The sequence below is a fragment of the Pristiophorus japonicus genome, chromosome 11, assembly GCF_044704955.1.
Source record: "Pristiophorus japonicus isolate sPriJap1 chromosome 11, sPriJap1.hap1, whole genome shotgun sequence".
Lineage (NCBI taxonomy): Eukaryota > Metazoa > Chordata > Chondrichthyes > Pristiophoridae > Pristiophorus > Pristiophorus japonicus.
The window spans coordinates 213,994,660-214,138,838 of record NC_091987.1 but is presented as its reverse complement, the minus strand read 5'-3'; the positions used below and the strand labels follow the sequence as shown (position 1 = coordinate 214,138,838).

Genomic DNA, 144,179 nt, shown 5'->3' with positions numbered 1-144,179 from the left:
ATTGTGACCCAGCGACGATGAAGGAACGGCCGATATATTTCCAAGTCAGGAAGGTGTGTGACTGGGAGGGGGACGTGGAGGTGGTGGTGTTCCCATGCGCCTGCTGCCCTTGTCCTATACTAGGGGGTAGAGGTCGCGGGTTTGGGAGGTGCTGCCGAAGAAGCCTTGGCGAGTTGCTGCGGTGCATCTTGTAGATGGTGCACACTGCAGCCACGGTGCGCCGGTGGTGGAGGGAGTGAGTGTTGAAGGTGGTGGAGGAGGTGCCGATCTTTGTGCCCACAACCTTCTGACTTGGGTGTAAGTAGCAGCAACATGGGCTTGAAGTTACGACCTTGCATTTAAAGAGACCACAAAAAAAAAATATGTACAGAGGTGCGGCATATACACTAGATATTATGGTACTTGCAATGGCATCCGTAGTGAGATACGATAGCTCCAAGGTTGCATTGCAACCAGTTGCTGTGCCTGTGCACTAGATTCTGTTATTGGTCACAACCAAGATAGAACAGCAGTTGCAAATATTTTGACGCAAGTGCTCTAGCATTTCACGTCATGGATTGTAGCGGAGACTCTGTTTCTCTTGGCAGTGATTGTTCGACACAGCGTTTGATCAGCCCCGAGCGGGAAGAGCTGGCCCATACTGGCGGAAGCCCACTCGAGTGGAGGAGTTTGACAGCAGCAGCAGCAGCTGCCTCAAAGGTTGGTCTCTAAATGCGGGACAAAGGTCATGGGTGCACTGGATGCCTTTTCTTTCTGCGGAAATGGGGCTGAGACCTTGTGGGAAGGTAACAAGTGGGCAGGGGGTGGGATGGTCAGCTGGATTTTGACCACCGCCTCTGTGCTTCTGCCCTGCTTTAATAAACCTCCAAAGGTTCGCCGTGTCGCCCCAAACGACAACTTGCACTTATATAGCGCCTTTCACGCAGTAAACCGTCCCAAGACGCTTCACAGGAGCGACTATCCAACAAAATTTGACACCGAGCCTCAGATATTAGAACAGGAGAGGTAGGTTTTAAGGAGTGTCTTAAGAATGTAAACTTGAGGTAATCCAAAACTCGGCTGCCCCGTGTCCTAACTCGCACCGAGTCCCGCTCGCCCATCACCCCCTGTGCTCGCTGACCTACATTGGCTCCCGATTAAGCAACGCCTCGATTTCAAAATTCTCATCGTTGCTTTCAAATCCCTCCATGACCCTCGCCCCTCCCTATCTCTGTAATCTCCTCCAACCCCACAGCCCGCCAAGATGTCTGCACTCCTGTAATTCTGTCCTCTTGAGCATCCCTGATTATAATCGCTCCACCATCGGTGACCGTGTCTTCTGTTGCCTGGGCCCCAAGCTCTGGAACTCCCTCCCTAAACCTCTCCGCCTCTCTACCTCTCTTTCCTCCTTCAAGACGCTCCTTAAAACCTCCCTCTGTGACCAACCTGCCCTAACTTTTGTTGTTGTCTTATAACACTCCTGTGAAGCGCTTGGGACGTTTTGCGGGAGCGCAAAGCCTCCACCACCTTCGCAGCGCTACGCGGTGGGATGAGTAGCGCTGCCGCAAGGGGAGGGACAAGCAGCCGACTCTGCGGGCGGGAAAGGGGGGCCAACACTGGACCACCGGGGAGCGAGGTGCCGAGCTGCAAGATGGCAGCACAGAGCCCGCGCTCGACGAGCGAGAAGGCCGCGACCAGTGAGTCGGCCATTTTTGTTCCTTCTGCACCTCCCCTTTAATTATGGCCCCGCGAGCGCGCCCCGCCCCCCCCCCCCCCCCCCGGCCCCCAAAGCTGTCGCTAGCATTGCCCGCGGCAGTTTCACGGGGCACTATCCAATATTCACTCCAGGTTGAAGTTTGGGTCGCTACGCACAGCGATGATGTTGCCAATGCCGGTGTAGCGGAGCGCGACGTTACCTGTTACCGCTGCTGCTAAACTCCCATGGAATTTCGCGGGAGTCGGTGGCAGCACCAGGTCCGGGCGAAAGGCCCACGGGAGGGGCAAACGCCCCAAATTTCTCCCCCAACGTTTCATGTCGGTGACCTTTTGTCAGAACTGGACGATGTTCGAGATGAACCATTTTTGTGCAAGCGCAGCGTTTGAGAAAAGTGGGGGGAACGGGGTCGGGGGTGGGGGGGGGCAAGGAAAGAATGAAGGGACAAGTGTGTGACCGGGTGGAGGACAAACGGAATGATGGTGCCAAGACAAAAGGAGCTGAGGGTGGGACAATAAAGAAACACAAGATGGGCCCAGAGGAGGTGTAAATGGTTACGAGATATCCAAGAGGATATTGAAGCGTTGACTGAAATCTAAATTTGTTGAGCCCAGAAGGCTGTAAAGTGCCTGGTGGAACGATGAGGTACGATGAGCTTTATAGGAACAGTGTAGGAGGCTGTCGACCGAGATCAGAGTGAGATAGAGAATTAAATTGACAAGCGACTGACCAGAAGCTCGGGATCAAGCTTGCAATCACCCAATCTGTCCAATACTTCGCAGTTGTCAAAGTAGAAATTCGGACAAACAAAATCCTGAACAAACAATTGTTTATTAACCTTCGAATCATGGTTAATGAAATGTATTTGCTTCTTTGCTTAAAATTCATGGCACAGCATTGCTATTGATAACTAGTTGGTTTGTTTGTTTTGTCTGTAGTGTACTTATGAATGACTCCATGAGGCAATGTGTTGTACTCAAACTGTAGTGACCTTGGTCCTTTACCTCGTAACTCCAGCCGCATGGTGGTCCCCCTTTTATACAGTCTCTGCCACCAGGGCAGGAAACCCCAGTCTCCACCAGTTGCACCCTCTAGTGGTGCCAGCATAGTATATACACAGTGTAAACCTTTTTGATTGTATATCAGGTAAACAAGTCTCCATTTTATGTAACTATACAGTAACTACACAGAGAGTATATCTATAGTCTGCATATATAACATTATTAGCAAAGGTTTAACAATCACGCTACACATTACCGGTTCATCTACTAGGCTCACAACTGCACACCTCATCGTGGATGACCTTGACCCAACGGACTGGGGTTTTATTGAGTCCCGACAGGCGTTTCAGTTGTCTATAGTCTACTGTAATTCTCCACTTGGCTCCAAACGAGTTGTAAGTGGAGTTCCGCTCTTAAACGATGGGTTTAGTTATTTGAATTCCTCTCCTCGTAGGTGCGACCCATCTTCTAGCTCAGCCCAGTATATTTATTGTCACAAAGGTGATGTTCTTGATCTTGTGACTGGGAGCCTGAGTGCCCACTATAGCCCTCTCTTTGTTAGCCCTGCTATCTGTCCAGTTGTGCATGACTCCCCATAACATGCGAGGTGGAAACAGAATATATCTCTTCTGGTGAGGTTGCTTTCTCGCAACTAGAGCAATTGTTATGGCGAGTACTGGTCGCCCAAAAGTCTTGGGCCATTGCATGATATAATTGGAGGCTAGTTCCTCAATATTGAGCCTGATCCTGCCCAGTATCTCAGTTAGTAGGTTATTGCAGGACACTTGGGCAAAGTCTACATCATCCATTGGTTGGAATGTTATGCAGACTTGTGCACGCGTGTATCGACTCTAAATCAATATTCCTGTGATCCTATCTGTAAAACAGCAGGAGGTTCTCCTGATGTCCTGTGTAACGTATCATCATCATCATAGGCAGTCCCTCGAAATCGAGGAAGACTTGCTTCCACTCTAAAAGTGAGTTCTCAGGTGACTGAACAGTCCAATACGGGAATTACAGTCTCTGTCACAGGTGGGACAGACAGTGGTTGAAGGAAAGGGTGAGTGGGGAGTCTGGTTTGCCGCACGCTCCTTCCGCTGCCTGCGCTTGTTTTCTGCATGCTCTCGGCGATGAGACACGAGGTGCTCAGCGCCCTCCGGGATGCTCTTCCTCCACTTAGGGCGGTCTTTGGCCAGGGACTCCCAGATGTCGGTGGGGATGTTGCACTTTATCAGGGAGGCTTTGAGGGTGTCTTTGAAACGTTTCCTCTGCCCACCTGGGGCTCGCTTGACGTGTAGGAGTTCCGAGTAGAGCACTTGCTTTGGGAGTCTCATGTCAGGCATGCGAACGATGTGGCCCGCCCAACGGAGTTGGTCGAGTGTGGTCAGTGCTTCGATGCTGGGGATGTTGGCCTGATCGAGGACGCTAACGTTGGTGCGTCTGTCCTCCCAGGGTATTTGCAGGATCTTGTGGAGGCAGCGCTGTTGGTATTTCTCCAGAGCTTTGAGCTGTCTGCTTTATATGGTCCATGTCTCTGAGCCATACAGGAGGGCGGGTATCACTACTGCCCTGCAGACAATGAGCTTGGTGCCAGATTTGAGGTCCTGGATTTCTTCCTCAGGCGACCGAAGGCTGCACTGGCGCACTGGAGGCGATGTTGGACCTCGTCGTTGATGTCTGCCCCTGCTGATAGTAGGATCCAGAGGCATGGAAAATGGTCCACGTTGTCCAAGGCCGCACCGTGGATTTTGAAGACCGGGGGCCATCGTATATCCCTCAATTAACATCACGACCAAACACAGATTAACTGGTCATTTATCTCATTGCTGTTCCTGAGACATTACTGTGCATAAATTGGATGACATGGTCAGTGAACAAAACAATGCAACATTTCTTGGCTGTGAAGCAGTTTGGGATGTCCTGAGGATGTGAAAGGTGTGAGGTAACTGCCAGATCTTTCTTTATTAAGTTGCATAAAACCCAAGTCGTTGATTCCAACAGATCTTGGTGTTCTTTCGGATGAGACGTTAAACCGAGGCCCCGTCTGCCCTCTCAGGTGGATGTAAAAGGTCCCGTGGCACTATTTCGAAGAAGAGTAGGGGAGTTATCCCCGGTTCCCTGGCCAATATTTATCCCTCAACCAACATAACAAAAACAGATTATCTGGTCATGATCACATTGCTGTTTGTGGGAGCTTGCTGTGCGCAAACTGGCTGCCGCATTTCCCACATTACAACAGTGGCTACACTCCAAAAGTACTTCATTGGCTGTAAAGCGCTTTGAGACGTCCGGTGCTCATGAAAGGCGCTATATAAATGCAAGTTCTTTCTTTCTGATTTAGTGCCCATTCACTCATGAAACAACACTGCCCTTCGAAACCGAGCAAACAATTCAAAGAGGAGAACCCTCCTGGCCGACAATAGGCTGTACGATGGAACCCAGGCAGTGCTAAATCTCCCAGAACTATGCTCTTGTTTTGCAGCCTATGAGCAGAAACATCAGTTCTGACCCTGAGATGGGCAGCAGTCTCAGTGTCGGGTGTAACAAAACACAAAGGTCACTCATTCTCTCAACTTTGAAACTTGTATTTAAAGTTCTTGCGGGGGAAACGTGGATTTTATCTGACGAACAAGTTGGAAAGTGAATGGAGTTTGCACTGCCGAGCGATATATTGGTGCCTGCTATGTGCAAAACTAGCTGTTATCTTCGAGGAGCAGAGTAGGATGCCCCATACTTCCTGATTGCACATCCTGCTTGCCTGTGCATCTCGATTTTGTGTCGATCCTGACGACTGGGCAGAGAGCGCCGCGTGAGACACAGGAATATCGTTTCTCCATTAAAGGTTGATGGACTCGAGGTGTCCTTAGTGTGTCATCGTGGTGAGTGCTGGCGTGCGACGGTAATCGATGTCACAAGGCCACTTGCAATGCCTTCTCTGTGTCCCTCGTGAGGCCCAGTGTTGTATCGTTGTTGCTCCAAGTTCCTCCCTCGTTTCTTGAGAAGCTCTGACAAAGCAAGCTGTTGAATATTTAACCGGAACCGTGTGAGGTACCATCACAGCAGAGCATTGTTGCTGGAAGGTGTTGGGTTTATTCAGGTTCTCTCCTCTAGTCTCCTGCGGGCGAGCTGCCTCGTGCTCGATCGTGGTCCCAGTCACCGTTCCGGAACCTTGCCAAGTAACTGTTGCTCTTGTGTGAGCCTTGATCAGTGAGCACTCGAAGCCAGTCAACTATGGCGACCATCGTAGCCAATCCCGTCTTGCCTGCACTTGTGCACTTTCCAGCAGGGTCACTGGATCGTGCATTTCTATAGCGCCTTGCACAACCTCAGGATGTCCCAAAGTGTTTTACAGCCAGGAGTTGGAATCGCAGCTAAGTCTATTTGGAATATTTGATGACCTGTCACCGAATCTGTCTTGTATTTATTTATTTATGTCCTTGCAGGGCTGTTTGGCTTGTACGCAGAGTGTTGTATGTTCTTGTGTCTCTTTTCAGGTGTTTGGGAGTCCAGTGCGCGGTTCGCTAGCTGTGCCAGAATGCAGTGTCTGAAGTATCTACCCACCGGAGTAAAATCGACCTTAATAAAACGGCAGACATCAAGCACCGCAGTGCGTCCTTTCACCGGTAGGTGCTGAATTACTGATAGAATTGTGCACCATCCAACCCAGATAATGTTCCTTCACTGCCTTGCAGCAAATTGGCGTCTTTAGGTGTGATAGAACAGGATGTTGACAGCCGATACTGCTGATGCGCTGCACATGTTGTGCAACACTAAATGTTAAACCAAAGAAATGTGTTTTCAGGGAACTATGTAATGTCTGCCCCCCACCCTCACCTCCCCATCACAGCCCCAGGACATCGCTGCAGGAGTTCCTCAGGCCAGTGTCCTAGGCCCAACCATCATCAGCTGCTTCATCAATGACCTTCCCTCCATCAGAAGGTCAGAAGTGGGGATGTTCGCTGATGATTGCTCAGTGTTCAGTGCCATTCGCAACTCCTCAGATAATGGAGCAGTCCGTGCCCACATGCAGCAAGACCTGGACAACATTCAGGCTTGGGCTGATAAGTGGCAAGTAACATTCGCACCACACAAGTGCCAGGCAATGACCATCTCCAACAAGCGAGAGTCTAACCACCGTCCCTTGACATTCAACGGTATTACCATCGCTGAATCCCTCACCATCAACATCCTGGGGGTCACCATTGACCAGAAACGTAACTGGACCAGTCACATAAATACTGTGGCAACAAGAGCGGGTCAGAGGCTGGGTATTCCATGGTGAGTGTCTCACCTCCTGACTCCCCAAAGTCTTTCCACCATCTACAAGACACAGGTCAGGAGTGTGATGGAACACTCTCCACTTGCCTGGATGAGTGCAGCTCCAACAACACTCAAGAAGCTCAACACCATCCAGGACAAAGCAGCCGCTTGATCAGCTCCCCATCCACCACCTTCAACACTCACTCCCTCCACCACCGGCGCACCGTGGCTGCAGTGTGCACCATCTACAAGGAGGGAGGGAGCTGGTGGTGGGGGGGGGAGCATGGAGGGACTGGTAGCGAGCTAGAGGATTATTGTGGGGCCAGAAAGAGCATTCATGGAACCTCCTGGTCCCGCAGAAATCATTTTGAAAACGTACCTGCAATGTTTTCATCGCAGCCTTTAAATTCACCTTTTGATTTTTTTTTTAAGCTCCTCTGTTTCTGGTTCCCAGGTGAGCTAAGGTAACCGCTTCCCTTTGGTTTTTCTCCAGGTGCAGGTCCCACCTTGCTCGGGTTTCAGTGTTGGCAGCGCCCGAGCTCAATGCGGCTCATTGTCGCGATGATCAGGAGCACGTGAGTACAGACTTGGGTTACGCTGTGTCACGGCGACGGGTTTAATGTCGGGAGCTCGGGGTCACACTCGGCCATCACATTGCATAATGCTGAAGCCCCAGATGGTGAACCTGGTCCTCCCTCACCGCAGAGTGTAATCAGTAACTCGCTGCAGGGGATCGGGATTGATGCCTGGGACAAGAGCGTTGTCCTATGAGGAAAGATTGAGTAGATTGGGCCTATACTCTCTGGAGTTTAGAAGAATGAGAAGTGATCTCATTGAAACATCTGGAGTGGCAGAAGCAGATTCAATTGTAACTTTCAAAAGGCAATTGGATAAATATATAAAGGGGGAAAAAAATGACAGGGCTACGGGGAAAGGGGAGTGGGACTAATTGGACCGCTCTACCAAGGAGCCAGTACAGGTATGATGGGCCGAATTACCTCATTTTGTGCTGTAGGTTGAGTATAATGGGCCTGTACTCTCTGGAGTTTAGAAGAATGAGAGGTGATCTCACTAAAACATACAAGATACTGAGGGTAGATGCAGGGAGGATGTTTCCCCCGGGCTGGAGATCTAGAACCAGGGGTCACAGTCTCAGGATAAGAGGTCGGCCATTTAAGACTGAGCTGAGGAGAAATTTCTTCACTCAGAGGGTGGTGAATCTTTGCAATTCTCTGCCCCAGAGGGCTATCTTTGAGTATATTCAAGGATGAGATCGATAGATTCGAGGGGAATTGAGAGAGATGGGGATCGGGCGGGAAAGTGGAGTTGAGGTCGAAGATCAGCCGTGATCTCACTGAATGGCGGAGCAGGTTCAAGAGGCCGTATGGCCGACTCTTGCTCCTAGTTCTTATGTTTTTTTATTGACATAGAATTTACAGCCGGCAACAGGCCATTTGACCCAACTAGTCCCTGCCAGTGTTTATGGGCCACACGAGCTTCCTCCCATTTTAAGATTCCCTCTGCGTGCTCAGTATGATGAAGTCGAAAGCCTATTTATAAAGAACTCTCTTACAATTTCCCGACGGCCTTGGAGAATGACCGGAGAAAGCTCCCATCCCGGTACTGACGTCTCACTGGGGGAACCGAAAACATCTCCACAAGGCTCCATACAGAGCCTGGGCGCTGTTTCGTGATGGAGCAGTTATTTATCAATAATGTCCTCTGCTGAAGAAAAAATTCATCTTTTATTTCCTTTCTTTTCTAGAAGTCTGGCTCGCCTAGGCAGGCCTGGGTTCCTACAGCATCCTCAGTGCCTGGTCCAGCAGTGCAAGGCTCTGAGCACCAGCTCTACTCAAGGTACGACTGCTTGCAGGAGATGGTGAGAATGACGTGAGTAGCACGTGTAGCGAGTTGGTCTTACCGCAGCTAAAGGGTACACAGCCAGATAGGGAATGGGTGACCAACAGTAAGAGCAGTGCAAGGAAGGTAGTGCAGGGGTCCCCTGCGGTCATCCCACTGCCAAACAGATGCACCACTTTGGGAATTGTTGGGGGGGGTTGACTCATCAGGGGAGAGCAGCAGCAGCCAAGTTCATGGCACCGTGGCTGGCTCTGCTGCACAGGAGGGCAGGAAAAAGAATGGGAGAGCAATAGTGATAGGGGATTCTATTGTAAGGGGAATAGATAGACGTTTCTGCGGCCACAACCGAGACTCCAGGATGGTATGTTGCCTCCCTGGTGCAAGGGTCAAGGATGTCTCGGAGCGGGTGCAGGACATTCTGAAAAGGGAGGGTGAACAGCCAGTTGTCATGGTGCATATAGGTACCAACGATATAGGTTAAAAAAACGGGATGAGGTCCTACGAGACGAATTTAAGGAGCTAGGAGCTAAATTTAAAAAGTAGGACCTCAAAAGTAGTAATCTCGGGATTGCTACCAGTGCCACATGCTAGTCAGAGTAGGAATCGCAGGATAGCGCAGATGAATACGTGGCTTGAGGAGTGGTACAGAAGGGAGGGATTCAAATTCCTGGGACATTGGAACCGGTTCTGGGGGAGGTGGGACCAGTACAAACCGGACAGTCTGCACCTGGGCAGGACCAGAACCAATGTCCCTGGGGGAGTGTTTGCTAGTGCTGTTGGGGAGGAGTTAAACTAATATGGCAGGGGGATGGGAACCTATGCAGGGAGACAGAGGGAAGTAGAATGAGGGCAGAAGCAAAAGGTAGAAAGAAGAAAAGTAAAAGTGGAGGGCAGAGAAACCTAAAACAAAAAGGGCCACATTACAGCAAAATTCTAAAGGGGCAAAGTGTGTTAGAAAGACCAGCTGAAGGCTCTGTCCCTCAATGCGAGGAGTATTCAGAATAAGGTGGACGAATTAACTGCGCAGATAGCAATTGACGGTTATGATGTAATTGGCATCACGGAGACATGGCTCCAGGGTGTTCAAAGCTGGGAACTCAACATCCAGGGGTATTCAACATTTGGGAAGGAAAGAAAGAAAGGAAAAGGAGGCGGGATAACATTGCTGGTTAAAGAGGAAATTAATGCAATAGTAAGGAGGGACATTAGCCTGGATGATGTGGAATCGGTATGGGTGGAGCTACAGAATACCAAAGGGCAGAAAACATTAGTGGGAGTTGTGTACAGTCCACCAAACAGTAGTAGTGAGGTTAGGAACAGCATCAAACAAGAAATAAGGGATGCGTGCAATAAAGGTACAGCAGTTATCATGGGTGACTTTAATCTACATATTGATTGGGCTAACCAAACTGGTAGCAATGCGGTGGAGGAGGATTTCCTGAAGTGTATTGGGATGGTTTTCGAGACCAATATGTCGAGGAACCAACTAGAGAGCTGGCCATCCTAGACTGGATGATGTGCAATGAGAAAGGACTAATTAGCAATCTTGTTGTGCGAGGCCCCTTGGGGAAGAGTGACCATAATATGGTAGAATTCTTTATTAAGGTGGAGAGTGACACAGTTAATTCAGAAACTAGGGTCCTGAAGTTAAGGAAAGGTAACTTTGACCGTATCAGGTGTGAATTGGCTAGAATAGACTGGCAAAGGATACTTAAAGGGTTGACAGTGGATAAGCAATGGCAAACATTTAAAGATCACATGGATGAACGTCAGCAATTGTACATCCCTGTCTGGAGTAAAAATAAAATGGGGAAGGTGGCTCAACCGTGGCTAACACGGGAAATTAAGGATAGTGTTAAATCCAAGGAAAAGGCATGTAAATTGGCCAGAAAAAGCAGCAAACCTGAGGACTGGGAAAATTTTGAAATACAGCAGAAGAGGACAAAGGGTTTAATTAGGAGGGGGAAAATAGAGTATGAGAGGAAGTTTGCTGGGAACATAAAAACTGACTGCAAGAATGTCCTTCCTCAAGTTAGGAGACCAAAACTGTACACAATACTCCAGGTGTGGCCTCACCAAGGCCCTGTACAACTGTAGCAACACCTCCCTGCCCCTGTACTCAAATCCCCTCGCTATGAAGGCCAACATGCCATTTGCTTTCTTAACCGCCTGCTGTACCTGCATGCCAACCTTCAATGACTGATGTACCATGACACCCAGGTCTCGTTGCACCTCCCCTTTTGCTAATCTGTCACCATTCAGATAATAGTCTGTCTCTCTGTTTTTACCACCAAAGTGGATAACCTCACATTTATCCACATTATACTTCATCTGCCATGCATTTGCCCACTCACCTAATCTATCCAAGTCACTCTGCAGCCTCATAGCATCCTCCTCGCAGCTCACACTGCCACCCAACTTAGTGTCATCCGCAAATTTGGAGATACTACATTTAATCCCCTCGTCTAAATCATTAATGTACAATGTAAACAGCTGGGGCCCCAGCACAGAACCTTGCGGTACCCCACTAGTCACGGCCTGCCATTCTGAAAAGTACCCATTTACTCCTACTCTTTGCTTCCTGTCTGCCAACCAGTTTTCAATCCACGTCAGCACACTACCCCCAATCCCATGTGCTTTAACTTTGCACATTAATCTCTTGTGTGGGACCTTGTCGAAAGCCTTCTGAAAGTCCAAATACACCACATCAACTGGTTCTCCCTTGTCCACTCTACTGGAAACATCCTCAAAACATGCTTGACAAATCTTCTCGAATTTTTTGAGGATGTAACTAGTAGAGTGGACAAGGGAGAACCAGTGAATGTGGTGTTTTTGGACTTTCAAAGGGCTTTTGACAAGGTCCCACACAAGAGATTAGTGTGCATGGTATTGGGGGTAATGGATTGACAGATTAATAGAGAACAGGTTGGCAGACAGGAAGCAAAGTGTAGGAATAAATGGGTCCTTTTCAGAATGGCAGGCAGTGACTAGTGGAGTACCGCAAGGTTCAGTGCTGGGGCCCCAGCTATTTACAATATACATTAATGATTTAGACGAAGGAATTGAATGTAATATCTCCAAGTTTGCAGATGACACTAAGCTGGGTGGCAGTGTAAGCTGTGAGGAGGATGCTAAGAGGCTGCAGGGTGATTTGGACAGGTTAGGTGAGTGGGCAAGTGCATGGCAGATGCAGTATAATGTGGATAAATGTGAGGTTATCCACTTTGGTGGCAAAAACAGGAAGGCAGAATATTATCTGAATGGTGACAGATTAGGAAAAGGGGAGGTGCAACGAGACCTGAGTGTCATGGTACATCAGTCTTTGAAAGTTGGCATGCAGGTACAGCAGGCGGTGAAGAAGGCAAATGGCATGTTGGCCTTCATAGCTAGAGGATTTGAGTAGAGGAGCAGGGAGGTCTTACTGCAGTTGGTGAGGCCACACCTTGTATATTGTGTGCAGTTTTGGTCTCCTAACCTGAGGAAGGACATTCTTGCTATTGAGGGAGTGCAGCGAAGGTTCACCAGACTGACTCCCGGGATGGCAGGACTGACATATGAAGAAAGACTGGATTGACTCGGCTTATATTCACTGGAATTTAGAAGGATGAGAGGGGATCTCATAGAAACATATAAAATTCTAATGGGATTGGACAGGTTAGATGCAGGAAGAATGTTCCCGATGTTGGGGAAGTCCAGAATCAGGGGTCACAGTCTAAGGATAAGGGGTAAGCCATTTAGGACCGAGATGAGGAGAAATTTCTTCACTCAGAGAATTGTGAACCTGTGGAATTCTCTACCACAGAAAGTTGTTGATGCCAATTTATTGGATATATTCAAAAGGGAGTTAGATGTGGCCCTTATGGCTAAAGGGATCAAGGGGTATGGAGAGAAAGCAGGAATGGGGTACTGAAGTTGCATGATCAGCCATGATCATATTGAATGGTGGTGCAGGCTCGAAGGGCCGAATGGCCTACTCCTGCACCTATTTTCTATGTTTCTATGACTTCTCCTCCAGCCCCACAACCACCACCTCTCCCCCCCTCCCCCCCCCCCCCCCCAAGAGATGTCTGCGCTCCTCTAATTCTGCCCTCCTGAGCATCCCTGATTCTAATCGCTCAACCATTGGCGGCCGTGCCTTCTGTTGTCTGGGCCCCAAGCTCTGGAACTCCCTCCCTAAACCTCTCCGCCTCTCTACCTCTCTTTCCTCTTTCAAGACGCTCCTTAAAACCTACCTCTTTGACCAAGCCTGCGCTAATTTCTACTTATGCGTCTCGGTGTCAAATCTTTTATCTCCTCATACTCCAGTGAAGCGCCATGGGATGTTTCACTACGTTAAAGGTGCTATATAAATACAAGTTGTTGTTGTATTATATTATTTCTATACATATAGGTGTGTGTTTTTTTTTGTATATAATATATATATCGGTGTACATAGCATCACTGAGCATATGCTACGAGCATTTGAGAACAGTGGCGGTAAGTTAGAGGCTGGAGGGTTGCTGGAGATACACACGAGACTGAGAATGAGCTGAGGCAAACTCTCGCAAAAGGCACTTGAACTAGGACGACAACTTTCATTGTTTGGTCTGCTTTTGTCACCAGGAGCTTGATTTAACGACAAGTTCGGTGTCCTCTGAGACCAAATTAGTTGTGATCTAAGCTCACGTAACAGGGTGGGCTGAGCAAAGGCTGTCATCATCACGTGCATTTATCTAGTGCCTTTAACATAGTAAAACGCCCTAGGATAGATTGGCGAATGATACTTAGGGGGTTGACTGTGGATGGGCAATGGCAGACATTTAGAGACCGCATGGATGAAGTACAACAATTGTACATTCCTGTCTGGCGTAAAAATAAAAAGGGGAAGGTGGCTCAACCGTGGCTATCTAGGGAAATCAGGGATAGTATTAAAGCCAAGGAAGTGGCATACAAATTGGCCAGAAATAGCAGCGAACCTGGGGACTGGGAGAAATTTAGAACTCAGCAGAGGAGGACAAAGGGTTTGATTAGGACAGGGAAAATGGAGTACGAGAAGAAGCTTGCAGGGAACATTAAGGCGGATTGCAAAAGTTTCTATAGGTATGTAAAGAGAAAAAGGTTGGTGAAGACAAACATAGGTCCCCTGCAGTCAGAATCAGGGGAAGTCATAACGGGGAACAAAGAAATGGCGGATCAATTGAACAAGTACTTTGGTTCGGTATTCACTAAGGAGGATACAAACAACCTTCCGGATATAAAAGGGGTCAGAGGGTCTAGTAAGGAAGAGGAACTGAGGGAAATCTTTATTAGTCGGGAAATTGTGTTGGGGAAATTGATGGGATTGAAGGCAGATAAATCCCCAGGGCCTGATGGCCTGCATCCTAGAGTACTTAAGGAGGTGGCCTTGGAAATAGCGGATGCATTGACAGTCATTTTCCAACATTCCATTGACTCTGGATCAGTTCCTATGGAGTGGAGGGTAGCCAATGTAACCCCACTTTTTAAAAAAGGAGGGAGAGAGAAAACAGGGAATTATAGACCGGTCAGCCTGACCTCAGTAGTGGGTAAAATGATGGAATCAATTATTAAGGATGTCATAGCAGTGCATCTGGAAAATGGTGACATGATAGGTCGAAGTCAGCATGGATTTGTGAAAGGGAAATCATGCTTGACAAATCTTCTGGAATTTTTTGAGGATGTTTCCAGTAAAGTGGACAAAGGAGAACCAGTTGATGTGGTATATTTGGACTTTCAGAAGGCTTTCGACAAGGTCCCACACAAGAGATTAATGTGCAAAGTTAAAGCACATGGGATTGGGGGTAGTGTGCTGACGTGGATTGAGAACTGGTTGTCAGACAGGAAGCAAAGAGTAGGAGTAAACGGGTACTTTTCAGAATGGCAGGCAGTGACTAGTGGAGTGCCGCAAGGTTCTGTGCTGGGGCCCCAGCTGTTTACATTGTACATTAATGATTTAGACGAGGGGATTAAATGCAGTATCTCCAAATTTGCGGATGATACTAAGTTGGGTGGCAGTGTGAGCTGCGAGGAGGATGCTATTAGGCTGCAGAGTGACTTGGATAGGTTAGGTGAGTGGGCAAATGCATGGCAGATGAAGTATAATGTGGATAAATGTGAGGTTATCCACTTTGGTGGTAAAAACAGAGAGACAGACTATTATCTGAATGGTGACAGATTAGGAAAAGGGAAGGTGCAACGAGACCTGGGTGTCATGGTACATCAGTCATTGAAGGTTGGCATGCAGGTACAGCAGGCGGTTAAGAAAGCAAATGGCATGTTGGCCTTCATAGCGAGGGGATTTGAATACAGGGGCAGGGAGGTGTTGCTACAGTTGTACAGGGCCTTGGTGAGGCCACACCTGGAGTATTGTGTACAGTTTTGGTCTCCTAACTTGAGGAAGGACATTCTTGCTATTGAGGGAGTGCAGCGAAGGTTCACCAGACTGATTCCCGGGATGGCGGGACTGACCTATCAAGAAAGATTGGATCAATTGGGCTTGTATTCACTGGAGTTCAGAAGAATGAGAGGGGACCTCATAGAAACGTTTAAAATTCTGACGGGTTTAGACAGGTTAGATGCAGAAAGAATGTTCCCAATGTTGGGGAAGTCCAGAACCAGGGGTCACAGTCTGAGGATAAGGGGTAAGCCATTTAGGACCGAGATGAGGAGAAACTTCTTCACCCAGAGAGTGGTGAACCTGTGGAATTCTCTACCACAGAAAGTAGTTGAGGCCAATTCACTAAATATATTCAAAAGGGAGTTAGATGAAGTCCTTACTACTCGGGGGATCAAGGGTTATGGCGAGAAAGCAGGAAGGGGGTACTGAAGTTTCATGTTCAGCCATGAACTCATTGAATGGCGGTGCAGGCTAGAAGGGCTGAATGGCCTGCTCCTGCACCTATTTTCTATGTTTCTATGTTTCTATAAGGCGCTTCACAGGAGGGTTGGCAGACAGAATTCGACACTGAGCCACACAAGGAGACATTAAGACCGGTGACCAAAAGCTTGGTCCAAGAGGTAGGTTTTAAGGAGCGTCTTAAAGGAGGAGAGAGAGACGGGGAGGTATAGGGAGGGAGTTCCAGAGCTTAGGGCCCAGGCAACAGAAGGCACGGCCGCCGATGGTTGGGTGAAGGAAGGTGGGTGAGTTGGACAAGAGGCCAGAATTGGAGGAACGCAGAGATATCAGAGGGCTGTAGGGCTGGAGGAGGTTACAGAGATAGGGAGGGGCGAGGCTATTGTTAAACTGCAGTTGACTGTATTATGTGCAGTTTTGGAAATCCATTATAGGAAGGTAGCGTAGGTATAGGAGGGTGTTATCGGGGCAGGAGTTACAGTTATAACAGACTTGAGAAGTTGGTGGTATCCTGATCAATATTTATCACTCAATCAACATCACTAAAACAGATTATCTCTAATTTTCACATTGCTGTTTGTGGGAGCTTGCTGTGCGCAAATTGGCTGCCGCGTTTCCCACATTAGAACAGTGACCAAGTACTTCATTGGCTGTAAAGTGCTTTGAGAAGTTCTGCGGTTGTGAGAGCTGCGATATAACGGCAAGTTCTTTCTCTTTACTCCATCCTTCTGCTAATGTGTTGTGTCCTAGGCTTGTGTTTGCCAACCGAGAAGTTAGTGTAACCGAACCAGAACCAGAAGCAGAAATGCGAGAGTACACCTATCAGAAAAGGATGAACAGGCTGGGTCTCTCTTCTCTTGAAAAAAGAAGGCTGAGGGATGACCTGATCGAGGTCTTTAAAATTCTGAAAGGTTTTGATCGAGTGGATACAGAGAGAATGTTTCCACTTGTGGGGAAGAGCATAACTAAAGACCATCAATATAAGATAGTCACCAAGAAATCCAATAGGGAATTCAAGAGAAACTTCTTTACCCAGAGAGCGGTGAGAATGTGGAACTCGCTGCCACAGGGAGTGGTTGAGGCAAATAGTATCGATGCATTTAAGAGGAAGCTGGATAAACAAATGAGGGAGAAAGGAATAGAGGGTTATGCTGATAGATTTAGATGAGGAAAGACGGGAGGGGGCTCGAGTGGAGCATAAACGCCGGCATGGACTGGTTGGGCCGAATGGCCTGTTTCTGTGCCATACGTCCTGTGTAATCCTATATGTAATCCTATGAACCAGTTTCCTTCTGTGTTCTAGCAGATCCCATTGAACAGCACAGGAAGAGACTGAGAGCTTGGTTCAGTCATATGCCCAATGAGGAGAAGCAGTTTGGGTCATTCTCGATGGAAAACTGGCATGTGGATCCGGTGATTGCCGAGAGCTCTCCCGAGGAGAACCGGGAACTCACTGCCGGATTGGGAGTCTACAGTCACATCGAACCTAAAAAATCCCAGATCATAACGATCGATAACGTCTTCACAAGTGTGAGTGATGGGTCCCCCATGAGGAACGTGGTTCTGTACGGGATGGTGGGAATGGGGAAAGGCACAGTGGTTCAGGAGCTGGTCTTAGACTGGTGTGATGGGCGGCTCAATCAGTTCGATATAATCCTGCCCTTCTCCTGTGAAGATTTGTCCTCGCAGAATCAACCTACATCTCTGAATAAATTAATCAGTCGGAAGTATAGCCACCTCAAGCCCATTGTGCCTCAGATTGGGTTGGGCAAACAAGGGAACGCGCTCTTTGTTTTCGCCGGCCTCGAGCAGGTTAAGCTCGACTTCCGCCTCTCGAAGACCGAGCTGTGCAGTGACCCAAGCGAGCCCCTGCCCCCCAACAGTCTGTTGGTCAACCTGCTCCGGAAATACTTGCTCCCAGACGCCAACATCCTGGTCACCACCCGACCTTCGGCCTTGGATTCGATCCCGACCAAGTATGTCGACAGATACGTCCGCATCTGTGGCTTCACCGATGTGGAGCAGCAGTACCTGTACTTCAGGAACCGGCTGGACGGGTCCGGAGATGATCAAACCAACGAGGATTTGATGAAGATGCTCTACAGGAACCTGCAGAGACAAAGCCAGCTCACTGCCGACTGCTTCTTGCCGTCTTACTGCTGGCTGATCTGTGCAACGTTGCACTTCCTCCATTTCACCACTGCCAACATGCCCATTCACACACTGACCGGCCTCTACACCAGCTTCCTCAGGTTAAATTTTGGAGGCCAAATCCTGGACGGCAGCAGTCAGCAAAACATCTCAATTGTGCGGTTCATTGCCAAAACTGTCGGCAAGCTGGCCTACGAGGGGATAGTGAAGAAGACGGCATTCTTCAGTGAGGAGGACCTGCAGAGCTGCTTCGGTTTGGACACGAAAACGGAGGAGGAGCTGAACCAGCTAACTGCGTTCCAGATCGATACCTTGGGGTTTTTTATGTCTCCCACTGCTCAACATAGCTCCGACCCACTTCTCCGGTTCACCATCCCCGCAATGCAAGAGTACCTGGCTGCCCTGTACGTTGTCTTGGGGGAGAAGAAAAGTGTCTTGGAACAAGTTGGGACTGCGGTGTCCGATACCATCGGAAAGGCGAGCGAAGACGTGACTGCCATTCTGACCATTGTGTCACGGTTGCTGCCCTTCAGAATTCTGGCCTTTGTGAAGCTCATCAATATCTTCCCCCGGATCTTCAGAAAGATCAGCGGCAAGAGCAAGAAGGGCATCGCCAACACCATGGTCTTCGAGATGTTCAAACAAGACGATGAGTTTAACAATGACGTGTTGGAGCAAATAAATGCGAGCATTCTTGGTGACGAGATGGAGGGAGGCAGTGCAGCGATGGGCCTACGATTGGACACACAGTGCTTTGAGCTCTTCCCAACGTTCATGGCCGGATTACTGGCCCAGAAGAACCGCCTCCTTCTCAAGCAGCTCGGCTGCACGATAAAGAACATAACCGTGCGTGACATAGCAAACAATCTGAAGAAGCACCTCAGCAGCATCGTAAAGAAGCAACTCCCTCCGTCCGAGCTCATGGACCTCCTCTTCTTCCTGTACGAGCTGCAGAATGATGCCTTTGCTGGGGAGATCAGCAAGTCCTTCAAAAGCTTGAATTTGTCCCAAGTTAAGATGACCTCTTTGAAGTGCATCGTGATTGCTTCAGTGATGAACACGTCCAGCCACCCAATTGAGGAGATGAACTTCAGTTTGTGCAACTTGACTGCAGATTGGCTGAAAATCCTCCAACCAGTCCTTCTCAGATGCAAAGATTTAAAGTAAGTTTTCCATTTTTTGTTTTTACCTTCCTGGGACTCTCTTACTGCCCCCGCCCCACACCCCCATCCTCTTTTGTTCCTGGGACTCTCTTCTTGGGCCTGTGTCAATGGGGACAGAGAAACATCCTCAGCAGCCTTATCCAATGCAGTTCTTCCGTAACTCATGAGGAGATACACGCCCGCTATCTGGAGACCGTCCCCTCTGTCTCTCTCACTGTCCTGTCTTCACTGGAGTGCAGTTGAGACGTTGGCCTGGCGGAGGGGAGGGTCAAGCCAGTTATCCACCACTTTGTAGAGCTGAGAGTTTCCAAATTTACCAAAGTGAGAGGTGGTGGCTGCTGGGGAATTTCTTGCTAAACCTTTAAATAGATTCGTACAACTGGAGACAGTAATGTGTTTGATAATTCACTTTGTTATCGATAAAATATCAATCTGAAACACCCAAACTAAGCATGCAGAATAAAAAGAAAGTAAGACTTGCATTTATATAGCGCCTTTCACAACCACCGAACGTCTCAAAGCGCTTTAGAGCCAATGAAGTACTTTTGGAGTGTAGTGCCTGTTGTAATGTGGGAAACGTGGCAGCCAATTTGCGCACAGCAAGCTCCCACAAACAGCAATGTGATAATGACCAGATAATCTGTTTTTTGTTATGTTGATTGAGGGATAAATATTGGTCAGGACACTGGGGATAACTCCCCTGCTCTTCGAAATAGAGCCATGGGATCTTTTATGGCCACCTGCGCGAGCAGACAGGGCCTCGGTTTAACGTCTCATCCAAAAGACAGCACTTCCGATAGTGCAGCACTGCCTCAGCCTGGATCCAGACTTGAACCCACAACCTTCTGACTCAGAGGCAAATGTGCTGCCCACTGAGCCACAGCTGACCCTACTAGGAATAGCGAATATTAGCCCTGCATTGTTAACTTACTGTGTAGATTTTATAAGAAACCGTGACGATGACTTCTCCAAGGCTGTTCACACCCCAGGGTGTCGAATGTCGCTTTCTTTCCTCCATTCTAACTAAAGAAAACTTGTACACTTTCGGTTTAATGTTCACTGCCTGCCGACTGTGACCCTATCCCATGATTCACAATCACCCATTCCTTTTAAATAGGTCACCTATTGGAGCTAGGAGGTTTCCACAAGACTATTACTCCCTGGAAGCTGGATCATTGAATAAATTTAAGACAGAGATAGACAGTTTCTTAACTGATAGGGGAATAAGGGGTTATGGGGAGCGGGCAGGGAAGTGGACCCGAGTCCATGATCAGATCAGCCATGATCGTATTAAATGGTGGAGCAGGCTCGAGGGGCCGTATGGCCTTTTCCTGCTCCTATTTCTTATGTTCTTATTGCCCACCCCTATCCTCTCCTAAACCATGGCCCTGTTGTAAACCATCGTCTGATGTCTGCACTCATGGAATTCCCTGCTGGGATAAAAGCCTGTGTTTCAAAAGCTTTTCTCATCAGCGGTATTGAGCCGGGCTTTCGAGAATATGACCAAGAAAAGACCAGCTTTTTCGAGAACATGATTTAAACAAATCTTTTCCCTCTTCTAGTTTTGTCTCTATTCTAAACAAAAGCAATGCAAAAACATGTCGCTGTTCTTACAGTGATTATGATTTGCACTAAATATTAATCGGGTAGGTGCCTGTGATTTCCCCGGCTCCTGATCTCAGCCAGCTTGCTGTAGATGGGAACAGGTATCAAACAGAAAGAAAGGACTTGCACTTACATGACCACCGGCAATCCCAAAGCGCTTTACAGCGAATGAAGTACTTTTTGAAGTGTGGCCACTATTGTAATGTAGGAAACGCAGCAGCCAATTTGCGCACAGCAAGCTCCCACAAACAGTTTTCTTGGTTGAATGATCAATATTGGCCCAGGACACCGGTGAGAACTCACCTGCTCTATTTCAAAATAGTGCCGTGGGATCTTTTAAGTCCGCCTGAGAGAGCAGTCGGAGCCTCAGTTATACATTTCATCTGAAAGGCGGCACCTCCGACAGTGCAGCGCTCCCTCAGTACCGCCCCTCCGACAGTGTAGCACTCCCTCAGTACTGCCCCTCCGACAGTGCAGCGCTCCCTCAGTACTGCCCCTCCGACAGTGCAGCGCTCCCTCAGTACCGCCCCTCCGACAGTGCAGCGCTCCCTCAGTACTGCCCCACCGACAGTGCAGCGCTCCCTCAGTACTGCCCCTCCAACAGTGTAGCACTGCCTCAGTACCGCCCCTCCGACAGTGCAGCGCTCCCTCAGTACTGCCCCTCCGACAGTGCAGCGCTCCCTCAGTACTGCCCCTCCAACAGTGCGGCGCTCCCTCAGCACTGCCCCTCCAACAGTGCGGCACTCCCTCCGTACTGCCCCTCCGATAGTCCGGCGCTCCCTCAGTACTGCCTCTCCGATAGTCCGGCGCTCCCTCAGCACTGCCCCTCCAACAGTGCGGCACTCCCTCCGTACTGCCCCTCCGATAGTGCAGCGCTCCCTCAGTACTGCACTGGGAGGGTCAGTGGGACTGGAACCCACAACCGTCTGATTCGGGAATGAGGGGGCTACCAGCTGAGCCACTCGAAGATGCTTCAGTGACGGACCAAGTCTTATAATGTAAAAGGAGAAGGAACTAAAATGAAGTAATTAAACAATCACTCGTCAGTGCTCCTCTTGTGGTAGGGTATCTAACGGACAAGCATCCAGTGGGAGAGCAGCCACGTGCAATGTCAATATCCGCCAGGATGTTTCCAGGCTGGGCATGCGACGCCTTTTTCCCCTCTCAGTCCACGATAGCAAAGATGCATTCTAAGGAGAAGCCAGATGAGCCAATGAGGGAGAAAGGAACTGAAGGATACACTGATGGGGTGAGGTGAAGAGGGGTGGGAGAAACGGTTGGGCCAAATTGGCAGTTTCTGTGCCAAAGATTGGATAGGCTGGGGTTGTTTTCTTTGGAACAGAGGAGGCTGAGGGGAGACCTGACTGAGGTGTATAAAATTATGAGTGGCCTGGATATAGTGGCTAGGAAGGACCTGTTTCCCTTAGCAGAGGGGTCAACAACCAGGGGACATATATTTAAAGTAATTGGTAGAAGGTTTAGAAGGGATTTGATAGGAAACATTTTTACCCAGGGGCTGGAACTCACTGCCTGAAAGGGAGGTAGAGGCAGAAACCCTCACCACATTTAAAAAGTACTTGGATGTGCACTTGAAGTGCCGTAATCTACAGGGCTACAGACCAAGAGCTGGAAAGTGGGATTAGGCTGGGTAGCTCTTGGTCGGCCGGCACGGACACGATGGGCCGAATGGCCTCCTTCCGTGCTGTAATTTTCTGTGATTCTGTGACTGGATGTAGCGAGCATTTCTTCTGCATTCATTCCCCAAGGTACAGCTGCATATTGGCCCAAAGCTGCTGGCAGGCCCCCAGGGCTGGGTACTCTATCAGTTGGCCTGTGACTGCCTCCTCGACCAAGTAATTCACCAAGTCTGACTCTCCACGTTCCCAAAGGCCACGGGTGAAATGTAGAGGGTGGGGTACCCTGTACCTCAGCATGAGTCAATACCTTCCGGGAAACATAAGAACATCTGTGGAATTCGCTGCCTCAGAGAGCTGTGGAAACTGGGACATTGAATAAATGTAAGACAGAGATGGACAGTTTCTTAACCGATAAGGGGATAAGGGGTTATGGGGAGCGGGCGGGGAAGTGGACCTGAGTCCCTGAACGGATCAGCCATGATCGTATTAAATGGCGGAGCAGGCTCGAGGGACCGTATGGCCTACTCCTGCTCCTATTTCTTATGTTCTTATGTAACATAAGAAATATAGACTCAGCCTCCACAGCTCTCTGGGGCAGAGAATTCCAAAGATTCACAACCTTCCGTCCTCATCTCGGTCTTAAATGGCCGAGCCCTTATCCTGAGACTGTGACCCCTGGTTCCCCTCGAGCGAGGAGGAGGATATTGGAAAGGAAAAAGTCAAACAGATGGACTGTGCCGCATCGCACTGTCTGGGTCATTTTCACCCATTGGGTCACTAATGTCACAGCTAGTGGCTTTTTTCTGCGGTTTGAGATTCCACCATTGAAGTGGAACAAAAATTTTCTGTTCTTTGTTTTTGCAGTTTACAGTTTAACAGTTTTGGACTTGGAGCCTGGCAGGAGATTAGTAACCTGTTACTGGATCCCAATTGTGCAGTCAAGAACTTGTGGTAAGTTGTGATATGAGTTAATTTAAAAAACGGCTCTTGCCAAAACTGAAGCGTTTCCAATGTTTTGAGCACACAAAGCAGCCCGCTCAATCGGCCTCCCACCACCCCCACCCCTCCCCGACACACACCCCCATCCCCCACCCCCGACACACACCCCCATCCCCCACCCCCGACACACACCCCCATCCCCCACCCCCGACACACACCCCCATCCCCCACCCCCGACACACACCCCCATCCCCCACCCCCGACACACACCCCCATCCCCCACCCCCGACACACACCCCCATCCCCCACCCCCGACACACACCCCCATCCCCCACCCCCGACACACACCCCCATCCCCCACCCCCGACACACACCCCCATCCCCCACCCCCGACACACACCTCATCCCCCACCCCCGACACACACCCCCATCCCCCACCCCCGACACACACCCCCATCCCCCACCCCCGACACACACCTCATCCCCCACCCCCGACACACACCTCATCCCCCACCCCCGACACACACCTCATCCCCCACCCCCGACACACACCTCATCCCCCACCCCCGACACACACCCCCATCCCCCACCCCCGACACACACCCCCATCCCCCACCCCCGACACACACCCCCATCCCCCACCCCCGACACACACCCCCATCCCCCACCCCCGACACACACCCCCATCCCCCACCCCCGACACACACCCCCATCCCCCACCCCCGACACACACCCCCATCCCCCACCCCGACACACACCTCATCCCCCACCCCCGACACACACCCCCATCCCCCACCCCCGACACACACCCCCATCCCCCACCCCCGACACACACCCCCATCCCCCACCCCCGACACACACCCCCATCCCCCACCCCCGACACACACCTCATCCCCCACCCCCGACACACACCCCGTCCCCCACCCCCGACACACACCTCGTCCCCCACCCCCGACACACACCCCCATCCCCCACCCCCGACACACACCCCCATCCTCCACCCCCGACACACACCCCCATCCCCCACCCCCGACACACACCCCCATCCCCCACCCCCGACACACACCCCCATCCCCCACCCCCGACACACACCCCCATCCCCCACCCCCGACACACACCTCATCCCCCACCCCCGACACACACCCCCATCCCCCACCCCCGACACACACCTCATCCCCCACCCCCGACACACACCTCATCCCCCACCCCCGACACACGCCCCCATCCCCCACCCCCGACACACACCTCATCCCCCACCCCCGACACACACCCCCATCCCCCACCCCCGACACACACCTCATCCCCCACCCCCGACACACACCCCTCCCCAATCCCCAACACCCACCTCTCCCCCACTGTCAACATCCAACCCTCCCTCATCCCCAACACCCACCCCTCCCCCTCCCCCCACCGTCAACACCCACACCTCACCCACCCCTCCCCCCACCGTCAACACCCACACCTCACCCACCCCTCCCCCCACCGTCAACACTCACCCCTCCCCCATCCCCAATACACACCGCTCCCCCATCCCCAACACCCACCCCTCCCCCACCGTCAACATCCAATCCTCCCCCACCCCCGACACACACGCCTCCATCCCCCACCCCCGACACACACCCCATCCCCCACTCCCGACACACACCCCATCCCCCACCCCCGACACACGCCCCATCCCCCACCGTCAACACACACCCCATCCCCCACCGTTAACACACACCCCATCCCCCACCCCCGACACACGCCCCATCCCCCACCCCCGACACACGCCCCATCCCCCACCGTCAACATCTACCCCTCCCCATCCCCAACACTCACCCCTCCCCCACCGTCAACATTCATCCCTCCCCCACCCCTCACCCCTCCCCCCACCGTCAACATTCAACCCAGCCCCCATCCCCACCTTCACCCCATCCCCCAACACTCACCCCATCCCCCACCTTCAACATTCACTCCCTCCACCACCGGCGCACCGTGGCTGCAGTGTGTACCATCTACAAGATGCACTGCAGCAACTCGCCAAGGCTTCTTCGGCAGCACCTCCCAAACCCGCGACCTCTACCACCTAGAAGGACAAGGGCAGCAGACGCATGGGAACACCACCACCTCCACGTTCCCCTCCCAGTCACACACCATCCTGACTTGGAAATATATCGGCCGTTCCTTCATCGTCGCTGGGTCAGAATCCTGGAACTCCCTCCCTAACAGCACTGTGGGAGCACCTTCACCACACGGACCGCAGTGGTTCAAGAAGGCGGCTCACCACCACCTTCTCAAGGGGCAATTAGGGATGGGCAATAAATGCTGGCCTTGCCAGCGACACCCACGTCCCAGAGAATGTGCTTCCAGAGAATGTACCCGCGAGCGCAAGGTCGGCATCAGGCTTGATGCGATATCCTCTATAGTCAAATAGTGGGCCGACCTTCATTGTGTGGGGTCGCACATGCAGGTGGGTCAAGTGCAGGAAGAGAGTGGTGTGATGTATTTGCTTCATGGTTTCTTTGCTTAAGAATTCATAGCAACACATTGCTATTAAGAACTAGTTGGTTTATTACCAAAAGGTTTAACAATCACACTGCACATTACCAGTTCATCCACCAGGCTCACAACCACCTGCCCCATCATGGATCCCCTGAACCCAACTGGCCGGGGTTTTATTGAGTCTTATGAACATCACGTGATTGGCTAAGCCACTCCCAACTCAACAGTTCTACAACTATTTTAATCAAAACATAAAGCTGAGTGCCCCCTGATTAAAGGAATACTAGAACCCACAAATTAACAAATAAAATGTTGTGAACCCTTAAACGGTCAAATTAAATAAAAACAAAATGCAAGAAATCTCAGCGGGCCAGGCAGCACCTGTGGAGAGAAAAACACAGTCAAATAAAACTTTGTTCCCGGGGGTGATGATACACTCCAGTCCCTCCGGCGCTCAACTCTCGCGGAAGGCCGTGAGTGTACCGGTGGACACCGCGTGCTCCATCTCCAGGGACACCCTGGCTCGGATGTAACCGCGGAAGAGAGGCAGGCAGTCGGGCTGAACGACCCCCTCGACCGCCCGCTGCCTGGACCGGTTAATGGCCACCTTGACCGTGCCCAGGAGCAGTCCTACGAGGAGGCCTTCCGACTTGCCCGCTCCCCACCAACAGCTCTACAAACCTGAGAGCAGACATTACAAGCGGGAAGTCCAGCTTGTCCCCGTTGAGAACGTCCTTCTCACCGTCCAGTCACAATCCTCGCATCCCGCACTCCTCCCGGAGTTTAGTGCAGTGTGATAAAGTCGCGGTTTATTTTTGATGCTTTGTTTTCAGGCTCTGTGACAACGCTTTGTCGGAGGCTGCGCTTCACCATATCGGACCCGCCATCGCCCACAACAGATCCATTTCCCAGTTGTCGCTGCTCAACACGTCCCTCGGAGACGATGGTGTAAGGATGCTCACTCCATACATCAGGGACAACACTCACTTGAAAGACCTCAACCTGGCCAGTAATCTCATCACTGAGGACGCTGCGATGGTCCTTGTAGAGATGGTCAAGAAGCATCCAACGTTGGAGAAAGTCCAGTGAGTAGCCCCAATGTTCTCAGATAGGCTGCACCATCCACCTTCATAGAATGATGCATAAGAACATAAGAAATAGGAGCAGGAGTTGGCCATACGGCCCCCCTAGCCTGCTCCGCCATTCAATAAGATCATACAATCATAGAAGTTTACAGCACGGAAGGAAGCCATTTCGGCCCATCGTGTCCCGCCGGCTGACCAAGAGCTATTAAGACAAATCCCACTTTACAGCTCTCAGTCAGTAGCCCTGTAGGTTACGGGACTTCAAGTGCACATCCAAGTGTCTTTTAAATGTGGTGAGGGTTTCTGCCTCTACCACCCTTTCAGGTAGCAAGTTCCAGACCCCTCCACCCTCTGGGTGAAGAAATTTCCCCTCATATCTCCTCTAAACCTCCCCTCAATTACTTTAAATCTATGCTCCCTGGTTGTTGACCCCTCTGCCAAGGGAAACAGGTCCTTCCTACCCACTCTATCCAGACCCCTCATAATTTTATACACCTCAATCAGGTCTCCTATCAGCCTCCTGTGTTCAGCCTTGAACTCATTGAATGGCGGTGCAGGCTCGAAGGGCCGAATGGCCTACTCCTGCACCTATTTTCTATGTTTCTATGTTTCCAAAGAAAACAGACCCAGCATCTCTAATCTTTCCTCATAGCCAAAATTCTCCAGTCCAGGCAACATTCTTGTAAATCTCCTCTGCACCTTTTCCAGTGCAATCACATCTTTCCTGTAATGTGGTGACCAGAACTGCACGCAGTACTCCAGCTGCGGCCTGACCAGTGTTTTATACAGTTCAAGTATAAACCCCCTGCTCTTGTATTCCAAGCCTCGACATAAAGGCAAGCATTCCGTATGCCTTCTTAACCACCTTATCTACTGACCTGCTACCTTCAGGGATCTGTGGACCTGCACTCCAAGGTCCTTTTGTTCCTCTACACTTTTCATTTAATGTGTATTCCCTTGGCTTGTTAGTCCTCCCCAAGTGCATTACCTCACACTTATCCAGATTAAATTCCATTTGCCACTGTTCTGCCCACCTGACCAGTTGAGTGATATCTTCCTGCAGTCTGCAGCTTTCTTCTTCATTATCAACCACACAGCCGATTTTAGTGTCATCTGCAAACTTCTTAATCATACCCCAACATTTAAGTCCAAGTCATTGATATATACCACAAAAAGCAAGGGATCCAGTACTGAGCCCTGCAGATCCCCATTGGATACAGCCTTCCAGTCACAGAAACACCCATCAACCATTACCCTTTGCTTCCTGCCTCTGAGCCAATTTTGGATCCAACTTGCCACTTTGCCCTGGATCCCATGGGCATTTACTTTCATGACCAGTCTGTCATGTGGGACCTTATCAAAAGCTTTGCTAAAATCCATATACACTACATCATACGCACTGCCCTCATCGACCCTCCTGGTTACCTCCTTGAAAAAAGCAATCAAGTTAGTCAGACACGACCTTCCATTGACAAATCCATGCTGACTGTCCTTGATTAATCTATGTCTTTCCAAATGAAGATTTATCCTGTCCCTCAGGATTTCTTCCAGTAATTTTCCCACCATCGAGGTTAGGTTGACTGGCCTGTAATTACTCGGTCTATCCCTTTCTCCCTTTTTAAACAAAGGTACCACATTAGTAGTCCTCCAGTCCTCTGGCACTGCACCTGTAGCCAGGGAGGACTGGAAAATGATGATGACAGCCTCTGCTATTTCCTCTTTTGCTTCTCTTAACAGCCCGGGATACATTTCATCTGGGCCTGGGGTCTTATCCACTTTCAAAGCTGCTAAGCCCCTTAATACTTCCTCTCTCACCATATTTATCTTGTCTAATATTCCACACTCATCCTCCCTCATTGCAGAGTCTGCATCGCCCCTCTCTTTTGTGAAAACGGATGCAAAGTATTCATTAAGAATCCTACCCATGTCTTCCACCTCCACACACAGATTTCCTTTATGGTCTCTAATAGGCCCCACTCTTTCTCTAGTTATCCTCTTGCTCTTAATGTATTTATAAAACATCTTTGGGTTTCCCCTGATTTTACTTGCCAACATTCTTTCATAAGAACATAAGAACATAAGAATTAGGAACAGGAGTAGGCCATCTAGCCCCTCGAGCCTGCTCCGCCATTCAATAAGATCATGGCTGATCTGGCCGTGGACTCAGCTCCACTTACCCGCCCGCTCCCCGTAACCCTTAATTCCCTTATTGGTTAAAAATCTATCTATCTGTGATTTGAATACATTCAATGAGCTAGCCTCAACTGCTTCCTTGGGCAGAGAATTCCACAGATTCACAACCCTCTGGGAGAAGAAATTCCTTCTCAACTCGGTTTTAAATTGGCTCCCCCGTATTTTGAGCCTGTGCACCCTAGTTCTAGTCTCCCCAACCAGTGGAAACAACCTCTCTGCCTCTATCTTGTCTATTCCTTTCATTATTTTAAATGTTTCTATAAGATTCCCCCCTCTTCCTTCTGAACTCCAACGAGTAAAGACCCAGTCTACTCAATCTATCATCATAAGGTAACCCCCTTATCTCCGGAATCAACCGAGTGAATCGTCTCTGTACCCCCTCCAAAGCTAGTATATCCTTCCTTAAGTAAGGTGACCAAAACTGCACGCAGTACTCCAGGTGTGGCCTCACCAATACCCTGTACAGTTGCAGCAGGACCTCCCTGCTTTTGTACTCCATCCCTCTCGCAATGAAGGCCAACATTCCATTCGTCTTCCTGATTACCTGCCGCACCTGCAAACTAACTTTTTGGGATTCATGCACAAGGACCCCCAGGTCCCTCTGCACCTCAGCATGTTGTAATTTCTCCCCATTCAAATAATATTCCCTTTTACTGTTTTTTTTTCCAAGGTGGATGACCTCACATTTTCCGGCATTGTATTCCATCTGCCAAACCTTAGCCCATTCGCTTAACCTATCTAAATCTCTTTGCAGCCTCTCTCTTTGCTTTCCTGATATCTTTTTAATTGCACCCCTGCACTTCTTGTACTCCTCTAGAGTTTTTGCAGTGTTGAGTTCTCGTATCTGTCATAAGCTTCCCATTTTTCCTTATCTTACCCTGTATGTCCCTTGACATCCAGAGGGCTCTGGATTTGTTAGCCCCACCCTTTGTCTTTAAGAGAACATACTTGCTCTGTACCCTCAGGATCTCCTCCTTGAATGCCTCGCACTGCTTGGACACTGACTTACCATCAAGGAGCCGTTTCCAGTTCACTGTGTCCAAATCTCATCTCAGCTCAGCAAAATTGGCTTTACCCCAATTTCGGAATTTTATTCCTGTTCTCCCTTTGTCCTTTTCCGTAACTACCCTAAATATTACTGAATTATGATCACTAGCATCATCTATAGGCAGTCCCTCGAAATCGAGGAAGATTTGCTTCCACTCTAAAAGTGAGTTTTCAGGTGACTGAACAGTCCAATACGGGAATTACAGTCTCTGTCACAGGTGGGACAGACAGTGGTTGGAGAAAAGGGTGGGTGGGGAGTCTGGTTTGTCGCACGCTCCTTCCACTGCCTGCGCTTGGTCTAGCACCAAAATGCTCTCCCACTGACACCCCTTCCATCTGCCCCTCTTCATTCCCCAAAACCAAGTCCAGAACCGCCCCCTCCCTTGTTGGGCTTGTTACATACTGGCTAAAGAAGTTCTCCCGAATGCATTTTAGGAATTGCACACCCTCTGTACCATTCACACCACCTTTTTCCCAGTTAATATTAAAGTAGTTGAGATCCCCCACTATTCTAGCTCTATAGTTTTTGCACTTTGCAGCAATTTGCCCACATATTTGTATTACATATAGGCTCATTCTGCTGAATCGACAGGACAAATGGAGGCCATTCGGCCCATCGTGTGTGTGATGGCTCCTTGGTAGTCCCATCCAATTTGTCTCTTTCCCCATGGTCCTGTAATTGGTTCCCCTTCAAGGATTTGTCCAATTCCCTTTTGAAAGTTACAATTGAATCTGCTTCAGTACACCCTGTCGGGCAGTGAATTCCAGATCACATCAACTCACTGCGTAAAACCATTTTTCCTCATCTCCCCCTTCTGGTTCTTTTGCCAATCACCTTAAATCTGTGTCCCTCTGGTCACCGACCCTCCTGCCCCTGGGAACAGTTTATCCTTATTTACTCTTATCAAAACCGTTCATGATTTTGAACACCTCTGTCGAATCTCCCCTTAAACCTCCACTCTAAGGAGAACAACCCCAGCTTCTCCAGTCTCCCCACGTCCCTCATCCCTGGAACCATTGTGGTAAATCCCCTCTGCACCCTCTCCCAGGCCGTGACATCCGTCCTAGAGTGCGGGGCCCAGAATTGGACACAATTCTCCAACTGAGGCCGAACCCGTGTTTTACAAAAGTTCAGCATAACTTCATCGCGTTTGTACTCTATGCCTCCATTAATAAAGCCAAGCATCCCATTTGGTTTTCAACAGCCTTCTCAACTTATCCTGCCATCTTCAAAGATTAGTGTGCATAGACCTCCGGGTCTCTCTGTTCCTGCACCTCCGACCGTGCCCTTAACTTTATCACCAGCAATAGTATCATTGTAAACTCACCATTATGGCTTACTGATGGCGTGTCTTGCCTGTCTTTCTCGGTGCCAGCCATGGCTCAGTGGGCAGCACTCTCACCTCGGAGTCACAAGGTTGTGTGTTCAAACCCCACTGCAGGCCCTGAGCGCATATTCCAGGCTGACACTCCCAGTGCAGTACTGAGGGAGCACCGCACTGTCTGAGGGACAGTACTGAGGGAGCGCCACACAGTCGGAGGGGCAGTACTGAGGGAGCGTCACACGGTCGGGGGGGGGGCAGTACTGAGGGAGCATCACACGGTCGGAGGGGCAGTACTGAGGGAGTGCTGCACTGTCGGAGGGGCAGTACTGAGGGAGCGCCGCACTGTCGGAGGGGCAGTACTGAGGGAGCCCTGCGCTGTCGGAGGGGCAGTACTGAGGGAGCGCCGCACTGTCGGAGGGGCAGTACTGAGGGAGCCCTGCGCTGTCGGAGGGGCAGTACTGAGGGTGCGCCGCACGGTCGGAGGGGCAGTGCTGAGGGAACGTCGCACGGTCGGAGGGGCAGTACTGAGGGAGCGTCGGAGGGGCAGTACTGAGGGAGCATCGCAAGGTTTGAGGGGCAGTACTGAGGGAGCGCTGCACTGTCGGAGAGGAAGTACTGAGGGAGTGCCGCACTGTCGGAGGTTCCGTCTTTTGGATGAGACGTTAAACCGAGGCCCCGTCTCCTCTCTCAGGTCGTCGTAAAAGATCCCAGGGCTTTATTTTGAAGAAGAGTAGGGGAGTTATCCCCGGTGTCCTGGGGCCAATATTCATCCCTCAACCAATATCACTAAAACAGATGATTTGATGATTATCACATTGTTGTGTGTGGCAGCTTGCTGTGTGTAAATTGGCTTTCATGTTTCCTACATTACAACAGTGACCACACTCCAAAAATATTTATTTGGCTGTAAAGTGCGTTGGGTTGTCCGCTGGCCATGAAAGGCGCTATATAAATGCAAGACTTTCTTTAATGTGTTTTGGAATAAGCGAGTTCACCCTGGAGAACTGGCTTTCTCATTTAATAGCCGACAGTATATCTGGAATCGGTCCAGAATTACAAATCTTGTTTTGTTATTTTTAAAGCAGGTTTCGCAAAAAATTGACACGACATGTCTTTACAATCCTAAAAGTTACAAGATAATCCTTTAAATTGCCAGGTGTGCTGACAAAACGTACTCTTGTTCCAAATCAGGCCATTAATGTTCCTCACTCCTGAATTAAAAGTTCTTTGTCTTTTGGTTTACTGCTTTGGCATCAGTGTGTCTTGTTTGGTCGTGTGTACCATACCTAGATACAGAACAATGTCCTAACTCGCACCAATTCCCGCTCATCCATCACCCCTGTGTTCGCTGATCTATATTGGCTCCCGGTTAAGCAACGTCACAATTTCAAAATCCTTATGTTCAAATCTCTCCATGGCCCCTCCCTATCTCTGTAACCTCCTCCAGTCCGACAATGCCCGAGATCTCTGCGCTCCTCCAATTCTGGCCTCTTACGCGTCTCCGATTTCCATCGCTCCACCATCGGTGGCCGTGCCTTCAGCTGCCTGGGCCCCAAGCTCTGGAACTCCCTCCCTAAACCTCTCCGCCTCTCTTTCCTTCTTTAAGAGGCTCCTTAAAACCTACCTCTTCAACCCAGCTTTTGGTCACCTGCCCAAATATCTCCTTATGTGGCTCGGTGTCACATTTTGTACTGATTAAACTCCTGTGAGGTGCCTTGGAAAAATTTACTATGTTAAAGGCGCTATTGTTATTCTCGCAGATCTTCATAGAATCACAGGGGTCAAGTTTCAGCTGCCGCTAGAACGGCGCACATCGGTGAGGCCCGCCTAATTTATAGAACAAAAATTGCGCCGAATACTTACCTCGCGATTCTCCGATAGCTGTAGGCCCAATTCCACCTCGGCGCTACGCAGCAGGAGCTGCTGGGGGCGGAGCTACAGGCCTGCGCCGAAAACAGTGCCGGAGGCTGCACGCATGCGCAGTGGAAACTGCGCGCATGCGCAGTAACTGCCAGCGTCCTATCCCCGGCCGAGTGTCCTGCACATCTCACCTCGGCCCCGGGGCCCGCCCGCCCGGCCTCTCGCTGGGGCAGGCCCCGCCCGAAGAACTCCTGGCATCGGCTGCGTGCGTTCTTCTTCATTGTCTCCCCCCCATCTTCTCTTACCCCCCCTGCTCCCCCACCTCTTCTCCCTGGTGCTGTAGTAGGTGAGTAGAAATAATTTTTTATTTATTGAGTGATTTTTAATTTTTTTTAAATTTTTTAAATTTTTTAATTTATTTGGATTGATTTATTGGTTTATTTATTGATTTATTTACCATTTATTATTGATGATGGCTCTTTATTTGTAAAAGTGACGTGTTTAATGTTTGTAAACCCTCTCCCCACCCCCATCTTTTGTTCCCTACGCCTGATTTCCAAGTGTAGGCAAGGTTTTTCTGAGCATACAAAAATCTACACTTACTCCATTCTAAGTTAGTTTGGAGTAAGTTTTCGCTGCCTAAACTTTCAAAACAGGTGTAAGTGGCCGGACACGCCCCCTTTTCAAAAAAAAAATCTGTTCTAAAATAAAACTGTTCTAACTCACTAGAACTGGAGCAAACTGAAGGCCGAGAATTGCAATTTCTAAGATACTCCATTCTAAACTAGTTGCTCCAAAAAAAATAGGAGCAACTCAGGCCGAAACTTGACCCCACAGAATGGTTACAGCACCATTCGGCCCGTCGAGCCCGTGCCGGCTCTCTGCAAGAGCACCTCAGCCAGTCCCACTCCCCCACCCTTTCCCCGTAGCCCTGCAATTTTTTTCCTTCAGGTACTTATCCAATTCCCTTTTGAAAGCCGCGATTGAGTCTGCCTCCATCACCCTCTCAGGCAGCGCATTCCAGATCCTAACCACTCGCTGCGGAAAAACGTTTTTCCTCATGTCGCCTCTGGTTCTTCTGCCAATCGCCTTAAATCTGTGTCCCTCTGGTCCTCGACCCAATGGGAACAGTTTCTCAGAAAATGTTGGAAATAACAACGGGTCAGGCAGCATCTGTGGAGAGAGAAACAGAGTTAATGTTTCAGGTCGATAACCCTTTGTCAGAACCAGATCCCAACCAATCGGTGCGTAAAAACATTCTTTTAGTATGTCACCTTTGGTTCTTTTGCCAATCACCTGTCATCGACCTGAAACATTAACTCTGTTTTTCCCATTGCCTGACCCGCTGAGATTTCCAGCATTCCCTGTTTTTATTTCAGATTCCAGCATCCGCGGTATTTTGCTTTTGTATCATGGGAACAGTTTCTCTCCATCTACTCTGTCCAGGCCCCTCATGATTTTGAACACCAGTATCAAATCCTTAAGTGTAAAAGAACATAAGAAATAGGAGCAGGAGTCGGCCATTCGCCCCTCGAGCCCTGCGCCGCCATTCAATACGATCATGGCTGATCTGATGTTGGCCCCAGCTCCAATTTCCCGCTCCCCATGACCCTTGACACCCCATGACCCTTGACTCCCCTGTAGTTCAAAAATCTGTATCTCCACCGTAAATATATTCAATGTGGAAGCAGGGTCATTGAATAAATTTAAGACAGAGATAGACAGTTTCTTAACCGATAAGGGTTTACGGGGAGCGGGCAGGGAAGTGGACCTAAGTCCATGATCGGATCAGCCATGATCGTATTAAATGGCGGAGCAGGGCTCGAGGGGCCGAATGGCCGACTCTTGCTCCTCTTTCTTATATTCTTATATTCAATGACACAGGGGGAGAGAATTCCACAGATTTTCAACCCTCAGAAAAGAAATTCCTCCTCATCTCAGTTCTAAATGGGCGGCCCCTCACTCTGAAACTGTGCCCCCCCCCTAGTATAGCGATTGTTGCCCTGACTAATGTCTGTGCGTTGTGGCTGTTTTTTTTCCAGCCTGTATTTGAACGAGATCAGCGAGGACGGAAGGGAGAAGCTGCAGGGGCTCAGTCGGGAGCAGGACGGGGTGATGGTGCTGGTCTCCATCACCGACGGGTCCAACCTGTCAGCCTACTGGACGCTGATCCTGAAGAACACGGCACGGAACGCGGCGAACAGGGAAAGTGTGGCCGACTACCTGGCCCTCTTCCAGAGCGAGCTGATCTTCAGCCGCCGGCAGACCTGGAACCTCTGGAAAAAGCTCAAACTGCTGCAGGTGCAAAACCAGGTTGGGAGGTTGCTGAAACAGATCCAACTGGAAAAGCAATAGGCTGGGGGTTGGACCAGCACCTTGGCCCGCGGGATTTCTAAGGAGGTTGGGTTGCGCTGGTTGCTTTTTTTCGGGTGGTGTGCAGGCCGCTGCACTCTGTAGTGCGCGCGTTACCTGGCTATATAGCGGGGTGGTGGGTGGGGGGAGCACAATTCTTGTCTTCTGAGGTTTAGGATCTGAATTCTGTTGGGTCTTTGGGCACTCTCGTCACAGGCTGCGCACAATATTGCTCCCAACCCTCCCCGAGTGCAAGGAGGGGGCTTGGGAGGGGGAGATGGGAGACACAGGACCGTCACTGGTCATCGTGGTATATTCTCTGCGACATCACAACTCATAAAGTGGCTCCATTCCTTGTTCATTGTATTTCCAGCAATGGCTGCACTACCTCAGTTGTCCACGAGGGAGAGCAGCAGTCCACCAGATGGAGCTCGATATTACAGTCCTGGACCCCCGCCAATCGATAGCCTAACCCGCAGTGTAACAAAGCACCCCCCTCTCCTCCCCCCAATGACGGATTGAACCACCGCCAGATATTGTGCGCAGATCTCGCTGCGTTTGAAATCTGCGGAATAAATTTAGTCCCAGGTTTCGGCCTAGCTTTACTCACCACGCGCTCCTTGCGCTGACCTCTGCCCTCTGGGAGTTCGGTCTCAGGGGCCAGTGACCCCCCCAGGTTTTTCCTTCTATTTGTTTTATGAAAGCCCTGTGGGATTCACTGACCTCCGCATTGGGGGAGAGCGGGTGGGGTGGGGGAGGGGGGAGAGCGGGTGGGGGGAGGGGTAGAGTGGGGGTGGGGGAAGTAGGTTTGACCAGACCAGCTCTCCCCCATCGACGCATCTCTCCCCAGTTTCCATTTCCATTTGACTTCAGTAGAAACCCAATAAGGGAATCCAGGAGAAACTTCCTTACCCAGAGAGCGGTGAGAATGTGGAGAATGAGGCGAATAGTATCGATGTATTTGAGCTGGATAAAAACACAAGGGAGAAAGGAATCGAAGGATGTGCTGATGGGGTGAGATGGAGAGAGGGGTGGAAGGAGGCTCGTGTGGAGCATAAACACCGGCACAGACCCGTTGGGCCAAATGGGCTGTTTCTGTGTCTGTAAATTCTTTATAATTGTATGTGAATGAAAATGTATAAGATGTATAACAGGCAGCTGATCCAATCTTGCTCTTTGCCCAACGCACAAAGTCAAGATGACCACCTTGGCTTCCTCGGAAATTTAAGGGGTGATGGTATGATCCCAACAAGTGACGCTACATTCCCAGTGAACGTCTGTCGGGAAATAGTGCGTGCGGAGCACGGCGATTTTACGCCCCGTGACATTGCCGAGCACGAGACGGTGGCCGACACCACAATCTCCTGAACGCACCTCACTGTTGGCATCACCCCTTTAAAGCTAATTTTGGTCGCGCTGACGATAAATAAATATTAGTCGCTGAGCATTCAATCAAAATAAGACGGCTATGGAAAGGGACATCTCGGTGAGGGTTTCCCCAACCGAAAAACTCGCACTTGTTACCTTAAAATTACGGGAGTTATTTCCGGAGTTTGCCGAGCTCAACCTTTGGTGCTTATTTAAGGTTCGAGACACTTGAAAATTAAATAATAGCAGATTGCAGGACCAATGGATCTGCATACAGTTGTGGAATCCGTTTTTTAATGTATTTCTGTAAAACCCGAAAGTGGGTGTGTAGCAATAATCTGAAGGGCTGGAACTGTGTGTCTCGACCCGAGCTGCCTGAGATTTGCTTGGGATTTAATGACGTAACTTTGGAGTTAAGCCAATATTCGTCAACACACGAGGGGAAAAACATTAAAACAATTAAAAATAAAATCCTGTTTGTGCGTCAGGTTTTTTTTTTCTCCTCTCCAGAATCACCTAAAATAATCCACCCAAGAGGGCCGTCTTAGGCAGTCCCCTCAGAGTCGAGGATGACTTGCTTCCACACTGACGTGAGTTCTAAAGTGGCTGATGAGCCCAATGGGGGACCTCCAGTCTCTGTCACAGGTGGGGCAGACGGTGGTTGGAGGGACGGGTGGGTGGGGGGGGCTTGGGTTGTCGTGCGCTCCTTCCGCTGTTTGTGCTCGGCTACCGTGTGCTCCCGGCCAAGAGACTCGAGGTGTTCGGTGCCCTCCCGGATGCTTCTCCTCCACTTTGAGGGGTCTTGGGCCAAGGATTCCCAAGAATTGGTGGGGTTGTTACATTTATTCAAAGAGGCTTTGGTCCTTGAAGCCTTTTCTCTCCCCCCCCCCCCCCCCCCCCCCCCCCCCCCCCCCCCACCCGGGGCTCGCTTGCCGTGTCAGAGCTCCGAGTAAAGCGCTTGTTTCGTGAGTCTAGTGTCGGGCATGCGGACAATGTGGCCTGCCCAACGGAGCTGATCGAGTGTGGTCAGTGCTTCGATGTGCTGGGGATGTTGGCCTGATCGAGAACACTGGCGTTGGTGCGTCTGTCCTCCCAGGGGGATTTGCAGGATCTTGCGGAGACATCGTTGGTGGTATTTCTCCAGCGTTTTGAGTTGCCTGCTCTACGTTGTCCATGTCTCTCAAGCAAATATACGCAAGAGGGTCCTCGTCCGTGTCAGCCTGGCTGTGGGGGTTATTCCTGCCTCGACGAATCCTGTTCCCACTCACGCTATTTTCCAGCAGGGATTATAACAAATTGGAACCCTGGCAGATTTTGTAACCCCAGACGATCCTGAGGCTAAATGTTATCCCTTTAAGATTCAAACTCCCTCCCTGCAAAGTATTTTTTGCCTCTCCAGGAATGCCCCCTGTCTACCAAAATGGGCAGCTACACCATAATTTGAAATGGCTCAGATCATTTTCTTCAGCGGGACCTCCACCACCTAGAAGGACAAGGGCAGCAGGGCGCATGGGAACACCACCACCTCCACGTTCCCCTCCCAGTCACACACCATCCCGACTGGGAAATATATCGGCCGTTCCTTCATCGTCGCTGGGTCACATCCTGGAACTCCCTCCCCAACAGCACTGTGGGAGCACCTTCACCACACGGACTGCAGCGGTTCAAGAAGGCGGCTCACCACCACCTTCTCAAGGGGCAATTAGGGATGGGCAATGAATGCCGGCCTTGCCAGCGACGCCCACACCCCGTGAATGAATTAAAAATAACAGCTACTAATCGTGGTAAGATGTGACTTATGTATGCATGTTACTGTTGTACTGTAACACAAGACCTGAATGTACCTCCACCCTGTATACACTATACCTGTCCACCAGAGGGTGCTGCTGCTGGAGACCTAAGGGTCACCTGTACACTGCTGGTAACCCAGTATAAAAGGAAGCTCACCTCTTGGTGTCCTCACTCTAGGAGCTGCAATAAAGGACAACAGTCTGTACAGTTCAAGTGCCATACCCCTGCCTTGTGGAGTCATTAAGAGAGTGCCTACATACATGACTTCCCTTCCTGCATTGGTTTTGTTCCTTCTCTCCCAGTGTGACCTTTGCTCCCTGCAATGACGTTGCTGAGATTGGGAGCGCACTGCCTAGGGAATCAAAGGCACATCAGGCAAGCTCCGTGCTGTAAATGTGTTGGCGTGTTGAATCTCTGCTCCCAGGGCCAAGGATGAAGAAGGCAAGGTGCGTGCAGTCCATGGGGATTTATTTTACCTGCTCTCCCTGCCCCGCTCCATGCTGCAGGAGCAGGGCCCTGCTCTCCATATAGTGCAGCCTTATCCAATGGAAATCACTGACCAACCACAGACGTGTTTATGGCCACACCCTTTTGGTCACATGCGCTAATTGTCAGAAAACGCCTCACACGATATAGCTAAATGTACTTCACAATTCGTATTTGTAATGTATGTACGTCTGGGTTTACCTACCACCAGGGGGAGTGACCGTCGGAGGTCATTGGGCCACAGACACACGTCTGCAGCCCTTGTGTATATAAAGAAAGCCTCCATGTTTAATCCTCACTGAGAGCTAATAAAGTAGAGTCAGTTCGCGGTATTAAGCCTATTGAGTTATTGCATACGCAACACATCAACCACTGCTTGGTAACCAAGGAAGTGAAGCACTCAACACTTATAAAACAGAGGAAGGAGAAAAACCAGAAATAGGAAAGGAGGAAGTGAAAAAGAGAGATATTTTCCCTCCGTAAACCTCTCCACCTTTCTTTCATAACAATAGAAGATTTAGGAGCAGGAGTAGGCCATTCGGCCCCTCGAGCCTGCTCCTCCATTCAATAAGATCATGGCTGATCTTCTACCTCAACTCCACTTTCCCTAGGTTGGGTCATTGAATATATTTACGGTGGGGATAGACAGATTTTTGAACGATAAGGGAGTCAAGGTTATGGGGATCAGATCAGCCATGTGACAGAGACTGTAATTCCCGTATCGGACTGTACAGTCACCTGAGAACTCACTTTTGCAGTGGAAGCAAGTCTTCCTCGACTCCGAGGGACTGCCTCTGATGACACTGATGGTTAATTGCAGGGTGACACTGATCTGTATCTTCTGAATAAAACACGCAAAACAAGTTTGGGCACTGCTGCCAAATTAATAACAATTAATTTGCATTTATTTGCAATTCCGTGTTGATGCTGCGCATGGAGAAATGGAGCAAGCGCCGGAACCTAAACCAGATAAAGCTCGTACATTCTGATCCTTTCTAAACAAACCCGGCCCAAACCCTCCCACCTCGCTTCCGACCAGCTGTGCCTCCATCGATGGAAAGGAGCAGTGGGCAATTGCAGCTTACAGTCAAAGCAAAGCAGAATCACCGAGGGCAGGGAGGTGAAGGAATCCAGACATTGTGCAGGTGAGTACATGGCAGCTTAGAACATAAGAAATAGGAGCAGGAGTAGGCCATACGGCCCCTCGAGCCTACCCCGCCATTCAATACGATCACGGCTGATCCGATCATGGACTCAGCTCCACTTCCCTGCCGGCCCACTTATCCCCTTATCCCCTTATCGTTTAAGAAACTGTCTATTTCTGTCTTAAATTTATTCAATGTCCCAGCTTCCACAGCTCTCTAAGGCAGCAAATTTCACAGATTTACAACCCTCTGAGAGAAGAAATTTCTCCTCATCTCAGTTCTAAATGGCCAGCCCCTTATTCTAAGATCATCCCCTCTAGTTCTAGTCTCCCCTGTCAGTGGAAACATCCTCTCTGCATCGACCTTGTCAAGCCCCCTCATAACCTTATACATTTCGATAAGATCACCTCTCATGCTTCTGAATTCCAATGAGTAAAGGCCCAACCTACTCAACCTTCCCTCGTAAGTCAATGTTCTCATCCCCGGAATCAATCGAGTGAACCTTCTCTGAACTGCCTCCAAAGCAAGTATATCCTTTCGTAAATATGGAAACCAAAACTGCACACAGTATTCCAGGTGTGGCCTCATCAATACCCTGTACAACTGTAGCAAGACTTCCCTGCTTTTATACTCCGTCCCCTTTGCAATAAAGGCCAAGATACCATTGGCCTTCCTGATCACTTGCTGTACCTGCTTACTAACCTTTTGTGTTTCATGCACAAGTACCCCCAGGTCCTGCTGTACAGCGGCACTTTGCAATCTTTCTCCATTTAAATAATAACTTGCTGTTTGATTTTTTTTCTGCCAAAGTGCATAACCTCACACTTTCCAACATTATACTCCATCTGCCAAATTTTTGCCCACTCACTTTTGCGGATTTTCTGTGTCCTCCTCACACATTGCTTTTCCTCCCATCTTTGTATCGTCAGCAAACTTGGCTACGTTACACTCAGTCCCTTCTTCCAAGTTGTTAATATAGATTGTAAATAGTTGGGGTCCCAGCACTGATCCCTGCGGCACCCCACTAGTTACTGGTTGCCAACCAGAGAATTAACCATTTATTCTGACTCTCTGTTCCCTGTTAGTTAGCCAATCCTCTACCCATGCTAATATATTACCCCCAACCCCGTGAACTTTTATCTTGTGCAAGAGCAGTTTACAGGTGGTGTTGGGACATACCAGGAAGATTCTTGGGTTTCTCAAGCCGAGCCGGGCTGCAGTGCCGTGTCGACAACAACAGCAACAACAACAAGCCTCGTACAAGATTCCTGATCGACTGCATTCAATGGTCACCAAGGAAGCTCCCAGACTTAGTCCTGCAATTGATCCCAGGTATCTTCTCTCTCTCTCTATTTCCACCCCCAACTTGAGCACAAAGGTCTTGGCTGACTCACAAGTGCAGGGCTGAGGGAGCAGTGCAGGGCCGAGTTTCCCACATTACAACAGTGACTACACTCCAAAAGTACTTCATTGGCTGTAAAGCGTTTTGGGACATCCGGTAGTTGTGAAAGGCGCTATATAAATGCAAGACTTTCTTCTTTCTGGGGCTGAACTTATTGATAACATTTCAAAGCAAAAGCAAGGAAACAGAAAAGCCCCCTTTCACCCTTTCATTCCCTGTCACAGTCTATGCAGGACCTGAAAAACGTTTAACCTGACTCCATTGTTTAGTAAAAAAGTATTTCTTTATTTTCAGGAGTTGATATTCCTGGCTAGGTGGGGGGGGGGGTCAATCTGGGAGCAAAAAAAAGAATGAAAGGGTTTCATTTCTATAGCGCCTTTCACGATCATCGGATGTCTCAAAGCGCTGTAACAGCCAATGAAGTGTAGTCACTGTTGTAATGTAGGAAACACAGCAGCCAATTTGCGCACAGCATGCTCCCACAAACAGCAATGCGACAATGATCAGATAATCTATTTTCGTCTTGTTGATTGAAGGATAAATATTGGCCCCTGGACACCGGGGATAATTCCCTTGCTCTTCTTCCAAACAGTGCCTTGGGATAGAAACATAGAAACATAGAAAATATGTGCAGGAGTAGGCCATTCGGCCCTTCTAGCCTGCACCGCCATTCAATGAGTTCATGGCTGAACATGCAACTTCAGTACCCTCTTCCTGCTTTCTCGCCATACCCCTTGATCCCCCAAGTAGTAAGGACTTCATCTAACTCCTTTTTGAATAGATTTAGTGAATTGGCCTCAACAACTTTCTGTGGTAGAGAATTCCACAGGTTCACCACTCTCTGGGTGAAGAAGTTTCTCCTCATCTCAGTCCTAAATGGCTTACCCCTTATCCTTAGACTGTGACCCCTTGGTTCTGGACTTCCCCAACATTGGGAACATTCTTCCTGCATCTAACCTGTCTAAACCCATCAGAATTTTAAACATTTCTATGAGGTCCCCTCTAATTCTTCTGAACTCCAGTGAATACAAGCCCAGTTGATCCAGTCGTGATAGGTCAGTCCCGCCATCCCGGGAATCAGTCTGGTGAACCTTCGCTGCACTCCCTCAAAAGCAAGAATGTCCTTCCTCAGGTTAGGAGACCAAAACTGCACACAATACTCCAGGTGTGGCCTCTCCAAGGCCCTGTACAACTGTAACAAGACCTCCCTGCCCCTGTACTCAAATCCCCTTGCTATGAAGGCCAACATGCCATTTGCTTTCTTAACCGCCTGCTGTACCTGCATGCCAACCTTCAATGACTGATGTACCATGACACCCAGGTCTCGTTGCACCTCCCCTTTTCCTAATCTGTCACCATTCAGATAATAGTCTGTCTCTCTGTTTTTAACACCAAAGTGGATAACCTCACATTTATCCACATTATACTTCATCTGCCATGCATCTGTCCAGGTCACTCTGCAGCCTCATAGCATCCTCCTCACAGCTCACACTGCCACCCAACTTAGTGTCATCCGCAAATTTGGAGATACTACATTTAATCCCCTCGTCTAAATCATTAATGTACAGTGTAAACAGCTGGGGCCCCAGCACAGAACCTTGCGGTACCCCACTAGTCACTGCCTGCCATTCTGAAAAGTCCCCATTTACTCCTACTCTTTGCTTCCTGTCTGACAACCAGTTCTCAATCCATGTCAGCACACTACCCCCAATCCCATGTGCTTTAACTTTGCACATTAATCTCTTGTGTGGGACCTTGTCGAAAGCCTTCTGAAAGTCCAAATATACCACATCAACTGGTTCTCCCTTGTCCACTCTACTGGAAACATCCTCAAAAAAATTCCAGAAGATTTGTCAAGCATGATTTCCCTTTCACAAATCCATGCTGACTTGGACCTATCATGTCACCTCTTTCCAAATGCGCTGCTATGACATCCTTAATAATTGATTGCATCACTTTACCCACTACTGAGGTCAGGCTGACCGGTCCATAATTCCCTGTTTTCTCTCCCTCCTTTTTTAAAAAGTGGGGTTACATTGGCTACCCTCCACTCCATAGGAACTGATCCAGAGTCAATGGAATGTTGGAAAATGACTGTCAATGCATCCGCTATTTCCAAGGCCACCTCCTTAAGTACTCTGGGATGCAGTCCATCAGGCCCTGGGGATTTATCGGCCTTCAATAAATCTTTTACATTCATCTTGAAAGAGCAGATGGGGCCTCGGTTTAACGTCTCATCCAAAAGAAGCACCGCTGATAGTGAAGCACCCCTTCAGTACTGCCCCTTCGACAAGGATGGAGTACAAAAGCATTGCAAGAGCGATGGAGTGCTGCAACTGTATAGGGTATTGGTGAGGCCGCACCTGGAGTACTGCGTGCAGTTTTGGTCACCTTACTTAAGGAAGGATATACTGGCTTTGGAGGGGGTACAGAGACGATTCACTAGGCTGATTCCGGAGATGAGGGGGTTACCTTATGATGATAGATTGAATAGACTGGGTCTTTACTCGTTGGAGTTCAGAAGGATGAGGGGTGATCTTATAGAAACATTTAAAATAATGAAAGGGATAGACAAGATAGAGGCAGAGAGGTTGTTTCCACTGGTCGGGGAGACTAGAACTAGGGGGCACAGGCTCAAAATACGGGGGAGCCAATTTAAAACCGAGTTGAGAAGGAATTTCTTCTCCCAGAGGGTTGTGAATCTGTGAAATTCTCTGCCCAGGGAAGCAGTTGAGGCTAGCTCATTGAATGTATTCAAATCACAGATAGATAGATTTTTAACCAATAAGGGAATTAAGGGTTACGGGGAGAGGGCGGGTAAGTGGAGCTGAGTCCACGGCCAGGTCAGCCATGATCTTGTTGAGTGGCGGAGCAGGCTCGAGGGGCTAGATGGCCTATTCCTGTTCCTAATTCTTATGACAGTGCGGCACCCCCTCAGACTGCCAATTTAACAATGCAATGCTCCCTCAGCACTGCCCCTCCGACAGTGCGGCACTCCTTCAGTACTGCCCCTCCGACAGTGCGGCGCTCCCTCAGCACTGCCCCTCCAACAGTGCGGCACTCGTTCAGTACTGCCCCTCCGACAGTGCGGCACTCGTTCAGTACTGCCACTCCGACAGTGCGGCACTCCCTCAGTACTGCCCCTCCGACAGTGCGGCACTCCCTCAGTACTGCCCCTCCAAAAGTGCGGCACTCCCTCAGTACTGCCTCTCCGACAGTGCGTCACTCCCTCAGTACTGCCCCTCCGACAGTGCGGCGCTCCCTCAGCACTGCCCCTCCGACAGTGCGGCGCTCCCTCAGCACTGCCCCTCCGACAGTGCGGCACTCCCTCAGCACTGCCCCTCCGACAGTGCGTCACTCCCTCAGTACTGCCCCTCCGACAGTACGGCACTCCCTCAGTACTGCCTCTCCGACAGTGCGTCACTCCCTCAGTACTGCCCCTCCGACAGTACGGCACTCCCTCAGCACTGCCCCTCCGACAGTGCGGCGCTCCCTCAGCACTGCCCCTCCGACAGTGCGGCGCTCCCTCAGCACTGCCCCTCCGACAGTGCGGCGCTCCCTCAGCACTGCCCCTCCGGCAGTGCGGCGCTCCCTCAGTTCTGCCCCTCCGGCAGTGCAGCACTCCCTCAGCACTGCACTGGAGCATCAGCCTAGGTTGTTGTGCTCAAGTCCCTCGAGTGGGACTCAAATCCACAACCTTCTGAGTCAGAGGCAAGAATGCTATCCACTGAGCCACAGCAAGGAATGGGTGTAGGAGGAAGAGGAATTTAGTTGCAATTATTAAGTTTTAACTTGCGTTGTATATATTTTTCCCTTTTCTTTTTCCACAGATCATTTTTCAGGGTGAGTTTTCCCTAGTTTTCCCTTGAGCACTCACTCACACGCCTTGTTTCCAGAAGAAGACCCACTACCACATTCTCAGGGCAATTAGGGATGGGCAATAAATGCCAGCCTTGCCAGCGACGCCCACATTAGAGGAATGAATTTTTTAAAAAGACAAACCTGTTTTCTCAGAGTTTGCTGACTGACGTAAAAGATCCCTTGGCACTATTTCGAAGAAGAGCAGGGGAGTTATCCCCGGTGTCCTGGGGCCAATATTTATCCCTCAATCAACATCACTAAAAACAGATTATCTGGTCATTATCACAGTACTGTGTGTGGGAGCTTGCTGTGTGCAAATTGGCTGCCGTATTTCCCACATGTGACTGTCATGTATCTCACACTGCTGTATATACCTGTAGCTTACCATGCTATACATGACTGTAACTCGATATGACCTGTAACCACAAGCATACTTTACCACCAGGGGTGCACTTGCAGGAGACACTGCATACCTGTTCCACACAGGTATATAAAGGCAGGTCTCAGGCAAGTGTGGCACTCGAGAGCTGTGAAATAAAGGTGCAGGTCCAGACTGACCTTGACTTCAGCATGTGCCTCGTGTAAGTCTGTACTGCAGGGTCAGGACTTTACAGTGACTATACTCCAAAAAGTACTTCATTGAGTGCAAAATACTTTGAGACATTCTGAAATTGTAAAAGGTGCTATATAAATGCAAGTTTTTTTTTAACCCTTTACTGTCCCCGATTGTCCCAACGTTAAACTGTAGGCGGCTTGCACACCTGCCCCAAGTCAGCAGAGAAACTTTTTATTGATATTGGGACAGGTGACCAAAAGCTTGGTCAAAGAGGTAGGTTTGAAGGAGGAGAGAGAGGCGGGGAGGTTTAGGGAGAGAATTCCAGAGCTTGGGGCCCAGGTAGCTGAAAGCACAGCTGCCAATGGTGGAGCACTGGAAATTAGGGGATGCTCAGGGGGACAGGATTTGGAGGGGCGCAGAGATCTCTGGGCGGGGGGGGGGGGCGGTTTGTGGGGCTGGGGGGGGTTACAGAGATAGGAAGGGGCGAGGTCCATGGAGGGGTATGTACCCATGGATGGGCTGAGGTTTACAGAGGGTGGAAGTTGTAGATTGCTGTGTTTACACTCACCGTGGCCCTGGCGATCACTGTAACTCAACAAACGTCAAAAGGGAAGAAAGAAAGACTTGCATTTATATAGCACCTTTCACAACCACCGGACGTCTCAAAGCGCTTTACAGCCAATGAAGTACTTTTGGAGTGTAGTCACTGTTGTAATGTAGGAAATACGGCAGCCAATTTGCGCACAGCAAGCTCCCACACACAGCAATGTGATAATGACCAGATCATCTGTTTTTGTTATGTTAGTTGTGGGATAAATATTGACCAGGACACCAGTGATAAATCCCCTGCTCATCTTCGAAATAGTGCCATGGGATCTTTTACATTCACCTAAGAGAGCAGATGTGACTTCGGTTTAATGTCTCATCCGAAAGACGGCACCCCCAACAGTGCAGCGCTCCCTCAGTACTGCCCCTCCGACAGTGCGGCGCTCCCTCAGTACTGCCCCTCCGACAGTGCGGCGCTCCCTCCGCACTGCCCCTCCGACAGTGCGGCGCTCCCTCCGCACTGCCCCTCCGACAGTGCGGCGCTCCCTCAGCACTGCCCCTCCGACAGTGCGACACTCCCTCCGCACCGCCCCTCCGACAGTGCGGCGCTCCCTCCGCACTGCCCCTCCGACAGTGCGACACTCCCTCCGCACTGCCCCTCCGACAGTGCGGCGCTCCCTCCGCACTGCCCCTCCGACAGTGCGGCGCTCCCTCCGCACTGCCCCTCCGACAGTGCGGCGCTCCCTCAGTACTGCCCCTCCGACAGTGCGGCGCTCCCTCCGCACTGCCCCTCCGACAGTGCGGCGCTCCCTCCGCACTGCCCCTCCGACAGTGCGGCGCTCCCTCAGTACTGCCCCTCCGACAGTGCGGCGCTCCCTCAGTACTGCCCCTCCGACAGTGCGGCGCTCCCTCCGCACTGCCCCTCCGACAGTGCGGCGCTCCCTCAGTACTGCCCCTCCGACAGTGCACCGCTCCCTCCGCACTGCCCCTCCGACAGTGCGGCGCTCCCTCAGTACTGCCCCTCCGACAGTGCACCGCTCCCTCCGCACTGCCCCTCCGACAGTGCGGCACTCCCTCGGAGTGCCAGCTTAGATTTTTGTGCTCAAGTCCCTGGAGTGTGACTTGAACCCACGACCTTCTGACCCAGAGGCGAGAGTGCTGCCCACTGAGCCACGGCTGACACAGTCCATCGGCAATGATTTGTGGGTATATGAGAGCAGACTTGCTCGCTGGATGTTTACAACAGCTGGCGTGCTGTATTTGTAAGCAGGCAGGATTACATTGAACATGTGATTGACTCCGCAGGCACCGGGACGCTGATGTTGCGAAGGTGTGGCCACCCACTGTGTCCAGGCTCCGGAGACCCAAGCAGCGGAGGCCCTTCTCGTGGAGCTCCTTGGTGCGTCCACTGTCCACCGGGGAGTTTGTAAACTGCAGTCACGATGGTACGTTTTTTTTTTAAAAAGATAAAGAAAATGCTGCACACACGCAGGAGCTGCCTCGGGATCTGAGGGGAGCAGAAACTACTCCACGGGAACAGAAAATGCCGGAAATGCTCAGCAGGTCGGGCAGCATCTTGGAGAGAGTGAAACTACGTTCTGCCAAAAAGCCCATCGACTTAAAACGTTAACTCTGTTTCTCTCTCCACGGACGCTGCCCAACCGGCAGAGTACTTCCAGCATTTAATGTTTTTATTTCCGATTTCCAGCCTTCGCTGTAATCTGTGGAGACGTTGGCCTCCATTCTAACTGTTGCCGCTTGTCGGGACCCAGGTGGGGAGCTGAGGCGGGGGTGGTTAATAGGAAGCTGGGGATTTGCCCACCCCTTTCTCGCCCCGATCGGATCACCTGCACTTCTGATTGAACACCCCCGGCCCCCCCCATCATCATCAGAGGCAGTCCCTCGGAATCGAGGAAAACTTGCTCCCACTCCAAAAGTGAGTTCTCAGGTGACTGAACAGTCCAATACGGGAATTACAGTCTCTGTCACACGTGGGACAGACAGGGGTTGAAGGAAAGGGGTGGGTGGGGAGTCTGGTTTGCCGCATGCTCCTTCCGCTGCCTGCGCTTGGTTTCTGCATGCTCTCAGCCACGAGACTCGAGGTGCTCAGCGCCCTCCCGGATGCTCCTCCTCCATTTAGGGCGGTCTTTGGCCAGGGGCTCCCAGGTGTCAGTGGGGATGTCGCACTTTATCAAGGAGGCTTTGAGGGTGTCCTTGAAATATTCCCTCTGCCCACCTGGGGCTCGCTTGCCGTGTAGGAGTTCCAAGTAGAGCGCTTGCTTTGGGAGTCTTGTGTCGGGCATGCGGACAATGTGGCCCTGCCCAGCGGAGCTGGTTGTGTGGTGGTGGCCCCTTTAAAAATGTAAATGAGCTCCGATGAGGTCATCGGGGCCTGGTCTGCCATTTTAACCCAAGGTCTGAGTGTGGGTGGGATTGGCGAGGGGTTCCCCACCGAGCCAAACCTGCCGGGAGTCGGGTCGCGGACCGGACATGACACGTGAGTTTTTATTCGTTTCTTCCGGTGAGGCTGAGATGGGGTGAGGCTCCGGAGCCCACAAGGAAACGTTGGGCCTGATAGAATGTTAGAAATTTACAGCGCAGAAAGAGCCCATTCGGCCCATCGGGTCCGTGCCGGCCGACAAAGAGCTACCCAGCCTAATCCCACTTTCCGGCTCTTGGTCTGTATCCCTGTAGGTTACGGCACTTCAGGTGCACATCCAAGTACTGTTTAAATGTGGTGAGGGTTTCTGCCTCTGCCACCCTTTCAGGCCGTGAGTTCCAGACCCCCACCACCCTCTGGGTGAAACAAATTTCCCCTCAAATCCCCTCTAAACCTCCTACCAATGACTTTAAATCTATGCCCCCTGGTTGTTGACCCCTCTGCTAAAGGAAATAGGTCCGTCCTATCCACTCTATCCCGGCCCCTCAGAATTTTATACACCTCAATGAGGTCTCTCCTCAGCCTTCTCTGTTCCAAAGAAAACAACCCCAGCCTATCCAATCTTTCCTCATCGCTAAAATTCTCCAGTCCAGGCAACATCCTCCTAAATCTCCTCTGTACCCTCTCCAGTGCAATCACATCCTTCCTGTGATGTGGTGAGCAGAACTGCACGCAGTACTCCAGCTGTGGCCTAACCAGTGTTTTATACAGTTCAAGCATAACCTCCCTGCTCTTATATTCTAAGCCTCGGCTAATAAAGGAAAGCATTTCGTATGCCTTTTTAACCACCTTATCGACCTGTCCTGGTACCTTTTCAGGATCTGTGGACAGACACTCCAAGGTCCCTCTGCTGCTCCCCACCTCTCAGTATCCTCCCATTTATTGTGTATTCCCTTGCCTTGTTGCCCCTCCCCAAATGCATTACATCACACTTTTCCGGATTGAACTCCATTTGCCACTTTTCTGCCCAACTGACCGGGCCCATCGATATCTTCCTGCAGTCCGGAGCTTTTCCCTCCTCGCTGTCAACAACACCGCCAATTTTTGTATCATCCGCAAATTTCCGAGACTGACCCGATGTTCCCGTGGGTCCCCGCTGCGGCCTCCTGGTCCCGCTCCCGCCCGCGGTGATTGCAGCTGGGAACAGGCGGGAATCCGATCCCAAATATGGAAATGAGGCCCGCGAGCGAGGGCCAGCCAGAGGGAAAATGGCGCCCTGCGGCAACTTGTAATTTGGCGGCCTCACTTTGAGTTTAAGTCGAAGGTCGTGTTCACGCAAGTTTCGGAAATAAAGCTGTCATTTCAACAGTCTTTTATCATTTAAATAATAAATGTATAAGCCGTAACATAATATAGCTAAGTGACAAATACACTCAACACTAAACTAATAAATAACAAACTTTATTCACCAGTATGTTTTCAGCAAACCCAACAACTTTTATTTGTATACCGCCTTTAACGTAGTAAAATGTCCCAAGGGGCTTCACAGGAATGTTATAAGACACAACAAATACATTTGACACAGAACCATATAAGGAGATATTAGGGCAGGTGAACAAAAGCTGGGTCAAAGAGATGGGTTTTAAGGAGCGTCTTGAGGGAGGAAAGAGAGGTAGAGAGGCGGAGAGGTTTAGGGAGGGAGTTCCAGAGCTAGGGACCCAGGCAACAGAAGGCACGGCCACTGATGGTTGAGTGATTATAATCCGGGATGCTCAAGAGGGCAGAATTAGAGGAGTGCAGACATCTCGGGGGGTTGTGGGGCTGGAGGAGATTACAGAGATAGGGAGGGGCGAGGGCCATGGAGGGATTTGTAAACACTGATGAGAATTTTGAAATTGAAACATCATTCTCAATAGAGAGGATGGCCAGTGAAGATATCCTGTCGTCTCCCATGGACGATCGCAAATATGTTTTTATGAGCTTCAACTTCGAGAAGCTCCATTCGCTGCTCACCACGGACACGGGTGTGGTTAACGGGACTCTGAGTGCTATCCATCGCCACGGACACGGGTGTGGTTAACGGGACTCTGAGCGCTATCCATCGCCACGGATACGGGCGTGGTTAACGGGACTCTGAGTGCTATCCATCGCCACGGATACGGGCGCGGTTAACGGGACTCTGAGTGCTATCCATCGCCACGGACACGGGTGTGGTTAACGGGACTCTGAGCGCTATCCATCGCCACGGATACGGGCGTGGTTAACGGGATCCTGAGTGCTATCTATCGCCACGGATACGGGCGTGGTTAACGGGATCCTGAGTGCTATCCATCGCCACGGATACGGGCGCGGTTAACGGGACTCTGAGCGCTATCCATCGCCACGGATACTGGCGTGGTTAACGGGACTCTGAGCGCTATCCATCGCCACGGATACTGGCGTGGTTAACGGGATCCTGAGCACTATCAATGTGTTTGGGAACTTTCTCTTGAAACTTGAGTCTACTCTTCTTGCAAAGCGCTGTGATCTGTTGAAAGCAGACGGTGGAGCTGGCCACTTTCTTCACAGTTCGCGGCCTTAATATCAGATTCTCGTTACCGTGACCCCTCCCCCCACGCTCCCCCCCCCCCCCCCGCACCACAGCGCCCTGGGCTATCGCCAACATCCCCCACTGTAAGGCCAGCCCTGCCATGCCTGATGGAATCACCGAATGGTTACAGCATTGGTTGATCCAGTGCTGCCTCTCTGCAGGGGCACAATATCCGAAGGGCACCTCAGCCAGTCTTTGGTTGTTGTTGTGACTTCAAACTCTTCCCTTGGAGGATTGTGTGAAGTGTGGCCCATGTGTGGCCGTTCGGTGAGGTCGCAGTTGGGTTTGGATGTGATGGAACCCGTGACTGAATAGCCTGCCAGCTGCGAATAATCGTGCGATGTGATTAATCGTGCGTTAATCGTGCGATGTGATTAATCATGCGGTGTGAATAATCGTGCGTTGTGAATAATCGTGCGGTGCGAATAATCGTGCGGTGTGATTAATCATGCGGTGCGAATAATCGTGCGGTGTGATTAATCGTGCGATGTGATTAATCGTGCGTTAATCGTGCGATGTGATTAATCGTGCGGTGTGAATAATCGTGCGGTGTGAATAATCGTGCGGTGTGATTAATCGTGCGATGTGAATAATCGTGCGGTGTGAATAATCGTGCGGTGTGATTAATCGTGCGATGTGAATAATCGTGCAATGTGATTAATCGTGCGGTGTGATTAATCGTGCGGTGTGAATAATCATGCGGTGCGAATAATCGTGCGGTGTGATTAATCGTGCGATGTGAATAATCGTGCAATGTGATTAATCGTGCGGTGTGATTAATCGTGCGGTGTGAATAATCATGCGGTGCGAATAATCGTGCAGTGTGAATAATCGTGCGGTGTGATTAATCATGCGGTGCGAATAATCGTGCGGTGTGATTAATCGTGCGATGTGATTAATCGTGCGTTAATCGTGCGATGTGATTAATCGTGCGGTGTGAATAATCGTGCGATGTGATTAATCGTGCGGTGTGAATAATCGTGCGGTGTGATTAATCGTGCGGTGTGAATAATCGTGCGATGTGAATAATCGTGCGGAGTGATTAATCGTGCGGTGTGATTAATCGTGCGATGTGAATAATCGTGCAATGTGATTAATCGTGCGGTGAGAATAATCGTGCGATGTGATTAATCGTGCGGTGTGATTAATCGTGCGGTGTGATTAATCGTGCGATGTGATTAATCGTGCGGTGTGAATAATCGTGCGGTGTGAATAATCATGCGGTGTGATTAATCGTGCGGTGTGATTAATCGTGCGGTGTGATTAATCGTGCGATGTGATTAATCGTGCGGTGTGATTAATCGTGCGATGTGAATAATCGTGCAATGTGATTAATCGTGCGGTGAGAATAATCGTGCGATGTGATTAATCGTGCGGTGTGATTAATCGTGCGGTGTGATTAATCGTGCGATGTGATTAATCGTGCGGTGTGAATAATCGTGCGGTGTGATTAATCGTGCGGTGTGATTAATCGTGCGGTGTGATTAATCGTGCGATGTGAATAATCGTGCGGTGTGAATAATCGTGCGGTGTGATTAATCGTGCGATGTGAATAATCGTGCGGTGTGATTAATCGTGCGGTGTGAATAATCGTGCGATGTGATTAATCGTGCGGTGTGAATAATCGTGCGGTGTGATTAATCGTGCGATGTGATTAATCGTGCGGTGTGATTAATCGTGCGGTGTGAATAATCATGCGGTGTGATTAATCGTGCGGTGTGATTAATCGTGCGGTGTGATTAATCGTGCGATGTGAATAATCGTGCGGTGTGATTAATCGTGCGGTGTGAATAATCGTGCGGTGTGAATAATCGTGCGATGTGATTAATCGTGCAGTGTGAATAATCGTGCGATGTGATTAATCGTGCGGTGTGAATAATCGTGCGGTGTGATTAATCGTGCGGTGTGAATAATCGTGCGGTGTGATTAATCGTGCGGTGTGATTAATCGTGCGGTGTGATTAATCGTGCGATGTGAATAATCGTGCGGTGTGAATAATCGTGCGATGTGATTAATCATGCGGTGTGAATAACCACAGTGAAAATATTTCATGGCTCGTGTCTCTCCACAACACCATGTGCATTTAACTCAAGTATTTAAAGTACATTTCGACAGATGAGCCGATCAATACTAGAACTCTATTTTTGTCACTCTTGGCGGTTGTGATAAACATTGGTAAACAGGAAGTGGCCACTAACATAACAGGAAATGCAAAGCTCTGAGTATTAAAATGATAGCACGAAATACTGAGTGAGGTCTCGCTAGGGCACTCTCAGTCCAAGCAACATTTGCAAACCCCATCCAAAACTCACATACTGTTCCTATGTTATGTGAGGCACTGTGCACTTCATCACACACTCCATCCTGACGAGAAATATATCGACCTTTTCTTCTTCATCACTGGGTCAAAATCCTGGAATTCCCTCCCTCTTAGCAATGTCACCATCAAAGGTAGTCCCTCGGAGTCAAGGATGACTTGCTTCCACGATAAGAATGAGTTCTTAGGTAACGGAGGAGTCCAATGTGGGCCCTACAGTCTCTGTCACAGGTGGGGCAGACACTCTGTTGTGTATAGAGGAATTCCACGAGGCTGAGTACTGTGAGCTAAACTTAGTGTGACCTTAGTCGTCTTTATTACAACTCCAGAGTGCCTAAACAACATGGCAACCAACCTTTTATACTGGCCCTGCGCACGTGTGCAGGTGACCATTAGGACTCCAGTAGTCGCGCCCTCTGGTGGCAAGTATTACATAGTTACATACATAACATCACTCCACCCCCACCCCCCAAAGTCTTTAGTACAAGTTATTTACAAGTTGAGGTGATCCAGGGCCCTTCGCTCCCTGGTTGATCGTCTAAGTTCAAACCCTGGCGTTTGTGAGTTGGTCCGACCATTGCTGTACTGCACCGCGGCTGGTCTGACCAGACTGTCAGAAACAGTGGGTTCATGCTCGTGATTGACAGCGAGGTCGATTGCTGGTTGGTGGATCGTCGATGGTGATGTCCTCTTCAAGTCGTTCCTGGTTGTCAGTAAATCGCAATTTGGTCTGATCTAAATGCTTAAGGAAAGGTAATCTAAACTTAAGGAAAGGTACCTTCGATGGTATGAGACGTGAATTGGCTAGAATAGACTGCCGAGTGATACTTAAAGGGTTGACGGTGGATAGGCAATGGCAAACATTTACCGATCACATGGTTGAACTTCAACAATTGTACATCCCTGTCTGGAGTAAAAATAAAACTGGGAAGTTGGCCCAACCGTGGCTAACAAGTGAAATTAAGAATAGTGTTAAATCCAAGGAAGAGGCATATAAATTGTCCAGAAAAAGCAGCAAACCTGGGAGAATTTTGGAATACAGCAGAGGAGGAAAAGGGTTTAATTAGGAGGGGGAAAATAGAGTATGAGAGGAAGCTTGCTGGGAACATAAAAACTGACTGCAAAAGCTTCTATAGATATGTGAAGAGAAAAAGATTAGTGAAAACAAACGTAGGTCCCTTGCAGTCAGATTCAGGTGAATTTATAATGGGGAACAAAGAAATGGCAGACCAGTTAAACAAATACTTTGGTTCTGTCTTCACGAAGGAAGACACAAATAACCTTCCGGAAATACTGGGGGACCGAGGGTCTAGTGAAAAGGAGGAACTGAAGGAAATCCTTATTAGGCATGAAATTGTTTTAGGGAAATTGATGGGATTGAAGGCCGATAAATCCCTGGGGCCTGATAGTTTGCATCCCAGAGTACTTAAGGAAGTAGCCCTAGAAATAGTGGATGCATTGGTGATCATTTTCCAACAGTCTATCGACTCTGGATCGGTTCCTATGGACTGGAGGGTAGCTAATGTAACACCATATTTTCAGAAAGGAGGGAGAGAGAAAATGGGTAATTATAGACTGACATCAGTAGTGGGGAAAATGTTGGAATCGATTATTAAAGATGAAATAGCAGCACATTTGGAAAGCAGTGACAGGATCGGTCCAAGTCAGCATGGATTTATGAAAGGGAAATCCTGCTTGATAAATCTTCTCGAATATTTTGAGGATGCAACTAGTAGAGTGGACAAGGGAGAACCAGTGGATGTGGTGTATTTGGTCTTTCAAAGGGCTTTTGACAAGGTCCCACACAAGAGATTGGTGTGCAAAATTAAAGCACATGGTATTGGGGGTAATGTACTGACGTGGATAGAGAACTGGTTGGCAGACAGGAAGCAGAGGGTCAGGATAAACGGGTCCTTTTCAGAATGGCAGGCAGTGACTAGTGGGGTGCCACAGGGCTCGGTGCAGGAACCCCAGCTCTTTACATTATATATTAATGATTTGGATGAGAGAATTGAGTGTAATATCTCCAAGTTTGTAGATGACACTAAACTGGGTGGCAGTGTAAGCTGTGAGGAGGATGCTAAAAGGCTGCAGGGTGAATTGGACAGATTAGGTGAGTGGGCAAATGCATGGCAGATGCAGTATAATGTGGATAAATGTGAGGTTATCCACTTTGGTGGCAAAAATACGAAGGCAGAATATTATCTGAATGGTGGCAGATTAGGAAAAGTGGAGGTGCAACGAGACCTGGGTGTCATGGTACATCAGTCATTGAAAGCTGGCATGCAGGTACAGCAGGCGGTGAAGAAGGCAAATGGTATGTTGGCCTTCATAGCTAGGGGATTTGAGTATAGGAGCAGGGAGGTCTTACTGCAGTTGTACAGGGCCTTGGTGAGGCCTCACCTGGAATATTGTGTTCAGTTTTGGTCCCCTAATCTGAGGAAGGACGTTCTTGCTATTGAGGAAGTGCAGCGTAGGATCACCAGACTAATTCCCGGGATGGCTGGACTGACATATGAGGAGAGACTGGATCAACTGGGCCTTTATACATTGGAGTTGAGAAGGATGAGAGGGGATCTTATAGAAACATATAAAATTCTAACAGGACTGGACAGGTTAGATGCAGGAAGAATGTTCCTGATGTTGGGGAAGTCCAGAGCCAGGGGACATAGTCTAAGGATAAAGGATAAGCCATTTAGGACTGAGATGAGGAGAAACTTCTTCACTCAAAAAGTTGTTAACCTGTGGAATTCCCTACCGCAGAGAGTTGTTGAGGCCAGTTCATTGGATATATTCAAAAGGGAGTTAGATATGGCCCTTGTGGCTAAAGGGATCAAGGGGTATGGAGAGAAAGCAGGAAAGGGGTACTGAGGTGAATGATCAGCGATGATCATATTGAATGGCGGTGCAGGCTCGAAGGGCCAAATGGCCTACTCCTGCACCTATTTTCTATGTTTCTGCACATTTGGCCATTTAACAGTTTGATTATAGAAACATAGAAAATAGGTGCAGGAGTAGGCCATTCGGCCCTTCTAGCCTTCACCGCCATTCAATGAGTTCATGGCTGAACATGTAACTTCAGTACCCCATTCCTGCTTTCTCGCCATACCCCTTGATCCCCCTAGTAGTAAGGACTACATCTAACTCCTTTTTCAATATATTTAGTGAATTGGCCTCAACAACTTTCTGTGGTAGAGAATTCCATAGGTTCACAATTCGCTGGGTGAAGAAGTTTCTCCTTATCTTGGTCCTAAATGGCTTACCCCTTATCCTTAGACTGTGACCCCTGGTTTTGGACTTCCCCAACATTTGGAACATTCTTCCTGCATCGAACCTGTCTAAACCCGTCAGAATTTTAAACGTTTCTATGAGATCCCCTCTCATTCTTCTGAACTCCAGTGAATACAAGCTCAGTTGATCCAGTCTTAATTGATATGTCAGTCCCGCCATCCCGGGAATCAGTCTGGTGAACCTTCGCTGCACTCCCTCAATAGCAAGAATGTCCTTCCTCAAGTTAGGAGACCAAAACTGTACACAATACTCCAGAAGTGGCCTCATCAAGGCCCTGTACAACTATAGTAACACCTCCCTGCCCCTGTACTCAAATCCCATTTCTATGAAGGCCAACATGCCATTTGCTTTCTTAACCGCCTGCTGTACCTGCATGCCAACCTTCAATGACTGATGTACCATGACACCCAGGTCTCGTTGCACCTTCCCTTTTCCTAATCTGTCACCATTCAGATAATAGTCTGTCTCTCTGTTTTTACCACCAAAGTGGATAACCTCACATTTATCCACATTATACTTCATCTGCCATGAATTTGCCCACTCACCTAGCCTATCCAAGTCACTCTGCAGCCTCATAGCATCCTCCTCGCAGCTCACATTGCCACCCAACTTAGTGTCATCCGCAAATTTGGAGATACTACATTTAATCCCCTCGTCTAAATCATTAATGTACAATGTAAACAGCTGGGGCCCCAGCACAGAACCTTGCGGTACCCCACTAGTCACTGCCTGCCATTCTGAAAAGTACCCATTTACTCCTACTCTTTGCTTCCGTCTGACAACCAGTTCTCAATCTACGTCAGCACACTACCCCCAATCCCATGTGCTTTAACTTTGCACATTAATCTCTTGTGTGGGACCTTGTCGAAAGCCTTCTGAAAGTCCAAATATACCACATCAACTGGTTCTCCTTTGTCCACTCTACTGGAAACATCCTCAAGAAATTCAAGAAGATTTGTCAAGCATGATTTCCCTTTCACAAATCCATGCTGACTTGGACCTATCATGTCACCTCTTTCCAAATGCGCTGCTATGATAGCCTTAATAATTGATTCCATCATTTTACCCACTACTGAGGTCAGGCTGACCGGTCTATAATTCCCTGTTTTCCCTCTCCCTCCTTTTTTAAAAAGTGTGGTTACATTGGCTACCCTCCACTCCATAGGAACTGATCCAGAGTCTATGGAATATTGGAAAATGACTGTCAATGCATCCGTTATTTCCAAGGCCACCTCCTTAAGTACTCTGGGATGCTGACCATCAGGCCCTGGGGGTTTATCGGCCTTCAATCCCATCAATTTCCCCAGCACAATTTCCCGACTAATAAGGATTTCCTTCAGTTCCTCCTTCTTACTAGACCCTCTGACCCCTTTTATATCCGGAAGGTTGTTTGAGTCCTCCTTAGTGAATACCGAACCAAAGTACTTGTTCAATTGGTCTGCCATTTCTTTGTTCCCCGTCATGACTTCCCCTGATTCTGACTGCAGGGGACCTATGTTTGTCTTTACTAACCTTTTTCTCTTTACATATCTATAGAAGCTTTTGCAGCCCGTCTTAATGTTCCCTGCAAGCTTCTTCTCGTACTCCATTTTCCCTGCCCTAATCAAACCCTTTGTCCTCCTCTGCTGAGTTCTAAATTTCTCCCAGTCCCTGGGTTCACTGCTATTTCTGGCCAATTTATATGCCACTTCCTTGGCTTTAATACTATCCCTGATTTCCCTTGATAGCCACGGTTGAGCCACCTTCCCTTTTTTATTTTTACGCCAGACAGGGATATACAATTGTTGTAGTTCATCCATGCGGTCTCTAAATGTTTGCCATTGCCCATCCACTGTCAATCCTTTAAGTATCATTCGCCAATCTATCCAAGCCAATTCACGCCTCATACCTTCAAAGTTACCCTTCTTTAAGTTCTGGACCACGGTGTCTGAATTAACTCTTTCATTCTCCATCCTAATGCAGAATTCCACCATATTATGGTCACTCTTCCCCAAGGGGCCTCGCACAACGAGATTGCTAATTAATCCTCTCTCATTACACAACACCCAGTCTAAGATGGCCTCCCCCCTAGTTGGTTCCTCGACATATTGGTCTAGAAAACCATTCCTTATGCACTCCAGGAAATCCTCCTCCACCGTATTGCTTCCAGTTTGGTTAGCGCAATCTATATGCATATTAAAGTCACCCATGATAACTGCTGCACCTTTATTGCATGCACCCCTAATTTCCTGTTTAATGCCCTCCCCAACATCTCTACTACTGTTTGGAGGTCTGTACACAAATCCCACTAACGTTTTTTGCCCTTTGGTGTTCTGCAGCTCTACCCATATAGATTCCACATCATCCAAGCTAATGTCCTTCCAAACTATTGCATTAATCTCCTCTTTAACCAGCAATGCTACCCCACCTCCTTTTCCTTTTATTCTATCCTTCCTGAATGTTGAATACCCTTGGATGTTGAGTTCCCAGCCCTGATCATCCTGGAGCCACGTCTCTGTAATTCCAATCACATCATATCTGTTAACATCTATTTGCACAGTTACTTCATCCACATTATTACGGATACTCCTTGCATTAAGACACAAAGCCTTCAGGCTTGTTTTTTTTAACACCCTTTGTCCTTTTAGAATTATGATGTAGTGTGGCCCTTTTTGTTTCTTGCCTTTGTTTACTTGGCCTTCCACTATTGCTTTTTACCTTTCTACCATCTGTTTCTGACTCCATATTACTTCGCCCTGTCTCGCTGCATAGGTTCCCATCCCCCTGCCATATTAGTTTAAACACTCCCGAACTGCATTAGCAAATGTTACCCCCAGGACATCAGTTTCAGTTCTGCCCAAGTGCAGACCGTCCCTTTTGTACAGGTCCCAGTTCCCCCAGAACTGGTTCCAATGTCCCAGGAATTTGAATCCCACCCTCTTGCACCACTGCTCAAGCCACGTATTTATTCTAACTATCCTGCTCCCTCTACTCTGATTAGCACGTGGCACTGGTAGCAATCCAGAGATTACTACCTTTCAGGTCCTACTTTTTAATTTAACTCCTAGCTCCCTAAATTCATCTTGTAGGATCTCTTCCCGCTTCTTACCTATATCGTTGGTACCTACATATACCACGACAACTGGCTGTTCACCTTCCCTCTCCAGAATGCTCTGCACCCGCTCCGAGACATCCTTGACCCTTGCACCAGGGAGGCAACATACCATCCTGGAGTCTCGGTTGCGGCCGCAGAAACTCCTATCTGTTCCCCTTACAATAGAGTCCCCTATCACTATCGCTCTCCCACTCTTTTTCCCGCCCTTCTGTGCAGCAGAGCCGCCCACGGTGCCATGAACCTGGCTGCTGGTGCCTTCCCCTGGTAAGTCATCTCCCCCAACAGTATCCAAACATTATAAACACCCTATTCCCTTCCTTGGCCAAAACAGTGCCAACAACCCACTTGGGACCATGACCGTAATTCAGGACAAACACGGGGTCGTTAACATCAACGTCACGTGAAACAGCCTCGCGATCGAAGTACCCCAGTGAGCGAGTGGGGTCGTGTCCAGGAACTGAACAGAATGCGAGACAAGCGGGTCTGCAGGGAGCCATCCGTCACGCGTTTCATGCTCTGCTTGATTGTTTGGACTGCCCGCTCCGCTTGACCGTTCGATGTGGGCTTAAATGGAGCAGACCTGACATTACGGGTCATAAACTTGTTGAATTCCGAGCTGGTGAAGCACGGTCCATTGTCGCTGACAAGGACGTCGGGCAAGCCATGGGTGGCGAACACGGCCCAGAGGCTTTCAATGGTTGCTGTGGACGTGCTGGATGACATGATTCCGTTTTCAATCCATTTGGAGTAAGCGTCCACAACAACTAAAAACATCTTTCCTAGAAAGGGGCCCGCAAAATCTACGTGAATCCTGGACCACGGTTTGGAGGGCCATGACCACAGACTCAGTGGAGCCTCCCTTGGTGCATTGCTCAGTTGCGAGCAAGTGTTGCACTATTGCATGCATGACTCCAGGTCCGAGACAATGCCGGGCCACCAAACATGCGACCTGGCAATCGCCTTCATCGTGACGATGGCTGGGTGGGTACTGTGTAGGTCGTGTATAAACGTTTCCCTGCCTTTTTTTGGCAAAACCACACGATTACCCCATAAGAGACAATCCGACTGGATGGACATTTCATCTTTGCTTTGGTGAAACGGCTTAATTTCATCTTGCATTTCCCCGGGAACAGCCGACCGATTCCCATTTAGGACGCAACTCTTTACTAATGACAGACCAGCCAGGATCCTGTGCTAAGTCCTGATCTGGCGAGCTGTGACGGGTGACCCCTTGCTCTCAAAAGCATCCATGACCAGTAGCAAGTCTGCGGGCTGCGCCATTTCAACCCCAGCGGTGTGTAATGGTAGCCGGCTGAGAGCATCGGCACAGTTTTCAGTGCCTGATCTGTGGCAGATAACATAGTCATAAGCGGATAATGTTAGTGCCCATCTTTGGATGCCGGATGAAGCATTGTTATTTATAAGTTTGCTCTCTGAAAACAGTGAAATGAGCGGCTTGTGGTCAGTTTCAAGCTCAAAGCGAAATCCAAATAGGTATTGGTGCATTTTCTTAATCCCATATACACATGCTAACACCTCTTTCTCGACTATACTATAGGCTCTCTCAGCCTTAGACAGACTTCTAGATGCGTATGCAATCAGTTGGAGGTTGTCCGATACATTGGCTTGCTGTAACACACAGCCGACCCCGTACGATGAGGTGACACAAGCTAGCACTAAACGTTTACATGGGTCATAATGTACAAATAACTTATTTGAACATAGCAGGTTCCTGGCCTTCTCAAAGGCTGTGTCTTGAGATTTGCCAAAAACCCAGTCGTCACCCTTACGTAGCAACACTAACAACGTGCTCAACCCGGGTAGAAAGTTACCAAAATAGTTGAGGAGTCCCAGGAACGAACACAGCTCCATCACATTCTGTGGTCTGGGTGCATTCTTGATGGCCTTTGTCTTTGAGTCCGTGGGCCTGATGCCATCTGCTGCAATCTTTCTCCCCAAAAATCCGACTTCTGGCGCCAGGAAAACACACTTGGGGCATTTCAGCCTGAGTCCCACTCTGTCTAGGTGACTTAGAACCTCTTCCAGTTGTGTAGGTGTTCGATGGTGTCACGACCGGTGGTCAGGATGTTGTCTTGAAACACAACGGTGCGCAGAACAAATTTCAGCAAACTCTCCATGTTTCTCTGGAAAATGGCTGCAGCCAAGCGAATCCCGAAAGGGCACCTGTAAATAAACAGCCCCTTTGTGTGGTGATGCACGTCAGTCTTTTCGAAGATTCAGTCAGCTCCTGTGTCATGTCGGTGGAGGTTAGGTCCAACTTGGTGAATGACTTCCCCCCCCCGCCCACTAATGTTGCAAACAGGTCATCCGCCTTGGGCAGCGGGTACTGGCCCTGTAGTGAGACTCGGTTAATCGTTACCTTGTAGTCTCCGCAGATTCTGACCGTGCCATCGCTTTTCAACACCCGATCATTTGGACTGGCCCATTTTTTGAACTTGACTGCCGATATGATTCCTTCGCGTTGGAGTCTGTCCAGTTCGATCTCGACTTTCTCCCTCATCATGTACGGAACCGCCCGAGCCTTGTGATGGACGGGCCGTGCATCGGGGCCTAGATGGATCTGTACCTTGGCGTCTGTGAAGTTGCTGATGCCTGGTTCGAATAGCGAGGGAAACTTGCTCAGCACTTGAGCCACTGAAGATGGTGCTTTGATGTCGTTCCAATTCCATCTAATCTTTTCTAGCCAACTTCTGCTCATCAGCGTTGGGCCATTGCCTGGAACAACCCACAATGATAGGTCATGCACAGCTTCATCATACGATACCTTCACTGCCGCACTTCCAATGACTGGTATGAGCTCTTTGGTGTAGGTACGCAGCTTTGCATTAATCGGGCTCAGTTTGGGCCTTTGTGCTTTATTGCCCTGCAGTCTCTCGAAAACCTTCTGGCTCATTATTGACTGACTCGCCCCCGTGTCCAACTCCATGGATACTGGAACTCCATTTAAATTGACTTTCAGCATTATAGGAGGGCTCTTGGTGGTGAAGGTATGTACCCCATACACTTCTTCCTCGGGTTGAGTTGCCTGTGCTGCGTGAACTGCGCTGGATCGATCATCCTCTGCCACGTGGTGTGTCGCAGCATGTTTGCACATTCGCTGGAGGTGCCCCATCGGTGCTTGAATCGACATTGACGGGCCCGATGATTACCCCCCGCAGCGCCAACACGGTGCTAATGGATTGACATTCACCCCCGATGGCGGACTCTGAGTCATCACAGGTCTTGCAGCTGCAGATGTATAGGCCCTGCCATATGCACTTCGGCCTGCTAGCGATGTAATTTTATGCACAGTACTTGCCGGTGAGCTTCGATGTTGAGAAGATATCTGTTTAGTGTTGTCGTCTGTGGCCATGCAGGCCTGGGCGATCGCGATGGCCCAGCTCAGATCTAGGGTTTCGGCTGCCAGCAGCTTTCAAAGAATGACCTCGTGGCTGATGCCCAGCACGAATACGTCCCGCAGCATTTGCCACAACGCAGTTCCAAAATCTCATGGTCCCGCGAGGCATCTCAGGTCGGCGACATAATCCATCTCGTCCTGGCCCCCGGAGCAATGATGCGTGTAAAAACGATACCTGGCCATGAGGATGCTCTTTTATACTGGCCCTGCACGTGTGTGCATGTGACCATTAGGACTCCAACAGTCGCGCCCTCTGGTGGCAAGTATTACATAGTTACATACATAACACAGTGGTTGAAGGAAAGGGTGGGTGGGGAGTCTGGTTTGCCACACGCTCCTTCCGCTGCCTGCGCTAGGTTTCTGCTTGTTCTCAGCGATGGATCTCGAGGTGCTCAGCGCCCTCCCGGATGCTCTTCCTCCACTTTGGGCGGTTGTGGGCCGGGGACTCCCAGGTGTTGGTGGGGATGTTGCGCTTTATCAAGGAGGCTTTGAGGGTGTCCTTGAAACGTTTCCTCTGCCCACCTGGGGCTCGCTTGCTGTGTCGAAGCTCCGAGTAGAGCGCTTGCTTTGGGAGTCTCGTGTCGGGCATGCGGACAATGTGGCCCGCCCAGCGGAGCTGATCGAGCGTGGTCAATGCTTCGATGCTGGGGATGTTGGCCTGATCGAGGACACTGACGTTGGTGCGTCTATCCTGCCAATGGGTTTGTAGGATCTTGCGGAGGCAGCGCTGGTGCCTCCTGTGTTTTGAGGTGTCTGCTGTATATGGTCCATGTCTCTGAGCCATATAGGAGGGCGGGTATCACTACTGCCCTGTAGACCATGAGCTTAGTGCCAGATTTGAGGGCCTGATCTTCAAACACTTTCTCCCTCAGGTGACCGAAGGCTGTGCTGGCGCACTGGAGGCAATGTTGGACCTTGTCGTCGATGTCTGCTCTTGCTGACAGTAGGCTCCCGAGGTATGGAAAGTGGTTCACGTTGTCCAAGGCCGCATCGTGGATTTTGGTAATCGGGGGGCAGTGTTATGTGGCGGGGTCAGGTTAGTAGAGGACCTTTGTCTTACGGATGTTTAGCGTAAGGCCCATTCTCTCGTGTGCCTCGGTGAAGGTGTTGACGATGGCTTGGAGTTCGGCCTCCGAGTGTGCGCAGACGCAAGCGCGGTCTGCGTACTGTGGTTCAATGATGGAGGGTGGGGAGACCTTGGATCTGGCCTGGAGACGGCGGAGGTTGAACAGATTCACATTTGTTCTATAATTGAGCTCCACTCCAGCGGGGAGCTTGCTGAGGGTGAGATGCAGCATTGCAGTGAGGAAGATTGAGAGGAGCGTTGGTCCCAATGATGCAGCCCTGCTTGACCCCGGACAAGCTGTGGTGGACCCGTTGGTCAGGATCACGGCCTGCATGTCATCGTGGAGCAGGCGGAGGACGGTGACAAACCTTTGAGGCAGCCAAAATGGAGGAGGACGCTCCATAGTCCCTCACGGTTGACGGTGTCAAAGGCCTTTGGGACAGCAGTGTGGGAGTACCTTCACCACACGGACTGCACAACTCACTGGCCACCCCCTTCATCTTTATTCTGTTGAAATCAAGTCTCATTGGGTATAACTTGATAGTGGATAAGATATTGGCTGAATTGGAAGCAGTGGGTCCTGGTTAGGGGAGTGATGTGGGGCTGAGGAGACGCACCAATGGGAGTGCCCCAGGGATCAGACCAGCAACCGCCAGTGATTCTAATCTCCATAAATGATCTGGATTCAGAAACTATATTAAACCGGTGGTGGGATGGAGGAGGAGGGGATGGAGGGAACAACTCATTCTGACGAAGTGACGAGTGAGTAAACAATGAGTACAGATAAGCAACAACAACAACAACTTGCATTTATATAGCACTTTAATGTCATAAAACATCCCAAGGCGCCTCACAGTAACATCAGCAGCAACCGAGCCTACTAAGGAGATATTAGGGCAGGTGACCAAAGCTTGTTCAAAGAGGTAGGTTTTAAGGAGCGTCTTAAAGGAGGAGAGCGAGGCGGAGAGGTTTAGGGAGGGAATTCCAGAGCTTTGGGCCCAAGCAGCTGAAGGCACGGCCACCAATGTTTGAGCGATTATAATCAGGGATGCGCAAAGTGGCCAGAATTGGAGGGGCGCAGAGATCTCGGAGGGTTTGTAGGGTTGGAGGAGATTACAGAGATCAACATCATAGGCAGTCCCTCAAGTCCTTAGGTAGCTGAACAGTCCAATACGAGAGCCACAGTCCCTGTCACAGGTGGGACAGATAGTCGTTGAGGGAAGGGGTGGGTGGGACTGGTTTGCCGCACGCTCCTTCCGCTGCCTGCGCTTGATTTCTGCACGCTCTCGGCGACGAGACTCGAGGTGCTCAGCGCCCTCCCGGATGCACTTCCTCCACTTAGGGCGGTCTTTGGTCAGGGACTCCCAGGTGTCGGTGGGGATGTTGCACTTTATCAGGGAGGCTTTGAGGGTGTCCCTGTAACGTTTCCTCTGCCCTCCTTTGGCTCGCTTGCCATGAAGGAGTTCTGAGTAGAGCGTTTGCTTTGGGAGTATCGTGTCTGGCATGCGAACTATGTGGCCTGCCCAGCGGAGCGGATCGAGCGTGGTCAGTGCTTCAATGCTGGGGATGTTGGCCTGGTCGAGGACGCTAACGTTGGTGCGTCTGTCCTCCAGGGGATTTGTAGGATCTTGCGGAGAACATTGTTGGTGGTATTTCTCCAGCGACTTGAGGTCTCTACTGAACATGGTCCATGTCTCTGAGCCATACAGGAGGGCGGGTATTACTACAGCCCTGTAGATCATGAGCTTGGTGGCAGTTTTGAGGGCCTGATCTTCAAACACTCTTTTCCTCAGGCGGCCGAAGGCTGCGCTGGCACACTGGAGGCGGTGTTGAATCTTGTCGTCAATGTCTACTCTTGTTGAAGAGGCTCCCAAGATATGGGAAATGGTCCACGTTGTCCAGGGCTGCGCCGTGGATCTTGATGACTGAGGGGCAGTTCTGTGTGGCGAGGACAGGCTTGTGGAGGACCTTTGTCTTACGGATGTTTAGCGTAATATCCATGCTTTCGTACGCCTCAGTAAATACGTGGACTATGACTTGGAGTTCAGCCTCTGTATGTGCACAGATGCAGGCGTCATCAGCGTACTGTATCTCAACGACAGACGTTTGGGTGGTCTTGGACCTGGCCTGGAGTCAACGAAGGTTGAACAGGTTCCTACTTGTTATGTATCCTGCATGGTTACTGCTTGTACTATTACAAGGTGTGCCACCAGAGGGCACTGCAGTGGAAGACTTGTAGGTTACCTGTACAGGTGTGCCTGGCCTAGTATAACAGGCAGGCCACCAGGTGTGATCCTCACTCTGGAGTTACATTAAATGGACTAAGGTCACTACAGTTCAAGCACAACACGTTGTCTCGTGGAGTCATTATTAGAACATCTGCAGACATAACAATTGGCGTCGAGATTACGGACCTTCACGCGAAGGCTAACTTTGGTACGTTGTCGTAGTTCGCCGATGGTGTTGATTGGGAAGCCTTTGTGGAGAGGCTCGACTATTTCTTCACAGCAAACAACCTGGCAGGCGACAATCCGGCCACACTGGCTGATAAGTGCAGAGCTATCCTGCTAACCAGTTGTGGGCCCACTGTCTACGGCCTCGTCAGGGACTTGCTGGCACCAGCGAAGACAACGACCAAGACATACGAAGAGCTTGTAACGCTGATCCAAGAACAACTCCAGCCCAAAGAGAGCATCCTCACAGCCAGACACCGGTTTTATACCCACCGATAGCCCGAAGGCCAGGAGATCGCAAAATATGCTGCAGACCTCAGGAGGCTGGTGGCACCGTGTGATTTCGGCGACCACCTCACCGGAGTGCTGCGGGACATTTTTGTCATCAGAATCGGCCACGAGGGCCTTCCTTACAGGCTACTATCTGCGGATACCACAGTCACACTGCAGAAGGCCATCTCCATGACCAAGCATTCATGACCTCGACCTGTGGCTCTAGGCGGATTACTTATCCTCAGGACTCAAACCAGCAAATACTGCACACAGAATGCCACCTTTTAGAGGCTGGACTGTAGAACGTGAATCTCCTCAGGGGAGAGAGAATAGGCCCCGAGTCACTTAACTCAGAGTCCGCCGAGGGGGGCTAATCGAGTAGCACCATGCTGGCGTTGCGGAGGGAATCACAGGGCTCACTGGTGCCGTTTGAAAGACTGTGTATGTAAAGGCTACAGCAAAAGGGCCACCTCCAGCAAATGTGTAAAAGAAATATGACTCACTGTGTTGATAATAAGTCTGCAAAGGGCCATGAATCTAGCACAGATTATGAAGCGATAGTCAGGGAGGTAGCTCAGCCCCACGATGAGGTGTATGGCATGTTTACCTCCACCACCGAATTTTCTCCATTGAGGATAGAAGTCGAGATAAACGGCGTTCCAGTCTTCATGGAAGTGGACACGGGGGCGAGCCAGTCAGTAATGAATCAAGAAGCCTTTGAGAGGCTATGGGACAATCAAACTGAACGACCCAAGTTGGTCCTGGTTCAGGCAAAGCTGCGCACCTACACCAATGAACTTTTCCCAGTCGATGATAATGCGGATGTTAAGGAACTCCATGATGGCGCGGTGCACAAGTTACCACTGTGGATTGTTGCAGGTGATGGACCATCGCTACTCGGAAGAAGGTGGATGGAGAAGATCCATTGGAGTTGGGAAGATTTCAACCCTCCAGCGATCGACGTCCTCCGTGCTCAGAGGCAAAGCAAGCCCTCACCTGAGGTTGGATCCGGCACCAGAGAGCAGACCAGCACAGCACCCGAGACACAGACCGCTCAGCACGACTGCGTGGAGATGATCCAGCTGAGGCGGCCCGAACGCATCTTCCAGGCTCCAGTGGCAGGACTCCGGAGGAAGAAAATCGGATCCAAAGGCGACTTCCCAGCTTCGGTGGCAGAACCCGGGGAGAAGAGGATCACCGCAGTCGACATCGTGGATGAAGGAAAGATGGCGCCCAAACCACGAGGTGAGGCGCTGAAGAAAAAGATGGCGGTTGCCAGACCACGAGGTGCAACGCTGATGGCGCGACACGTGGTACCTAACGGAGAAGAAGATTGGGGCAAAGATAGCAAGGCTCTCTTAAAAGAGGCCCACAAGTCACCACACTTAAAGGGACAGTTCTACACTCTCAATCAATGTAACAGCAACTGTGAGTTAGATGTAAAATGTGTAATTTTGATGATCAGCATTGTACACTTGCACTAAACAAGGAAAAGTCGCGCGATTGCAATCGGAGCTACAGGTTATTTACAATAAGTAATGAAAAGTTGTGCGATGTAGGATTTCAACTGCATTCAGTCAATGCAGCGAGCAAACACCCATCGGGAGCACACAGGTCCAGCGAGCTACTCAATGCTGTAACCTGTGTCCCTGGGACCAGAGTGATGCAGTATAAAGTGTGGCCACAAGCAGCTGATATATACAAGCCGCAGACCAAGCGATCTCAGGAGGGCAACGGCAACGGTATCGATACCCTGCCCCCGATCGGCTCCACCTCTCAGGCACCGGATGGCATCAACCGCCATCGGCCTGAAAGAACAAACTGCGCTAAGGCGCAGCCCCCAGACCCCATCGCCACCAAGGCTACACCCGGGAACGAAGGGTCACCTGCAACGGTTCTCCCAAAGAGGACCAGGACCAGCCAGGATCCCAAACCAAATAACGCCCAGGCAAGCGAGTCAGCAGTTCCCTGTGCACTGCTAGACGACTGCTCCCCGGGGAACAGCAGCGACCCGGGGCACAAGGAGAGGACAGGGAGGTCACAGGCATCTGTGAATCTGTGAACCTGCCCGACGCTAGGAGCAATGGCAAAGGCCCCGAGAGCGGGCAACTTGAGCCAACCGGGTTACCACTGCCAGCACCGGGCACCGCGCCGCCACCAGACTACCTGGACACCATCCAGCAGCTCTGGAACTAGTTAGTCCTCGTGCATCGGTGCTGACCCCAGCACTGACTCCAAGTATATTCCAAGTATGTACCTCACCAGTCAAATGTACTTACCTCACCACGGGACCACGAATGCAATGCTATAAATGCAAATTTTTTTTTGGACTTGAATATATATGAATGTAATGAGCCAACGGCACAATCTGTATGTGGGGGGGCGGGGGTGGAGAGAATGGAGAAACCACCAGCAACTCTACTGCCAACGAAACAACACCTACTCACCCAAGATGGAAATGACCCTTCAAGGGTCAACCAGATAGAGCTAAGCCCAGAGTACAGTCAATGCAAAGGTGATTTGCACTAAAGACTTGAAGGAGAGTGATGTCATGTATCCTACATGATTACTGCTTGTACTATGACAAGTGTGCCACCAGAGGGCACTGCAGTGGGAGACTTGTAGGTTACCTGTACAGGTGTGCCAGACCTAGTATAAAAGGCAGGCCACCAGGTGTGATCCTCACTCTGGAGTTACAGTAAATGGACTAAGGTCACGACAGTTCAAGCACAACACATTGTCTCGTGGAGTAATTATTAGAGCAACTGAAGACATAACACCACTGGTTCTATCGTTTCGTTTCACTCCAGCGGGGGGAGCTTGTTGACTGAGACGGAGCATGACAGTGAGGAAGATTGAGAAGAGGGTTGGGGCGATGACGCAGCCCTGTTTGACTCCGGTCCGGACGTGGATTGGGTCTGTAATGGATCCGTTGGTAAGGATCACGGCCTGCATGTCGTCGTGGAGCAGGCGGAGGATGGTGACAAACTTTTGGGGGCATCCGAAACGGAGGAGGACGCTCCATAGACCCTCGCGGTTGACAGTGTCAAAGGCCTTTGTAAAGTTGAAGAAGGCCATATATAAGGGCTGGCGCTGCTCCCTGCATTTTTTCTGCAGCTGTCGCGTTGTAAAAATCATGTCTGTTGTGCCCCGTAGGGGACGAAATCCGCACTGCGACTCCGGGAGGAGCTCCTCAGCCACAGATGGTTGATGAGGACTCGAGCGATGACTTTCCCTGTGGCTGATAGCAGGGAGATTCCCCTGTAGTTGCCGCAGTCGGACTTGTCCCCTTTTTTAAAGATGGTCACGATCACTGCATCTCTAAGACCTCCCGGCATGCTCTCCTCCCTCCAGATGAGAGAGATGAGGTCATGTATCCACGCCAGCAGTGCCTGTCCACCATACTTCAGTGCCTCAGCAGGGATTCCATCCACTCCCGTAGCCTTGTTGTTCTTCGGCTGTTTCTATCTCGTGCAACATTGGGGTTTCACTGAGGTGGTGGCGGGTAGCATGCTGCGGGATGGAGTTGGGAACACTCGAGTCAAAGGCAAAGTCTCGGTTGAGGAGATCTTCGAAGTGCTCCTTCCAGCGAGTCCTGACTGCCTCGGTGGCCTTGATAAGTGTTTCCCCGTTCTTGGCCAGCAGCGGGGAGGGACCTTGGGAGTTTGGATCGTAGGTGGCCTTGACTGCGATGAAGAATCCTCGTACATCATGGCTGTCGGCCAGCTGCTGTATCTCTAGTGCTTTCTCCATCCAACATCTGTTCTTTAGGAGGAGATTACAGAGGTAGGGAGGGGCGAGGCCATAGAGGGATTTGAAAACAAGGATGAGAATTTTAAAATCGAGACGTTGTCGGTTTGGGAGAAACTATAGTTCTGAAGAGAGATAGAAACATAGAAACATAGAAAATAGGTGCAGGAGTAGGCCATTCGGCCCTTCGAGTCTGCACCACCATTCAGTGAGTTCATGGCTGAACATGCAACTTCAGTACCCCATTCCTGCTTTCTCGCCATACCCCTTGATCCCCCTAGTAGTAAGGACTTCATCTAACTCCTTTTTGAATATATTTAGTGAATTGGCCTCAACAACTTTCTGTGGTAGAGAATTCCACAGGTTCACCACTCTCTGGGTGAAGAAGTTTCTCCTCATCTCGGTCCTAAATGGCTTACCCCTTATCCTTAGACTGTGTCCCCTGGTTCTGGACTTCCCCAACATTGGGAACATTCTTCCTGCATCTAACCTGTCTAACCCCGTCAGAATTTTAAACGTTTCGATGAGGTCCCCTCTCATTCTTCTGAACTCCAGTGAATACAAGCCCAGTTGATCCAGTCTTTCTTTATAGGTCAGTCCCACCATCCCGGGAATCAGTCTGGTGAATCTTCGCTGCACTCCCTCAATAGCAAGAATGTCCTTCCTCAGGTTAGGAGACCAAAACTGTACACAATACTCCAGGTGTGCCCTCACCAAGGCCCTGTACAACTGTAGCAACACCTCCCTGCCCCTGTACTCAAATCCCCTCGCTATGAAGGCCAACATGCCATTTGCTTTCTTAACCGCCTGCTGTACCTGCATGCCAACATCAATGACTGATGTACCATGACACCCAGGTCTCATTGCACCTCCCCTTTTCCTAATCTGTCACCATTCAGATAATAGTCTGTCTCTCTGTTTTTACCACCAAAGTGGATAACCTCACATTTATCCACATTATACTTCATCTGCCATGCATTTGCCCACTCACCTAACCTATCCAAGTCACTCTGCAGCCTCATAGCATCCTCCTCGCAGCTCACACTGCCACCCAACTTAGTGTCATCCACAAATTTGGAGATACTACATTTAATCCCCTCGTCTAAATCATTAATGTACAATATAAACAGCTGGGGCCCCAGCACAGAACCTTGCGGTACCCCACTAGTCACTGCCTGCCATTCTGAAAAGTCCCCATTTACTCCTACTCTTTGCTTCCTGTCTGCCAACCAGTTCTCAATCCACGTCAGCAGACTACCCCCAATCCCATGTGCTTTAATTTTGCACATTAATCTTTTGTGTGGGACCTTGTCGAAAGCCTTCTGAAAGTCCAAATATACCACATCAACTGGTTCTCCCTTGTCCAATCTACTGGAAACATCCTCAAAAAATTCCAGAAGATTTGTCAAGCATGATTTCCCTTTCACAAATCCATGCTGACTTGGACCTATCATGTCACCTCTTTCCAAATGCGCTGCTATGACATCCTTAATAATTGATTCCATCATTTTACCCACTACCGATGTCAGGCTGACCGGTCTATAATTCCCTGTTTTCTCTCTCCCTCCTTTTTTTAAAAGTGGGGTTACATTGGCTACCCTCCACTCCATAGGAACTGATCCAGAGTCAGTGGAATGTTGGAAAATGACTGTCAATGCATCCGCTATTTCCAAAGCCACCTCCTTAAGTACTCTGGGATGCAGTCCATCAGGCCCTGGGGATTTATCGGCCTTCAATCCCATCAATTTCCCCAACACAATTTCCCGACTAATAAGGATTTCTCCCAGTTCCTTCTCCTTACTAGACCCTCTGACCCCTTTTATATCCGGAAGTTTGTTTGTGTCCTCCTTAGTGAATACCGAACCAAAGTACTTGTTCTATTGGTCTGCCATTTCTTTGTTCCCCGTTATGACTTCCCCTGATTCTGACTGCAGGGGACCTACGTTTGTCTTTACTAACCTTTTTCTCTTTACATATCTATAGAAACTTTTGCAATCCGTCTTAATGTTCCCTGCAAGCTTCTTCTCGTACTCCATTTTCCCTGCCCTAATCAAACCCTTTGTCCTCCTCTGCTGAGTTCTAAATTTCTCCCAGTCCCCGGGTTCGCTGCTATTTCTGGCCAATTTGTATGCCACTTCCTTGGCTTTAATACTATCCCTGATTTCCCTTGATAGCCACGGTTGAGCCACCTTCCCTTTTTTATTTTTACGCCAGACAGGAATGTACAATTGTTGTAGTTCATCCATGCGGTCTCTAAATGTCTGCCATTGCCCATCCACAGTCAACCCCTTAAGTATCATTCGCCAATCTATCCTAGCCAATTCACGCCTCATACCTTCAAAGTTAGCCTTCTTTAAGTTCTGGACCATGGTCTCTGAATTAACTCTTTCATTCTCCATCCTAATGCAGAATTCCACCATATTATGGTCACTCTTCCCCAAGGGGCCTCGCACAACGAGATTGCTAATTAATCCTCTGGATGAGGCACTGCTGCAATTTCCACAGGAGCAGAGAAGGCGGATAGATTTAAATTGAACTTTTTCAAAAAATTATGTCATGGGGTCTCAGTGACAAGTGGGGGAGGGATCATCAATATAAAATTACTATTATCATTTACTCAGAGGGTTGTTGGAGTATGGATTGCCCGCTACAGGTACTGCCCTTCCGACAGTGCGGGGCTCCCTCAGTACTGCCCCTCCGACAGTGCAGCGCTCCCTCAGTACTGCCCTTCCGACAGTGCAGCACTCCCTCAGTACTGCCCCTCCGACAGTGCAGCGCTCCCTCAGTACTGCCCTTCCGACAGTGCAGCGCTCCCTCAGTACTGCCCTTCCGACAGTGCAGCGCTCCCTCAGTACTGCCCTTCCGACAGTGCGGCGCTCCCTCAGCACTGCCCCTCCGACAGTGCGGCACTCCCTCAGTACTGCCCTTCCAACATTGCAGCGCTCCCTCAGTACTGCCCTTCCGACAGTGCGGCGCTCCCTCAGCACTGCCCCTCCGACAGTGCGGCGCTCCCTCAGCACTGCACCTCCGACAGTGCGGCGCTCCCTCAGCACTGCCCCTCCGACAGTGCGGCGCTCCCTCAGCACTGCACCTCCGACAGTGCGGCGCTCCCTCAGTACTGCCCCTCCGACAGTGCGGTGCTCCCTCAGTACTGCCCCTCCGACAGTGCGGCGCTCCCTCAGCACTGCACCTGCGACAGTGCGGCGCTCCCTCAGTACTGCCCCTCCGACAGTGCGGCGCTCCCTCAGTACTGCCCCTCCGACAGTGCGGCGCTCCCTCAGTACTGCCCCTTCGACAGTGCGGCGCTCCCTCAGTACTGCCCCTTCGACAGTGCGGCACTCCCTCAGCACTGCCCCTCCGACAGTGCGGCGCTCCCTCAGTACTGCACTGGATTATGTGCTGGAGTGGGACTGGAACCCATAACCTTCTAACTGATGAGTGCTACACACTGAGCCACGGCTGAAAGCATTTATCGTTACGCAGTACTTCCCCTTTATCCAAAAGCTGCAAATTATTACACTACAGAGGTGTGTGATAGATGCTTGTGACAAACGTAGATGGATTCAGCAACGAACTGTCTGACAAATATTTTAAGAGAAAAGTTAAAAATTAACGGCTGCAGTGGGAAGCAGTGAAGGAGGAATTCCATCACTTTTATCTGGTCAGCTAGGCTATTGTTAGACTGATCTGACCTTGGCCTTTAGCCAACATAGGCTGCAGTGAGTGTTCCCAGCCATTAGCCCTGGGACCGCTAGAGCAGGGGAAACTTGTGGATATCGGTGCGTCTTTAAACACGCATCTAATGTTGGAAAAACACATCTTCAAAGCTGACGTAAGACTCGATTTGCACCCCACCCACTGAGAATGGGACGTGAAGGGGTTAATGGGCTCCCAGCGCCCGACCCCGCCCCCCCCATCCTCGGCCTCAAGCCACCCGCCATTTTAACCGGCGTGTTCAGGCCAGACTGGGAGGTCCTTGCACCAGGCAGGCATAGGGATACCAGTTCTGATTGGATGTATGCCTGGAGGTTTCATCACATGACACCTTGCCGCCCTGCCCCCGCACTCCCGTCATTGGCTGCCCGCCAGCCTGATGGTGTTTGGTGCTAGGTTCGGGCGCAAGACGGGCCTGGGTCACGCAACAGATCCGGGAGTTCACATGGGCCCGGGTGTCACGTCGGGAACTGTAGCAAGTCCAATACTCGACCCTCACCCCTCAACCCCTCGTCCCTCGCCCCATCTCCTCTCGCCTCCCTACCCTCGCCCCCCTCCCCTCGCCTCTCACCCCCCCCCCCCCCATCGCTTCCCTTCCCTCGTCCTTTTCCCTGCTCCCCTCCCCTCGCTCCTCACCCCTCGTCCCTTGCCCCCCCAGCCCTCCCCTCCCCTCCCCTCGCTCCCTCCCCTCGTCTGTCTCGGAGCTTTGTGTGAGTGCAGTGAGCCACACGTTAGTGCTGCCTGGTTTTGTGTGTTTGGGACGGGCCATTTGTGTCAATATTTGTTGCTTTGTCAAGTTTCACCTTTGCCGGTCTGTTGCCTTTGACACAAGTTACAGAACAGGTGAGGCAGAAAGTAGATCGATAAATCTTCTTTTGTTGAAATACTTGGTACTTAAAACACTGACAGCCCTAATGTTATGCCGCCAGCTAATAAAGAAAAAAGACGCATTTATATAGCGCTATTCACAACCTCGGGACACCCCAATGTGCTTTCCAGCCAATGAAGTACTTTTGGAGTGTAGTCACTGTTGTAATGTGGGAAACGTGGCAGTAAATTTGCGCACAGCAAGCTCCCACACACAGTAATCTGTTTTGTTTTGTTGATTGAAGGATAAATAACTCCCCTGCACTTTTTCAAAATAGTGCCATGGGTTCGTTTATATCCACTTGAGAAAGTAGATGGGGCCTCGGTTTAATGTCTCATCCAAAAGACGGCACCTCCGACAGAGCACCGCTCCCTCAGTACTGCCCCTCCGACAGTGCAGCACTCCCTCAGTACTGCCCTTCCGACAGTGCGGCACTCCCTCAGTACTGCCCCTCCGACAGTGCAGCACTCCCTCAGTACTGCCCCTCCAACCGTGCGGCGCTCCCTCAGTACTGTCCCTCCGACAGTGCAGCACTCCCTCAGTACTGCCCCTCCGACAGTGCAGCACTCCCTCAGTACTGCCTCTCCGACAGTGCAGCACTCCCTCAGTACTGCCTCTCCGACAGTGCGGCACTCCCTCAGTACTGCCCCTTTGACAGTGCAGCACTCCCTCAGCACTGCCCCTCCGACAGTGCGGCGCTCCCTCAGCACTGCCCCTCCGACAGTGCGGCGCTCCCTCAGTACTGCCCCTCCGACAGTGCGGCGCTCCCTCAGTACTGCCCCTCCGACAGTGCGGCGCTCCCTCAGTACTGCCCCTCCGACAGTGCGGCGCTCCCTCAGTACTGCCCCTCTGACAGTGCGGCACTCCCTCAGTACTGCCCCTCCGACAGTACGGCGTTCCCTCAGCACTGCCCCTCCGACAGTGCGGCACTCCCTCAGTACTGCCCCTCCGACAGTATGGCGTTCCCTCAGTACTGCGCTGGGAGTGTCGGTCTGGATTTCGTGCTCGAGTCTCTGGAAGGGGACTAGGATTCCACAACCTTCTGACTCTGAGATGTGCCGGTGCTGCCCACTGAGCCACGGCTAACACCTGCTGAGGTAATGCCACAGTTGCCTGATCTGGAAGCGGTTTCAACATGGCAGGAGGCTGGTGTTGTGCTGACAGAGGACGGAAGTCCCATCTGGCAAGTGTGGGGTTGGGGGAGTCTCCCATTCACGTAACAGGGGTGCTGAACTCAACTCTTGCAACAGGGGCCAGAGATGTGCTCGCCGGCCTGTTAGCAAGTTGGAAATGATTGCGTGTAATGACATCACGAGGAGGGTACTGCCAGTGTCAAAGACAACGTACTTTTACAGCTCCTTAACAGCACGGCAGAGCAAAACCAGCGGAGGAGGTGTATTGTGCGAGACCCAGTATAATCTGATGGTGTTTAAACATTAAACATCCTGCAGCAGGACATTAAACTTCGCTCTATCCCCGTGATAAGAGGTCCCTTTATAACCGAGCTGTACCTTCGCCCTCCCGGATCAAGCGTCGGCTCAGAAAGCAAGGTCCAGACAGAAGCAGAAGAACGGTGCGTACAGAATCTTTCATGTTTAAATCCGGGGCGCTTGTGGTTTTTGTTCAACTTGGTGGATACTCGCTCTGTCGCAGTGTGTGTGTGTGTGTGGGCAGCTTGCAAGGTGAGCTGGACCAGGGGAGACGGAGACAATCGAGCGAGGGAGGAGAAATAGAGAAATAGAGAGAGAGAGAGAGAGAGAGAGCGAGCGAGACGGGCATGTTTTCTTCCCCCAAAATGTTAGGCTACACTGATCTTTTTACATTCTGGGATTCAATCCGAAATATTTTGTATTAATAATTAACAAAGGCGCAATAAAACACACATTACTTACCTTGCAGAGAGCACACATGTTCTTCTCCCCCCATTCCAAAGTTGCTCACACGGAACACTCACATCACACGGTGTCAAGGGATTTATTGTGCTCCCACTCAGACGATCACATTGACAGCACGATTCAGTCCTGTGAACAGTGAGGAAGGGAAGTGGAGCTGAGTCCATGATCAGATCAGCCACGATCTTATTGAATGGCAGAGCAGGCTCGAGGGGCCGAATGGCCGACTCCTGCTCCTATTTCTTATGTTCTTACGAGTCTCCGATCCAGATGCGGACCATAGCCTGTGCTATGGGATATTTCACATAGAGTGGGGCGCATGTTATAAAACCATGGCGATGTTATCCCTGATCTGCAGGCCACCAAGAAAGATCCGAGTGTTCGGGACTTTAGACCCATGGCCCTCTCCTGAAAAAGAATCCAAAGTTTTAACATTGAGTGACGTTGAGTTAGTACACTGATGGTTTGAGGCTCCTTAATGGAGATTTTTATATGTTTTTAAGGCTGTTAATCGTGTCTTATTTTTACACAGTATATAGTGCAATTAATGGATAGTCTGTATCCCAGAGTACTTAAGGAAGTGGCCCTAGAAATAGTGGATGCATTGGTGATAATTTTCCAACATTCTATAGACTCTGGATCAGTTCTTATGGATTGGAGGGTAGCTAATGTAACCCCACTTTTTAAAAAAGGAAGGAGAGAGAAAACAGGGAATTATAGACCGGTTAGCCTGACCTCAGTAGTGGGGAAAATGTTGGAATCAATTATCAAAGATGTAATAGCAGCGCATTTGGAAAGCAGCGACAGGATCGGTCCAAGTCAGCATGGATTTATGAAAGGGATATCATGCTTGACAAATCTTCTATAATTTTTTAAGGATGTAACTAGTAGAGTGGACAAGAGAGAACCAGTGGATGTGGTGTATTTGGACTTTCAAAAGGCTTTTGACAAGGTCCCACACACAAGATTAGTGTGCAAAATTAAAGCACATGGTATTGAGGGTAATGTATTGACGTGGATAGAGAACTAGTTGGCAGATAGGAAGTAAAGAGTAGGAATAAGCAGGTCCTTTTCAGGATGGCAGGCAGTGACTAGTGGGGTGCCGCAAGGTTCAGTGCTGGGACTCCAGCTATTTACAATGTACATTAATGATTTAGATGAAGAAATTGAGTGTAATATCTCCAAGTTTGCAGATGACACTAAGCTGGGTGGCAGTGTGAGCTGTGAGGAGGATGCTAAGAGGCTGCACGGTGACTTGGACAGGTTAGGTGAGTGGGCAAATGCATGGCAGATGCAGTATAATGTAGATAAATGTGAGGTTATCCACTTTGGTGGCAAAACCAGGAAGTCAGAATATTATCTGAATGGTGACAGATTAGGAAAAGGGGAGGTGCAACGAGACTTGAGTGTCATGGTACATCAGTCTTTGAAAGTTGGCATGCAGGTACAGCAGGCGGTGAAGAAGGCAAATGGCATGTTGGCCTTCATATCTAGAGAATTTGAGTAGAGGACCAGGGAGGTCTTACTGCAGTTGTACAGGGCCTTGGTGAGGCCACACCTTGAATATTGTGTTCAGTTTTGGTCCCCTAATCTGAGGAAGGACGTTCTTGTTATTGAGGGAGTGCAGCGAAGTTTCACCAGACAAGTTCCCAGGATGGCAGGACTGACATATGAAGAAAAACTGGATCGACTAGGCTTATATTCACTGGAATTTAGAAGAATGAGAGGGGATCGCATAGAAACATATAAATTTCTGACGGGATTGGACAGGTTAGATGCAGGAAGAATGTTCCCGATGTTGGGGAAGTCCAGAACCAGGGTCACAGTCTTAGGATAAGGGGTAAGCCATTTAGGACTGAGATGAGAAGAAACTGCTTCACTCAGAGAATTGTGAACCTGTGGAATTCTCTACCACAGAAAGTTGTTGAGGCCAATTCGTTAGATATATTCAAAAGGGAGTTAGATGTGGCCCTTACAGCTAAAGGTATCAAGGGGTATGGAGAGAAAGCAGGAAATGGGGTACTAAAGTTGCATGATCAGCCATGATCATATTGAATGGTGATGCAGGCTCGAAGGGCCGAATGGCCTGCTCCTGCACCTATTTTCTATGTTTCTATGTTTCTATATTGGATGAATCTGTAAAAACAAGCTAAGTAAAGTTGTTTGTTGGTTCATCGAGGTGATTCCATTGAAGGGGGATGGAGGAGTCTTCTGCTACCCATTGTGCCAACACTGGATAGTCCTGTATACACCCACACACCCCTACGAACACACACACACACACACACACACACACACACACACACACACACACACACACACACACACACACACACACACACGCCCCTACAAATACCTCCCACTCCACTCCATTACAACAGTGACTACACTCCAAAAAGTACTGCATTGGCTGTATAGCGTTTGAGACATCTGGTGGTTGTGAAAGGTGCTATATAAATGCAAGACTTTTTTTTGCATGCAAACACAACCCACACACACACCCACAAACACACACATGGATGTACAGGCGCGCACACACACATACGCACAAACCCAGACACACACTTTTTCAAGTGATATTTTGTCCTATACATCATTTTGCTTACTTTGAAATGTATTGATTGAATTGTTTTAAGGAGCAATGTTTGAGATCAATATGGGAAGGTTTCTCTTCCAATTCTTAAGGTGACTAGGAGCAATGGTCGCACTGCACATCTCGCTGGCAGGGTGCTTCACCTATTGATGGATACATTAACCGCACGAGTGCAGGGATAAACTGCACAGATACAGAGACTAACAGTCTGATAGAGAGATTAACAGCTTGGCTGGAGAGACGAGAAACACTGGCAGAGACACTGGTGGCAATGCTCACTTGTTTCGGGGTGTCGGGAGAAAGTCCTTCAAACACTAGTGAGGGGAGTTGAGGATGAAATAGTCAGCCCTGGTCTCTGGTTGGAGTGGGCCTGATGGGTTCAATAGCCTCTTTTCCCACTAGACTTGCTGAGAGCTATCGTATGAGATCTAAAAATGGCGGTAACGGTCACATTGGTGTTTCAACCTCCGCAGGGAGTCAGGGGTCATGGGGAGCGGGCAGGAAAGTGGAGGTGTGGCCAAGATCAGATCGGCCATGATCTTATCGAGTGGCGGAGCAGGCTCGAGGGGTCGAATGGCCAACTGCTGCTCCGATTTCTGACGTCCTCGTCTTCTTAGAGCGGAGGGAGGTGAACAGGACCCAAGCTAAAGAGAATGTAACAACCGTTTTATTTGCACGCAACAGGTCGCCCACCATATCAGGCAATGCTTGTCGGGAAGGGCGAGAGCACCTCACTGAGGAGGTCAGCAAGCCGTCACACACCAGGTATGTAAACACAGAGAGAATGTCACGGTGCAATGACTTAACCCTGTGGCTAACTGTTTCCCCCCTGACGGGTGTTGTTGCTTATGAAAGGAAAAGAAAGAATTGGATTTATATAGCGCCTTTCACGACCACCGGACGTCTCAAAGCGCATTGCAGCCAATGAAGTACTTTTGGAGTGTAATCACTGTTGTAATGTGGGAAATCTAGGAGATGGGTACTTTTTTTATTTTAATAGGTGCCATCGGGGTAAAAAAAAAAATCGTCCATGCCCAAAATCGAAGCTCGCGCACGCTATCGCGTTTCCAGCCCATCACGTCTGTGGTCGTATTCGCTTGCTCCCCACACACCACATTGTGAGCAAGTATCTCCTGCCCTCCCCTCGCCCTCAAACGCTCCCAGTGCTTCCTGATAAAGCTGCTCGGGCATTCTGGAATTAAACACCAGCAGTGTTTCAACTGCTGATTTACAACAACAACAGCTTGCATTTATACAGCGCCTTTAACATGGGAAAGCGTCCCAACGCTTCACAGGAGCATTATCAGACAGAATTTGGCACCAGAACTGAGAGGTTTCTAACTATCAGGGAAGACGGAACAAGTTGGGGCGCTTTCCTCGAGGAAAGAGAAGGCTGAGGGGGGGGGTGACCTGATAAGAGATCTATAAAATTCTGAAGGGGTTTGACAAGGGTCGACGGAGAGATAATGGGCCAGGAATTGATGGACTCGCCACCCGCTGCCACCGAGGTTTCAGGGCGGCCTCCCCTCCGAGCGAGTTTGGTGGAGTCCTCCCGCCAGCGGGGAGGGAAGGCCGCTGGGGGACCCCCTGCTGAAGTGCGCCGGCGTGCAATGTGCGGAAGTGTCCTCTCGCTCGCCCGCCGAGCTGCCAGTTTGGTCCGGGTGGGAGTCCGCTGCAGCAGGGGGAAGGGCCGCCACGTGGAGGCAGGTCTAACCCTAACGGTAAGTGTGAAAACCTGCAAAAAAAAAAAGGTTAGTCCACTTCTTTTCTTTTGCAGGGATTCAGGTGGGTGGGGCCCCCTGAAGGATTTCTAGGGTTTTTTTTTCAATGTTGTGATATTTTTATTTGATCAGTTCCCCCCCCCCCCCCCCTCCCTGGGCCCGACTCTATCCTCGGCGGTACTTTGCCGAGGATCGCATTTGCCGCCGAGATTGGGAGCTCCCGCCCGCTGCCGCCCAGATTCAGGGCATAGCCCTGAGGCGTAACATGAGGGAGAAAGGAACAGAGGGTTATACTGATAGGGCGAAACACAAAAGGATAGTATGCAGGTACAGCAAGTGATCAGGAAGGCCAATGGAATCTTGGCCTTTATTGCAAAGGGGATGGAGTATAAAAGCAGGGAAGTCTTGCTACAGTTATACAGGGTATTGGTGAGGCCACACCTGGAATACTGCGTGCAGTTTTGGTTTCCATATTTACGAAAGGATATACTTGCTTTGGAGGCAGTTCAGAGAAGGTTCACTCGGTTGATTCCGGGGATGAGGGGGTTGACTTATGAGGAAAGGTTGAGGAGGTTGGGCCTCTACTCATTGGAGTTCAGAAGAATGAGAGGTGATCTAATCGAAACGTGTAAGATTGTGAGGGGGCTTGACAAGGTGGAAGCAGAGAGGATGTTTCCACTGATGGGGCAGATTAGAACTAGAGGGCATGATCTTAGAATAAGGGGCCGCCCATTTAAAACTGAGATGAGGAGGAATTTCTTTCTCTCAGAGGCTTGTAAATCTGTGGAATTCACTGCCTCAGAGAGCTGTGGAAGCTGTGTCATTGAATAAACTTAAGACAGAAATAGACAGTTTCTTAAACGATAAGGGAATAAGGGGTTATGGGGAGCCGGCGGGGAAGTGGAGCTGAGTCCATGATCAGATCAGCCATGATCTTATTAAATGGCGGAGCAGGCTCGAGGGGCCGTATGGCCTACTCCTGCTCCTATTTCTTATGTTCTTATGTAAGTCCCATTTTTGCCGCCGGGCGGTCTTTCCCAGATTTCTCCATGAAACTTCCACCCAAAGTACCGTCAGGATCTCAGTGGCCCTTTGAGACTTAGCTTTCAGCAAACTCGAGCCCAAAATGTTTCCACTGTGAAGGAGTCATAAATATGAAATAGTCACTAATAAATCAAATAAGGAATTCAGGAGAAACTTCTTTACCCAGAGAGCGGTGAGAATGTGGAACTTGCTGCCACAGGGAATGGTTGAAGCGAATAGTATCGATGGATTTAAGGAGAGGCTGGATAAACACATGAGGGAGAAAGGAATAGAGGGATATGGTGATGGGGTGAGATAAAGTAGGGTGGGAGGGGGCTCGAGTGGAGCATAAACACCGGCACGGATATATTGGGCCGAATGGCCTGTTTCTGTGCCGTACATTCTAGGTGCTTCTATGTGATGATTGTGCCATCTTATTGGAGACCAAGGGAACAGTTATGCTGGGGCCGAAATTCATCAGCCCACCGCCCACTCCCACCGACATTCCTCCTACACATCCGCCCAGTGCCACTTTCGGGAACGGGCGGGAGGGGAGAGCCGGCGGGAGCCTCCCGCTGATGTCAGCGGACGGCCGAGTGGCGCAACTGAGCTCCCGCCCGCGAGCTCCCAGATTCCTGTGGGCGGGAGTCGGCGGCAGAACGGGAGCTGACCGCTGGCTGGAGGCCGGTCTGTCCCCGACGGTGAGTCTCAAGAACCTGAAAAAAAGGTAAGTGAATATTTTTTTTTTTTAAATTTTCAACAGCGACTTACCTGGATGGGGTCACCTGAAGGTCTTCCGATAGTTTTTGTATTTTTTTTATTGGTGGTTTTTGCTTTTCAGGTCTTCGACCTTCCGTGGGCCCGACTCCATTCTCGGCGGCACTTGGGCAGCGAGCGCCTCTGCCGCCGAGAATGAGACCTCCCGCCCGCTGCCGCCCAGATTGGCGGCGTACGTCGTCCATTTGCCGCCCGCCAACCTTCGAGAGACCTCAGCCATGAATATCCCGCCCACAGTTCCGTCCGGTACCTCGCCGGATTTCGGCGGCACTTTGCACGGCTCTTGCGCGGGCGGAGGCCTTGGTGAAAATCGGTCCCACTCTGTGTACTGGAGAACTCTAAAACCTTTTAAACCACAGAGAAGGAGACCATTCAGCCCATCGGGTCTGTGTCAGAGCAATCCAAAACTAATCCCACAGACACGTCCCCATAGCCCTGTATCTTCCTCTGTTTCGAATATCTATTTGTCCTTTAAGAGATGCAATAGGACTTTGCCTCAACCACTCCCTGTAGCCAAATCATCCGTGCTCCCACCCTCTGAGTAAATGAAAATGATCATTTATATTGATGATCCCCCGCCCCCCCAGCTCTTGTCACCGACTCCCCGACCAGCAGGAACTAGCCTTTACATACTCACCTCATCAAAACTCTTCATAATGTCAAACAAAAGTTCCATTTAAATCTCTCCGGCTTCTCCGCTCCTGTGGAAATTGCAGCAGTGCCTCAATCTCTCTTCAGAACAATAGTTTCTCCCAATCCGGCAACGTCTCGATTTTAAAATTCTCATCCTTGTTTTCAAATCCCTCCCTGGCCTCGCTCATTCCGATCTCTGTAACCTCCTCCAGCCCCACAACCCCCCCGAGATCTCTGCGCTCCTTCAATTCTGCCCTCTTGAGCATCCCTGATTATAATCACTCCACCATCGGTGGCCGTGCCTTCAGCTGCCTGGGCCCCAAGCTCTGGAACGCCCTCCCTAAACCTCTCCGCCTCTCTCTCCTCTTTTAAGACGCTCCTTAAAACCTCCCTCTTTGGCCCATTCTAATAACTCCTTATGCGGCTCGGTGCCAAATTCTGTTTGATAATCGCTCCTGCAAAGCACCTTGGGACGTTTTACTACGTTAAAGGCACGATATAAATGCAAGTTGTTGTTGTTTCTTCTCATTCCTAGCATCGTCATATTGAACGCAGACGGATCGAGTACAATGCATCATGGCTGCTGTGTGACAATATCTGCCCAACAGCAGGAGAATTGGGCAATATGTTGCAAACACCCCCCTGTGTGTGTGAGTGGGAGGGAGGGTGTGAGTGTGTGTGAGTGGGAGGGAGTGTGTGTGAGTGGGAGGGAGTGTGTGTGAGTGGGAGGGAGTGTGTGTGAGTGTGTGAGTGGGAGGGAGGGTGTGAGTGTGTGTGAGTGGGAGGGAGGGTGTGTGAGTGTGTGAGTGGGAGGGAGGGTGTGAGTGTGTGTGAGTGGGAGGGAGGGTGTGAGTGTGTGTGAGTGGGAGGGAGTGTGTGTGAGTGGGAGGGAGTGTGTGTGAGTGGGAGGGAGGGTGTGAGTGGGAGGGAGGGAGGGTGTGAGTGGGAGGGAGGGTGTGAGTGTGTGTGAGTGGGAGGGAGGGTGTGAGTGGGAGGGAGGGTGTGAGTGGGAGGGAGGGTGTGAGTGTATGTGAGTGGGAGGGAGGGTGTGAGTGTGTGTGAGTGGGAGGGAGGGTGTGAGTGTGTGTGAGTGGGAGGGAGGGTGTGAGTGTGTGTGAGTGGGAGGGAGGGTGTGAGTGAGTGTGAGTGGGAGGGAGGGTGTGAGTGTGTGTGAGTGGGAGGGAGGGTGTGAGTGTGTGTGAGTGGGAGGGAGGGTGTGAGTGTGTGTGAGTGGGAGGGAGGGTGTGAGTGGGAGGGAGGGTGTGAGTGTATGTGAGTGGGAGGGAGGGTGTGAGTGTATGTGAGTGGGAGGGAGGGTGTGAGTGTATGTGAGTGGGAGGGAGGGTGTGAGTGTGTGTGAGTGGGAGGGAGGGTGTGAGTGGGAGGGAGGGTGTGAGTGTGTGTGAGTGGGAGGGAGGGTGTGAGTGGGAGGGAGGGTGTGAGTGTATGTGAGTGGGAGGGAGGGTGTGAGTGGGAGGGAGGGTGTGAGTGTGTGTGAGTGGGAGGGAGGGTGTGAGTGGGAGGGAGGGTGTGAGTGTGTGTGAGTGGGAGGAAGGGTGTGAGTGGGAGGGAGGGTGTGAGTGTGTGTGTGGGAGAGAAACATAGAAACATAGAAAATAGGTGCAGGAGTAGGCCATTCGGCCCTTCGAGCCTGCACCGCTATTCAATGAGTTCATGGCTGAACATGCAACTTCAGTACCCCATTCCTGCTTTCTCGCCATATCCCTTGATCCCCCGAGTAGTAAGGACTACAGGTACGTCCGCGTCTGAATCTTCTCCTGCATCGTCAGGGTTCGCCTCAGGTTCCTCTTTGCAGAGGAAGGTGGCACATAATAAAAGGGAAAGAACTTGAACAGGAGGAGGCCCAGCAAATCTGCACCCACTGACACCCTTGGAACAGAGGGTCACTGCTGTGATGGGTCCTGCCTGGAGAAAAGCAATCACCACTGCACAAGCTGGGCCCAAAGTGTTGTCATGTATCTCACATTACTGTATATAACTGTATCTTACCATGCTATTCATGACTGTAACTAGATATGATCTGTAACAATAAGCATACCTTACCACCAGGGGTGCACTTGCAGGAGACACTCCATACCTGTCCCACTGTGGTATATAAAGGAAGGTCTCAGGCAAGTGCAGCACTGGGAGAGCTGGAATTAAAGGTGCAGGTCCTGAGTGACCTTGACTTCAGCATGTGCCTCGTGTAAGTCAGTACATTAGAGTCAGGACTTAACAGTGGCGATGAGTTACGGGATCACAGAATCCACAGAATGGCTACCAACAGCTCAGATGAGAAATACAATGCTGGAGACAATTGGGAGGACTTTATAGAAAGGCTCCAGCAAAGCTTTGTGACCAAAGACTGGCTGGACGACGATAAGACAGACAAGAGAAGAGCCCATCTCTTGACCAGCTGTGGCTCGAAAACATACGCTTTAATGAAAGACCTGCTGGCACCCGAGATACCAGCAAGCAAGTCGTTTGAGGAGTTGAACACACTGGTGAGAGACCACCTGAAGCCAGCGAGCAGCCGACACATGGCCAGACACAGGTTCTACAACTACAGATGCTGTGTGGGCCAGAGCATACCCGACTTCGTGGCGGAACTTCGGAAGCTGGCTAGTTCATGTGAGTTACCCGATGAACTAAGGAGAGAAGTACTGAGAGACTTTTTTATTGAAGGAATAGGCCACGCAGGCATATTCTGAAAGCTTATAGAGACTAAGAACTTGACTCTAGAGGCAGCAGCACTGGTCGCACAGACGTTCTTGGCAGGCGAAGAAGAAACGAGGCTGATCTATACTTTGGGTACGACAACCAACGAGGCATCGGAACAAGGGGTTCACATTGTGAAACAAACCGCTACCCCCACACACAGACAAAGGCAGGAGAGCAGGCCTTCAACAGCAGACAGTGGCACCAGAAGCCATCAAAATCAAGGGCCACATGAACAGCCGATCACACCTCATCAACCCACAATGCGAGCAATCAACAACAGATTGAGAGAAGCTCAAGGGAGATCAGCCAGACGCAGCTCATCCTTCGGAAACAATGGAAACGGTCTGTGTTGGAGATGTGGGGGAAGGCACTCAATCAGGGTGTGTCGATTTCAGCATGCCGTTTGCAGAAACTGCAACTACACAGGGCATCTGGCTCGCATGTGCAGAAAAACAGCAGCTCGGCTGGTATACGAGTCGGAAGGGTCGGAAAGCGGACCAGAAGACGGTTGGAACAGTGCACGGGACGCCGAGGTACAGCGGGTTAACACGATCAATGTCCACTGTTCTTACACCAAGACGCCTCCAATTATGATGAGGGTTCTACTCAACGGGATACCCGTCAACATGGAACTGGACACGGGGGCCAGTCAATCCCTCATGAGCGTTCAACAATTTGAACAGCTGTGGCCGCACAAAAGCAACAGACCAAAACTCACAAAGATCGACACCAAACTAAGGACCTATACTAAAGAAATCGTCCCAGTCCTTGGCAGCGCCATGCTCTCAGTCACACACAAAGGGATGGTGAACCAACTTTCCCTGTGGATTGTCCCCGGGGAGAAGCTGGCGAGCAGAACTTAATTGGAAATGGGATGATGTTCACATCATGTCGTCAGAGGAACGGACCTCCTGCTCAACAGTTCTGAGCCATTTTGAACATCTCTTTCAGCCAGGTGTGGACACCTTCAAAGGGGCTAAAGTTAGAATCTACATCACACAGAATGCCAGACCAGTCCATCACAAGACTAGAGCTGTGCCTTATGTGATGAGGGAAAAGACTGAACACGAACTAGACCGGCTTCTGCGGGAAGGCATAATTTCTCCCGTGGAATTCAGCGACTGGGCAAGCCCCATCGTCCCCGTCATGAAGCCTGATGGATCCGAGCGAATCTGTGGGGATTACAAGTCTACCATAAACAGAGTCTCCCTACAGGACCAATACCCGCTGTCCAGAGCGGAGGACCTATTTACCATGTTGGCTGGAGGAAAACTTTTCTCGAAACTTGACCTCACATCTGCGTATATGACGCAAGAACTGACAGAGTCTAAGCTACTCACCACCATCAACACACATCGATGTACAATCGATGCCCTTTAGGCATCAGGTCGGCAGCTGCTATATTCCAGCACAACATGGAGAGTCTGCTCAAGTCCATCCCGGGGACAGTTGTGTTTCAAGATGACATACTCATCACGGGCAGGGACACCGACTCTCATCTCTGCAATCTTGAGGAAGTAATAAGTCGATTGGATCAGGTAGGCCTAAGAGTTAAGAAATCCAAGTGTCTGTTTATCGCACCTGAGGTAGAATTTTTGGGCAGAAGGATTGCCGCTGATGGAATCCGCCCAACCGAATCTAAAACCAAAGCGATTCGCCTGGCACCCGGGCCCCGGAATGTCTCGGAACTGCGCGCCTTTCTCGGGCTACTCAATTACTTTGGGAACTTTATGCAGAACTTGAGCACACTGCTGGAGCCTCTCCACGTGCTACTCAGCAAGGAGTGCGATTGGTTTTGGGGGACGCCCAAGAACGCGCCTTTAATAAGGCACGCAACCTTCTGTGTTCCAAGAGTGTTTTAGCCTTTTTTGACTCAGGTAAAAAGTTAGTCCTTACGTGTGATGCGTCAGCGTACGGGATCGGGTACATTTTACAGCACGTCAATGATGCGGGTAAATTGCAGCCCGTTGCTTATGCCTCCAGGTCACTTTCGCGGGTGGAGCGCATGTACTGTATGGTTGAGAAGGAGGCGTTCGCGTGCGTGTACGGCGTCAAAAAGATGCACCAATACCTTTTTGGGAACAAGTTTGCATTAGAAACCGACCACAAACCCCTCACATCCCTCCTATCCGAGTGCAAGGCAATAAACGCCAACGCCTTGGCGCACATTCAGCGGTGGGCACTCATGCTGGCGGCTTACGACTCCACGATAAGGCACAGACCAGGTACAGACAACTGTGCCGACGCGCTTAGCAGGCTACCCCTGGCGACCACGGAAGGGTCCGACGAACAGGACTGTGAGATAGTCATGGCAATCAATGCCTTTGAATCCACAGGTTTGCCCATGACGGCTCGCCAAATCAGAGCCCGGACGACCAGCGACCCCACATTATCTCTAGTTAAAAGATGTGTTTTAACCGGTGACTGGGCAGAGGCTCGCGATGCCTGCCCCGAGGAGATCAAACCTTTCCATAGGCGCATGCATGAACTATCACTACAGGCAGACTGCCTGATGTGGGGCAGCCGGGTAGTTATGCCCTTACGAGGCAGGGAGGCGTTTGTCCGGGAGCTCCACCGCGAGCACCCGGGGATCGTCCTTATGAATGCCATAGCCAGATCCCACGTCTGGTGGCCTGGCATTGACGCGGACTTGGAGCTCTGCGTCTGTCGGTGCACCATTTGTGCCCAACTCAGTAATGCCCCCAGGGAGGCCCCCCTAACCCCCTGGCCCTGGCCCACCAAACCATGGTCGCGGGTGCATGTAGACTATGCGGGCCCATTCATGGGCAAAATGTTCCTCGTAGTCGTTGATGCATTTTCAAAATGGATCGAGTGCACCATTTTAAACTCGAGCACCACCTCCACCACTGTGGAGAGCCTCAGAACCATGTTTGCAACGCACGGCATTCCTGACATATTGGTCAGTGATAATGGTCCGTGCTTCACCAACGCAGAATTTCACGATTTTATAGTTGACCACTGTATAAATCACGTTAAGACGGCACCTTTCAAGCCAGCCTCCAATGGCCAGGCAGAGCGAGCAGTGCAGGTCATTAAACAAGGCATGCTCAGAATCCAAGGTCCCACACTGCAGAGCCGCCTGTCGCGACTGCTGCTGGCATACAGATTCCATCCTTGTCACCACTGTTAAGTCCTGACTCTAATGTACAGTCTTACACAAGACACATGCTGAAGTCAAGGTCACTCAGGACCTGCACCTTTAATTCCAGCTCTCCAGTGCTGCACTTGCCTGAGATCTCCCTTTATATACCACAGTGGGACAGGTATGGAGTGTCTCCTGCAAGTGCACCCCTGGTGGTAAGGTATGCTTATTGTTACAGGTCATATCCAGTTACAGTCATGAATAGCATGGTAAGATACAGTTATACACAGTAATGTCAGGTGCAGGTCCTGAGTGTGTGTGAGTGGGAGGGAGGGTGTGTGTGTGTGTGTGTGTGGGAGGGAGGGTGTGTGACTGTGAGAGGAAGGGAAGGTGTGAGGGGCCATAAAAGAAGTAGCGTGGAGGCATGCCACTCCAAGGTACAGCGCGAGCTGATGCAGGAGGGCAGCAAAGAGGCGCATCAGCAAGATCCAGGTCGGTGATTGGAGCGTGGGCAGGTACAGCAGGAGCAGCGAGAGACTGTGGAGGGATGTGATCGGGGTTCAGGGGAGGTGTGAGTTCAGGGCCAGGGGCAGCACGGGCCCACCCCACACTGCGATATACGTGCGCACTCGGCCCGTGCAGCAGAGCTGGTCTCCAGTCGTCCTGGTTAACCCTTGCCACTGGACCGAGACCTAGCTCTGTCAAGCCCCGTGTGGTGGCTGGTGTGCAACGGCCACCCCACGTTAAAAAAATCCACCCACAGGCATCTTCCACCCTTCAGGATGTAGTTCGGGTTCTTCATTCGAAACACCTGTGAACATCCTTTTCTTTGGCGTGGAAGCAAGTCATCCTCATTTCGAGGGACTGCCTCTGATGATGATGATGATACAGCCCACACGGAATGAAAACTCAATTTTACTCTCAGTGTCGAGTGAGTGTGATTGGAGGCCTGCTCCCAACATAGAACGACATTCAATTTTTAAATGTTCCCACAGTCCACTAGTTTCCAATGGAGTCAGAAGGTTGTGGGTTCAAATCCCATTCCAGGGACTTGAGCAGATAAATCTAAGCTGACACTCCAGTGCAGTGCTATGGGAGCGCCGCACTGTCGGAGGGGCAGTACTGAGGGAGCGCTGCACTGTCAGAGGGGCAGTACTGAGGGAGCGCCGCACTGTCAGAGGGGCAGTACTGAGGGAGCGCTGCACTGTCGGAGGGGCAGTACTGAGGGAGTGGTGTACTGTCGGAGGGGCAGTAGTGAGGGAGCACCGCACTGTTGGAGGGGCAGTACTGAGGGAGCACTGCACTGTCGGAGGGGCAGTACTGAGGGAGCACTGCACTGTTGGAGGGGTAGTACTGAGGGAGCACTGCACTGTCGGAGGGGCAGTACTGAGGGAGCACTGCACTGTCGGAGGGGCAGTACTGAGGGAGCGCCGCACTGTCGGAGGGGCAGTACTGAGGGAGCACTGCACTGTCGGAGGGGCAGTACTGAGGGAGCACTGCACTGTTGGAGGGGCAGTACTGAGGGAGTGCTGCACTGTCAGAGGGGCAGTACTGAGGGAGTGCCGCACTGTCGGAGGGGCAGTGCTGAGGGAGCGCCACACTGTCTTTCAGATGAGACGTTAAACCGAGCCCCGTCTGCCCTCTTAGGAGGACATAAAAGATCCCAGGGCACTACTTCAAAGAAGAGCAGGGGAGTTCTCCCCGGTGACCTGGGGCCAATATTTATCCCTCAACCAACATAACAAAAACAGATTATCTGGGTCATTATCACATTGCTGTTTGTGGGAGCTTGCTGTGCACAAATTGGCTACCGCGTTTCCCACATTGCAACAGTGACTACACTCCAATAGTACTTCATTGGCTGTAAAGGGCTTTGAGCCGACTGGTGATCATGAAAGGCGCTATCTAAATGTAAGTCTTTATTTCACATGTCCTGTGAAGACTCTCGCCTCTCTTGTCTTTCGTGTGATCAGAAAGCTTGAGCTATTTTGCGCTGACTTACGTCCAAAACCGCTCTGCATCACACACAAAGGTGTGAGTGTGGTTACCCCGGCTGGGATTTCCGTTGTGTGTGGGGTTCAGTTCAGTTCCTGCTACTCTGCAGTGAGAGTGAACCTCGCACTCGACCTTGGAATAGCACCTTTGCTTTATTCTTCTTTGTTAAATGTACGTTTGACTGGGAACCGAGAGGTACAGTCAGGTGTGACAATAGGCGAAAATCATACGACAGGTAATTATTACCTCTGCAATAATTTGATCTGTCTATGTGTAATCTCTCAGGTGGGCCTATGCCTGTGACATGGTATCAGACATACTGGAAATTCACAGCTTTGGTATCAACAACAACAACAACTTGTATATTATATAGCGCCTTTAACGTAGTGAAGCATCCCAAGGCACTTCACGGGAGTATTATGAGACAAAACATTTGACCCTGAGCCGCATAAGGAGAAATTAGGGCAGGTGACCAAAAGCTTGTTCACCGAGGTAGGTTTAAAGGAGCGTCTTAAAGGAGGAAAGAGAGGTAGAGAGGCGGAGAGGTTTAGGGAGGGAGTTCCAGAGTTTGGGGCCCAGGCAGCTGAAGGCACGGCCACCGATGGTGGAGCGGTTATAATCAGGGATGCTCAAGAGGGCAGAATTGGAGCAGCGCAGATATCTCGTGGGGGAGGGGGTGCTGGAGGACATTACAGAGATAGGGAGGGGCGAGGGCCATGGAGGGATTTGTAAACAAGGAAGAGAATTTTGAAATCGAGGCGTTGCTTAACTGGAAGCCAATGTAGGTCAGCGAGCACAGGGGGCGATGGGTGAGCGGGACTTGGTGCGAGTTAGGACACGGGCCGAGATTTAGATCACCTCAAGTTTACGTAGTGTAGAATGTGGGAGGCCAGCCCATGAGTGCGTTGCAATAGTCAAGTCTAGAGGTGATAAAGGCATGGATGAGGGTTTCAGCAGCAGATGAGCTGAGGCAGGGGCGGAGACGGGCGATGTTACGGAGGTGGAAATAGGCGGGTCTTAGTTATGCTGTGGATATATAATCGAAAGCTCATTTCAGGGTCAAATATGACACTTCCTGAGACAAACACACCTCTTTTTTCCAGCTCCAATGCTCAGACCTTCTGTACAGGGAGAGATGGGGGATCTCATCTCTGAGACAGAAGTTGTGGGTTCAAGCCTCACTCCAGAGACTTACTTGAGCCCGTAAACCAGGCTGACACTCACTTTCGAAGAAGAGCAGGAGAGTTCTCCAACATTCCTTCCTCAGCCCTTTAAACGCTGGCTGTAAAGTGAAAGAAAGAAAGAGGACTTGCATTTATATAGCGCCTTTCACGGCCCTTTCAAAGCACTTTACAGCCAATGAAGTACTGTTGGAGTGTAGTCACTGTTGTAATGTGGGAAACGCAGCAGCCAATTTGTGCACAGCAAGCTCCCATAAACAGCAACGTGATAATGACCAGATAATCTGTTTTTGTTATGTTGATTGAGGGATAAATATTGGCTGGTACACCGGGGATAACTCCCCTGCTCTTCTTCGAAATAGTACCATGGGATCTTTTGCGTTCACCTGAGAGAGCAGAGGGGACTTCGGTTTAACATCTCATCCAAAAGACGGCACCTCCGACAGTGCAGCACTCCCTCAGTACTGCCCCTCCGACAGTGCGGCGCTCCCTCAGTACTGCCCTCCGACACTCCCTCAGTACTGCCCCTCCGACAGTGCAGCACTCCCTCAGTACTGCACCTCCGACAGTGCAGCACTCCCTCAGTACTGCCCCTCCGACAGTGCAGCACTCCCTCAGTACTGCCCCTCCGACAGTGCGGCGCTCCCTCAGTACTGCCTCTCCGACAGTGCGGCGTTCCCTCAGTACTGCCCCTCCGACAGTGCAGCACTCCCTCAGTACTGCCCCTCCGACAGTGCGGCGCTCCCTCAGTACTGCCCCTCCGACAGTGCAGCACTCCCTCAGTACTGCCCCTCCGACAGTGCGGCGCTCCCTCAGTACTGCCCCTCCGACAGTGCAGCACTCCCTCAGTACTGCCTCTCCAACACTGCGGCGCTCCCTCAGTACTGCCCCTCCGACAGTGCGGCGCTCCTTCAGTACTGCCCCTCCGACAGTGCGGCCCTCCCTCAGTACTCTAGGAGTATCAGCCTAGATTTTTGTGCTCAAGTCCCTGGAGTGGGACTTGAACCCACAACCTTCTGACTCAGAGGTGAGAGTGCTGCCCACTGAGCCACGGCTGACACTACTTTGGAACATCCTGCGATTGAGAAAGGCGCGATATAAATGCAGGTTATTTCAGAAGTTTCTCCAGCCTTTCGCCATAACTACATTGTCTGATGCTCGGGATCAGAGCTGTACTCTACCTTACACCTCCCACAGACTTCAACACCTCCCTCGTGACCTCCTGACCTCGTGAGCCCTATTCAAGGAGTGGTCTGACCGGAACACTGGGCAAATCAGGCGGGACCTCCTCCCACTCGCTTTGGATCCGGGGGCTTTTGAATTAGTTTCCATGCAAGACGCTTGACACAACGTATACACACACACACACACACACACACATACTCTGCATCTTTATTGCTGCTGGGTTAGTGTATGTAAATTTCAGGAGAGCAGCGTGATTATCCGGATGGTTATTTTATGAGTACAGAGGACCTTTTGTACCTTATACCAGGTCAGGACCACAATTCATTTCCAGCTCATTCAGGCTGGTGAATTGCAGCGTAGCCTTCAGCAACCAGCGGGGCTTGGGGCAGCCACTGCACAGGCCAGAGACATTTCACAAGTTCGACAAGAAGAAAATGCGATCAGGTTCAACAGCTTCTTATTTAATAGATCAACGGTATCCACCCTCTCTCCATAGCCCCCAACCCCAACCCCACCCTCTCTCCATAGCCCCCAACCCCAACCCCACCCTCTCTCCATAACCCCGAACCCCACCCTCTCTCCATAACCCCCAACCCCAACCCCACCCTCTCTCCATAGCCCCCACCCCCAACCCCACCCTCTCTCCATAACCCCGAACCCCACCCTCTCTCCATAGCCCCCACCCCCAACCCCACCCTCTCTTCATAACCCCGAACCCCACCCTCTCTCCATAGCCCCCACCCCCAACCCCACCCTCTCTCCATAACCCCCAACCCCAACCCCACCCTCTCTCCATAACCCCCAACCCCACCCCCTCTCCATAGCCCCCAACCCCAACCCCACCCTCTCTCCATAACCCCCCAACCCCAACCCCACCCTCTCTCAATAACCCCCAACCCCAACCCCACCCTCTCTCCATAACCCCCAACCCCACCCTCTCTCCATAGCCCCCCACCCCAACCCCACCCTCTCTCCATAACCCCCACCCCCAACCCCACCCTCTCTCCATAACCCCCAACCCCAACCCCACCCTCTCTCCATAACCCCCCAATCCCACCCATGGAGGCCTGGAGTAGCAGGATCACGGGCAAAGTAATAAATATATTTTTGCAACTTTCCTGTTTGGGCCTCTCCGGGCCCTGATCAGCTGCGAGCGGGGACCTCACTGCAACTTCCCGCTCTAGCCTCCTCTTAAATACCTCCCCCCCCCCCCCCAAGATCTCTACCCTCCTCCAACCCCCCAATATCTCTGCGCTTCTCCAATTCTGACCTCTTGAGTATCCCCAATTTTCATCGCTCCACTGTCGGTCGGGCCGTGCCTTCAGCTGCCCGGGCCCCAAGCTCTGGAATTCCCTCCCGAAATCTCTCCGCCTCTCTCTCCTACTTTAAAATGCTCCTTAAAGTCTACCTCTTTGACCAGGCTTTTGGTCACCTGTCCTAATATCTCCCTGTGTGGCGCAGTGTCAACTTTTGTCTGATGATGCTCCTGTGAAGCGTCTTGGGATGTTTTTACTACGTTAAAGGCGCTATATAAATGCAGTTTGTTGTTGTCCCCGATATGCGTATGTTTAAGAAGAACCTCCACCTTTGGCCTTGCTGCCTGTTCAGGTGAAATTCAAAGACCAGTCGGCTCTATGGCAGGTATATAACGTGGGCGATTTTAACGGACACGGTCGTATAGCGGTTATGTCACTGGGCGACTAATCCAGGGGCCTGGACTACTGATCATGGAGACAGGCCTTCAAATCTGGGGATTTAGATTCAGTTAATTAAATAAATCTGGAATGAAATAAAACGCTAGTGTCAGTAATGGTGACCATGAAACTACCGGATTGTCGTAAAAACCCATCTGGTTCATTAATGCCCCTTTAGGGAAGGAAATCTGCCGTCCTTACCCGGTCTGGCCTATATGTGACTCCAGACCCACAGCAATGTGGTTGACTCTTAACTGCCCCCTGAAATGGCCCAGCGAGCCAATCAGTTGTACCAAACTACAGCGGTTCAAGAAAGCAGCTCACCATCACCTTCTCGAGGGCGATTAGGAATGGGCAATAAATGCCAACCTTGCCAGGGGCGCCCACATCCCGTGAGTGAATAATTTTTTTTTAAACTGCTCGCCTAAGCGGTTTACACCAGGTGGGGAGGATTAAAATCGCCTCCTCTTAGAGTGCAGGGGTTCAGGGCAATTTCTCAGGGCGGTTGGAAGTGGGGATTTTCTGCAGACCGCTTCTATTCATCGTGTGCTTCAATGGTTGGACTGGGATGTGTCATGTATCTTACATTATTATATATAACATGCTATACATGACTGTAATAAGATATGACCTGTAACCACCAGCATACCTTACCACCAGGGGTGCACTTGCAAGAGACAGGTATATAAGGACAGGTCTCAGGCAAGTGCAGCATTCCAGAGCTGTGAAATAAAGGTGCAGGTCCAGAGTGACCTTGACTTCACTACATGCCTCGTGTGAATCTGTACTGAGGGGACAGGACTTTACAGGATGGTGTCCGCTGATAGCGGTATTCCTGAGGGCGTCCCAGCAAAGCAGGAACAGGAGTAGGCCGTTCAGCCCCTCGAGCCTGTTCCGCAAAAAAGAAATTGCGTCTTAAAGAAATGTCCTTTGTAGGAAAGGTGCTGCAACTCTTAAATGTTTTTTCTTCTTCTTTCCAGGAATCGAGGACACAACAGCATTATCCCCGTAAGTATGGATTTATCTTCAATTATTATTCCAATAAGGGAGAGATGGAAGAGGTTGGGAGCGTTGTGTCAAAGGTTCCAAACTCAGGACACCGTGGCATCACAGCGCCGAAGTTCGAGTCGATGACTTGCCGGCAGTTTGGGGGCCAAAGGTCAGTCGACTCTCGGGGAGCATGGGAGCCAGAAAGATCGCTATATTCTCCGGAGTTTGGAAGAATGAGGTGATCTCACTGAAATGTATAAAATTCTTAGAGGGCTTGATGGTGTAATGTATTTGCTTCATGAGTTCTTTGCTTAAGAATTCATAACAACTCATTGCTATTAAGAACTAGTTGGTTTATTAGCAAAGGTTTAACAATCACACTACATATTACCAGTTCATCCACCAAGCTCACAACCACCTGCCCCAGTGTGGATCCCCCGAACCCAACTGGCTGGGGTTTTATTGAGTCTTGTGAACATCACATGACTGGCTAAGCCGCTCCCAACTCAACAGCCCCACAAACCTGTGACCGTACTCACAGATGCATATATTACACCTGGGTAGATGCTGAGAGGTTATTTCCCCCTGGCTGGGGAGTCTAGAACCAGGGGTCACAATCTCAGGATAAGTGGTCAGCCATTTGGGACTGAGATGAGCAGAAATGTATTCACTCAGAGAGTTGTGAATCTTTGGAAATCTCCAGCCCAGAGGGCTGTGGATGCTGAGTCGTTGGGTATACTCAAGGCTGAGATCGATAGATTTTGGACTGGAGGAGAATGAAGGGATATGGGGACAGTGCAGGAAAGTGGAGTTGAGGTTAAAGATCTGCCATGAACTCATTGAATGGCGGAGCAGGCTCGAGGGGCCGAATTTGGCGGTGTGAGCTGTGAGGAAGGTGCTAAGAGGCTGCAGGTTAGGTGAGTGGGCAAATGCATGGCAGATGCAGTATAATGTGGATAAGTGTGAGGTTATCCACTTTGGTGGCAAAAACATGAAGGCAGTATATTATCTGAATGGCGGCAGATTGGGAAAAGGGGAGGCGCAACGAGACCTGGGTGTCATGGTTCATCAGTCATTGAAAGTGGGCATGCAGGTACAGCAGGCGGTGAAGAAGGCAAATGGTATGTTGGCCTTCATAGCTAGGGAATTTGAGTATAGGAGCAGGGAGGTCTTACTGCAGTTGTATAGGGCCTTGGTGAGGCCTCACCTGGAATATTGTGTTCAGTTTTGGTCTCCTAATCTGAGGCAGGACGTTCTTGCTATTGAGGGAGTGTAGCGAAGGGTCACCAGACTGATTCCCGGAATGGCTGGACTGACGAATGAGGAGAGACTGGATCGGCTAGGCTTATACTCATTGGGATTTAGAAGGATGAGAGGGGATCGCATAGAAACATATAAAATTCTGACGGGACTGGACAGGTTAGATGAAGGAAGAATGTTCCCGATGTTGGGGAAGTCCAGAACCAGAGGACATTGTCTTAGGATAAGGGGTAGGCCATTTAGGACTGAGATGAGGAGAAACTTCTTCACTCAGAGAGTTGTTAACCTGTGGAATTCCCTACCGCAGAGAGTTGTTGAGGCCAGTTCATTGGATATATTCAAAAGGGAGTTAGATGTGACCCTTACGGCTAAAGGGATCAAGTGGTATGGAGAGAAAGCAGGAAAGGGGTACTGAGGGAATGATCAGCCATGATCTTATTGAATGGCGGTGCAGGCTCGAGGGGCCGAATGAACGACACCTGCTCCTAATTCTAACGTTCTCATGTTCTTATCAGTAAGGACCAATGATCTTGTTGCTCCTGAAGTTGAAACAATCCCATCTATAATCTGTCGCTTCTGTCCCTCAGGCATGATTTTTTGGGGGGGGCAATGTGTATCCGGCTCACTCTTGCATTTACAGATGTGCACGCACATCAGGCAAGGACAGGACCGGGTGTGGCTGCCATGTTCCCACGATATAATAGACTGCCAGCACTCACTGTCCAGGCACATGTCTGCAAAATGGCCAGGCCGCAGGGGACAGCACCCTCACGCCTCAGCTCATCCGCGCCTGAAGCCCTCATCCGTGTCTCTCATATCTCTAGATGCCACTGTTCCATCACTCTCCTGGCCGGCCTCCCACCTTCCACCCTCCGTAAACATGAGGTGATCCAAAACTCTACTGTACCATATCCTAACTCGCACCAAGTCCCGTTCACCCATCACCCCCTGTGCTCGCTGACCTACATTGTCTCCCGGTCCGGCATCGCTTCGATTTTAAAATTCTCATCCATGTTTACAAATCTCTCCATGGCCTCACCTTCCCTTGGTCTTCCAACCCTCTGAGATCTCTGCGCTCCTCCAATTCTGGCCTCTTGAGCATCCTGATTTGGAGCGCTCCACTATTGGCGGCCGTGCCTTCAGCTGACTGGGCCCTAAGCTCTGGAATTCCCTCCCTAAACCTCTCCGCCTCTCTCTCCGACTTGAAGACGCTCCTTAAAACTTGCCTCTTTAGTCACCTGTCCTAATATCTCCTTATGTGGCTCGGTGTCAAATTTTGTTTGATGATCGCTCTTGTGAAGCGCCTTGGAACGGTTTACTGCATTAAAGGCGCTATATAAATGCAAGTTGCTGTTGGTTTACTCAGTGAGCATTACCCACTGCCCTCTCGGTAGCAATGATTGACTGATTTCTTGGCTTGTGTAGTTCTCTGACCCAACACCGAGACCTTGACTGAGCTGCATTAACAATTCCACATTGTAAGATTTGAATCACAGGTCACACACAGATTACCCAAAGGGTCTTAGGAATTGCAAGGCATTTTTTTAAGGGAGCGGTAGTACAAATACCTGTATAGTCAAACACAAACACACAATCAGGGTAGACATAGTAGATGTACGACCCATGACAAGTAGATGGTACTAGTCCCAATCAGACAGACGGCTGGTAACAAGAACAGTTCTTCGCTCCACCGTCTGCCCTGAAAAACAGGACCAATTAACCCAATGAAATGTCGAGTTCCTTGTCTCAGCTCTTAGGTGAAAAACCCTCCCCTTCCCATGAGATTGTGCCTTGTTTTGGACAGGTTTGTTTATCTCAAGGTGCCTTGCTCAACCTCTCATCAAGGCCTGCTTCTGTGTTATGCTCCTGTGACTCCGCTCTCTGTACAATGTGATTGGACTCCTTCAGTGTCATCAACTTGGGCAGACTGCTGAGTTCGGGTACTCGGAGAAGACTATTTCTTACAAACCACGATTTTGTACAACGTGCTCACAGTAGACGCAGCAATGACTCTCCGTGGCTCCGATCCTAAGCACACACAACTGAACCCGAGCCAGCCCCGATCTAATTGACTATCATGAGCTATTTACTCAGTTGAATGTAAATTGATTGTGTAATTACATTATCCTCTCGGCCAACTGCACAAAAACACAGAAAGCCGGTAATTCAAACTGATAGTGGTGTATCCGTTGGCGATAAGACAGATGTTAAAAATCGATGGGGTCGATTTTAAATTCGTGGCGCACAAATCCAGGGGAGAGACCCATTCTTAGCCTCCGACCTCGTTCAAATGGAACTACCGAGCTGTGGGGACAACATGGGGCTCCCAATGCAGCTCAAGGGGTCTGTGGGGATTGTTGGAACAGTGGGTTAGATAATGGACTTGATGTTACATTGGGTTACCACAGTGTACCCTGAGACCATTAGTCCCACTCCAGCCAGTGCCCAGCTCCGAGCCAATTGAATCCAAAGCAACTCTCTTATTAAAAACATAAATACGTTCCTTATGTTGTATTAACCCCTCAGATTACTGCCTGTTTTCAGCCTCTGGTATACATTAATCTGGGGGTAACTCAATTGTTACTTATATTTCTCGTTCATCTCTTACTGAATCAAGGAGGCCAAAATTATGAGAAGTTTTGATAGAGTTAATAAGGAGAAGCTGTTTCCACTGGAAAGGCCTGTTCACCAGAGGTCACAGATTGAAGGTAACTGGGCACAGCCAAGGGCGCCATCAACCAGTCCAGGCAGCGGGCAGTCAAGGGGGTCGTTCAGCCCGACTGCCTGCCTCTCTTCCGCGGTTACATCCGAGCCTGGTTGTCCCTGGGAGATGGAGCACGCAGTGTCCACCGGTACGCTCGCGGCCTTCCGCGAGAGGTGGGGGCCGGAGGGACTGGAGTGCATCATCACCCCTGGCAACCAAATTTTAATTTGATTTAAGTTTACGGTCAAAAGTTTAATTTGTTTAATGTGTCGGTTTAGTGCCCCCCCCCCCCCCCCTTTAATCAGGGGGCACTTGATTATTGTGCTACCAAAAATAGTTGAAGGTAAGCGGCTACAGAGCCAGTGAGGAGAGGAGGAATTTTGCCTTCACGCAGCGAGTTGTTGTGATCGGGAACGCGCTGCCCGAAAGGGCGGTGGGAGCAGATTCAATCGTAACTTTCAAACGGGAATTGGATTAAATACTTGAAAAGGACAAATGTCCAGGGCTGTGGGGAAAGAGCGGGGGAGTGGGACTAAATGGATCACTCTTTGAAAGAGCTGGCACAGGCATGATGGGCCGAATGGCCTCCTTCTGTGCCGTAAGACTATATGGGGCCGAAATTCAGCTGGCACACCAATGATATTTTCTCTGTACTTACCACACGGGAGATTTTACAGGACTTTGACATTTTTTCAAAGCCCCAGAGGAAATGAGTCATAGTGGGGGGGGGGGCGAGCCATCGACTGAAAGACGGGCTGAGGGGCTGAATATGGGTCGGGACCAGGACTCCGTCGCTGTAAATCAGCGCGTGCGAGTCACCACGCTCTCTCCCCTCCGTTAAAAGGGAGAGAATGTGTAATTCTAGCTCTTCAGCCACTGAGTCACCAGGGAGGGTTTCTGCCGGGCCGGGCTGCCCGTTGTGTTCCGATGATGCGCTTGTGGCAGTCAGCAGCATCGAGCAGAATCGGGACCAGGCTGAAAAATCCCCGACCTGACCTTGAGTTGCGGCGACCATTTGCGGCCACGGGATTCCGCCAAATGGCCGCTGCAAACAGGCAGCAACGCTCTCTCCAAGACCCTGAATTTCGGCCCATGGGACTCAAAAAGAATAAAAGTGATATTTTTTTAATCTTCTGTTTTGTTTATTTTCAGAATATTTACTTTTAATCCGAAGGAAGGGATCGACAACCCTGCCCTGGTCATATGTGACGACCTCGGTAAATTAAACTTAATGTATTTTTATTGAAAACGCTTTTATGAGGAGCTGTAAATGGCAGATAAGAGCTAAACATTAACCTTGCCCGATGCTAAAGATGAACGTGGCACTAAGTAACTCTCAGAGCAATGAGACGCTGTCCTGGGTGATGAGATCATTTCTGTCACTGAAGCGGCCGCCACGTTACTGGATCCGAAATCAAACAAAGAAAAATCTAATTTCTGTTCTGTAGGACCCTGGTCAAATTTAACGTTTCCATGGTGAGCTGCGAACCACAGCCATGCTGTGTGCTGTCCCTGTTCATTCACATCAGGAATAATGGGCTTAGAGGAAGCAGGGTGGGAGGAGGCTGGACGGATCATAAACACCGGCACGGACCTGTTGGGCTGAGTGGCCTCGTTCCCTGCTGTAAATGCGGTGTAATACTACAGAGGATTGCCGAGAAAAAGTGGGAACATCTCAAAAAAACGACTAACCAAGGCACCTGGTTTGTGGTTTTCAGGGAAACGCAGAATGTCATCCGCAAAAAATTCAACAAAAATAGGGGTTGACTTACTCAATCACCATAAAACATGGTATCAGCCGTGGCTCATTAGGCAGCACTCTCGCCTCTGAGTCAGAAGGTTGTGGGTTCAAGTCCCACTCCAGGGACTTGAGCACAAAAATCTAGGCTGACACACTCGCAGTGCAGTGCTGAGGGAGCGCCGCACTGTCAGAGGGGCAATACTGAGGGAGTGCCGCACTGTTGGAGGGGCAGTACTGAGGGAGGGTCGCACTGTCGGAGGGGCAGTACTGAGGAAGTGCTGTACTGTCGGAGGGGCAGTACTGAGGGAGTGCTGCACTGTCGGAGGGGCAGTGCTGAGGGAGTGCTGCACTGTTGGAGGGGCAGTACTGAGGGAGTGTCGGAGGGACAGTGCGGAGCGAGCGCCGCACTGTCGGAGGGGCAGTACTGAGGAAGTGCTGTACTGTCGGAGGGGCAGTACTGAGAGAGCGCCGCACTGTCGGAGGGGCAGTGCTGAGGGAGCACCGCACTGTCGGAGGGGCAGTACTGAGGAAGTGCTGTAATGTCGGAGGGACAGTACTGAGGCAGTGCCGCACTGTTGGAGGGGCAGTACTGAGGGAGTGCCACACTGTCGGAGGGGCAGTACTGAGGGAGCACCGCATTGTCAGAGGGGCAGTACTGAGGGAGCGCCGCACTGTCGGAGGTGCTGCCTTTCGGATGGGACTTTTAACCGAAGCCCCGTCTACCCTCTTGGGGGGACATAAAAGATCCCATGTCACTATTTTGAAGAAGAGCATGGTGTTCTCCCCAGTGTGCTGTCCAATATTTATCCTACAATAAAAAACAACAGATTATCTGGTCATTATCACATTGCTGTCTGTGGGAGCTTGCTGTGTACAAATTGGCTGCTGCATTTCCTACATTACAACAGTGACTACACTCCAGAAGTACTTCCTTGGCTGGATGGTACTGTGGGACGCCCTGAAGTTGCGAAAGGCGCTTCACAAAAGATCTTTCTTTCTAAAATAATGAATTGGTCGCTAAGCACTTTGGGATGTCCTGGGAATGTTATTCGGCAAGTTTGTTTTCTTCGAGAATCAGTAACATTCCAAAAATAATTGTAAAATAGTATTTCTACAGATTATTTGGTCATTATCAGATTGCTGCACATTCACCTCCCCTCCTTGGTTGGCCAGTCCAGTGAAGAATCCACCCTGAATGTTTTTATTCATTCTCGGGATATGGTCATTATTGGGAAGGCCGGAATTTATCACCAATGCCTGGAGCTTCTGGGAAAATGGTGGTGGAACTTCCCGACCCACGTTCTGTTTGATACAACTGAGTGGCCATTTCAGGGGGCAGTTAAGAGTCAACCACGTTGCTGTGGGTCTGGAATCACATATATGCCCAGACCAGGTAAGGGCGGCAGATTTCCTTCCCTGTGAGGAGGACACAAAAAAATCTGCAAAAGGACATAGACAGGCTAAGCGAGTGGGCAAAAATTTGTCAGATGGAGTATAATGTTGGAAAGTGCACTTTGGCAGAAATCTGGTAGTTTCATGGTCACTGTTGCCGAATTCCAGCTTTTTAATTCCAGATTTTCTTTTCAAATTGAATTGAAACATTAGGTAAGGCAGTGTAAATTGTCAAACATGGTGAGGTTTGAAGTCTTTTTCTCTGGATTATTGCCCATACCTCTAGATTATATTCCACCAGTATCGCCACTACATTAGCATATCCCTGTCACCAGATTGGATGAAGCCTCCCACCCAAAACATTAACCTGTCTTTTCCCTATTCAGATGCCAACACATTTTCTGTGTTGAGTACAAAAGTCTAGGCTGACACTCCAGTACAGTACTGAGGGAGTACTGCACTGTCGGAGGGGCAGTACTGAGGGAGCGCTGCACTGTCAGAGGGGCAGTACTGAGGGAGCGCTGCACTGTCGGAGGGGCAGTACTGAGGGAGCGCTGCACTGTCGGAGGGGCAGTACTGAGGGAGCGCTGCACTGTCGGAGGGGCAGTACTGAGGGAGTGCTGCACTGTCAGAGGGGCAGTACTGAGGAAGTGCTGCACTGTCAGAGGGGCAGTACTGAGGGAGCGCCGCACTGTCAGAGGGGCAGTACTGAGGGAGCGCCGCACTGTCGGAGGGGCAGTACTGAGGGAGTGCTGCACTGTCAGAGGGGCAGTACTGAGGGAGCGCTGCACTGTCGGAGGGGCAGTACTGAGGGAGCGCTGCACTGTCGGAGGGGCAGTACTGAGGGAGTGCTGCACTGTCAGAGGGGCAGTACTGAGGAAGTGCTGCACTGTCGGAGGGGCAGTACTGAGGGAGCGCCGCACTGTCGGAGGTGCCGTCTTTCAGATGAGACGTTAAACCAAGACCCAATCTGCTCTCTCGGGTGGACGTAAAAGATCCCATGGCACTATTTCAAAAAAGAGCAGGGGAGTTACCCCAGTGTCCTGTCCAATATTTTTCCCACGATCAACATCACTAAAAAAGATGATCTGGTCAATGTCACATTGCTGTCTGTGGGAGCTTGCTATGCACAAATTGCCTGCTGCGTTTCCTACAGCGCAACAGTAACTACACGCCATTGGCTGTAACCATAAGAACAGAAGAAATATGAACAGGAGTCAGTCACCTGGCCCCTCGAGCCTGCCCCACCATTGAATGAGATCACGGCTGATTTGATCCTGGCCTCAACTCCACTTCCCCGCCCGCTCCCCATGACCCTCGATTCCCTTATCGTTCAAAAATCTGTCCATCTCCACCTTAAATATATTCAATGACCCAGCCTCCACTGCTCTGAGGTAGAGAAAGCATCTTGGGGTTGTGAAAGACGCTACAGAAATGCAAGTCTTTCTTTCTTTACTTCAGATTTCCCGCGTCCGCAGTTTTAAAAAAATCCTCATTGCCTGCTGTGAATCAAGTGCAAGTGTGAAGCAGGCATGTCAGTGCTGTATGTTTACATATTTTTAAATATATATTTTTATATATATATATATCTCTTCAGAATTGCCGATCCCTCTCAAACCCAGAGTCTGTGTACTGACTAAGAAAGACACCGATGTCTTTGGTTTCTACTTACGAGCTGAGAAGGGGCGAGAAGGACACATCATCCGGCAGGTGAAGCCAGGGAGCTGTGCTCAGCACGCTGGGCTGTCTGATGCTGACAGGGTGCTGGAGATCAATGGTGTGTACGTGGACAACACTGCACATTCCAAGGTAGGACCAGCTTTGGCTGTATTGGGCAGTTTTTCGCCCCCCTTACCTCTGCTGAAGGTTGGGATACAATTCCAAGGATGATGCCAGAAATGCGAAGGTATGCACATCAGGAAAGGATGAACAGGCTGGGTCCCTTCTCTTGAAAAAAGAAGGCCAAGGGGTGAACCAAATAGAGATCGTTAAAATGATGAAAGGTTTTGATGGAGTGGATACAGAGAGAGTGTTTCCACTTGTGGGGAAGAGCATAACTAGAGGCCATCAATATAAGATAGTCACCAAGAAATCCAATGGGGAATTCAGGAGAAACTTCTTTACCCAGAGAGTGGTGAGAATGTGGAACTCGCTGCCACAGGGACTGGTTGAGGCAAATAGTATCGATGCATTTAAGGGGAGGCTGGACATAGGGAGGGAGAAGGGAATAGAGGGCTATGCTGATAGATTTAGATGAGGAAAGACGGGAGGAGGCTCGAGTGGAGCATAAACGCCGGCATGGACTGGTTGGGTCGAATGGCCTGTTTCTGTGCCGCATATCCCGTGTTATCCATAGGTGCCCTAACTGAGACAGTCATTCTTCATGTGCAAAGCTAGACGGTGACTGTCAGAAAGGCTATTCGACCACAAAAAGAAACAAAGATGAATTTGATCCCATCTTCATCTGATGTTGGTGCACTTTCCCCTGGGAGCCCCGCAGACTGACCATATGCAGGAATGCTGGCTGTTTGTTGCTCCCCCCCGGTCCCTGGCCCAATGTTGCCTCTCATTGTTATGTATGTAATACGTACCACCAGAGGGCGCAACTGTTGGAGTCCTAATGGTCACCTGCACACGCGCGCAGGGCCAGTATAAAAGGTTGGCTGCCACATTGTTTAGGCACTCTGGAGTTGTAATAAAGAAGACTAAGGTCGCACTAAGTTTAGCTCACAGTACTCGGCCTCGTGGAGTTCTTCTATACATAACAATTTTATTTTGGGGGGCGCGATCCCTTTGAGTGGCCGCGCGGCCCATTCGAACCTTGGCGCAGGCTTGGTTTCTCGCATTGCAAAGCCAGGGCGCGGCCTGCATGGGATCTCCAGACCGCTACGCAGCCGTGCAGCTTCGTGGGAAGGTTCTCCCCCCCCCCCCCCCCCCAACCTTTCCCAGTCTCTGGAAAGTGGGATTCGGCTGGATAGCTCTGTTGGTTGGCACGGGCACGATGGGCCGAATGGCCACTTTTCCGTGCTGTAAATTTCTGTGATTCCATGAACTCAACATCCCAGAGCCACAGTGCGCTGCAACATATCTCAATTCATTCCCCCTTTCCAGCCGGGTGAATTGGAGCCCATATTAGGACCACAAGGAAAATCCCTTTGGGGCCAAGTAGAATAATTAAAAAAAAAACAAACATGGTGTTCATAATGGGTTTCTTATCCTCGCGGTGGAAGGTTGTGGAGAAAATCAGGCTGAGTGGGAGCAAGATCACCTTCCTGGTTGTTGACGGAGCTGCCTATGAAGATGCGAAGATGAGGAACATGAATATTGCGAAGCTAGTACAGTCAGACAGCGGGACCCCGTTTGGCAAACCTCGACTATGCAATGTGCAGAAAGGCCCCAACGGATTTGACTTTCAGCTCTGCTCTCCTGAAGGTAACTTTCCCCCCGACTTTTTCTCTTTTCCCCCTCACCTCCCCACAACCGATCCGTTAGGAACCATTCTGGCATCTAACCAGCTGTTTTCCTTTGAACTTGCCGTTCTATTTTACCCTGAGCTGAGATCCCACCCCCATATTCCTCTCCATCACCAAGACCACCTACTCCCACCTTCCAGGGTCTCCGCCCCTTGCATCAGCCCATCCGCTGCTGACCCCCTCATCTGTGCCTTTCTTACTGCTAGACGTGACTCCAACGCACTCCTGGCCGGCCTCCCATATTCTACCCGACGTAAACTTCAGCTCATCCAAAACTCTGCTGCCTGTATCCCAACTTGCACCAAGTCCCGCTCACTCATCACCCCCTGTGCTCACTGCCCCGTGTCCTAACTCGCACCAAGTCCCGTTCACCCATCACCCCCTGTGCTCGCTGCCCCGTGTCCTAACTCGCACCAAGTCCCGCTCACCCATCACCCCTGTGCTCACTGCCCCGTGTCCTAACTCGCACCAAGTCCCGCTCACCCATCACCCCCTGTGCTCACTGCCCCATGTCCTAACTCACACCAAGTCCCGCTCACCCATCGCCCCCCTGTGCTCACTGCCCCATGTCCTAACTCACACCAAGTCCCGCTCACCCATCGCCCCCTGTGCTCACTGCCCCGTGTCCTAACTCACACCAAGTCCCGCTCACCCATCACCCCCTGTACTCGCTGCCCCGTATCCTAACTCGCACCAAGTCCCACTCACTCATCACCCCCTGTGCTCACTGCCCCGTGTCCTAACTCGCACCAAGTCCTGCTCACCCATCACCCGCTGTGCTCACTGCCCCGTGTCCTAACTCGCACCGAGTCCCACTCACCCATCACCCCCTGTGCTCGCTGCCCCGTGTCCTAACTCTCACCAAGTCCCGCTCACTCATCACCCCCTGTGCTCACTGCCCCGTGCCCTAACTCGCACCGAGTCCCGCTCACCCATCACCCACTGTGCTCGCTGCCCCATGTCCTAACTCGCACTCAGTCCCACTCACCCATCACCTCCTGTGCTCGCTGACCTACATTGGCTCCCGGTCCGGCAACGCCTCGATTTTAAAATTTTCATCCTTGGTTTCAAATCCCTCCATGGCCTCACCCCTCCCTATCTCTGTAACCTCCTCCAACCCAACAACCCTCCGAAATCTCTGTGCTCCTCCAATTCTGGCCCTTTGCACATTTCTGATTTTAATCACTCCACCATTGGCGGCCGTGCCTTCAGCTGCCTGGGCCCTAAGCTCTAGAATTTTCATTCTAATATCTCCGCTTCTCTTTTCTCCTTTACACTGGTCCTTAAAACCTATCTTTTTGAAGAAGCTTTAGGTCACCTGTCCTAATATCTCCTTATGCGGCTCGGTGTCAAATTTTGTTTGATAATCGCGCCTGTGACGCACCATGGGACGTTTCACAACTTTAAAGGCGCTATATAAATGCAAGTTGTTGTTGTATGCTTGTCCCTATCGCCCCCAGGTGCTGACTCTTGCTGGTTACAGGTGCCTCTATATCTCACCTGGCTGGCTATTCCTCCTGTTTGAGCCTGTGCAATAAACATCAATTGCCATCTCGATCACGGGCTGCCTGTTATTGGTATCGCAGCCAAGGCTCCAAAGTTCACACGCGTGCACTTTGACCAGGGGGCTACGGGAATGGTGCTGGAACGGGGCCAGGGGCAGCACGGGCCCAGCCCACACTGTGCGATATGTGTGCGCACTAGGTCCGTGCAGCAGAGCTGGTCTCCAGTTGCCTTGGTTAACCCTTGCCGCTGGACCAAGACCTCGCTCTGTCAAGCCCGTGTGGTGGCTGGTGTGCAACGGCCACCCCATGTTAAAAAAAGCCACGCACAGGCATCTTCCACCTTTCAGAATGTAGTTCGGGCCCTTCATTAAAACACCTGCGAACTCATCCTTTTGTGGCGTGGAAGCAAGTCATCCTCGTTTCGAGGGACCGCCTATGATGACCGGAATGGGAACCCTGGCCGACATCTTCCTTTCTCCGGCTGAGAGGTGCAGAGGGCTTATTTAGCACAGCGCTGGACTCGGGTCTGCGAACTCAGCATAGATCAGTGGGTTTACTCATTCGGGGGACCTTCTGACACAATGCTGTCCGAACTTCCTCTCCGTGTGACAATATCAACACAGGCCCAGTGTCAGATTGCTGAATTTGGTGCTCTGTTGGCTAGGTTTGGAGCAGAGTGGATGTTTGGGACGTCTCCCTACTGACTGGAGGACAACAGGTCGAGATTATCACCTTGTACTGGAAGGCAAAGGGGGTTATGTTAACTTTGGATGATGGTATAAAGTGGGCGATGTCAAATTCGCCACTCACCCAACCACCACACCCCCAGCCCGCCCAAGAATCCCTTCAATCAACTTGAATGGAATGGAAAATTGGGGATGGTGTGTAATGTGCGCCCATTTCGATGTTGCACCATCGCCCAAGAATCCAATGTTCCCCTACCTACTGAAGAATGGGAGAAGTCAATCTGTAAAAACCATGAACCTGGGGTCGGCACTGAAATCCCGGTTGTTTCTTCCCGCGGACGATCGACTAAAAATCGGAGAAAAGATGCGGCACTTACCTTTTGGTCGAACGCCTGCCAGAGATCCCGGACTCCTGGCCTCCTCTTCTTGCGCAACGGAGCGCGTTCACGTTGGGACGTTCCACAGGAGTCACGTGGGCCTGGACACCCAATTACGGTCAAGTATTTTCTCATTCATAGTAATAGGAGTTTCGTAAGTCCGAATCTCCCATTACACTGAATGAGAAACACCCCCAAACACCACATAAAACATTTTAAAAAACACCTCACATAAATACACTAGAAATTAAAGTTGATAGAAATGCTTTTAAAAGAAAAAAAAATTGCCTATTTTTTAAAAAAGTTTTAATTATGGTTAAAAATAAATGTAACACAGTGGGCAAGATTTTTGAAAATAATATGTTTTTTTAATTTAATTATATTTTTCCTTGTTTTGAAACTATTACGCCTGTAAAAGTAGGCTATAATCTGTAAAAACAATGAACCTGTGTTCACTTTTGGATGAATGGAGGTGTCAAAGGTCCATTTACGTTGAGTGTCCAAGCTGAGGGAGCTGCGGAAAAGGGCGGAGTGCAATTGGACGACCGACTCATCGAAGTTAATGGAGTCAATGTGGAGAATTCCAGCCATCGACAAGTCACCAAAAAGGTAAGGACCTTCGGCCGTTTCCACACCATTTCACCTGTGGCTTTGCCATTTCATCCTATTGGTCGCCAGTGATTGCACAATGTGACTAACATGCTACAGCCATTGCGGGAGATAGAGGGTAGATACATCTTCTTCAATTAAAAAAAAACTATAGTATTGAAATAATTTAATTTTCTAGCTGTGGCTCAGTGGGTAGCACTCTCGCCACTGAGTCAGAAGGTCGTGGGTTCAAGTCCCGCTCCAGGACTTGAACATCAAATCCAGAATGGCATTCCCATGCAGTACTGAGGGAGCGACGCACTGTCGGAGGGGCAGTGCTGAGGGAGCGCCGTACTGTCGGAGGGGCAGTACTGAGGGAGTGCAGCACTGTCGGAGGGGCAGTACTGAGGGAGCGCCGCACTGTCGGAGGGGCAGTTCTGAGGGAGTGCAGTACTGAGGGAGCACCGCACTGTCGGAGGGGCAGTACTGAGGGAGCGCCGCACTGTCGGAGGGGCAGTACTGAGGGAGCACCGCACTGTCGGAGGGGCAGTACTGAGGGAGCGCCGCACTGTCGGTGGTGTCATCTTTCAGATGAGACGTTAAACTGAGTTTCCCATCTGCCCTCTTAAGTGGACGCAAAAGAGTCCACGATTCTCCGCTTGTGTGCCTGAGCACAAATTGGGAAATTGTGTACCTTCCCTCATCCCCCTCACCACGCCCTCCGCCCCCCGCACCCCCACCCTCCTGCCCCCCCTCCCCCACCCTCCTGCCCCCCGCACCCCCACCCTCCTGCCCCCCCTCCCCACTCCCATTCCATGACTTCGCACCCATCAAAGTTCATGGTCAGCAAATCACTGGCTGGGGCTGCGCAATGTCCTGGAACATCTCCCCCCCCGCCCCCGTATTATTTCTGAGGGTACAAAGGTACAGAATGATGGCAACTCCAGATTTCAGGAATCCAGGGAAGGGAAAGGCTGAGGAACTCGAGCTTGTCCTCTTTGGAAAAGAGGAGACTTCAAGCAGACCCTATTGAAAGTTTAAAGAATATGAAGTGAATTCACAACCTGGGATGGGGGGAATTGTCCTATGAGGAGAGATTGAGTAGACTAGGCCTATATTCTCTAGAGTTTAGAAGAATGAGAGGTGATCTCATTGCAATATAAAATTCTTACAGGGCTTGACAGGCTGACTGCAGGGAGGATGATTCCCCGGGCTGGGGAGTCTAGAACCAGGGGTCACAGTCTCAGGATAAGGGATCGGCCATTAAGGACTGAGATGAGGCGAAACTTCTTCACTCAGAGGGTGGTGAATCTTTGAAATTCTCTACCCCAGAGGGCTGTGGAGGCTCAGGCTTTGAGTAGAGACAAGTCAGAGATTGATAGATTTTTGGAGTGTAAGGAATCAAGGGATATGGGGATCAGGCGGGAAAGTGGAGACTCGGGGGACCGAATGGTCAACTGCTGCTCCTATTTCTTATGTTCTTAACCTTGACAATCATTGTTTACTGCATAAGGGATGTGTGCAATAAAGATGCAGCAGTTGTCATGGGCAACTTTAATCTACATATTGATTGGGCTAACCAAACTGGTAGCAATGCGGTGGAGGAGGATTTCCTGGAGTGTATTAGGGATGGTTTTCTAGACCAATATGTCGAGGAACCAACTAGAGGCTGGCTATCCTAGACTGGGTGATGTGTAATGAGAAGGGACTAATTAGCAATCTTGTTGTGCAGAGGTCCCTTGGGGAAGAGTGACCATAAAATGGTAGAATTCTTTATTAAGATGGAGAGTGACACAGTTAATTCAGAACTAGGGTCCTGAACTTAAGGAAAGGTAACTTCGATGGTATGAGGCGTGAATTGGCTAGAATAGACTGGCAAAGGATACTTAAAGGGTTGACAGTGGATAGACAATGGCAAACATTTAAAGATCACATGGATTAACTTCAACAATTGTACACCCCTGTCTGGAGTAAAAACAAAACGGGGAAGGTGGCCCAACCGTGGCTAACAAGGGAAATTAAGGATACTGTTAAATCCAAGGAAGAGGCATATAAATTGACCAGAAAAAGCAGCAAACCTGAGGACTGGGAGAAATTTAGAATTCAGCAGAGGAGGAAGGACAAAGGGTTTAATTAAGAGGGGGAAAATAGAGTACGAGAGGAAGCTTGCCGGGAACATAATGCAAAAGCTTCTATAGATATGTGAAGAGAAAAAGATTAGTGAAGACAAACATAGGACCCTTGCAGTCAGATTCAGGTGAATTTACAATGGGGAGCAAAGAAATGGCAGACCAATTGAACAAATACTTTGGTCTGTCTTCACGAAGGAAACATAGAAACATAAAAACATAAAAAATGGGTGCAGGAGTAGGCCATTCGGCCCTTCGAGCCTGCACCACCATTCAATAAGATCATGGCTGATCATTCCCTCAGTACCCCTTTCCTGCTTTCTCTCCATACCCCCTGATCCCTTTAGCCGTAAGGAGCATATCTAACTCCCTCTTGAATATATCCAATGAACTGGCATCAATAACTCTCTGCGGCAAGGAATTCCACAGGTTAACAACTCTCTGAGTGAAGAAGTTTCTCCGCATCTCAGTCCGAAATGGCCTACCCCTTATCCTTGGACTGTGTCCCCTGGTTCTGGACTTCCCCAACATCGGGAACAGTCTTCCCGCATCTAACCTGTCCAGTACAGTCAGAATCTTATATGTTTCTATGAGATCCCCTCTCATTCTTCGAAACTCCAGTGTATAAACGTCCAGTTGATCCAGTCTCTCCTCATATGTCAGTCCAGCCATCCCTGGAATCAGTCTGGTGAACCTTCGCTGCACTCCCTCAATGGCAAGAACGTCCTTCCTCAGTTCGGAGACCAAAACTGAACACAATATTCCAAGTGAGGTCTCACCAAGGCCCTGTACAACTGTAGTAAGACCTCCCTGCTCCTATACTCAAATCCCCTAGCTATGAAGGCCAACATACCATTTGCCTTCTTCACCGCCTGCTGTATCTGCATTCCAACTTTCAATGACTGATGAACCATGACACCCAGGTCTCATTGCACCTCCCCTTTTACTAATCTGCCGCCATTCAGGTGATATTCTACCTTCGTGTTTTTGCCCTCAAAGTGGATAACTTCACATTTATCCACATTATACTGCATCTGCCATGCACTTACCCACTTACCCACTGTTCAATTCACCCTGCAGCTTCTTAGCGTCCTCCTACATAAGAACATAAGAATTAGGAACAGGAGTAGGCCATCTAGCCCCTCGAGCCTGCTCCGCCATTCAATAAGATCATGGCTGATCTGGCCGTGGAATCAGCTCCATTTACCCGCCCTCTCCCCGTAACCCTTAATTCCCTTATTGGTTAAAAATCTATCTATCTGTGATTTGAATACATTCAATGAGCTAGCCTCAACTGCTTCCTTGGGCAGAGAATTCCACAGATTCACAACCCTCTGGGAGAAGAAATTCCTTCTGAACTCGGTTTTTTAAATTGGCTCCCCCGTATTTTGAGGCTGTGCCCCCTAGTTCTAGTCTCCCCGACCAGTGGAAACAACCTCTCTGCCTCTATCTTGTCTATCCCTTTCATGATTTTAAATGGTTCTAAAAGATCACTCCTCATCCTTCTGAACTCCAACGAGTAAAGACCCAGTCTACTCAATCTATCATCATAAGGTAACCTCACAGCTCACACCGCCACCCAGTTAAGTGTCATCTGCAAACTTGGAGATATTACACTCAATTCCTTCATCTAAATCATTAATGTATATTGTAAAGAGCTGGGGTCCCAGCACTGAGCCCTGCGGCACTCCACTGGTCACTGCCTGCCATTCTGAAAAGGACCTGTTTATCCCGACTCTTTGCTTCCTATCTGCCAACCAGTTCTCTATCCATGTCAGTACATTACCCCCAATACCATATGCTTTGATTTTGCACACCAATCACTTGTGTGGGACCTTGTCAAAAGCCTTTTGAAAGTCCAAATACACCACATCCACTGGTTCTCCCTTGTCCACTCTACTAGTTACATCCTCCAAAAATGCCAGAAGATTCGTCAAGCATGATTTCCCTTTCATAAATCCATACTGACTTGGACCAATCCTGTCACTGCTTTCCAAATGAGCTGCTATTTCATCCTTAATGATTGGTTCCAACATTTTCCCCACTACTGATGTCAGGCTAACCAGTCTATAATTACCCATTTTCTCTCTCCCTCCTTTTTTTAAAAGTGTTGTTACATTAGCTACCCTCCAGTCCATAAGAACTGATCCAGAGTTGATTGACTGTTGGAAAATGATCACCAATGCAGCCATTATTTCTAGGGCCACTTCCTTAAATACTCTGGGATGCAGACTATCAGGCCCTGGGGATTTATCGACCTTCAATCCCATCAATTTCCCTAACACAATTTTCTGCCTAATAAGGATATCCTTCAGTTCCTCCTTCTCACGAGACCCTCGGTCCCCTAGTACATCCGGAAGGTTATTTGTGTCTTCCTTCGTGAAGACAGAACCAAAGTATTTGTTCAGTTGGTCTGCCATTTCTTTGTTCCCCATTATAAATTCACCTGAATCCGACTGCAAGGGACCTACGTTTGTCTTCACTAATCTTTTTCTCTTCACATATCTATAGAAGCTTTTGCAGTCGGTTTTTATGTTCCCAGCAAGCTTCCTCTCGTACTCTATTTCCCCCTTCTTAATTAAACCCTTTGTCCTCCTCTGCTGAATTCTAAATTTCTCCCAGTCCTCAGGGCTTTTTCTGGCCAATTTATATGCCTCTTCCTTGGATTTAACACTATCCTTAATTTGTTAGCCGCGGTTGAGCCACCTTCCCCATTTTACTTTTACTCCAGACACAAATAACCTTCCGGATGTACTAGGGGACCAAGGGTCTAGTGAGAAGGAGGAACTTATTAGGCGGGAAATTGTGTTAGGGAAATTTATGGGACTGAAGGCCAATAAATCCCCGGGGCCTGATGGTCTGCATCACAGAGTACTTAAGGAAGTGGCCCTAGAAATAGTGGATGCATTGGTGATCATTTTCCAACAGTCTATCGACTCTGGATCAGTTCCTATGGACTGGAGGGTAGCTAATGTAACAACACTTTTTAAAAAAGGAGGGAGAGAGAAAACGGGTAATTATAGACCAGTTAGCCTGACATCAGTAGTGGGAAAAATGTTGGAATCAATCATTAAGGATGAAATAGCAGCTCATTTGGAAAGCAGTGACAGGATCAGTCCAAGTCAGCATGGATTTGTGAAAGGGAAATCATGCTTGATGAATCTTCTGGAGTTTTTTGAGGATGTAACTAGCAAAGTGGACAAGGGAGAACCAGTGGATGTGGTGTATTTGGACTTTCAAAAGGCTTTTGACAAGGTCTCACACAAGAGATTGGTATGCAAAATCAAAGCATATGGTATTGGGGATAATGTACTGACGTGGATAGAGAACTGGTTGGCAGATAGGAGGTGGAGAGTCGGGATAAACGGGTCCTTTTCAGAATGGCAGGCAGTGACTAGGGGAGTGCCACCCCAGCTCTTTACAATATACATTAATGATTTAGGTGAAGGATTGAGTGTAATATCTCCAAGCTTGCAGATGACACTAAACTGTAGTAGTGTGAGCTGTGAGGAGGATGCCAAGAGGCTGCAAGGTGACTTGGACAGGATAGGTGAGTGGGCAAATACATGGCAGATACAATATAATGTGGATAAATGTGAGGTTATCCACTTTGGTGACAAAAACACGAAGACAGAATATTATCTGAATGGCGGCAGATTAGGAAAAGGGGAGGTGCAACGAGACCTGGGTGTCATGGTACATCAGTCATTGAAAGTAGGCATGCAGGTACAGCAGGCGGTGAAGAAGGCAAATGGTATGTTGGCCTTCATAGCTAGGGGATTTGAGTATAGGAGCAGGGAGGTCTTACTGCAGTTGTACAGGGCCTTAGTGAGACCTTACCTGGAATATTGTGTTCAGTTTTGGTCTCCTAATCTGAGGAAGGACGTTCTTGCTATTGAGGGAGTGCAGCGAAGGTTCACCAGACTGATTCCAGGGATGGCTGGACTGACATATGAGGAGAGACTGGATCAACTGGGCCTTTATACTTTGGAGTTTAGAAGGATGAGAGGGGATCTCACAGAAACGTATAAGATTCTGACGGGACTGGACAGGTTAGATGCGTGAAGAATGTTCCCGATGTTGGGGAAGTCCAGAACCAGGGGACACAGTCTTAGGATAAGGGGTAGGCCATTTAGAACTGAGATGAGGAGAAACTTCTTCACTTAGAGAGTTGTTAACCTGTGGACTTCCCTGCCGCAGAGAGTTGTTGATGCCAGTTCACTGGATATATTCAAGAGTAAGTTAAATATGGCCCTTATGGTTAAAGGGATCAAGGGGTATGGAGAGAAAGCGGGAAAGGGGTACTGAGGGAATGATCAGCCATGATCTTATTGTCTGGTGGTGCTGGCTCGAAGGGCCGAATGGCCTACTCCTGCACCTATTTTCTATGTTTCTATGTATCTATGCAGTGTGGACATGTTAGGAAGTTGGGTCATGTAGGCAGGTCGGACACTATTTTTACCTCCGCTGTTGCACTTTGGTAGTCTAAGTTGATAGGGAAGGCACTGAACAGACAATATAAATGGGTTCAAGGTGCAGTTAGACATTTTTCAGGAGAGAGAAGGGATTGAGGGATATGGTCGGAAAGCGAGGTTGAAATCAATCAAACATGGTTGTGTTTGTTGGGTCTGATGGATTCTTACAGTTCCTAAAAAAAAATATAGTCAAGGCCAGCCAGATAAAAATAGAAGTAATTTTGTAAATGAAATGGAATAAGCACACCTCATATATACTGATTAGGAAATGATTATGGATACAGTACGGATGCCAAAAAGGTCAGTGATTTTATCGTGTCATTTTAACCTTGAATAAGCAACTCGTCTCTATAAGCAGCTGCTGAAATAAGTGCTCATATTTATTTAAAGGGGCTATGTTGTCTCTGAAAATCAAATGAGAAAATAGACACACAAAACGGTCACAATAAAAACGGATACTGCATTCGAGTCTTGGGAACTCCCCTCGTTAAAACTGGAAGTAGGCGGGTTCGAGGTAGATTTGGGTCAGAAACACTTCTCCCCCGACCTTAACTTCTGGGGGTTAAAATTACACCTTAAAAATATCAAGCCCCTTTTACACCATGCCCCTTTAACACTCCACCCCTTTTACACCCTGCCTCATAACACCGCCCCTTTAATACCCCACCTCTTTTGCACCCCGCCCCTTTCGTGGTGTCAGCTGTGGCTCAGTGGGCAGCACACTTGTCTCTGGGTCAGAAGGTTGTGGGTTCAAGTCCCACTCCAGGGACTGGAGCACATAAACCTCGGCTGACACTCCCAGTGCAGTGCTGAGGGAGCGCCGTGCTGTCGGAGGGGCAGTACTGAGGGAGTGCCGCGCTGTCGGAGGGGCAGTGCTGAGGGAGTGCCGCACTGTCGGAGGGGCAGTACTGAGGCAGCGCCGCACTGTCAGAGGGGCAGTACTGAGGGAGTGCCGCGCTGTCGGAGGGGCAGTACTGAGGGAGCGCTGCACTGTGGGAGGGGCAGTACTGAGGCAGCGCCGCACTGTTGGAGGGGCAGTACTGAGGGAGCGCCGCGCTGTCGGAGGGGCAGTACTGAGGGAGTGCCGCACTGTCGGAGGGGCAGTACTGAGGGAGTGCCGCACTGTGGGAGGGGCAGTACTGAGGGAGCGCCGCGCTGTCAGAGGGGCAGTACTGAGGCAGCGCCGCACTGTCGGAGGGGCAGTACTGAGGGAGTGCCGCACTGTCGGAGGGGCAGTACTGAGGGAGCGCCGCACTGTTGGAGGTGCTGTCTTTTGGATGAGATGTTAAACCGAGGCCCCATCTGCTCTCTCAGGTGGACGTAAAAGATCATACGGCACTATTTTGAAGAAGAGCAGGGGAGTTTTCCCCGATGGCCTGGCCAATATTTATCCCTCAATCAACATAACCAAAACAGATTATCTGGTCATTATCACATTGCTATATGTGGGAGCTTGCTGTGCGAAAATTTGCTGCCGCGTTTCCCACATTACAACAGTGACTACACTCCAAAAGTACTTCATTGGCTGTAAAGCGCTATGAGACCTCCAGTGGTGGTGAAGGACGCTATATAAATGCAAGTCTTTCTTTCTTTTATTTTTCACACCCCGCTCACTCCCGACATGTGAAACCGGGGCTGGGGGCCTAAAAACAGGCGGTGAATCCTATGCCGAGGGTTTCCCGCCAGGCAGATTGAGTCAAGATTGCCCCTCGTTGAGTCACGATCGGGCTAGTACCGTAACATGTTTAACCTGTAACGGATTGTACCGAGCGTCCGGTATAAGCAATGCCCATGTTTGCTGACAGATTAAGGAGTATGGAGACTCAGTAACGTTGCTGGTGGCGGATCAGAGGACAGATGCTTACTACAGAGAGAAGGGCATCAGGATAGTTCCAGCCATGGCCTGCTTCAAGCACCTGCCATTCAAGTCGAGAAAACTTTACTTGGTGAAAGGGAGTTGTGGCTACGGATTCCTGCTGAAAACGGAGAAAACAATTTCGAGGACCCTCGGTAAGGGGCTGATTGTAGACGAGAAACTCTTCGAAGTTAGTCAGGCTGAGCTGCAATCAGATTAGCATGAATTGTACCTATTTCCCCCTCCGCCTCCTACTCTCCCCTCTTTTATCCCTGTTATAAGAACACTAGAAATAGGAGCAGGAGTTGGCCATTTGGCCCCTCGAGCCTGCTCCGTCATTTAATAAGATCATGGCTGATCTGATCATGGACTCAGCTCCACTTCCCTGCCCGCTCCCCATAACCCTTTATTCCCTTATCGCTCAAAAATCTGTCTATCTCCACCTTAAATATATTCAATGGCCCAGCCTCCACAGGTCTCTGGGGCAGAGAATTCCACAGATTTACAACCCTCTGAGAGAAGAAATTACTCCTCATCTCGGTTTTAAATGGGTGGCCCCTTATTCTAAGACGATGTCCCCTGGTTTTAGTATTCCCCTATGAGTGGAAATATTCTCTCTGCTCATTTATTCACCATTGCTCGGTTGAGAAATCAACTTTTTCTCTGGCCTCAGCAATGCTGTTCTTTTAGCTAAAGGGTGTGCAAGGACACTCCAGAATCTATCCAGGGTCAGGACCGTGTCATATATGTCTGCTTGGGGTTACTAGCCACTAGGTGGTGCGACTGTCGGAGGTCATTGGGCTGTACGCACGTGTGTGCAGCCCAAGTATAAAAGGCCAGCCATCATGTAATGTAATCACTTTGGGCCCGAATAAAGCAGAGCCACGATTGTACCTGTGTTAGTTTACAGTGTTCAGTCTATCGAGTTATTACATACATAACAAACATAATCTTAAAATTAGAGCTAGGCCATTTAAGAGTGCAATCAGGAAGTATTTCTTTTACACAAAGAGTAGTAGAAATCTGGAACTCGCTCGCTACAGAAAGGCTGTGGATGCTGGGGGTGGGGGTGTGGGTGTGGGAGTCATGTACAAATTTCAAGACTGAGATCGATAGGGTTTTGTTGGGTAACAGCATCAAGGGCTGTGGAGCAAAGGCAGGTAAATGGAGTTGAGGTTCAGGTCAGTCACGATCTAAGGGAACGGTGGAAAAGGCTCGAGGGCCTGAATGGCCTCCTCCTGTTCCTGTGCATTCTCAGCCCATCCCTCCTCCTCACTGTCTCTGTACATCGGTGTGAAGCACCTGCCATTCACTTGGTGTCTCACCCTGACGACAGGGGTGAATCAGGCCTTCACCAGGTCACCTTTCAGGTGGACGTAAAAGATCCCACGGCACTCTTTCGAAGAAGAGCAGGGAGAGCTTTCGCCGTGTTCTGGCCAAATATTTATCCCTCAACCAACATCACTTTAAAAAAAAAAGATTATCTGGTCATGATCACATTGCTGTTTGTGGGAGCTTGCTGTGCACAAATTGGCTGCCGCGTTTCCTACATTACAACAGTGACTACACTTCAAATAGGCTTAATTGGCTGTAAAGCGCTTTGACACATCCTGAGGCACGATACAATCACATGTCTGTCTTTCATTCACGTCCTGCAATTCCATGAAGTTCCCCATTGTGCAATGCTAACTTGACACTTTTCCTCATTTGTCTGTACACTGAAAGGCGAAACATTTTATTAAAACTTACAACCCATCTCAGTTAATTTGACAGCAGCAGGAAAATAAGTTATGGAAGCTGGACAATGTCGCCCCCACTATTCAGTTGTTTCAGAAACCTGTCCTTTCTCCATCGTGAAGCTTTTCTTTTAAAATTAAACATTTTGGGTGTGGGTTGCTTAACATGAGCTCTCCCAGGTACAGAGAAAAGCTCCCTCTACACTGTCCCATCAAACACTCCCAGGGCAGGTAAAGCACGGGTTAGATACAGAGTAAAGCTCCCGCTACACTGTCCCATCAAACACTCCCAGGGCAGGTACAGCACGGGGTTAGATACAGAGTAAAGCTCCCTCTACACTGTCCCATCAAACACTCCCAGGGCAGGTACAGCACGGGTTACATACAGAGTAAAGCTCCCGCTACACTGTCCCATCAAACACTCCCAGGGCAGGTACAGCACGGGGTTAGATACAGAGTAAAGCTCCCTCTACACTGTCCCATCAAACACTCCCAGGGCAGGTACAGGGGGGTTAGATACAGAGTAAAGCTCCCTCTACACTGTCCCATCAAACACTCCCAGGACAGGTACAGCACGAGTTAGGTATAAAGTGTAACTGTCTCAATATTTCCCCATCAACAACACCCTTATAATAATAGCCTTGAAATTAAAAAAAATGAAAAATAATTGGGCAAATACTTGTTTTTCAAATTACTAGCAAGCTTTTGTGTAGTATATTGATAAGGTAACTAAATATAGTTTGGCATTTTTAATTAACACCTAGGAACTCAGAGATTGATTATTTGAAGTTCATTTTTGGAATGTATTTACTTCATGGTTCTTTGCTTAAGAATTCATAGCAACACATTGCTATTAAGAACTAGTTGGTTTATCAGCAAAGGTTTAACAATCACACTACACAGTACTAGTTTATTCACCAGGCTCACAACCATCTGCTTCATCGTGGAACCCCCCCAAACCCAACTGGCTGGGGTTTTATTGAGTCTTGTGAACATCACGTGACTGGCTCAGCCACTCCCAACTCAACAGCTCAACCAACCATACTCACAGTCGGAGAGAATGAAGTTATCTGGTCTGTTCCCAAACTTAGATGAGCATCTCAAACAGGACCAATGTGACCCTTCCATTTCCCCACCGGCTATTCTGGATGGTCTCCCTGTTTAAGGTTCTCAGTTTAGCAACAGCCATCTAACACGAAGCCAACCTCTGGCAAGTGTTTCCCAAAGTTCTCCCCCACTGAGGGTTTTCATGCCTCATGCCTGGGTCTGTTGTATAGAGATTGATCGCTGTGATTGGTCAACAACTCCGTTATCGTTGCATCTGCGACCACCATGATGGTAGACGGTGAACTAGATGGGGCCTTGTTCTTTTATGATCTAGCGCTTCCAATGTTCCTAAATTGCAGTAATTTTTGTGCGCGGGTTTACAAATGATGGGAGAGCAGACAAAGCGAACGTGTTCTCAGCTCCTGATGGCTATCGTTGTGCTGTGGTGACCACACCTAAACTGGCTTGTTTTTCCAGGTCAGTACTTGAGGGAGGTGGATGCGGGAAGTCCGGCGGAGATATGCGGGATGAAGGAAGGAGACCGTCTACTGGCGATAAACGGAGAGAACATCGAGGGGCTGGAGCATGAAGTGGTGGTGAAGATGATCAAGCAGAGTGGCAATCAGACCACCCTCATAGTCATCAACACTGAAGGAGATAAATATTTCACGTCTGTGAGTCTTTCTCTTTCTATCGAGCCTTTCATCACTCAGTCTTTATCTACTTAAAGAGAGTGCTGTCACTTCTTATCCTCTCCTGGATATAAAACAACATATTAAACCAAGGCCGAGAGAACCGAGTCTTCTCTCTTGATCATACATGGACTATAAAGAGCAACTAAGTCTGTAGTTGCACTGCAGATACAGATTTCAGTCCGGCAGGGCTGTTGTTAAGACAGTGTAGAGGGAGCTTTACTCTGTATCTAACCCCGTGCTGTACTTGCCCTGGGAGAGTTTGGTGGGACAGTGTAGAGGGAGCTTTACTCTGTATCTAATCCGTGCTGTACCTGCCCTGGGAGTGTTTGATGGGATAGTGTAGAGGGAGCTTTACTCTATATCTAACCCCATGCTGTACCTGCCCTTGGAATGTTTGATGGGACAGTGTAGAGGGAGCTTTACTCTGTATCTAACCCTGTGCTGTACCCGCCCTGGGAGTGTTTGATGGGACAGTGTAGAAGGAGCTTTACTCTGTATCTAATCCGTGCTGTACCTGCCCTGGGAATGTTTGATGGGATAGTGTAGAGGGAGCTTTACTCTGTATCTAACCCCGTGCTGTACCTGCCCTGGGAGTGTTTGATGGGACAGTGTAGAGGGAGCTTTACTCTGTATCTAACCCCGTGCTGCACCTACCCTGGGAGTGTTTGATGGGACAGTGTAGAGGGAGCTTTACTCTGTATCGAACCTCGTGCTGTACCCTGCATCTGCCCCCCTCTCGCCCTCTCCCCCCACCCCCCCTGTCTCTCCTCCCCACCCCACCCCTCCCTCTCTGAGATCCTAAATCTTTGCCCTTTTAAAAAAAAATGTAAGAGTCACAATAATACAGAGTGAATGTTGATGAGCATGAGGCAATTTATGAACGTGATATGAACCGACTATCCCTTTAATGAAGTGACTCCTTTGTCCAACACAGCTGGGTTTGTCCCCTTTAATTTGTGCCAAAGACGATGATACCGAAGAACAAACAGGTTCGAAACAGGCCACGGAGTATCCAAGTGAGCAACGCACGTCACCTCAGCAAGCGGCCCGTCCCCCATGCCAGCCCACAGCCCAACGGGGAACGGGTCCCACACCCCGGCGCTGCCATTTGGTGAAGGGCTCCGCAGGATATGGCTTTCAACTTTACAGCATCACGGACGAGCCAGGAGAATACATCAAAGAGGTTAGTCCGCCTCTTGCCGGTGAAAGAAGGGTTGGAAAATTATTAACTTTACTGGTGAAGAGAGTTGCTGGCTCCCATGTTTATAAAGGCACTTGCAACAGGAATGACTGAGACAGCTTCTGAATTGTTGTTCTTTTAAATGATTCTCGGGATGTGGGTGTCGCTGGCAAGGCCGACATTTATTGCCCGTCCCTAATTGCCCTCGGGAAGGTGGTGGTGAGCCGCCTTCTTGAACCACTGCAGTCCCGTGTGGTGAAGTTGCTCCCACAGAGCTGTTAGGGAGGGAGCTGGTTGACTGTGAGGTGGAGCATGGCGGCGAGGAAGATTGAGAAGAGGGTTGGGGCGATGACGCAGCCCTGTTTGACCCTGGTCCGGATGTGGATTGGGTCTGTGATGGATCCGTTGGTAAGGATCACGGCCTGCATGTCGTCGTGGAGCAGGCGAAGGATGGTGACGAACTTTTGGGGGCATCCGAAACTGAGGAGGATGCTCCATAGACCCTCGCGGTTGACAGTGTCAAAGGCCTTTGTAAGGTCGAAGAAGGCCATGTGTAAGGGCTGGTGCTGCTCCCTGCATTTTTCCTGCAGCTGCTGCATTGTAAAAGTCATGTCTGTTGTGCCCCGTAGGAGACGAAATCCGCACTGTGACTCCGGGAGGAGCTCCTCGGACACTGGGAGAAGACGGTTGAAGAGGACTCTAGCCACGACTTTCCCAGTGGCTGATAGCAGGGAGATTCCTCTGTCGTTGACTGTGGTTCTCGTATTGGACTGTTCAGCCACCTCGAGTGGAAGCAAGTCTTCCTCGATTCCGAGGGACTGCCTATGATGATGATGATAGGGAGGGAGTTCCAGGATTCTGACCCAGCGACAATGAAGGAACGGCCAATATATTTCCAAAACTCTGCTGCGAGAGTATCTTAACCTGCACCAAGTCCCATTGTGTACCCACCACCAATGTTCCCTTTAAGCTGCGTGGCCACAAGGCTCGGGAACTCCCGCCGAGCCGGCTCACGGGTTTTTAAATGCAAAACTGCGTACGTATGCGTGGATTTTTGAATGGGCCGCGCGGCCCAAACAATAATTAGAGGGAACATTACCCATCACCCCTGTGCTCGCTGACTTACCCGGCCCACCAACATCTAGATTCTAAAATTCTCATCCTTGTTTTCAAATCCCTCCATGGCCTCGCCCCTCCCTATCTCTGTAACCTCCTCCAGCCCCACAACCCTCCGAGATCTCTGCGCTCCTCTAATTCTGCCCTTCTAGCATCCCTGATTAATAATCGCTCCACCATTGGTGGCCGTGCCTTCAGCTGCCTGGGCCCCAAGCTCTGGAACTCCCTCCCTAAACCTCTCCGCCTCTATCTCCTCCTTAAAGACGCTCCTTAAAACCTACCTTCTTGACCAAGCTTTTGGTCACCTGTGCTAATATCTCCTTATGCGGCTCAGGGTCAAATTTTTCTTTGTTAACGCTCCTGTGAAGCGTCTTGGGACCTTTTACTATGCTATATAAGTGTAAGTTGTTGGTGTTAGGTTGATCTCTCATTCTGTGATGATCCTTTAGGTTGTGCCTGAAGAAGTTGGACACAAAGCGGGAATCAGGGATGGTGACATAGTGATTGAGGTAAATGGACAGAACATAGAGAAGGTCCCTCACGAGGATGTCCTCGTGAAGATAAAAGAAAACAAGGACGAGGTGACTCTTCTTGTCATGAACAAAAAGGAATATTGGCACTGCAAGGATAACGACATCCCAATTAGCAGAGACCCATCCAGCGAAGATAGTGGATCCGGGAAAACGTGGAATGCAGAGAAAGGGATTGTCTCCAGCACTGACACCAGGAACAAGACAAATAGCAACATTGGAAAAGACAGCAGTGCTCACCACAATAACAAGGTAACTCCAACAAGACCGTTTACATCAGATCATCTGTTTCAGTGGGTAAATATTGGCCAGGACACCGGGTAGAACTCCCCTGCTCTTCTTCGAAATAGTTCGTGGGACCTTTTACCTCCACAAGAGAGGTAAGAAGGGGCCTCGGTTTAACGTCTCACTTGTCCGACAGTGCAGCGCTCCCTTCAGTACTGACGAAGGTGTATTTAGTATCAGGCTGGTGGTAGAGCTTCCCTGAAGTGAAGTCCTAATCTCGGCTCTGGTGAGAAGCCAAGCTGAAGACCCAGGAGGGGGGGGGCAGCACAGATTGCCCAGAATCCAGGACTTAGAGGGTTCAATTATGAGGACAGGCTGCATAATCTTGGCTTGTATTCCCTCGAGTATCGAAGATCGGGGCGTGATTGGATTAAGGTGTTTAAAATGTTAAAATGATTCGATGGGGTAGATGGACAGAGACTATTTCCTCGGGTGGGGCAATCCAGAACAAGGGGGCACTTTATTAAAATTAGAGCCAGGTCATTTCGGCGGGAAATCAGGAAACACGTTTTCAGGGCAGCAGAAATCTGTAATTCTCTCCCCAAGAGGCTGGGGGATAATTGTCGCTTTCAAGACTGAGATGAATGGAGTTTTGTTGGGTATCAAGGCCTATGGGGTTGAGGTGCCGATCAGCCGTGATCCAATTGAATGGTGGAATAGGCTCGAGAAGGCTGAATGGCCTCCTCCTGTTCCTGTGTCCCTCAGGACCATAGTGCAGGACAACAGCAAAGGGGCAGTCAACAAAGACCTTGTAAATCAGGAAGTAGTGACTAGATGATGCTAAAGTTGGGTTTCAAAAGACTGCGGGGGAGAAATTCGTTTACGCCTCTGCTCTGTTGCGGCGGTGTTCCGGGTGGAGCGGTAAATTTTGCGTCGGCAAATGGGTTCATGTTTGCACCGCAAAATTCACCAGCCGGACCCGGAGTTTGGAGTGGAGTGCTACGGGAAGCGAAGGGAGCTTTCACTGGCGGTCCCACTAGGCGGGCGATCCAACTATCGAGCCGGTGTCTCAACCAGGGGCGTTGCACACCGGCTCGACTCTTCCGGGCGGTAATGCTCCGCATCCCTCGAAACCGGCACTGAATTTCCCAGCGAGGCGCTGGAAGTTGGCTGCCCGGGCGCCAGTGCTTTCCGCCGTCATTCCCGCCCCCCTGGGGCGCTAAGAGGCGGCAGCAAAAGACTGAAAATCCTGCCCTGTACGTTGTAGGGGGCAGGCAGGAACTCTGTAGGTTTGAATTCCTGTGGCAGAGTAAGTTAGAGTTGGAGATGGCTCAGTGAATCTTGATTTGAATACAGTGAAGATATAGCGAGGAAGAGATGAGTCGGAGCAAGTCAAAGGTTCAAAGCCACACTGATTTTCGCCATTTCAGTAAAACAGAGAGATTAGTCCTGATATCAGGCAGGGTGTTCGAGCTTCTCTTCTTGGTGGCTGCAAAGGGCAAAGGTGAAATGAGTTTGTCTCAATCCAGTTCCTGGCGATATGGGCCCATATCACAAACGTGTTCTTCAGCCAGTACCATTCAGCATTAAGTTGATGATCTCATTAAGCGAGAGTCAGAGGGTGAATATTGTGTTGTTGGGAAAAGTCACACTAGTGCAGTGGGTGTTCTTTGGCGTTGGGTTGGGCAGAAGGAATTTTATGCTACATCTCACCCAAGCGAGTTGTAAGTTCCGAAAGCTTGATGGTGACACTGCCAGCATGAAACACAAGACATTACATTCTTCAGCGCTGACATCCCTCACCTTGATAGCAAAAACATTCACAAAAAGAAAAGGAAGAGATGAAGAGCTGTGCTGTTGGGGAATGAGGCAAGTGACAGGGCACTTTTGTGCCACAGGGAAAGTGGATGGCATCTGAGCACCCCCACTGTGGCTCAGTGGGCAGCACTCTCATCTCTGAGTCAGGAGGTTTGGGTTCAAGTTCCACTCCAGTGACTCGAGCACAAAATTCTAGGCTGACACTCGAGTGCAGTGCTGAGGGAACGCTGCACTGTCGGAGGGGCAGTAGATAGGGAGTGCCGTAGGGGCAGTACTGAGGGAGTGTCCGAGGGGCAGTACTTGAGGGAATGCTGCACTGTCGGAGGGGCAGTACTGAGGGAGTGTCGGAGGGCCAGTACTGAGGGAGTGTCGGAGGGCCAGTACTGAGGGAGCGCTGCACTGTCGGAGGGGCAGTACTGAGGGAGCGCTGCACTGTCGGAGGGGCAGTACTGAGGGAGCGCTGCACTGTCGGAGGGGCAGTACTGAGGGAGCGCTGCACTGTCGGAGGGGCAGTAGTGAGGGAGCGCTGCACTGTCAGAGGGGCAGTATTGAGGGAGTGTCCGAGGGGCAGTACTAAGGGAGTGCTGCACTGTCGGAGGGGCAGTACTGAGGAAGTGCTGCACTGTCAGAGGTGCCAACTTTCGGATGAGACGTTAAACCAAGGCCCCATCTGCTCTCTCAGATGTACGTAAAAGATCCCATGACAATATTTCAAAGAAAAGCAGGGGAGTTATCCCCAGTGTCCGAGCCAATCCCTTACAGAGTTGGCGGAGTATAGCTAAGCTGCAAATGCTGACTCTACCGTCTATGCTGCTCTCAATGCGAGCCTTGAACTCAGAGTAGCATTAACAGACGGGGCTGATGACCCGCCCTGCTACCAGGCATTTGGTCCAAGGCATCGGGTGACTAGAAGGGAAAGTAACTAATGAGCATCAAATGATTTGCCTTTTTGTCTCCCCTTTTCTCCCCTCCTTCCCTGAAGCTGTGGCTGCGACATAAGAACATAAGGAATAGGAGCAGGAGTCGGCCATTCCAGCTGTTTACACTGTACATTAATGATTTAGACGAGGGGATTAAATGTAGTATCTCCAAATTTGCGGATGACACTAAGTTGGGTGGCAGTGTGAGCTGCGAGGGGGATGCTATGAGGCTGCAGAGTGACTTGGATAGGTTAGGTGAGTGGGCAAATGCATGGCAGATGAAGTATAATGTGGATAAATGTGAGGTTATCCACTTTGGTGGTAAAAACAGAGAGACAGACTATTATCTGAATGGTGACCGATTAGGAAAAGGGGAGGTGCAAAGAGACCTGGGTGTCATGGTACATCAGTCATTGAAGGTTGGCATGCAGGTACAGCAGGCGGTTAAGAAAGCAAATGGCATGTTGGCCTTCATAGCGAGGGGATTTGAATACAGGGGCAGGGAGGTGTTACTACAGTTGTACAGGGCCTTGGTGAGGCCACACCTGGAGTATTGTGTACAGTTTTGGTCTCCTAACTTGAGGAAGGACATTCTTGCTATTGAGGGAGTGCAGCGAAGATTCACCAGACTGATTCCCGGGATGGTGGGACTGACATATCAAGAAAGACTGGATCAACTGGGCTTGTATTCACTGGAGTTCAGAAGAATGAGAGGGGACCTCATAGAAACGTTTAAAATTCTGACGGGGTTAGACAGGTTAGATGCAGGAAGAATGTTCCCAATGTTGGGGAAGTCCAGAACCAGGGGTCACAGTCTAAGGATAAGGGGTAAGCCATTTAGGACCGAGATGAGGAGAAACTTCTTCGCCCAGAGAGTGGTGAACCTGTGGAATTCTCTACCACAGAAAGTAGTTGAGGCCAATTCACTAAATATATTCAAAAGGGAGTTAGATGAAGTCCTTACTACTCGGGGGATCAAGGGGTATGGCGAGAAAGCAGGAAGGGGGTACTAAAGTTGCATGTTCAGCCATGAACTCATTGAATGGCGGTGCAGGCTAGAAGGGCTGAATGGCCTACTCCTGCACCTATTTTCTATGTTTCTATTCCGCCTCTCGAGCCTGCTCCACCATTCAATAGATCATGGCTGATCTTCTTCCACTTTCCCGTCCGATCCCCATATCCCTTGATTCTCTTAGCGTCCAAAAACATAACTACCTCAATCTTGGATATACTCAATGACTGAGCATCCACAGGGGGTAGATAATTCCAAAGATTCACAACCATCTGAGTGAAGAAATGTCTCATCTCTGTCATAAATGGCCGACCTCTTTATCCTGAGACTGTGACCCCCTGGTTCTAGTCTCTCCAGCCAGGGGAAACGACCTCTCAGCATCTACCCTGTCAAGCCATCTAAGAATTTTATACGTTTCAATGCAATCACCTCTCATTCTTCTAAGCTCTTGGGAATATAGGCCCATTCTACTCAATCCCTCCATGTAGGACTACCTTCTCATCCCAGGAATGGGTACCAGCATTCTCTGGGACATCACTCAAGGAGGTGTTTTTCATGCATGAGCTTGGGAGGAGTGCCAGTGGGCTATCTGACTGTGGAGGGCCTCACCCTGTGCTCACCCAATGCACTTTCCCAGTATCGAGTCACTGGACAGTGATCAGGAGGAGGAACCTTGTCTGATATTTTCCCTTCCCAGCCCAAGGGGGACTGAAGTCCAACTAGTGATTGGTTTGGCAACATCAGCTAGCTCTGTACGGACCAGTGGTTCGACCGAGGATACTCTATGTGGCCGGCATTCAGAAACTCCACACGTAGTGAACTCCCTCACCAAATCCCATAAATTAACAGAACAGAAAAGTTAACGTGTATCGAACTTTGGTTAGACCACACTTGGACTAATGTGGATAGTGTTAGATCTCTTAATTTCTAATGAAATACGAACTCCGATGGTAGTTTTAACTTTTTAATCTTGGCAGAGAGCAACAAACTTCTTGGCTTCAAGCCAGGTCTTTGTTCTTACTGAGACACATGGTCAAAATGGCTGTATTTTATACCTGGATCAATTTACAGAAAAGAACTCGCCTTCTTTGACCTTATTGGCTCACTACCCAAGGTCCGAAAATGTCAAGTTGATTGATGAGTTAATGCAACATGCCGAACTGCATGTAGCAGCTTGACTTGGGGGTCTGTGAATTTTCACAGTCTGCCTAAATGAGCCTGTTTGAATACTCTATCAATAGTTCTGGTCTCCATATTATTAAAGATGATAGAGAGGCATTGGAGAAGGAGCAAAAAGTATGTACTAGAATGATACCAGAACTGAAAGGTTATAACTATCAGGAAACATCGAACAGGCCGGGGGTCTTCTCGCTCGAAAAGAGAAGGCTTAGGGGTGATCTGATGGAGGTCTGAAAGATTATAAAAGGGTTTGAGAGGGTAGATGTAATTAAGATGTTTCCACTTGTGGGCGAGGCCAGAATTCGGGGCCATAAATATAAACGACAGTCACTAATAAATCCAATGGGGAATTCATGAGAAATTTCTTTACCCAGAGAGCGGTGAGAATGTGGAACTCGCTGCCACAGGGAGTGGTTGAGGTGAATAGTATCGATGTATTTAAGGGGAATCTGGATAAACACATGGGGGAGAAAGGAATAGAAGGATATGGTGATGGGGTGAGATGGAGAGGGGTGGGAGGGGGCTGGTGTGGAGCATAAACCCCGGCACAGAGCAGTGGGGCATAAACCCCGGCACGGAGCGGTGGGGCATAAACCCCGGCACGGAGCGGTGGGGCATAAACCCCGGCACGGAGCCGTGGGCCGAAAGGTCTGTTTCTGTGCTGAAAATTAGATGCAATACCCATTTTATACACAAAAGTTTATCCACCGTTCTGTAACTATTTGTTGAACTATTCACAAAATTATTTTTTCTTTTCCTTTCTGATGCCAGGGCTCCAAGCAGGAGGGTTGCAATTTATTTTGCTGAAGCTATGTGCATTGATCAGACGATTCCAAGCAGCTGTCTGCTCCTGTGCGAAAGCAGAATGGAAAGGACACTTGGGGAATTCCCTTGATTAATTCCCCGGGATTATTTAGATGGGAGAATGCCGGATGATGCTGAATGGCCAGCGCTCACGCGATGAAGAGCATCTCACTTCTCTAAATTTCTAAAGCGCCCTCTTTAAAAGAGCCGCAGATGATCATACTTCAGATTCGAGGTTTTATTTTCTTCCAAAAAATTGATTCAGTCTGGGGGGGTGGGGGGGAAAAACATTTCAGAGCCTTTCTTTGGACTGTTTGTGGAGAAGGCAGTGTGCCAACCTGTGGGTCATAGGGCAGACTCGGGATCAGCCTTTAGTCCCCTGGCACTCTGCACTTTGCCGGGTTACTGGGGAACTGAGCAGTGCTGTGGTGCTTCTGGCCTCTCCCGTCGGTTTGGCATCACTCCCGACAGCACAGGCAAACTCGGAACCTGCCAGATGAGGGAGCGGGAGGCGGGCCTGTGTCTTGGACCACTTTAAGGGTGCAACGCCACTCATTTTAATACCGAGCGGCTTTGATGATTTCGGGGCGGTAATGGCGGCGGGGGGGGGGGGGGCAAAGTTTGCGCGCGGGAACAGTTTGCGCCTCAGTCGGCAAAATTGGCCAGCTGGGCCCGGAGTCTGGGGCGGAGCGCTAAGGGAGGCGTAGCGTGGGAAACTTCCTAGTTCAGGAGCCGGGCCGGGAGCGCTGTGAGAGATGCCTGGGGAGGGGAAAAAAAAACCCCCGAATAAAACCCCACAAAAACATTCCCGATACATAGCCCACGCCTCCACAACACACATCGCAATAAAAATGAAAAGATAAAACGCCCACACTTACCTTAGGATGGCCTTGCTAACCTCTCTGCAGTCAGTATAGGTTGGACCGCCCAATTTGCCAGGCGGTCAGTGTGGGGTGCGCTGCGGGGCGCACGTATCGGGCGGGAGGCAGAGAGCGAGCCGGTGTCACAACCAGGGGGGGTTGCACTCCGGACAGTGCTGCTGCTCCGGACAGTGCTGCTCCGGACAGTGCTGCTCCATGCCGCCACGAAACCGGACCCGAAACCTCCCCCCGCGGGGCGCTGGAGGCTGACCGCCCGCCCAGAACACCTCGCCACCGCCATTGCCACTGCTCCGCGGCGAGAAACGGAGCGCAAAGGATCGGAAAATCCTTCCGCAAATTTTAACTATTTCAACCACATTATATTATTCATTTTACATCTCGCAACATCGTGCTGTCCAGTATTTAACAAACCAGCATCAAGATGAGAGGGGGAAAATCATCATCATCATCGGCAGTCCCTCGGAATCGAGGAAGACTTGCTTCCACTCCTGAAGTGAGTTATTAGGTGGCTGAACAGCCCAATACGAGAGCCACAGACTGTCACAGGTGGGACAGACATTCGTCGAGGGAAGGGGTGGGTGGGACAGGTTTGCCACACGCTCCTTCCGCTGCCTGCGCTTGATTTCTGCACGCTCTTGGCGATGAGACTCGAGGTGCTCAGCGCCCTCCCGGATGCACTTCCTCCACTTAGGGCGATCTTTGGCCAGGGACTCCCAGGCGTCGGTGGGGATGTTGCACTTTATCAGGGAGGCTTTGAGGGTGTCCTTGTAACGTTTCCTCTGCCCACCTTTGGCTCGTTTGCCGTGAGGGAGTGTTGCTGGTCCCTGGCGTTTTTATCACAATGGAGGGCTACAGCACATTTTACAGACCATTCCGTTCATCGAGTCTGTGCAAGAGCCATTGAGACTGGTCTCACTGCCCCGCTGTCTCCCGCTCGCCCTCACTTACTGCCCATCAACCAAACAGGAATGACAAAACTTTCCCACGTGGAACTAACACACTGAACTAAGATTCTTAAAAGCACCACAAACAGACATGCCTCACAAAAAAGATTGAGTCCCAGCTCGCAATGAAGTTACAAGAAAGAAGGACGAGAATTGACCCCGAAGCCTCGTCATCCAGGGATCGGTTGTTCTTCACAAATTGTATATTTCAATAAAATGTTTAAAGATTAAAAAAATCACTTTGGCCCAAGCTCCTTTGTATGTTACCATTATGTGACTGGCACCGGTAAACAGGGTTTATTTATTATAGAGTGGTATTGGGTGTCAGTCAGTGACTCAGTGGGCAGCACTCTCTCTCGCCTCTGAGTCAGAAGGTCGTGGGTTCAAGTCCCTCTCCAGTGACCTGAGCACATAAATCTAGGCTGACACTCCCAGTGCAGTACTGAGGGAGCGCCGCACTGTCGGTGGGGCAGTACTGAGAGAGCGCCGCACTGTCGGAGGGGCAGTACTGAGGGAGCGCCGCACTGTCGGAGGGGCAGTACTGAGGGAGCACCGCACTGTTGGAGGGGCAGTACTGAGGGAGTGCCGCACTGTCAGAGGGGCAGTACTGAGGGAGTGCCACACTGTCGGAGGGGCAGTGCTGAGGGAATGCTGCACTGTCGGAGGGGCAGTACTGAGGGAGCACTGCACTGTCGGAGGGGCAGTACTGAGGGAGCACCGCACTGTCGGAGAGGCAGTACTGAGGGAGTGCTGCAGTGTCAGAGGTGCCGTCTTTCAGATGCAATGTTAAACCGAGGCCACATCTGTTCTCTCAGGTGGACGTAAAAGATCCCACAACACTATTTTGAAAAAGAGCAGGGGAGTTCCCCAGTGTCCTGGCCAATATTTATCCCTCAATCAACATAACAAAATACAGATTATCTGGTCATTATCACATTGCTGTGGGAGCTTGCTGTGCAAAATTAGCTGCCGTGTTTCCTTCATTACAACAGTGACTACACTTCAAAATTACTTCATTGGCTGCAAAGCGCTTTGGGACATCCAGTGGTCATGAAAGGTGCTACATACACGCAAATTTTTCTTTCTTATTTCGCTGAGTAATTACAGAGCGGTAATCTATGTTACAGTTCAGGCTTCTCCCGAACACCTTTTAATCCTCTTTATAGTTGGAAACATTATAAGGGCACCCTCAAAGCCTCGCTGGTAAAGTGCGGCATCACCACTGACACCTGGGAGACCCTGGCCGCAGACCGCCCGAGGTGGAGAAAGTCCATCCGGGAGGGCGTTAAGCTCTTCGAGTCTCAACGCAAAGAGCGTGAAGTGGCCAAGCGCAGGCAGCGGAAGGAGCACGCGGCAAACCAGCCCCACCCACCCCTTCTCTCGACGAATGTCAGTCCCGCCACGGTCTGTGGCTCTCGTATCGGACTGTTCAGCCATCAAAGAACTCACTTTGGGAGTGGAAGCAAGTCCTCCTTGATTCCAAGGGACTGCCTGTGATGATGAGCTGGATGACAGTTTACAGAAGTCTCTATTGAGCCAAATCTGCCTTTGTATGCCCTGTTGTATATGGGTTAGCATAGCCTGAGTCGAACAGCTCACCCCGAATCACAGAAAATCGCCAACTTGAGACAGAAACATACCACCCACCATTAGACCAATCTGCACAGGCTAAATCTGCTGTTCAGATTTTTTTTACACATAAAGCAGTACACAGAAGTAGAAAGATTGATGAATCAGTGAAATAATCAAACTTATACTTTACACAAACTGGATAGGTTTAAAAACAAAAACCGTGTCTAATTATCGCAGCTTCTCTCAGCAAGTTCTTCAAAACAGGCCTTATTGGTGAACAAGGAAAGTTCATTCTCAGGAGCTCTGATTGCCCCTTTTATGTGGGGACAATAAACAATTAGCTCCTCCCCCTTTCGGCGCTTGTTAAGAATCTGATGTTTTCTAACACTCTCCAGTTCTGACGAAGGGTCATCGACCCGAAACGTTAACTCTGCTTCCTCTCCACAGATGCTGCCTGACCCGCTGAGATTTCCAGCATTTTCTGTTTTTATTCTAAATAATTAGCAGGCTGAAGATCACGAAAAAGTCTATGCTTTGTAAATATAGTTTGCATCCACCAAAGAACCTCATAATTACTTTTGAAGATCTGGTTTTCTAGCTGCTAATTGGGGGAGGAATGTTGGCTACAACACCAGCGGAACTCCTTCCTCTTCACTGAATACGATCTTTTCTTCCACCAAACCGGGAGATGGGGGCGTCAATTTATCCAAAAGATGGCACCTATAACAGACCTCCCTCACAGTCCTTCCTCAATATTACACTGATGAAGCCTTGATGAAGATGGTCTTCAACAACCAGGATCTGGGAAGACTCACATCGCAGTCAACATTAAAGAGACAATGGGCTGTACTGTGGCCAGATAGATGTGAATTGAGACAATAAGTAAAACCATTTGAAGTGCTCCTTCCAGCCGGCCCTGACTGCCTCAGTGTCCTTAATGAATGTTTCCCCATTCTTGGCCAGCAGCAGGGTGGGGCCTTGGGTGTTTGGACCGTAGGTGGCCTTGACTGCGATGAAGAATCCTCGCACATCATGGCTGTCGGCTAGCTGCTGTATTTCCTGTGTTTTCTCCATCCATCACCTGTTCTTTAGCTCCCAGGTTTTTTGTTGGCCTTTAGCCATCTGTAACGCTGACTGTCAGACTGCGGCAACTACAGATAGAAACATAGAAAATAGGTGCAGGAGTAGGCCATTCGGCCCTTCTAGCCTTCACCGCCATTCAATGAGTTCATGGCTGAACATGCAACTTCAGTACCCCATTCCTGCTTTCTCACCATACCCCTTGATTCCTCTAGTAGTAAGGACTTCATCTAACTCCCTTTTGAATATATTTAGTGAATTGGCCTCAACTACTTTCTGTGGTAGAGAATTCCACAGGTTCACCACTCTCTGGGTGAAGAAGTTTCTCCTCATCTCGGTCCTAAATGGCTTACCCCTTATCCTTAGACTGTGTCCCCTGGTTCTGGACTTCCCCAACATTGGGAACATTCTTCCTGCATCTAACCTGTCTAACCCCATCAGAATTTTAAACGTTTCTATGAGGTCCCCTCTCATTCTTCTGAACTCCAGTGAATACAAGCCCAGTTGATCCAGTCTTTCTTGATAGGTCAGTCCCGCCATCCCGGGAATCAGTCTGGTGAACCTTCGCTGCACTCCCTCAATAGCAAGAATGTCCTTCCTCAGGTTAGGAGACCAAAACTGTACACAATACTCCAGGTGTGGCCTCACCAAGGCCCTGTACAATTGTAGCAACACCTCCCTGCCCCTGTACTCAAATCCCCTCGCTATGAAGGCCAACATGCCATTTGCTTTCTTAACCGCCTGCTGTACCTGCATGCCAACCTTCAATGACTGATGTACCATGACACCCAGGCTCTTTTCACCTCCCCTTTTCCTAATCTGTCACCATTCAGATAATAGTCTGTCTCTCTGTTTTTACCACCAAAGTGGATAACCTCACATTTATCCACATTATACTTCATCTGCCATGCATTTGCCCACTCACCTAACTTATCCAAGTCGCTCTGCAGCCTCATAGCATCCTCCTCGCAGCTCACACTGCCACCCAACTTCGTGTCATCCGCAAATTTGGAGATACTACATTTAATCCCCTCGTCTAAATCATTAATGTACAGTGTAAACAGCTGGGGCCCCAGCACAGAACCTTGCGGTACCCCACTAGTCACTGCCTGCCATTCTGAAAAGTCCCCATTTACTCCTACTCTTTGCTTCCTATCTGACAACCAGTTCTCAATCCATGTCAGCACACTACCCCCAATCCCATGTGCTTTAACTTTGCACATTAATCTCTTGTGTGGGACCTTGTCGAAAGCCTTCTGAAAGTCCAAATATACCACATCAACTGGTTCTCCCTTGTCCACTCTACTGGAAACATCCTCAAGAAATTCCAGAAGATTTGTCAAGCATGATTTCTCTTTCACAAATCCATGCTGACTTGGACCTATCATATTACCTCTTTCCAAATGCACTGCTATGACATCCTTAATAATTGATTCCATCATTTTACCCACTACCGATGTCAGGCTGACCGGTCTATAATTCCCTGTTTTCTCTCTCCCTCCTTTTTTAAAAAGTGGGGTTACATTGGCTACCCTCCACTCCATAGGAACTGATCCAGAGTCAATGGAATGTTGGAAAATGACTGTCAATGCATCCACTATTTCCAAGGCCACCTCCTTAAGTACTCTGGAATGCAGTCCATCAGGCCCTGGGGATTTATCGGCCTTCAATCCCATCAATTTCCCCAACACAATTTCCTGACTAATAAGGATTTCCCTCAGTTCCTCCTCCTTACTAGATCCTCCGACCCCTTTTATATCCGGAAGGTTGTTTGTGTCCTCCTCAGTGAATACCGAACCAAAGTACTTGTTCAATTGGTACGCCATTTCTTTGTTCCCCGTTATGACTTCCCCTGATTCTGACTGCAGGGGACCTACATTTGTCTTTACTAACCTTTTTCTCTTTACATATCTATAGAAACTTTTGCAATCCGTCTTAATGTTCCCTGCAAGCTTCTTCTCGTACTCCATTTTCCCTGCCCTAATCAAACCATTTGTCCTCCTCTGCTGAGTTCTAAATTTCTCCCAGTCCCCGGGTTCTCTGCTATTTCTGGCCAATTTGTATGCCACTTCCTTGGCTTTAATGCTATCCCTGATTTCCCTTGATAGCCACGGTTGAGCCACCTTCCCTTTTTTATTTTTACGACAGACAGGAATGTACAATTGTTGTAGTTCATCCATGCGGTCTCTAAATGTCTGCCATTGCCCATCCACAGTCAACCCCTTCAGTATCATTCGCCAATCTATCCTAGCCAATTCACGCCTCATACCTTCAAAGTTACCCTTCTTTAAGTTCTGGACCATGGTCTCTGAATTAACTCTTTCATTCTCCATCCTAATGCAGAATTCCACCATATTATGGTCACTCTTCCCCAAGGGGCCTCGCACAACGAGATTGCTAATTAATCCTCTCTTATTACACAACACCCAGTCTAAGATGACCTCCCCCCTAGTTGGTTCCTCGACATATTGGTCTAAAAAGCCATCCCTTATGCACTCCAGGAAATCCTCCTCCACCGTATTGCTTCCAGTTTGGTTAACCCAATCTATGTGCATATTAAAGTTACCCATTATAACTGCTGCACCTTTATTGCACGCACCCCTAATTTCATGTTTGATGCCCTCCCCAACATCACTACTACTGTTTGGAGGTCTGTACACAACTCCCACTAACGTTTTTTGCCCTTTGGTATTCTGCAGCTCTACCCATATAGATTCCACATCATCCAAGCTAATGTCCTTCCTAACTATTGCATTAATCTCCTCTTTAACCAGCAATGCTACCCCACCTCCTTTTCCTTTTATTCTATCCTTCCTGAATGTTGAATACCCCTGGATGTTGAGTTCCCAGCCCTGATCATCCTGGAGCCACGTCTCCGTAATCCCAATTTGTATGCCCCTCCCTATCTCTGTAACATCCTCCAGTCCTATAGCGCCCCAAGATCACTGCGCTCCTCGAATACTGGCCTGTTGCGCACTCCCCGATTTTAATCACTCCTCTATTGGCGGCTATGGGTGACTTTAATCTACATATAGATTGAGCTAACCAAACTGGTAGCCATACTGTTTTTTTCCCCAAGGTGGATGACCTCACATTTTCCGACATTGTATTCCATCTGCCAAACCTTAGCCCATTCGCTTAACCTATCTAAATCTCTTTGGATGAATCTCCCTGCTATCAACCACTGGGAAAGTTGTCGCTAGAGTCTTCCTCAACCGTCTTCTCCCTGTGCTTGAGTAGCTCCTCCCGGAGTCACAGTGAGGATTTCGTCCCCTACGGGGCATAACGGACATGATCTTTGCAGCGCAACAGCTGCAGGAAAATGCAGGGAACAGCGCCAGCCCTTATACATGGCCTTCTTCGACCTTACAAAGGCCTTTGACACTGTCAACCGCGAGGGTCCATGGAGCGTCCTCCTCTGTTTTGGGATGCCCTCAAAAGTACGTCACCATCCTCCGCCTGCTCCACGACGACATGCAGGCCGTGATCCTTACCAACGGATCCATCACAGACCCAATCCATATCTGGACCGGGGTCAAGCAGGGCTGCGTCATCGCCCCAACCCTCTTCTCAATCTTCCTCGCTGCCATGCTCCATCTCACAGTTCACAAGCTCCCCGCTAGAGTGGAACTAAACTACAGAACCAATGGGAAGCTGTTCAACCTTCGCTGTCTCCAGGCCAGGTCCAAGACCACCCCAACCTCTGTCGTCGAGCTACAGTACGCGGACATAAGAACATAAGAATTAGGAACAGGAGTAGGCCATCTAGCCCCTCGAGCCTGCTCCGCCATTCAACAAGATCATGGCTGATCTGGCCGTGGACTCAGCTCCACTTACCCGCCCGCTCCCCATAACCGTTAATTCCCTTATTGGTTAAAAATCTATCTATCTGTGATTTGAATACATTCAATGAGCTAGCCTCAACTGCTTCCCTGGGCAGAGAATGCCACAGATTCACAACCCTCTGGGAGAAGAAATTCCTTCTCAACTCGGTTTTAAATTGGCTCACCCGTATTTTGAGGCTGTGCCCCCTAGTTCTAGTCTCCCCGACCAGTGGAAAAAACCTCTCTGCCTCTATCTTGTCTATCCCTTTCATTATTTTAAATGTTTCTATAAGATCACCCCTCATCCTTCTGAACTCCAACGAGTAAAGACCCAGTCTACTCAATCTATCATCATAAGGTAACCCCCTCATCTCCGGAATCAGCCGAGTGAATCGTCTCTGTACCCCCTCCAAAGCTAGTATATCCTTCCTTAAGTAAGGTGACCAAAACTGCACGCAGTACTCCAGGTGCGGCCTCACTAATACCCTATACAGTTGCAGCAGGACCTCCCTGCTTTTGTACTCCATCCCTCTGGCAATGAAGGCCAACATTCCATTCGCCTTCCTGATTACCTGCTGCACCTGCAAACTAACTTTTTGGGATTCATGCACAAGGACCCCCAGGTCCCTCTGCACCGCAGCATGTTGTAATTTCTCCCCATTCAAATAATATTCCCTTTTACTGTTTTTTTTCCCAAGGTGGATGACCTCACATTTTACGACATTGTATTCCATCTGCCAAACCTTAGCCCATTCGCTTAACCTATCTAAATCTCTTTGCAGCCTCTCTGTGTCCTCTACACAACCCGCTTTCCCACTAATCTTTGTGTCATCTGCAAATTTTGTTACACTACACTCTGTCCCCTCTTCCAGGTCATCTATGTATATTGTAAACAGTTGTGGTCCCAGCACCGATCCCTGTGGCACACCACTAACCACCGATTTCCAACCCGAAAAGGACCCATTTATCCCGACTCTCTGCTTTCTGTTAGCCAGCCAATTCTCTATCCATGCTAATACATTTCCTCTGACTCCGCGTACCTTTATCTTCTTCAGTAACCTTTTGTGTGGCACCTTATCGAATGCCTTTTGGAAATCTAAATACACCACATCCATCGGTACACCTCTATCCACCATGCTCGTTATATCCTCAAAGAATTCCAGTAAATTAGTTAAACATGATTTCCCCTTCATGAATCCATGTTGCGTCTGCTTGATTGCACTATTCCTATCTAGATGTCCCGCTATTTCTTCCTTAATGATAGCTTCAAGCATTTTCCCCACTACAGATGTTAAACTAACTGGCTTATAGTTAGCTGCCTTTTGTCTGCCCCCTTTTTTAAACAGAGGCGTTACATTAGCTGCTTTCCAATCCACTGCGCACACACACAGAGGCTGAACTCCAGGACATAATCAACATATTTACTGAGGCGTATGAAAGCATAGGCCTTACGCTAAACATCCATAAGACAAAGGTCCTCCACCAGCCTGTCCTCGCCACACAGCACTGCCCCCCAGTCATCAAGATCCACGGCGCGGCCCTGGACAATGTGGACCACTTCCCTTATCTCGGGAGCCTCCTATCAACAAGAGCAGGCATTGACGACGAAATCCAACACCGCCTCCAGTGCGTCAGTGCAGCCTTCGGCCGCCTGAGGAAAAGAGTGTTTGAAGACCAGGCCCTCAAAACTGCCACCAAGCTCATGGTCTACAGGGCCGTAGTAATTGGACCATGTACAGTACATACCTCAAGTCGCTTGAGAAAAACCACCAACGATGTCTCCGCAAGATCCTACAAATCCCCTGGGAGGACAGACGCACCAACATTAGCGTCCTCATCCAGGCCAACATCCCCAGCATTGAAGTACTGACCACACTCAACCAGCTCCGCTGGGCAGGCCACATTGTTCGCATGCCAGACACGAGACTCCCAAAGCAAGCGCTCTACTCGGAACTCGTCCATGGCAAAAGAACCAAAGATGGGCAGAGGAAATGCTACAAGGACACCCTCAAAGCCTTCCTAGTAAAGTGCAACTGACACCTGGGAGTCCCTGGCCAAAGACTGCCCCAAGTGGAGGAAGTGCATCCGGGAGGGCGCTGAGCACCTCGAGTCTCATCGCCGAGAGCATGCAGAAATCAAGTGCAGGCAGCGGAAGGAGCGTGCGGCAAACCAGACTCCCCACCCTCCCTTTCCTCCAACCGCTGTCTGTCCCACCTGTGACAGGGACTGTAATTCCCGTATTGGATTGTTCAGTCACCTGAGAACTCACTTTTAGTCGTGTGGAAGCAAATCTTCCTCGATTCCAAGGGACTGCCTATGATGATGATGAAAACCATTCTACTCTTTTAATTAAATAATCGACCAATAAGAAGACATCGGATTGCCCCAGTGGCATCCACCAAAATAATCGAACAGACGTGCCCCCTTCTTAGAGGGGCACAAACAATAAATACCCAAATCATTAAATTAAAGAGAGCATTATTCCCCGTATCAACAATACACGAGTCCCTGTGGTGCCCACCGTTGCAGAAGGTCTCAGCGTACCAGTGAACACAGTGTGCTTCTTCTTCAGGGCCAGCAGCGGGCGGACAGCTCTGTGAAAGAGAGACCCCTCCCCATAAAATCATTCTGGGTCAGCTGTTAACATTGAATAAGTTGACGAAGTCTGATTGTCATGGAGCCAGTCACATGTATGGGCCACCTATATACTAACTGCCACAGAACTAGGGAAACCTCATAGTGACCTCCTCACAACAGAGATGCTGCGATTCTTAATTTAGATTTCTCACTTCAAGTTCCGTTAACCCATCACTGGGAATGCTCGCTGGCATATATTCAAAAAAGAGTTAGATGTAGTCCTTACTACTAAGGGGATCAAGGGTTATGGTAATAAAGCAGGAATGGGGTACTGAAGTTGCATGTTCAGCCATGAACTCATTGAATGGTGGTGCAGGCTAGAAGGGCCGAATGGCCTACTCCTGCACCTATTTTCTATGTTTCTATTGGCTCCTGACTTTAACATTCTCATCCTTGTGTTCAAACCCCTCCGTGGCCTTGCCCCCTATCTCTGTAACCTCCTACAACCCTCTGAGAACTCGGCGTCACTCCAACTCTGGCCTCTTGTACGTCTTCCACTTCCTTTGCCCCACCATTGGCCTTCAGCCGTCTGGGTAGCTCTGGAATTCCCTCCACAAACCTCTCTACCTCTCTCTCTACTGTGTCAATTTTCTTTTGTCTGATAATCGCCGTGGGAACATTTTGCGACATTGAAGTCTCTATATAAGCACAAGAGGCTACAAATTCGTCTCGGGCGGTGGCCCGCTTTGTACTACTGCCGGAGGCATATTTCTAATCCCAGTTGTTGTAGTAATTCCATTGGTGGGGAATCTAGAACTAGGGGGCATAGTTTAAGAATAAGGAGTTGCCCATTTAAAACTGAGATGAGGAGGAATTTCTTCTCTCAGAGGGTTGTAAATCTGTGGAATTCTCTGCCCCAGAGAGCTGTGGAGGCTGGGTCATTGAACATATTTAAGGTGGAGATACAGATTTTTGAGCGATAAGGGCATAAAGGATTATGGGGAGCCGAGCCCAAGATTAGATCAGCCATGATATTAAATGGCGGAGCAGGCTCGTGGGCCGAATGGCCGAGTCCTCCTATTTCTTATGTTCTTAGCAAGGAATAATGCCAGAAAATGCTTGAAATACTCAGTGGGTCAGGCAGCATCTGTGGAGAGAAACAGAGTTAACGTTTCAGGTTAATGACTTTTCGTCAGAACTAAAGAAAGTCTTGCATTTATATAACGCCTTTCATGACCTCAGGATGTCCTAAAGCGCTGTACAGCCAAGTTTTTATTTTAGATTTCCAGCATCCGCAGTATTTCGCTTTTGTATTGTTGTAGCAAGGAATGAGGGTGTGAAGGTGTGATATCTCTTGCAATCTCTGTATTGTAGCAAGGAACGGAAGGTGTGAAGGTATGATACCCTGGGTCAATATTTATCTTTCAATCAACAGAATAAAAAAACAGATTATCTGGTCATTATCACATTGCTGT

The 144,179-nt window shown here is 49.8% G+C and overlaps 2 protein-coding genes across 6 annotated transcripts in view; both read left to right on the top strand.

The window, feature by feature from the left end:
* nlrx1 (NLR family member X1) overlaps nucleotides 1-35,615 on the top strand; it is a 63,457-nt gene extending 27,842 nt beyond the window's left edge. For 2 of the 4 annotated variants that reach the window (XM_070893169.1, XM_070893168.1), the window contains exons 2-8: nucleotides 6,189-6,317; nucleotides 7,448-7,529; nucleotides 8,720-8,811; nucleotides 16,968-18,978; nucleotides 23,085-23,171; nucleotides 26,474-26,725; nucleotides 35,193-35,615. In XM_070893169.1, the coding sequence (XP_070749270.1) occupies nucleotides 6,230-6,317; nucleotides 7,448-7,529; nucleotides 8,720-8,811; nucleotides 16,968-18,978; nucleotides 23,085-23,171; nucleotides 26,474-26,725; nucleotides 35,193-35,505 (2,925 nt within the window). In that variant the 5' untranslated portion in view covers nucleotides 6,189-6,229 and the 3' untranslated portion in view covers nucleotides 35,506-35,615. Of the gene's footprint in view, nucleotides 1-557; nucleotides 700-6,188; nucleotides 6,318-7,447; nucleotides 7,530-8,719; nucleotides 8,812-16,967; nucleotides 18,979-23,084; nucleotides 23,172-26,473; nucleotides 26,726-35,192 lie in introns of those variants that run through there. The other 2 variants (XM_070893170.1, XM_070893167.1) reach the window with 2 other exon arrangements.
* Nucleotides 35,616-48,020: 12,405 nt separating this feature from the next.
* LOC139275937 (Na(+)/H(+) exchange regulatory cofactor NHE-RF3-like) lies at nucleotides 48,021-132,091 on the top strand. Of its 2 annotated transcripts, none has more exons than XM_070893166.1 (12): nucleotides 48,021-48,102; nucleotides 81,041-81,121; nucleotides 97,370-97,397; nucleotides 102,496-102,560; nucleotides 106,074-106,285; nucleotides 107,707-107,908; nucleotides 110,990-111,126; nucleotides 119,515-119,719; nucleotides 122,825-123,021; nucleotides 123,977-124,225; nucleotides 125,788-126,120; nucleotides 131,794-132,091. In XM_070893166.1, the coding sequence occupies exons 2-12, from the start codon at nucleotides 81,061-81,063 to the stop codon at nucleotides 131,827-131,829; spliced, it is 1,725 nt and encodes a 574-aa protein (XP_070749267.1). In that variant the 5' UTR covers nucleotides 48,021-48,102; nucleotides 81,041-81,060; the 3' UTR covers nucleotides 131,830-132,091. The 2 variants fall into 2 exon arrangements, with proteins under 2 accessions (XP_070749267.1, XP_070749266.1); XM_070893165.1 differs by lacking the exon at nucleotides 48,021-48,102 and adding an exon at nucleotides 77,397-77,444.
* Nucleotides 132,092-144,179: the final 12,088 nt, after the last annotated feature.

Excerpts from the sequence above, each read along its gene's own strand:
- LOC139275937 (XM_070893166.1), top strand. The coding sequence starts at position 81,061 with ATGCTTGTCGGGAAGGGCGAGAGCACCTCACTGAGGAGGTCAGCAAGC. Across the intron at positions 81,122-97,369 it reads AGCAAGCCGTCACACACCAG|GAATCGAGGACACAACAGCA; the intron begins GTATGTAAACAC and ends TCTTCTTTCCAG. Across the intron at positions 111,127-119,514 it reads ATCGACAAGTCACCAAAAAG|ATTAAGGAGTATGGAGACTC; the intron begins GTAAGGACCTTC and ends GTTTGCTGACAG.